The sequence below is a fragment of the Hyperoodon ampullatus genome (assembly GCF_949752795.1).
Source record: "Hyperoodon ampullatus genome assembly, chromosome: 20".
Taxonomy (NCBI): Eukaryota; Metazoa; Chordata; class Mammalia; order Artiodactyla; family Ziphiidae; genus Hyperoodon; species Hyperoodon ampullatus.
This window is the reverse complement of record NC_136933.1, coordinates 22989963-23134141: the sequence shown is the minus strand read 5'-3', so window position 1 is coordinate 23134141 and position 144179 is coordinate 22989963. Positions and strand designations below refer to the sequence as shown.

The 144179-nt window shown below is 38.3% G+C and overlaps 1 protein-coding gene across 21 annotated transcripts; it reads right to left on the bottom strand.

Moving 5' to 3' along the window:
• Nucleotides 1–37539: 37539 nt before the first annotated feature.
• SORBS2 (sorbin and SH3 domain containing 2) lies at nucleotides 37540–126602 on the bottom strand (the record flags this gene model as incomplete). 21 transcript variants are annotated; one of them, XM_079726481.1, is made up of 23 exons in its annotated part: nucleotides 37540–37601; nucleotides 39308–39414; nucleotides 43110–43159; nucleotides 59216–59419; nucleotides 60783–60911; nucleotides 60997–61111; nucleotides 65478–65524; nucleotides 66894–66982; nucleotides 73498–73685; nucleotides 76591–76640; nucleotides 80862–80918; nucleotides 82701–82784; nucleotides 83476–83634; nucleotides 91185–91299; nucleotides 93984–94173; nucleotides 96706–96750; nucleotides 97456–97522; nucleotides 103124–103296; nucleotides 106718–106850; nucleotides 120045–120683; nucleotides 121475–121530; nucleotides 121841–121867; nucleotides 126515–126602. In XM_079726481.1, 23 exons carry the CDS (start codon nucleotides 126573–126575, stop codon nucleotides 37540–37542), a joined length of 2847 nt encoding a protein of 948 aa, XP_079582607.1. The 21 variants fall into 21 exon arrangements, with proteins under 21 accessions (XP_079582607.1, XP_079582604.1, XP_079582611.1 ...); XM_079726478.1 differs by lacking the exon at nucleotides 120045–120683 and adding an exon at nucleotides 69354–70934 and having other exon boundaries at nucleotides 106718–106856; nucleotides 121475–121599; nucleotides 126515–126575; XM_079726485.1 differs by lacking the exon at nucleotides 120045–120683 and having other exon boundaries at nucleotides 66891–66982; nucleotides 106718–106856; nucleotides 121475–121599.
• Nucleotides 126603–144179: the final 17577 nt, after the last annotated feature.

Here is a 144179-nt window from a genome sequence, read left to right as displayed (position 1 = left end):
AAATTAAGGAGGTGGACTTAGCAAGATTTCAGACTTTTCGCCCTTTTCCTCTTTTTACAACGAATTATCCCAAATCTAGGAGGCAGACTTGGAGAGCAAGATTTTTGATTTTTCCCCCTGCTCTCTTTTTGTGAATGTGTATGTGTAATCTTCTGTGTAAGATTCTCTCTGTATAGCTTTGCTTCCACCATATGTCCCAGGGTTCTTTCGGTCCGTGTTTTTTTTCAATAATTACTTTTTAATTTTAATAACGCTACTATATTTCATACTTTATTCTATTGTACTTTACCTGCTCTTTCTTTTTTTCCTCCCTTCCCTTCCTCCCTCCCTCCCTCCGCTCCTCCTTTCCTTCTTTCTTTTTCTTTCCTCCCTCCCTCCCTCCCTCCCACCCTTCTTCTTTCCACTTTCTTTTTCTTTCCTTCCTCCCTCCCTCCCTCCCTCCTGTCTTTCTTTCTTTCTTTCCTTCCTCCCTCCCTCCCTCTCTTCTTCCATTCACTCTTCCTTTTGCTTTCATTCCTCCCTCCCTCCCTCCTTTCTTTCCTTTCTTTCCATCCTTCCTCCCTCCCTCCTTTCTTTCTTTCTTCCTTCCTTCCTTCCTTACTTCCCTTCTTCCTTTCTTTCAATCTCTCTTTCTTTCTTCTACTAATTATTTCTTTCTACTTTTTCTCACTGTTATTCTGAGCCGGGTGGATGAAAGGCTCTTGGTGCTGCAGCCAGGAGTTAGTGCTGTGCCTCTGAAGTGGGAGAGCCAACTTCAGGACACGGGTCCACAAGAGACCTCCCAGCTCCACATAATATCAAGCAGCGAAAATCTCCCAGGGATCTCCATCTCAACACCAGCACCCAGCTTCAGTCAACGACCAGCAAGCTACAGTGCTGGTCACCCTATGCCAAGCAACTAGCAAGGCAGGAACACAACCCCACCCATTAGCAGAGAGGATACCTAAAAACATAATAAGGCCACAGGCACCCCAAAACACACCACCAGACGTGGACCTGTCCACCAGAAAGACAAGATCGAGCTTCAACCACCAGAACACAGGCATTAGTCCCCCCCACCAGGAAGCCTACACAACCTACTGAAACAACCTTAGCCACGGGGGACAGACACCAAAAACAACGGGAACTACGAATCTGCAGCCTGCAAAAAGGAGACCCCAAACACAGTAACATAAGCAAAATGAGAAAGCAGAAAAACACACAGCAGGTGAAGGAGCAAGATAAAAACCTACCAGACCTAACAAATGAAGAGGTAATAGGCAGTCTACCTGAAAAAGAATTCAGAATAATGATAGTAAAGCTGATCCAAGATTCTATTTCCCAGATCCAAAATCTTGGAAATAGAATAGACAATATGCAAGAAACAGTTAACAAGGACCTAGAAGAACTAAAGATGAATCAAGCATCGATTAAAAACACAATAAATGAAATGAAAAATACTCTAGATGGGATCAATAGCAGAATAACTGAGGCAGAAGAACGGATAAGTGAGGTGGAAGATAAAATAGTGGAAATAACTGCTGCAGAGCAAAATAAAGAAAAAAGAATGAAAAGAACAGAGGACAGTCTCAGAGACCTCTGGGACAACATTAAACGCACCAACATTCGAATTATAGGGGTTCCAGAAGAAGAAGAGAAAAAGAAAGGGACTGAGAAAATATTTGAAGAGATTATAGTTGAAAACTTCCCTAATATGGGAAAGGAAATAGTTAATCAAGTCCAGGAGGCACAGAGAGTCCCATACAGAATAAATCCAAGAAGAAATACGCCAAGACACATATTAATCAAACTGTCAAAAATTAAACACAAAGAAATCATATTAAAAGCAGCAAGGGAAAAACAACAAATAACACACAAGGGAATCCCCATCAGGTTAACAGCTGATCTCTCAGCAGAAACTCTACAAGCCAGAAGGGAGTGGCAGGACATAATTAAAGTGATGAAGGAGAGAAACCTGCAACCAAGATTACTCTACCCAGCAAGGATCTCATTCAGATTTGATGGAGAAATTAAAACGTTTACAGACAAGCAAAAGCTGAGAGAGTTCAGCACCACCAAACCAGCTTTACAACAAATGCTAAAGGAACTTCTCTAGGCAAGAAACACAACAGAAGGACTATACCTACAATAACGAACCCAAAGCCATTAAGGAAATGGGAATAGGAACATACATATCAATAATTACCTTAAATGTAAATGGACTAAATGCTCCCACCAAAAGACACAGAGTGGCTGAATGGATACAAAAACAAGACCCATATATATGCTGTCTACAAGAGACCCACTTCAGACCTAGAGACACATACAGATTGAAAGTAAGGGGAGGGAAAAAGATATTCCATGCAAATGGAAATCAGAAGAAAGCTGGGGGCTTCCCTGATGGTGCAGTGGTTGAACGTCCGCCTGCCGATGCAGGGGACACGGGTTCGTGCCCCGGTCCGGGAGGATCCCACATGCCGCGGAGCGGCTTGGCCCGTGAGTCATGGCCGCTGAGCTTGCGCGTCCGGAGCCTGTGTTCCGCAACGGGAGAGGCCCCAACAGTGAGAGGCCCGCATACCGCAAAAAAAAAAAAAAAAAAGAAAGCTGGAGTAGCAATTCTTATATCAGACAAAATAGACTTTAAAATAAAGACTATTAGAAGAGACAAAGAAGGACACTACATAACGATAAAGGGATCGATCCAAGAAGAAGATATAACAATTGTAAATATTTATGCACCCAACATAGGAGCACCTCAATACATAAGGCAAATACTAACAGCCATAAAAGGGGAAATCGACAGTAACACAATCATAGTAGGGGACTTTAACACCCCACTTTCACCAATGGACAGATCATCCAAAATGAAAATAAATAAGGAAACACAAGCTTTAAATGATACATTAAACAAGATGGACTTAATTGATATTTATAGGACATTCCACCCAAAAACAACAGAATACACATTTTTCTCAAGTGCTCATGGAACATTCTCCAGGATAGATCATATCTTGGGTCACAAATCAAGCCTTGGTAAATTTAAGAAAATTGAAATTGTATCAAGTATCTTTTCCGACCACAATGCTATGAGACTAGACATCAATTACAGGAAAAGATCTGTAAAAAATACAAACACATGGAGGCTAAACAATACACTACTCAATAATGAAGTGATCACTGAAGAAATCAAAGAGGAAATTAAGAAATACTTAGAAACAAATGACAATGGAGACACGACGACCCAAAACCTATGGGACGCAGCAAAAGCAGTTCTAAGGGGGAAGTTTATAGCAATACAATCCCACCTTAAGAAACAGGAAACATTTCGAGTAAACAACCTGACCCTGCACCTAAAGCAATTAGAGAAAGAAGAACAAAAAACCCCCAAAGTTAGCAGAAGGAAAGAAATCATAAAGATCAGATCAGAAATAAATGAAAAAGAAATGAAGGAAACGATAGCAAAGATCAACCAAACTAAAAGCTGGTTCTTTGAGAAGATAAACAAAATTGACAAACCATTAGCCAGACTCATCAAGAAAAGAAGGGAGAAGACTCAAATCAGTAGAATTAGAAATGAAAAAGGAGAAGTAACAACTGACACTGCAGAAATACAAAAGATCATGAGAGATTACTATAAGCAACTCTATGCCAATAAAATGGACAACCTGGAAGAAATGGACAAATTCTTAGAAATGCACAACCTACCAAGACTGACTCAGGAAGAAATAGAAAATATGAATAGACCAATCACAAGCACTGAAATTGAAACTGTGATTAAAAATCTTCCATCAAACAAAAGCCCAGGACCAGATGGCTTCACAGGCGAATTCTATCAAACATTTAGAGAAGAGCTAACACCCATCCTTCTCAAACTCTTCCAAACAATATCAGAGGAAGGAACACTCCCAAACTCATTCTACGAGGCCACCATCACCTTGATACCAAAACCAGGCAAGGATGTCACAAAGAAAGAAAACTACAGGCCAATATCACTGATGAACATAGATGCAAAAATCCTCAACAAAATACTAGCAAACAGAATCCAACAGCACATTAAAAGGATCATACACCATGATCAAGTGGGGTTTATTCCAGGAATGCAAGGATTCTTCAATATACGCAAATCAATCAATGTGATACACCATATTAACAAGTTGAAGGAGAAAAACCATATGATCATCTCAATAGATGCAGAGAAAGCTTTCGACAAAATTCAACACCCATTTATGATAAAAACCCTGCAGAAAGTAGGCATAGAGGGAACTTTCCTCAACATAATAAAGGCCATATATGACAAACCCACAGCCAACATTGTCCTCAATGGTGAAAAACTGAAACCATTTCCACTAAGATCAGGAACAAGACAAGGCTGCCCACTCTCACCACTCTTATTCAACCTAGTTTTGGAAGTTTTAGCCACAGCAATCAGAGAAGAAAAGGAAATAAAAGGAATCCAAATTGGAAAAGAAGAAGTAAAGCTGTCACTGTTTGCAGATGACATGATATTATACATAGAGAATCCTAAAGATGCTACCGAAAAACTACTAGAGCTAATCAATGAATTTGGTAAAGTAGCAGGATACAAAATTAATGCACAGAAATCTCTGGCATTCCTGTACACTAATGATGAAAAATCTGAAAATGAAATCAAGAAAACACTCCCATTTACCATTGCAACAAAAAGAATAAAATATCTAGGAATAAACCTACCTAAGGAGACAAAAGACCTGTATGCAGAAAATTATAAGACACTGATGAAAGAAATTAAAGATGATTTAAATAGATGGAGAGATATACCATGCTCCTGGATTGGAAGAATCAATATTGTGAAAATGACTCTACTACCCAAAGCAATCTACAGATTCAATGCAATCCCTATCAAACTACCACTGGCATTTTTCACAGAAGTAGAACAAAATATTTCAAAATTTGTTTGGAAAAACAAAAGACCCCGAATAGCCAAAGCAATCTTGAGAACGAAAAACGGAGCTGGAGGAATCAGGCTGCCTGACTTCAGACTATACTACAAAGCTACAGTAATTAAGACAGTGTGGTACTGGCATAAAAACAGAAAGATAGATCAGTGGATCAGGATAGAAAGCCCAGAGATAAACCCACGCACATATGGCCAACTTATCTTTGATAAAGGAGGCAGGAATGTACAGTGGAGAAAGGACAGCCTCTTCAATAAGTGGTGCTGGGAAAACTGGACAGGGACATGTAAAAGTATGAGATTAGATCACTCCCTAACACCATACACAAAAATAAGCTCAAAATGGATTAAAGACCTAAATGTAAGGCCAGAAACTATCAAACTCTTAGAGGAAAACATAGGTAGAACACTCTATGACATAAATCACAGCAAGATCCTTTTGGACCCACCTCCTAGAGAAATGGAAATAAAAACAAAGATAAACAAATGGGACCTAATGAAACTTCAAAGCTTTTGCACAGCAAAGGAAACCATAAACAAGACCAAAAGACAACCCTCAGAATGGGAGAAAATATTTGCAAATGAAGCAACTGACAAAGGATTAATCTCCAAAATTTATAAACAGCTCATGCAGCTCAATAGCAAAAAAATAAACAACCCAATCCAAAAATGGGCAGAAGACTTAAATAGGCATTTCTCCAAAGAAGATATACAGACTGCCAACAAACACATGAAAGAATGCTCAACATCATTAATCATTAGAGAAATGCAAATCAAAACTACAATGAGATATCATCTCACACCAGTCAGAATGGCCATCATCAAGAAATCTAGAAACAATAAATGCTGGAGAGGGTGTGGAGAAAAGGGAACACTCTTACACTGCTGGTGGGAATGTGAATTGGTACAGCCACTATGGAGAACAGTATGGAGGTTCCTTAAAAAACTAAAAATAGAACTACCATATGACCCAGCAATCCCACTACTAGGCATATACCCTGAGAAAACCATAATTCAAAAAGAGACATGTACCAAAATGTTCATTGCAGCTCTATTCACAATAGCCCGGAGCTGGAAACAACCTAAGTGTCCATCATCGGATGAATGGATAAAGAAGATGTGGCACATATATACAATGGAATATTACTCAGCCATAAAAAGAAACGAAACTGAGCTATTTGTAATGAGGTGGATAGACCTAGAGTCTGTCATACAGAGTGAAGTAAGTCAGAAAGAGAAAGACAAATACCGTATGCTAACACATATATATGGAATTTAAAAAAAAAAAAAATGTCATGAAGAACCTAGGGGTAAAACGGGAATAAAGACACAGACCTACTTGAGAATGGACTTGAGGATATGGGGAAGGGGAAGGGTAAGCTGTGACAAAGGGAAAGAGAGGCATGGACATATATACACTACCAAACGTAAGGTAGATAGATAGTGGGAAGCAGCCGCATAGCACAGGGAGATCAGCTTGGTGCTTTGTGACCGCCTGGAGGGGTGGGATGGGGAGGGTGGGAGGGAGGGAGATGCATGAGGTAGGGGATGTGGGAACAGATGTATATGTATGACTGATTCACTTTGTTATAAAGCAGAAACTAATAAAAAAAAAATTAAAAAAAATATATATATATGATGGCAGTTACTCTGGAAATTAAGCATCATTATTTTCCATTCTGTCATTTTCTTCTCAGTGGCTCGGCTCCATATTGATCCTTAGAATCAAGCGTCATCTCTGAGTTTGGCAAACAGCTGCCCTTACTTGGTTTAGGGCTAAAGCCTATTTTGGCAAAGAAGATGGGGCTGCTCATTCCAGATGAGATTTGGATGGAAACGGTGTGGCTGTCTGCCAGAGCTTTGGGGATCAGAGTGAGGGTTGAAGTACACGTATGTTGTGAGCTGGACCCAGGAGTGCGGATCAAATCTACAGGCTCTGGAGCCTGTTTGCTAAAGGAGCAGATGTCGAGTCCTCCAACCAGCAAGATCCAACCATGGAACAATTGCGTAGTCTTGAATCTAGGTATGTTGCATCATATCCCCTGAAAATACTTACACGTGGCAAAGGTCAGTTATATTTCAGTTCTCGTAGCGGAGGAGAATTAGCCTGGTTCCTCATAAAATTCCTTGTCCGTATATCATACTTAATGATAATAGAAATAGTGATTTATTATTCCTACTAGAAATATTTTTGGATAGTATTGTGTTAGATTAGCCATTAAGTAGCCATTCTGAATCTACCGGCTTCTCACTTATTCATTTATTTAAAAAACTTCTATATGTCTAGCATTGGGTGATGACAGAAAAAAAATGTGACAAGAAATGACACTCCCTGGCTTTGAGAAGACAAATACACTTGTATAAAATAACTTCAGGGTAATAAACAGGTCGAATGAGTGTTAGAGGTTTCAAAAGTTAAAGAAAATTCTGAAAAACAATCTCAGGGATGGGAAATAGGGAAGGATACCTGAATGTTTTGCACATCGTGAGGAAAATGTTTGATCTTAGTTGGCAGAGAAGAGAGGATTTGGCTTTGCAGCCTGGTAAAGATTAGCAAAACTATGTAGGTGGAAAAAAGCATCTTGTATGATTGAAGGTAAAGGAAGAGACAGTGGGAAGCTTGGATAATGGTTAGAGTGGTAGGGGAAAGAATGAGTAACAAGAAGACCAGCCTAAAATTTGTCTTGTTAAGGTTATTGGAAGGGAATGTTGGATAGGATGAGTGGATCCATCAGATGGAGGTTCTTAAGTGTCTGGCAAGGGCCTTTGTGTTATCATTCATTTATGCATTTGCTCATTTATTTATCAAATGTTTATGGGTTAGGCACTGGACTAGACATTGGAGATGAACAGACCTGTTGCTTGCTCTAAGGAATTCACATGAGGGAAAAGAGGCACATAGACAGTCATTACAACATAATAATGGTTCTAAGAGAGGTCTGTAGGAAATAGCCTAGTAATAATGCAGAAGATTCATTTTGCCTGGAATGGAGTCAGGGCTGAAAAATCTTGGGAAAATATATGTTCTCACGCAGATGGAACTGATGAAGCAGCTCTAGAGGCTGTTGCAGAACGATCGAGACACAATGAGAGGAGTAAATGCTGTAACATAAATTGGGGTGGGGGCCAGCAGCCAAGGAGGACAGCAGAAATACCTTCAAGATGCACGCAGCTTAGGTGTGAGTAGGCCTATGTTTGGGCTGCTGGGAAGAGGCAGTGACGCAAAGCAGTTTAGCACTTACAGTTAGAAACTGCTGATGTTGTAAGCAGAGATGAATTCCTGGCATCACTGCAAGTAGCAACACGCCGTGTGGGATGACTGTTGGACTGTCACCCAAGTTCCCATTCACAGAGACAGCATTCTTGGTCATTTTCTTTGCTGGTCCTCCAGCACTTCAGACATTTTTTTGTGCCTCTCAATCTGTGGATATTTTACTCCTTTCCCCTTCCACCCCCCAAATGCCCTTCTTCTTCTGGAGAAATCTTATTCATCTTTCAAATGTCATTTCTCTGACACCCCAAGGAATTCCTCATTCCTCTTGGTAAATATCTCTACTTTGTATATATATATTCTTCAAGGATAGGGATTATGTCTTATCTATAGCAAAAGCAGGATTGAACCTAGTCTTGGCTTCGAATCCCTGTTTTACCACTTACAAACTCTGTGACCTTAAGAAACATGGTTAATCTCTCCTTACCTGTGTTCCTCACTTAAAAAACAGGGCAAATAATATCTACCTAATAAGGTTACTAATTAAAAACTAATTAGGATAATGTATGTGAAACACCTATCAGAGTGATTTATTCATGAAAACTCAATAAACATTAATTTTTTTCTTCTTCCTTTCTTGTCATTTGTATTCACGGTGCTCGGCACAGTGCCTGGTACATAGTAGAAACTCAATAAATTTTGGTTGAATTTACAAACATTAAAGTTTACTGATAGTTTACCACATCCAGGCACTGTTCTAAACCTTACAGATATATACTAACTCATTTAATACTCTCCGTAACACCATGAAGAAAACATTTAATATCCTCCTTTTATTTATGAGGAATCCAGGACACAGAGAAGTTAACTACTTACTGAAGCAAGCCCAGAGAATAAGTGGCAGAGGCAAGATTTGAATCCAGATAGATGCCACCCTGAAGCCCATGCTTTTATCTTAACCTTAATTCTACAGGTTGATTCTACATAGTTTACATATGATGTGGAACCGTCTGAAATTTTCTGATGGTGATGATCTGGCCCACTCAGAGAGTTCCAAAAGTAGGATTGCCCTATGCCTTGAACAAATCTATTCCTAGTATACTTCTACAGGGACTTCTGACTGCTCTTAAATTCTTGAGAAATTCTTTCCCAAATAAAAAAGAGCCAATTCTTTCTTTCATGGGAACTCCAGCTAGTATGGACATCCACAGAACTTACTCACGTGAGCCATACTTAGAGGCTGCTTAATTGTTGTTAAGCCATAGAGGAGTTAGACGTGGCAGTTGCCCTTGATGAATAACTACCACCAACAGCAAACAACTACCATTTCCTGAGCTTCTACATGGAAACACTACAGAGTAAGTCTTGCTATAGCTTCATTTTGCAGCTGAGAAAGCTGAAGCTCACAGAGGTAATTAATTCGCCCATGGTCGTAGAGCCAACAAATGTTTATACCTAGGTCTTCCTGACTCAGGCACTATTGGGGAAGCAAGAGCAGCAAAATTAGAGAAGCTGAATGATGGCTCCATAGTGGCTTGTCCTTGGTTTGTCTCAAGAGGAAAGAATGCAATATATGTTATCAGTACTCTCCTGGGTAGAGTTTTCACTATCTGTGTGGCCTTCATGAGACTCTCCTGTTATTTTAAGTTAGTAGCAGCGCAGAAGAGGAGCAAAAGACATAATGCAGGACGTCTTGGGTTTGAGGCTGGTTTCCCACTTAAGTCACCTAACGCCTCAATTTCTTACAAAACTGAGAATAATAATGGTACTTGGACTTCCCTAGCCGTCCAGTGGTTAAGACTCTTTGCTTTCACTGCTGAGGGACCGGGTTCAATCCCTGGTTGGGGAACTAAGATTCTGAAAGACACTCAGCCCGGCCAAAAATTAAAAGAAAAATTGGTACTCACCTCAAAGGGTTGTTGTGAGAATTAGTTGACATTACAAAGGTGCTTCAGTAAGGTAAGGCATTTTGAGGACATCTATTGTTTTGTCTGCCCAGCTTCTACAAGACAGAGAGAGACATTCACTTATGAGTGGGAGCATAAATAGAGAAGACACACAGGCAGAGAAGCAAGGATGTGGGCTGTTTATCACACACAGATTGGTAGCATTGTCACATGTATATCCCTGAGGGGCAAGAAGGTAACCCAGTGCATTAATTTTCTATTGCTGAATAACAGGTGACCACAAACTCAGAAGCTTAAGACATATAAATTTATTTTACCACAATTTCTGTGTATCAGGAGTTCAGGCACAACTTAGCTGGATCCTGTGCTCAGGCTCTCACAGGCTGAAATCAAGGTGTCAGTCAGGGCTGTGGTCAGATGAGGCTCAGGGTCTTCTTCCAAGCTCATTGCTTGTTGGCAGAATTCAGTTCCTGTGGTTGTAGTACTGAGGCTCTCAGCTCCCAGAGGCTGCCTGTCATTCCCTGCTGCATGGCCCTCTCCACACATGGTAGTTTGCTTCTTCAAGGCCAACATGGGGATCTCACTCCAGTCTTTTACTTAGGTGTCTTATGTAGCAATGTAATCAAGGAGTGACTATCTTACCATAGTCACAGTTCTCTCCACATTCAAGAGGAGGAGGTTTTACAGGGTGTGTACACCAGGGAGTGGGAATCTTTGTGTCCATCATAGAATCCTGCCTACCACACCTAGTCTTGTCCCAGGGTGTCCCTAGAATCTTTCAGTTCTTGATCTGTATTTCAGCGTCCTGGCTTCCCACACAATTCCTGTGTCTCTCATTGCTAAATATTATAATTCCTTGAGTGACTCAAAAGACCCTATTTAACACATGTAAGAAGGAAGCATAAGAAAAACTTTCTCTCTTGCGATCTGAGAAATGAGCATTTCTAGTGAAAAAGGAAAAAGTACACATCAGACATTTTAATTACTCCTGATTAAAATATTAGTTTAATATGAATTTTGATTTCAGAAAAATAGTGATTACATGACCTAAAACTATAGTTCCTCTAAAGTCACACTTTTTCGTCAAGAAAAATAGAATGCTTCAAAATCAATTCATTTTCTGACTATTTAGATGGAAGGATATTTTTCTATGATAAATTTCACGTTAAAATTACCCAATGGGACTACAATAGTTTTCTCTTTTTTCCTAACTCACTATGTAATTTTTCAATTTATGGGGAAGCCAGAAGATGAATTTCTTTGTAGGAAGTGAAACATAACATAAATATTTTCTCAGAAGAGGCCTGCACAGACAGTATTAATTATAAGTGATGAAATGGTATAACCTTATGACATCTAATTTTGGCTGTGTTTTAGTGTATTGATTGATGGAATTCAATTTCCTTTTTACTTTATTTAAACCCATTTTATGGTTCCTGAGCAAAAGCCTGAAAGCGAGCAAACATGATAAGGCTAACGTGCACAAAGTACACATTCCTTTCCAAACTGGAAAGTACATACATTCCTTTTTTTTTTCCCCCTTTGGTTACTTGGCCAGATAAGCACAGACTGTACTTGTGAATAAGTCAAGGATAAAGTCATAAACTTCAGGAGTGCAATGTTGAAAATTAATTGATGTATGTGAATTTCCACGTAGATGAGATTCCATGGGAAGTCAGTACTGATGCCCAGCACAGAGATGACTGTGCCTCTCATCCCTGGTTTGGGTCTCCTTGGGGCCCTTCCTTTCCTCCTGGCATTAGTGGGCTGCAGTAATCAGTGGATGGTGAGGCCACCTCTGTCGCTGGGAGAACGTGGGGCAGACATGCTCCAAGTTTTCTAACGTTATTGTTTTTGCAGTGGATCTGGGTCTCTTTTCCTCAGATACTAACCCTCAACACAATAGGATCAATCTGCCCAATTTGCTCTTTCTTGTTCTCTTTCTTTCAATATGAAGGCAGCCCAGATACAGGTGGTGAGCAAACACTTGCTTCTGTTTTGCTACGAGTCGTACTGGAACTTAAGTGATGGTATCTATATCACGGGTAGACCCATGGGGTTCCTGGGAAGATGGAGCCTCTGAGCTGGATGCTAGCACTTCTGGCCCTGTAAGGCTGGCCCCCGCACCCTCAGGTCTCCCTGGTCACCAGCATCTCTGTTTCCCAGGGGACTGAGTGGACTTTTTACTTCTGGTGGTACCTCAAGCTTATGTTCAACCAAGAATATCCCACAACAAAACTCCTTGAGTCCCAAGCCTTACAGCTCTTGGTGATGCATCTCTTTCCGTTACCATGGGTAGCCATTTGCCTTTTAGCACATACACTGTGACAGCATGGCTGGAACATCAGCTGCACACTTGGCCCAGGATCCACAATTTTTCTACCTAGGCCCTGCTGTTGTGTCTGGATCTGTCCTCCGGGCACCCTTCTCCCGTCGTTATGATAAATGTCTCTATGGTCCTTTGCTGTTCTTGGGATTCACATAAGGTTATGCCAGTTCATCAGGCATATTTTGAAATCTTCGGCTTTTCAACAGAAAAGATCAGGATACTCATCAGTTTTCTTCTAGGTCCTCTGCCCCTTAGTAAGCTCATGGTTGTAAAATGATACACAGGGAAAGGCAGCACCCAGTCACTTTTACAGCTGAAATGCAGATAGATATGTTGATGGGAGCTGACATCTATCTCCTCAGCCAGTGATGTCCAGGACTCAAGATCTTGCCATGCTCTACATGATGTGAGGATAAGGAAGGGATTTGAGTTGGATCCATACGGTGATGACTGAGTGCTCACAACATTCTGGGCTTAGTGCCACTTACTTGCAGGTAACAGTGTTTCTGCTCTCAATGGTCCTCTCTGACTAGATTCCATTTATTTCTCCTTATGTGTTGAAAAGTTCTGCAGTTGCCTAGAGGGCTTGTGTGACTTGTTTATCAAGTGGTGTGATGACAGAGGGATTTTTCTCCAAAGCACTGCCATTATAGGCAGGGTTCTGTCACTCTCTTGATTCCAGAGCAATACCTTCATGTTGAAGTGACATTTCTTCCTGGAACATTTACTAATTGTCTCCTTAGGAGTGGACCTGTTCCTCTGAGTGATAAAATTCAGGTTTGGGGGCCTTAACAACATTTTCTTCAATGTTTCTTTCCTGTATTCCTGAAGCAAACCCCTTCTGGTTCTGAGGGAACCACACATCTCTCTGCATGCCAGAGGGTGTTTGCCAGTGCCGCTCCTTGGAACCAGAGATGAGCTTCTGGAAAAATAGAACCATCCTGGGGCCAGAGAGGAGCTAAGTCAGAAGTTGCCAGATAGCTTGAGGAAGGAAAAGTACATTTATCAGGTAAAATAGTGTTAGCCTGTCAGTATACCTCTCTCCCTCTTTTTTTTTTTTCTGTCTCTATAGATTTACTTTTTCTGGACATTTTACACAAATGCAATCATACAATATGTGGTCTCTTTCCAAGTTTTAGAGGAAAAAGCATTCAGTCTCTCACCAATAAATATGATGCTAGCTGCAGGTTTTTCATAGAATCCCTTTATGAAGTTTAGGAAATTCTTTCCATCTCTGGTTTTTGAAACATTTTATCATGAATGAGTGTTTGATATTGTCAAATGCTTTTTTTTTTGGCATGTATTGACATGATCATGTGTTTTTCATCCTTTATTCATATTATTATATTAAAATGATTTTACATTGATTTTTAGATATTAGTCAACTTGTATTCCTAGGGGAAATTCTACTTGGTCATGGTGTATCATCCTTCTTATATGTTGTTGGATTCGTTTTGCTAACGTTTTGTTGAGAATTTTTGCATCTAGACTCCTGAAGAATATTGGTCTGTAGTTTTCTTTTCTTGTGATGTCTTTGTCTGGTTTTAGTATTAGAGGAATACCAGCCTCATGAGATTAGTTGGGAAGTATTCTCTCTTACTTTTGTGGGCTTTCATGCTATGTAAGATGTTTAGCAGCATCCTTCCCTGGCCTTGGGCAACCACTCATCTGCTGTTTTGTCACTATGGACTTAGTTCACATTTTCTAGAATTTTATATAAATGGTATCATGCAGTATGGACTCTTTAGTGTCTGGCTTCTTTCATTCAGCGTAATGATTTTAAGATTCACCTATGTTGTTGTATTAGTTGTCCAACCCGCCTCCTCTCCTGGCTTTTTTTTTTTCCTAAGTAGTATTCTGTAGGATGGATATTCCACAGTTTATCTTTACCTGTTGATGAAGAATTGAGCTGTTTCCAATTTTGGGTTATTATGAATAATGCTGCTTTGAACATTTATATATAACTCTTTGTGTGGACTTATGGTCTCATTCCTTTTGGGTGAATTCCTAGGAGTGGACTGACTGGATCCTATGGAAGGTGTATATTTAACTTTTTAAGAGACTGACAAATAGTTTTTTCTATGTGGTTGTACCATTTTGCCTACCAGCAGTGTATGGGAATTCCAGTTACTCCACATCCTTGACAACATTTGGTATTGTCAGTATATATCAAATTTTCTTAAAGTGTAAATTCATGTAAATAAATGGTTGCAAATATAAACAGTTATGTATATTACAGGTAATCCTGAAGAATTATTGTGTTTTAGTAACTGTAGTAGTTTTTAGATCTCCCCCTCCTTTTCTTCTCTTATGTTCTATTAAATTGGACACTTAGGAAAGGAAATTCATATGCTAGTCACTAGTGGACAATTTAACCCATTATAGCTGAAGTTAACAAAAGGCACAACTGTTAGTATCCTGGCAGGAAAAAATGTATTTCTCAAATCTCTAAATTACAATTGGGGAAGAATGGAGAAGAAAAAAAAAGTGATTAAAAAATTGTATGTGGAGGAGAGGGACTAGGTTGGAATATGGTGATTTCCACAATAGTTCTAATCATATATGGTCACATTGTTGTCCTCAGACCAGAGCTCCACCTTTAGATTTCAAAGGCTGGGCAGCCAAGTTGTGCCAGACCGTATCTATTAACCTCGAGTATGCTTTCCCCTCAGTTTTCCATTTTCCACCATCACTCTCTGGCCATGTTAAGAGGGCCTCCTAGGAGATGAGAGGTCATGAGAAGTTAGCAGTAGCTGTAACTGATACTCCAGTTTTCTCTGTAGGCCTTGATGCTGCCCATTGCTGCCTTTACTATTAAGTTATCAGCAAACAAAGCAGCTGGAGTCGGGCTGGGTGAGTCAGAGGATGTGGGTAGGGTGATCACTACCGGCCATAGCGAGTAACCTGGGAAGTCGTGAGTTCACGCAAGCTCCCCTGTATATGGTGAGGGTGTCGAAGAGCGCGTGGGGTGCCAATGTAAGATGAGTGTGTAAAAGTGTGTAAAAGATGAGAGAAAAAGGAGAAAAGAGGAAGAGGCAGAGGAAGAGAAAATAAAAGGAAACATTTTGTGACCAAAGAAAAGAGCTTTTAAAAAATACAAACAGGGCTTCCCTGGTGGCTCAGTGGTTGAGAGTCCGCCTGCCGATGCAGAGAACGCGGGTTCGTGCCCCGGTCCGGGAAGATCCCACATGCCGCGGAGCGGCTGGGTCCGTGAGCCATGGCCGCTGAGCCTGCGCGTCCCGAGCCTGTGCTCCGCAACGGGAGAGGCCACAACAGTGAGAGGCCCACGTACCACAAAAAAAATAAATAAATAAATAAATAAAAATACAAACAATATACAACAAAGTTTCCCATTTTTACAGTGAAAATACTCACTGTGATGTCTTCCTGCTCGTGCAACGGCATCTTTTTGGTGGTGGTGGGGGACCAGCACCGTAGGAGGCACCTGTTATACCCACATGTGTCAATGCAGCCTTACCTAACTCACAGAACGTGCAGGATGGAGGCTGGATGAAGAGGAGAAGCGGTCCTGACTTAGATCGGAAGCCTGGCTCTGCTGCTTACCGACCTCAATTCCTCTGGGCCTCAGTTTCCTCATCTGTAATGCAGTGGAGATAATATCCTTATCAAAGGGCTATTGTGGGGCTTCCCTGGTGGCGCGGTGGTTGGGAGTCCGCCTGCCGATGCAGGGGACGTGCGTTCGTGCCCCGGTCTGGGGGGATCCCACGTGCCGCGGAGCGGCTGGGCCCGTGGGCCGTGGCCGCTGGGCCTGCGCGTCCGGAGCCTGTGCTCCGCAACGGGAGACGCCACGGCAGTGAGAGGCCCACGTACAGCAACAAAAAAAAAAAAAAAAAAAGGGCTATTGTGAAGATCAAAATGAGACAGCGTGAAAGTTGGCACTCGATATAAAGGCTTTCTGTTTACCATATTTTTGCATTTTCCAGTTTTGAAACATTATTCATGAGGGTTCAGTTTTGAATAATCTCTTAATTGTCATATGTCTTCGAGGACCTAGTGAGAAGATAGGATTAAAATAATTTCTTCTGGGTGTCTTTTACTTTAATTGCTTTGATTATTAGTAACCCTGATACTTGCAGACAGGCAGCACTTAAAAGATCATGGCTCACAAAGGTTTAATTCTTTCCACTCAATTACTGAAGCTTAGCATATTTTAGTTACCCTCATTTTAGATTTCATACTATCCAGACATGCAGAATTGTGCCAAACTGTCCTTCCCTCTTGAGGATTCTCTACAGTTTTTCTCCAATAAGCCCTGTAATGAGTTTTGTTACCAAGATGCCTGCTGTTTCCATGCCTATAAGTCCTGTTTTCCAAACTGGCTGTTCTCAGGCTGGCAAGAGTGAACCAATTTAACTCCAGAAACATTGTAAACTTCCTGAAAACTTCAGTAGCCAGGGGTGCTCCCACAGATCCTCTACAGTATTCTTTTTTTTTTTTTTTTTAACATCTTTATTGGAGTACAATTGCTTTACAGTGTGTGTTAGTTTCTGCTTTATAACAAAGTGAATCAGCTATACATATACATATATCTCCATATCTCCTCCCTCTTGCGTCTCCCTCCCACCCTCCCTATCCCATCCCTCTAGGTGGTCACAAAGCACTGAGCTGATCTCCCTGTGCTATGCGGCTGCTTCCCACTAGCTATCTATTTTACATTTGGTAGTGTATATATGTCTATGCCACTCTCTCACTTTGTCTCAGCTTACCCTTCCCCCTCCCCATGTCCTCAAGTCCATTCTCTATGCCCTTGTCTTTATTCCTGTCCTGCCCCTAGGTTCTTCAGAAACTTTTTTTTTTATAGATTCCATATTATGTGTTAGCATATGGTATTTGTTTTTCTCTTTTTGACTTAGTTCACTCTGTATGACAGACTCTAGGTCCATCTACCTCACTACAAATAACTCAATTTCGTTTCTTTTTATGGCTGAGTAATATTCCATTGTATATATGTGTCACATCTTCTTTATCCATTCATCTGTCGATGGATACTTCAGTTGCTTCCATGTCGTGGGGATTGTAAATAGTGCTGCAGTGGACATTGTGGTACCTGTCTCTTTTTGAATTATGGTTTTCTCAGGGTGTGTGCCCAGTAGTGGGATTGCTGGGTCGTATGGTAGTTCTATTTTTATTTTTTTAAGGAAGCTCCATACTGTTCTCCATAGTGGCTGTATCAGTTTACATTCCCACCAACAGTGCAAGAGGGTTGCCTTTTCTCCACACCCTCTCCAGCATTTATTGTTTGTAGATTTTTTGATGATGGCCATTCTGACTGGTGTGAGGTGATACCTCATTGTAGTTTTGATTTGCATTTCTCTAATGATTAGTGATGTTGAGCATCCTTTCATGTGTTTGTTGCAATCTGTATATCTTCTTTGGAGAAATGTCTATTTAGGTCTTCTGCCCATTTTTGGATTGGGTTGTTTGTTTTTTTGATATTGAGCTGCATGAGCTGCTTGTAAATTTTGGAGATGAATCCTTTGTCAATTGCTTCATTTGCAAATATGTTCTCCCATTCTGAGGGTTGTCTTTTCATCTTGTTTATGTTTTCCTTTGCTGTGCAAAAGCTTTTAAGTTTCACTAGGTCCGAATTCTTTTCTTTTTCAAAGTCAAAGTTTCTGCTGTCTTTACAGATATGACGTTTTTCTGTCTATAATGTAGCATCCATCCAGACTGTTCCGCAGTTGTCAACAAAAAACCCTGTCTTCCCACTCCTCCTCCTTTCCAGAATCTCTTGAATGCTTTGATCTCCAGCTGCTTTTTCAGTGATTTTGGTTTCCAGAACTTTTACCTGTTCTGGATGAACATGTAATCCTTGAACTGCCTTGGCGATGACTTCCCATGGCGTCTGACACTGAAGACTAAAAATAGCAAGATGAAGCCCAAAGCATTCTCCAAGGAAATAAGGTCGAATAACGTAACTGGACTATTCTTGGTTATCTTGCAGATACCCGTGTGACCAGACGTCTGCAAATGGCGGTGAGATCATTTCTAGTCGCCTTTTAATCTGTTGGCAGCTGGCTTCTGAAAGCTTCTTGAGAGTTTTTTCCTTTACTTCCCCAAGCCAAAGGCAGCCAGCAGTTTTGAAATTTTCCATACTGGATTGTCATTTTGACTTTCACATGTAACTTTGTAAGGTTCCTTTTCCTTTCTTTCCTCATTTCAGGCTTGTTTTGTGGGGGGAGGGGAAGGTAGCATTCTACTTTTTCACAGTGGTTGCTAAGAAAGCATCTTCTCTTTTTATAGGTCCCTAACAAATAGTGACAGCTGAGAGACAAATATGGTGTGGTGTTTGCAGGAGGAGGATGGAAGGCGGCCAGCAATTAGCAGCCTCTGAGCACCAAAGCTCACAATGAGGCTTTTGAGAGCAGGGGCTGGCATCATGCTTCCACAGATTGCTTGCAGTAATTTAAAAAGGTGCTTACCTCATGGCTTCAATGACAAATGTATTTCCAGAAATCAGCCAGGGTTGTATAACTTGATAGGATTGTAAAATGACATCGTCTTTTTCTTTTTCAAAGAAGCCTTTGCTTATGAACAGGAGCCGAATCTCCATAAGGTCTATATCTATTTTTAGAACAGGGTTCTCGGACCTTCAGGTCAGAGGCTGGAGTGTCACCAACCAATAAAGGGAAGCCAGGAGTAGTTTCATTCATGTTCACCCTTTGTTTGGGGGTCTTTAGTCCATTCTGGTGGTGTTGCCCTAGAGCAGGATGGTGCCAATTGGGCTGGAGTTTGGAAAAGCATTATGCAAAGAAAAGAGAAAGTGAAGTTGTCTTTCTGTCTAATACTAATATCTCTGTCGGTATTTGGATTCTTCATTTCCTAATTGCAGTATAAAAGAAATGGTTACCTGGGATAAAACAGAAGGCCCTGAAACGAGGCTTATTGTAAAGGAGGCCTCGTGGAAGGGGGGTGAGCATCTAGTCTTCTTTCAAGGAGAACAGAGAGCGATGGGTGATGGCGGTGATGACGACAGTGAGGGCCTCGTCTAGTGACCTTCACACGTGTATCCGCTCATCCAGTGCCCGCCACAGCCCTAACGGGTAGGCCCTGTAATGACTGCAGTTTACAGGGAAACAGAGGGCATATGTAACTTGTCCAAGATATGCCGTAAATGGTGGAGCTGTGGTCTGAATCCAGGCAGCTTGGTTCAGAACCAGTGCTCAGACCCATGGCACTCTGTTGCTTCTACTGGGAGGCCTCGGTTCTCAAAACCTCAACTCGTGTTCTCCATCTTTTAGTTTGACCGACAGCACTTCTGGTTCGGGGGAGACTGCCCCGAAAAAACCTTTCCACTGATTTAGTGGGGAGAATGCCTTGCTTGCCTCTCTTTTTTTCCCTAAACCTCCTCTAAGGGGACACTGTGTGTGTAAAATCCTGAAATGACTGTGGGGGGAAAGCATGAAACTTGGATATGCTAAGAATGGTAAAAGATTTAATGTTAATTTTTTCCCCACCTCTGTACACAGTACACGATGTGAGCTTCTCAGTTCAGTACCACTATCTCCGGATTTTCTTGAACCCAGGAGTGCCTGGATTTATTTTTTCTGGGGTCTAAATTATGTCAGAAACCATCCATAGGCACGTGGTATCAGGTCATCAGTGGAGAAAAATTCGAGTTCCTATTGGAGGGACTTCAATCCCACTGGAGAGCTGAGATACATATATGTCAATAGAAAACTGATTAAGCAGGGTTTGTCCTTGGCTTCAGGAGGAAATTCAAATTTCTAGTCATCAAGGTCCCTCCTTGCCTTTTCATCCTCTTGTCGATGATTCTGCAAATGTGATTCTCTCCGCCTTTAATCCCTTCTTGTCCTTCTTCGCTTCGGAACCTCTAGTGTGAATTTTCTCCTTTACTAGCTCAGATGATTATACAATAATTTAATACTTATTTAAAAATAAACCTGAAGAGCAAAATACTGGGAACAACATAAATTCCCATAGACAGGAGCCTACTTGAAACTGTTTGGGGCTGAACGGAGACTTCTTTTTTATTTTATACTCATGTGATTATTTTGTAAAATTTGCATGTTATTTTTTAAAAGAAATCTAGCTAATTAAAAATGACAAGGCTTCAATTACTTTTAATGTTTATTGAGCATACCTTTTATGGGGCAAGGATATGAGGGAGGCCTTGGGAAGCTTCTCCCCTGGGCAGTGAGGGACAGGTGGGATTTATAACATATGAGAGGTGATACACATACAGTGGCTTATAATACAGCCTGAAGATGCTCCATTGGCAGCAAGATTCACTTGTCATGGGAGCACAGAAGAAGCAGTGGAGGGTGAGAAGGGGTGGGAGCATTAAAGAAAGGTTTACAGAGGAGGTAATATTTTAGCTGAATTTTGAAGGATTTATTCACCCATTCAAAAAATATTGTTGAGTGCCTACTATATGCTAGACTCTATGACAGGCTCAGGGTGGACAGTGGAAAAAAAAGGCCCAGGCCCACTGTCACTGTGGACACAGAGGATCGTGAACTGGCAGAGGCCAGGAGCTGGCAAGAGGAGGCTGCCATGGGCAGTGGTCTGGGTGGCTGAAGGCAGTGTCGGGCTCAGATGTCAGCGGCAAGGGAAGCCATCATCTGCCAAGAGTCCAGTTGGGACCAGCTGTGCCGAGGGGCACAGATCCAGAGCCCAGCGTTGTCAGGCCACTACTGTGCAGAGGCCAGCAGAGGAGGACAGCTCTCCCCCACCAGGGCTAGGAGGACTCCTCAGGTTTCTGCTGTACCCAGATCGACGTGGGAAGGAAGAAGGAAGGGGAGAAGCAATCCGTTAGTGAGTGTGCTTTAAGCTTAAAGAGTCTTTACCAAAGTTAAGTTCTCTTAAACTGGAAACGTCTGAGATATTAATTGCTAAATTTGAGCGAAAGTAAATTTTTACTGCCACCCAATGGGGTAAGAGTTCATAGGGGCAGTTTGGTTGGTTACACAGTGTATGATCCAACTGGTACGAAATAGCTAAAATGGGCAAATGCATAGAGACAGAAAGTAGATTAGAGGTTACCAGGGGCTCGGGGGAGGGGAGAGTGGGGAATGACTGCTAATGGGTGAAGGTTTCTTTTTTTTATTTTATTTTTATTTTTTAACATCTTTATTGGAGTATAATTGCTTTACAATGGTGTGTTAGTTTCTGCTTTATAACAAAGTGAATCAGCTATACATAAACATATATCCCCATATCCTCTCCCTCTTGCGTCTCCCTCCCACCCCCTTAGGTGGTCACAAAGCACTGAGCTGATCTCCCTGTGCTATGTGGCTGCTTCCCACCAGCTATCTATTTTACGTTTGGTAGTGTATATATGTCCATGCCACTCTCTCACTTGGTCACAGCCTACCCTTTCCTCTCCCCATATCCTCAAGTCCATTCTCTAGAGAAAACCATAATTCAAAAAGAGTCATGTACCAAAATGTTCATTGTAGCTCTATTTACAATAGCCAGGACATGGAAGCAACCTAAGTGTCCATCAACAGATGAATGGATAAAGAAGATGTGGCACATATATACAATGGAATATTACTCAGCCATAAAAAGAAATGAAATTGAGTTATTTGTAGTGAGGTGGATGGACCTAGAGTCTGTCATACAAAGTGAAGTAAGTCAGAAAGAGAAAAACAAATACCGTATGCTAACACATATATATGGAATCTAAGAAAAAAAAATGTCATGAAGAACCTAGGGGCAAGACGGGAATAAAGGTTTCGTTTTGGAGTGACAAAAATGTTCTGGAATCAGACAGTGGTGATGGCTGCCCAACTTTGTGAATATATAAAAAACCACTCAATTGGACACTTAAAAGGGACACGGTATGTGAATTACATCTCAATAAAAAAATACATGCAAAAGATTAGATCAGTTAAAGAACATAAAGAAGCTACGACTTTCTTTATACATCTGAGTAGTTATATGAGTAAAGTCCCCTCCAGATGATAATTGTTAATCAAACACTGATTTTCCAAACATCCTAGTCTGGTACCATGTTGGATAACAGTCTACATATAGCTTTACATTATTTCTACCAAAAGAATAAACTTCAAGAAAACCCGAAAAACTCAACTAGTAATCAGAATTCAACTCAACTACCACTTGGAGCAAAAAGTACTGAGATAACTATGCAAAAATAAAGCAATCCACAAGGTGTATAAACTCAATGTGAAATGACACTTGTAAATTCAAAAAATTTTGGTTAAGTCAGTGTTTTATCTTTCTGATTTCTTTTATCCCTTGAAGATAAGAAATGACAAACATGTTCTAAATTAGAGTGCTTCTTACTGCTATTAAATGTACTGATTCAGAACAAATTTTTGAATTTAAAAAATTTTCCTTCTTTACTTTTACGTCTATTGATATTGTTATCACAGAAAACTTTTATGTGGAAAATAAATTACCATCATTCTGTTTTAAGAGCAAGACTGGAAGTGGGCCATTTCTCATCTTTTTTTTTTATCATTCCTGCAGTTAGCTTGGCTTGGAGCCTAATGGTTGTCACAGACCCCACCATTTCCTTCCATCCTTAATCCAATCATTGGCCAAGTCTTGCTTATTTTATTTTTGTAACCCCTCTCACGTGTATTCCACTGCTGCTGCCTTAATTCAGACTATCCTGGGGACTTCCCTCGTGGCACAGTGGTTAAGAATCCTCCTGCCGATGCAGGGGACACGGGATCAATCCCTGGTCTGGGAAGATCCCACATGCCGCGGAGCAACTAAGCCCGTGCACCACAACTACTGAGCCTGTGCTCTACAGCCTGCGAGCCACAACTACTGAAGCCCGCACGCACAGAGCCTGTGCTCCGCAATGAAGAGTAGCCCCCACTCGCTACAAGTAGAGAAAGCCTGCATGCAGCAACGAAGACCCAACACAGCAAAAAAAAAAAAAAAAAATTTAGACTATCTTTTCCCCCACCTGGACCAGCATGGCTGCTGGCTTCTTGGCTTCCATCTTGCTCCCTCTAAAGCCTCCAGGGTCGTCTTCTTAAAGCTTTGTGCCACCCAGCTCACTTCCTACACACTCTTTTTTTTTGAATTGTTTTTTTTTATTTTATTTTTTATTGAGGTAGGGTTGATTTACAATGTGTGCCAACCTCTGCTGTACAGGAAAGTGACTCAGTTTTACACACACATATATTCTTTTTTTAATATTCTTTTCCATTATGGTTTATCCCAGGTGATTGGATATAGTTCCCTGTGCTGTACAGTAGGACCTTGTTGTTTATCCATTCTAAATGTAATAGTTTGCATGTACCATCCCCAAATTTCCAGTCTATCCCTCTCCCTCCCCCATCCCTTGGCAACCACAAGTCTGATCTCTATGTCTGTCCCATACACTCTTAGACCACGCTTTCCTTGATTAAATCATCACTTTCTTCCATACCTCGGTTTATCTTCTTTACAAAGCTATATCATTTTCAACATTTCTTTCTTAATTCTTTTTCTGTGTGAACTAGAGAGTTTACACCTTTAAATGCTTCTAAAATGAAGAAACAGTCTTTTCTTTTTTGACGTTCCTTAATCATACACCATTCATTTCTCGTGTAGGGTGAGAGTTATCCCTGTCAGCTGCTTGGAACCCTTTCTGGAACAAGTCAGTAGAGAAATAAACTACAGACATTGGTGTCTTGATTATTTATCTTGGTCTCCAGAAAGTTTTATGCCTGTAGCAGGAAGATTGTGTGTGTGTGTGTGTGTGTGTAGCATAATTATTTCTCTCTGGAGAAACTTGAGTATGTAGAGAAATATCATATTACAAGTACATAGGACATTTTAGTTCTTATCTCTCAAATTTTCTCTATATTTTGTACTGGTTTCTAATTACCTTCATTAACTTTTAGTGTCCTCCAAGTCTCAGTTCACCTTTTCTTGGTGTCTGTTTTATCTAGGTACATACTTAGGCTGACTCTTTTTCTTAAATAACTTTATAATGGAGATACAGTTTTAAAATATTTAATTTTTTCGTTTCTTGAGTCAAAAACCTTTGCCACTTCTGCCCTCAGTATTCATTTACATATTTTTTATAGGAGAAATGCCAAGAGAAAGACCAAGGTAATATTCATTATTAATATTATATGATTGAAAAACAGAAGGATATAAACTATTGTTTTTGCAGGCTATCTCTTGAGAAAGGCTTCCTACTTCCCATTATCAGATTAACAACTGAGCATAGATGCCTCTGTTCAGAGAGTTTTTTAATAGTGCAGAGAGAGAGCCCGGCATATTTAGCTGGAGTAGGTGGGGGGAGGGGCTGGGTATAATGGAAGTAAAAGCAAAGCTGGGCCATATTCTGTCCTGGGAAATGGAGGAAAGATGGAGAAGGAGAGGAAGAATGGAGAGAGTCGGGTGTCTCTTGATTTCCCCCCCAGAGGCCTATGATTTCAGGTGAATTAACGTCAAGAGAGTCTGGACCTCAGGCACATCAAAGTAGGCTGGGCAAAGCAGTGTGATCAGTCAGACGGGGCCCTGGGGTTTAGTTTTGCCAAGCTACCGTCATTCTTTGTCCGATGGGGATGCAGAATTGAGAAGTGAGGAGACTACAGTGGTGCACATGATGGTAAGGTGAGGTGACCCCACAGCAGAGGCTGGAGGAAGGGCACGACAGATGTTCAGGAGTCTGCAGCCTGCAGAAGGTAACATGAGGCTGACTCAGCCAGGAAGTGACCATCCTGAGCAAACCAAGGGTGATCAGGTCGCCAGTTACACCATCCTCAGATTTCAGCCCTGAAGGCCAGGAGACCCCCAGGGGACAAGGGACACAGCCCTGGAGACCAGAAGAGGTAAAGGACATCCTGCCCAAGACCCCAGGTCTTTCCCACTAACATGAGGACATTAAACCCTCCTTCTTCGCATTCATCTGGGAACTATCTTGGGAAGGAAGCATAGGAGGGGAGGCTGTTCAGAAGGGCTAAGCATTTTCATCCTGATGAGTGATTCTTTCCTAATATGAGTGCCTAAATCTTTGGAACAGATTGCATTCAAACAGGATTAGACATTTGATTAATTTTACATATGTATTTACATAATACATAAATATATATTATGTTATAAATATATATACACAGATTATGTGTATGTATATATATATATTTCTATTAACCAGAAGGTGGCGATTTGAAAGCCACAGTAGTTAAGAAATTACATATTTTAGGCTTTTTTAACTTGTGTGTAAATTAAATCTTTGACTTCATTACAACTTTTTCCTTACATCAAAAGAAATACATCTTAATTATAAAAAGTTTTAAAAATAAAAGTATCTGTAATCACTGAAGATATGGCCATAGTCAACATTTTTGTGAATATTTTTATAGTCTTATATCAGTGTCTATACAGTCATGTGTTAGGTTGAACCCTATGAAATGACTGGTGTTTGACTGTTTTTGTCTTATAAAATTGTTATTTCATAGGGCAAACCTAATACATTTGTTTTAGGTACACACACACCCCTCTATTTTCTAGGCATATGTAAAAATATACATTCTTACAAAAATGGGATCACATTGTTTTGTAGCATTTTTTCACTTAACAATGAATTGTGAACATGTTTATACATCATTAAATATTGTTCCATGAGGCTTTTTAAAATGATTACATGGTATTCTATAGTAAAAAGTGCCACAATTGAACAATTCCCCTATTGTTAGATATTTAAGTTTTTTATAATTATTTGATGTCAGAAATAACATGACAATCATATTTGTAGCTAAAAATTTGAACTCATTCATAATTATTTGTGGTGACTAAATATATATAGAATAAATCTATAGAAATAATAAAGATATATTAGAAATATATGTATTTATATTTATTATTATTTATTATTAAGTATATATGTAGAATAAATACAGTGAAATGGCGTTATTAGCAATGATTATATAGTACTTACAAGTGTTTGTTATGAATTGTCAAATTGTCATTGAAAAATTTTATCTAAATTGATAAAATGTAAATTTATTCCCACAAACATGATAAGGAAATGAACTTTTGCATGGTTGCCAATTTGCTAGATAAAAAATAATAACATTTTATTTTTGATTCCTGGGGTTGAATAATTATTTATACACTTAATAGTTTCATGTTTATTTTTGTCTTTATCTTTTAAAGAAAACTGTCTCCTCCTGCCCTTTGTTTTGTGCTGTATGAATCTGCCCACAAAGGAGACTGAGCTCATTGTCTGGCCTCAAGTCACTAATTCCTGTTCCCTCCCCAAGGGCAGAATTTCTTGCCTCAGAACCAATTTTTTTTTTTTTTTTTTTTTTTTTGCAGTTCGCGGGCCTCTCACTGTTGTGGCCTCTCCCGTTGCAGAGCACAGGCTCCAGACATGGCTGGCTCACAGGCCTAGCCTCTCCGCAGCATGTGGGATCTTCCCGGACCAGGGCACAAACCCGTGTCCCCTGCATTGGCAGGTGGACTCTCAACCACTGCGCCACCAGGGAAGCCCAGAACCAATGTTTTTGAATTTCCATTTCTTTGAGATCCATATCCAGTTACCACTCAGTCTGCTGGTATTTCAGGAAAACATTTCCCCTAAAGATTTCATGGATGGTTTAGAAATGGAAGGAACTTGATGATTCAATAGATTTTCTTCATTTTACCAGTGAGGATATTGACCTTTTGGCCATTTCAGTAGCTTTCAATGTCACAGATCACATGAGGAGAATTCAGTGCCCTATAATGGCGCTCTAGGCTTCTAGTCTGGTTGTATAATAATATATCCATCACCCCCAGTTGCACTGTGGTTTCGGCAGATAGACTAGATCTCTGTGTTGGAACCGTCAAAATAGCTCATGGCTGGTAGCACTTTATCCACATTTCCTGCTCTGTTCTTTTTCTATTTCTAGCTTCTAACTGTTTTTATGTCACTTCCTTCTTAAGAACAATTAGCTTATATGAAAAATTACAATACCACCTGTTTTATATGATACAATATATGCTTTAAAGATCTTATTAATTAAAAACATTTTTTTACGCTCTATTCTGACTGCCCCCTTCAAACATCTAGACTCTAAAACTTGGTAGTGCAGCCAAGAGGAGCATTTACAAGTAAATCCAAATGTTTGATGCTAATTAAATCAGTGAAAATGGTAACTTCAAAAGGAAAAGAAGGGCAGGGAACTAGCCTTTATTTAGTGCCAACTATGTGTTCAATTCTGCTTTTATATTTTTATCGCCTTTACTCCTCAAACATTATGTGGTTTTTAAAATTGTATCCATTTGCAAGCTAACTGAAGTTGTCACAGTTCAGGGCCACTTCCTTAGAAACCTGAGTCTGAATTTGAACAATATGCTTTTCATACTGTTTTACTGATTTGTGTTGGCAAAGCAAGGCATTCGTTCTATTATACTTTTTCTTTTGGTAAATCCTGAATTCCAGAGCGATCCTCAAATAATATGTCATTATCAGCACCCACACACAGTCAAAAAGGAGGCTTAGCTATATTTGGATTTGAAGTTTACACTGTGGTCTTTGTTGTTTCTTTAAATCTTTTCTTGCCAGGAAAAATAGCTCCTGAAGTAGGGATATTATTCACGACCCCATTTAGAAAATAGGTCATTTCATCTATGCATCATCAGTGTTGAGAAGTATGCTGTGGTTTTCAATACAGCTGTCTAGCAATTTATCTTTAATAGTGAAAGAAATACTAAGCCCATTAATCCCAGGGCAGATGTCTGCTAAGCATGTTGTCATATCATCTGACAGCTGACCAAAGGCATAGCTGTGTGTGTTGAGGGATGTTGGGTGGGTGGGAAGACTAGATAGCACTAGCTCAGAGTTCATAAGCATTTTGAGATTCTTTCATTAGAAGAGAGAAGGAGAGAAAGAGAATGAGGGAGAGGGAGAGAAGATTATATGTTAGAGGCCTCATTATAAATACTTTGAACAAGTAGTACAGTGTTTTTCCTCGGGAGTAGGTCAAAGATCAGCTTGCTAATTCTAACTCATTTCTGTCTGCCAATAACTATCTTTCTTAGCTGAAGAGTTGGGGAGAAAATGCCAGTAATTCTAGGCAGAAGCCTACACTATCAGCAACTCTGATAAGCTGTCTAACAACTGCTTTGTTTGTACAGGAGCAGCCTTTGAAGGGGGTATTCTTACTAAAAAAGTAAGCCTACAGATGGCCAACAGACACATGCAAAGATGCTCACCATCTTTGAATTAAACATCTTCTATCGATATTGAGTCACCAAAATGAGCTCAGTGGAATGATCAAAAAGAGTTGTGTCTTGCTGTGTCAGAGCTCTGTGTCTCAGGCCCCAGGGGTGCTTAGTTGAGAAGTTGGCAGCATTCAGTCAGGAATCTTCAAGCCAAGATGCCTTGAATGTGTGGTCTTGATATCCTATTCCTTGTATCAAAACTCATCTGCAGAAAAGCCTAGGGGTACTGGCTCAAATACAGGCTAGCGTTTTTTGAGCAACAAAAGTAAAAAAGTGCTACGGGTTGGCATTGCATTAGAGACCCAATAAAATCAATGTTTATGCCAATCTAATTCTGAGACCAATTTTAGTTGATATAGTTAAAGAATAGTGAGTGAGTTTTTAGAAAAGGTATGCTGATTCCTTGCCATTTTTTGTCCAAGGGAATTTTTCCAGGATAAGTATTATCTATAAATTCTTGAGCCTATACCTCATCATGACCTTATCAATACTCACACCCTTAGGAAAAACATTGATATTTCATGAGTATCCAGTCAACAACTTCTGATATCATTAGCTTTCATTTTCTACCTTTTTGTATTTTAACTGTCCATATGTATCATAGTGCATCTCTCTCTCTCTCTCTCTCTCTCTATATATATATCTATATATCTATATATCTATAGATAGATAGATAGATATTTATAGATAGATAAATAGATATTTACTCACTGGCAAACAGAGTTGACTGAGTGTTTCAATACTGTCTTCTGTCCCTTGTGGCAAGAAAACTAGCAGGCTGCTGACACTTCCTTTGAAGGGTCTTTTGAGTGTGTATTTGAGATTACTTCTTGAAGAAGATCATTGAGAACATACGGTGAAACAAAGTAGATCAAATAGTCTGGTCTTGTGGAATTAGGGGCCAACTAGAGATCTCAAAGGAGCCTGAGAGCCCGAGGCATCATCTGAAGAGACATCGGTATCTGTGTCCTTTCTCTTTTTTGTCTCCTCACCTCACCCTTTCCACGCTGTACAATTATAATTTAGAAATGTTCTGTGCTTCTCATTGAGGCTGTAGCCATCATGGAAGCAGCATTTGCAAAACTTGGGAACCCAGGGTTTTGAAAGGTTAACAAGAGAATAATCCAGAAATCCCTGGAGCCTATGGAGACCTAAAAGCCTTTGACTGTCTTCTCAATAGACCCCATACAGAGAGCTTCAGCCACTAAGATGAGGTCAGCCAATTTGTCAGAAGGAGATGGTGCGTCAATACCTAGTCTTATCTTCTAAAGATTCAGCAAAATGTTGTTTAATGACTCCATAAAGTATTTTATTACTGAACTCACTGGAGGTACTGACTGGGCTCTGATTAATGTGCAGTCATGTAAAAGACAATGGAGAAAGTTAAGATCAGAGATAGGGACTCATCTCCCTATGAAGGATATCCTGTAGACTCAGAGCCTCTGCTGTAGGATGGCCTGATGGTGAGTTTCCTAGTCTGTGCAAGTTTGTATGTAATTAACAACGAGTAAGAAGATCTTGGTAAAATTTTACCCGTCGGGGAACTAGAATTTTTTCTGCATTACTGAATATACCACTGGTTATTTTTTATTGGGGTGTCTCTTTATGTGCATGAGTGTGTGCGTGTGTGTGTGTGTGTGTGTGTGTGTGTGTGGTATGTGTAGGGGAGAGGATTCTCTTCTCTGTGAAGGCATAAGCTGAACTATTTAACAGTTATCCTCTGTTATATCTTGTTTTTATATGCAAATTTCAAATTGAGGATGAGGGTGGGAGGATGGGGGATTTCCATGTTGTCACCCTCTGGGGCAAGATATTTTTTCTGTATTTATCACCCATCAACAACTGGGGAGCAGAGAAGGAGTGGGGATGAGTGGCCCCAAGAGAAGGACTGTACTGTTTTCCTAGGGCTGCCATAACAACATACCACAGAATGAGTGACTTAAAGAAATTTGTTTTCTCACAGTGTCTGGAGGCCAGAAGTCCTAGATCAAGGTGTTAGCAGGGTTGGTTTCTTCTGAAGGCCTCTCTCCTTGGCTTGTAGATGGCCATCTTCTCCCTGAGTCTTTACATGGTCTTCTCTCTGTGCTTATCTGTGTCCTAATCTCCTCTTCATGTGAGGACACCAGTCATATTGGATTAGAGCCCATCCAATGATCTTATTTTAACTTAATTACCTCTTTAAAGCCCCACCTCCAAACACAGTCACATTCTAAGGTACTGGGGGTTAGAACTTCCACACGAATTTGGGGAGATACAATTCAGCGCATAACAAGGACTAAGCTCCTCGTTTTGTATTTAAACACAGTCACTGTTACTAAAAATGTTGACTAGAGATGAGAATATTCCCACCCTTTTATTCACCAGGAACACAGGTGTGACTCTCATATTGTAGATGGTGTGAATAATTAGAGGGGCACAGTTGGATGCCTCAAGGGAAGCCTAAGGAGGTGGCACTGTCAACTTCTCACTCAGAGCTCAGGCTAGTCTTGTCATAAGTTCCCTACCGTCTGTGTGTCTTTGGGAAGGAGGTGAAGTCTCTCCTTACCATCCATGGGACCTCTGATCAGGTGACCGATTTCCAAACTTAATCTACCTTCCCATGCCCAGCCCTTGACTCCACCGTAGGAGAGATCAACCTCTCTGCCCTGGATGGGCTTCAGTATCAGGCTCAGATGCTTTCACAGAGGCCCCATTTTGCTCAAGGAGATTTTCCACAGTTTAGTGTTTATCTGTAAGCACTTGTTGGTACCTTGCGCAACCTCACTGACAATCTCACTCCTGGCATCCCTGGCCTTTATGTACCAGATGCCAAGAGCACCTACATTTGTGACAACCAAAAATGTCTCCCTGCATTGCCTTATGTCCCCTAAGAGAGGGACAAAGTCACCCTGGGTGAGAAGCACTGTGTTATACATTATGAAAATATTTTGGATCTAACTTTTCTGGAATGTATCTACTTTCAAAATAAATTATTATCTGTTCTCTCAGTTTTGATTCAACACTTGTACACTTAGCTAACTCCCAGGATGGTTTGGATGCTGTATCCAACTGCTCTGCAGTTTATATATTTCTCATTTTAATATCTTTCTTCCTTTAGCTACCCCTTAGCTATAAAAATGCCTAATGCATGTGGTGGCTTATGGCAAGGAGATGATAAATACTATTTTCTTCTCTCTCTTTATCTTTTCTTTCCTTCCTCTACCAATTCCTCAGATTGCAACAGATTTTCTAGCCTAGTGGTAATTCTATAGTTCTTGCCTCTTGGCTTTGTATTAATTGCATTTTCATGAATCCTGGGGATTAACTTTGGCTTTTTCTCACTATTTTTATAAACCTTGGTAATGTTGAAATGACTTGAAACATGATTTATTCACTTTATTTCAGAGTCCTGTTCAATGTTAAATGTAGGTTGTAAAATAATATGTTCAGTATGATTCTACTTTTGTTCACATTACTAAACACACACACACACACACACACCATGCTGATACACATGTGTAGAACACACTCTGGAGGTATATATTCCAAATGGTAATCTTTACCCTAAATGAGACTCTTAGTGATTACATGTTTTTTCTTTTTGCTCATTTATATTTTCTAATTTTTCCTACAATATACGTCTGTTGCTGGTGTAATTTAAAAAGACAAAAATGCTTTACAAAGTCATTCTCAAGCTTTCTGTATGATCAGGGCAAGATTTGACACTCATCCACGTGTGCTGTTAATGGTAACAAGAGTTTTGTTTGAAATGGCACTTATTTTTGGAAGACACCAGGACAACTGAGTCACCCGTTGTATTTTAGGGAAAAGGATGAAACAAGAAACCCCGAAGGAACAGGTGAAGATTCACTAGGCAGATTTCTGTCTTGTACTGAAAGTTTTTTGGGTCAAGATATATGTATGTGCATGAGCTCAGATGGAACTTTCCTGAGCTACGGAGGGGCTGAATTTAGCAGTGAGCTAAAGCTCTCAGTCACTCAGCGCATCATCCAGCAGAGAATGGCTAGTGTGTCCTGGGGCTTTGTTTACTGGAAAGAGGCCCAGTAAGCACACCATGTTCTTAGAGCATGCTGGCCTTGCCTGTCGCCAAATGGCTCCACAATAGCAAGCATTTCCCAAAGCACCACCAGCTGCCAATGTGACTCATAGGCAACAACCTCTAGGATCTCCATGAATCACAGCTCATGGGCAGGCTCCTGCTCAGCTGAGACATGTCAATAATTGAAATTATATCCTCACTGATTACTGTGTACTTTTAGAAACCCAAATTAGCTTTCCTCAGGGAAACACTGTTGTGCTGGGCAAGGCATACACCTGTTTCTCATCATCTTGTGCACAGCTCGATGCTGTTGCGAGTGCCTGGCCATTCATGATGGCAGGATTTGTGAGAGGGAAGTGGTGGAGAGGGAGGGAGGTGGATGGATGTAGTTGTCTGACTCGGAGTGCACAACTGACCAAAAGTGTTTAGCACCGGCCTTGGCTGGCTTAGAAGAAAGAGTACAAGCTTGTAAATAGATACCAGGTTTTGAATCCAATTTCCATCACATATTTTGTATTAACATCTTAGAGCCTCAGCTTCCTCATCTATAAAATGGACACAGAGCAGATTTCCTCTTAGATTTGTGGTGAGGATAAAGACATGGAATACTTGTAAATAACACATATAGCAGACAGATATAGCAGACATTCAGTGTTTCTTTCCCTCTAGTCACTTTCTAGGTTTGTTGCTGACAGTTGGAATAGACCAGGGGTTCACAGGTTGTTTTTTCTATAAAGGGACATATAGCAAGTGTTTTAGGTTCTGTGGGCCAGGAGGCAAGATTGAGGATATTATGTGCATACTTACATTACAGAGAGAAAACTAATTTCCATCAATTTTTAATTGATGAAATTCAAAATATAATAATAATAGGTTAAAGTTTTTCTAATATAGACCGACCAGTGAAAAGAAAGGGATTCTTTTTCTGGGGACACAGCATTTCACTTAATTGGGGCTCAAAGTTATCATCAAATTTATTGCCCATGTTCATCTGTACAAACCATTCTTAACTTGCAGACCAAATAAAAGCGGGTAGCAGGCTGAATTTGGTCCACAGGCTATAGTTTGCCAATTCCTGGTGTAGTCCGTTTACCGCTAATGCCAGTCTCTGCTTGTGCTCTAAACCAATCATCCATGATGAGTAAATAATTTGAAATCATAACTGCTACATAAACAACTATTGGAGGGCTACAATCTGGAAAGGAAGATGAAATGATTCAACCTTTAAATAAACAGGCTTTTAGAAGCTGACCGAGTGCTTATTCTATTTGATCAGTTTGTGGCTGCAATCTGGAAAACAGTGGGAAGAAATTATCAGGCCACACAAAGTGACCTACACACAGAGATCAAGCAGTGGACCATCATGGAAATAGTTACTCAAATGGGTTCTTTCTGCTTCCTGTCAAATAAGAATTGGACATGCCTGTTTGTAGTAATCCCTCTAAAGGGGGGATAAAAATTTGGCACATAAAATAATGAGGGTCCCTTCCTGCTGCCCTTCCGCTGACCTGGCTGGCCAGTTAGTGGACAGATGTGAGTCCACAGCAGATTGAGGCTGGTGAGTAGAGACGGTGCTTTACGGGGCTCGTTGTATTGGATTCCCAACGATGGATCTGACTCCACCTACCAAGGTGGCCATGAGTGGCATAAATGAGACACACTAAGGAATTTTTGGTGTGTATTGATGATCGTGCACTGACATAAAATCAAGTAAAACAGGTCACTAAGCATCCATTTTTGCAGCAAAAATAAATCCGTTCTACCCAGAATCCTGGCATTCACAGTGAGGAAGCACGGCAGGAGGGTCGAACTGTGGCTGTAGCTGTTCTGGACCCTACAGCAGTGCCTGGCTGGCTGTGACAGAAGTCTAGGCAAAATGAAAAGCTGTCTAGGGGTTCTTCAGCTCGGGGCTTTGACAAAGTTTCTGCTGCATCTCAGCAGACTACAGAGAAGCAGATGATAAATTCTCAGGTGGGACGAGGGAATCCAGATTTTGATGCATGTGGTTTTAAAATAGCAGATTTATATTTTTAGCGTGCCGAACACTTGGCAACAGATTCTCTTGAAGAGGGTAATGACAAGCAACCTCTGAGTACACCAACAGCATCCTTCGTCTGATCAGATTCAGATTCACCTAGTTAAATTACCCATAAATGTTCTCATGAAAACAGGGACGAAAGAATAATATGGGTCATATTCTTCCTACAAAGGGAACATGTTTTTGTGGAAAGCTAATACATAGTGGAAACTATCCAGTGGAACAGAGGGGATCAGGATGGGTATTAGGATGAAGCAACATGATAAGACATTGTTGATAACTGAATTGCCAACAGAGGAACGTACGTGTTTCTAAATACATGAGTGATAGATATGGAAGAGGGCTGAAGCACATAGAGCAGAAAGGACTACGCTTTATTAGAAAGGATCCAACTAGAAGAGCTAGTTACTTACTATCTATGTGACATAAAGGATGACCCCCAACGGCAGTACATAGTTTGAGAGTCATGGAGAGCTTGTGAGTATTAACAGAGTCTGCCATGCCAATGGTGATAAAGCTTTTTAGGGCAACCGAAGAAAGGTGAATTTGGAAAGTGCTTACAACTTCTTGTAATTAACTTCTTCTTAGAAAAATAGCTGTTTTTGAGGCAGAAATATTTTTAAATGTGTTGTTTTAGCTGAAGAGCAATGTTTAGCCAAGGAGTATTTAGCAAATGAGCTTTGGTGATGGGTTTAGAAAATATTTCTTCTCTGAGCTTATGCAAAGGCATCTTTTCTCCATTTGTGTGTCCAGAGAACACAGAGCAAATGCATTTCCTCTGAGGTTTATCTAACAGATTGGGATAAAATACACAATTCATGTAAGATTAAATGTCAAGAAGAAAAACTGAAGTATATTTCCAAGCCAAATTTATTAGATGTCTATTCAAGAAAAACACAATGACCTTTGCTTGTAAGAATTCAAAGTCAATTACCTAAAAGCTAGGTATGAATATTTTTCCTTTTAAAATCAGATACAGAGAATAGAAACATTAATTTTTCTTCAATATGACAGGCAACAGATATTGAATTTTTTCTTATAAATGGCATCAAAGGTAATTATTCATTTATCAGCAAAGCTGCATGCAGTTGACCTAATTTCAAACCCAAAGCCTTTAAAATATAAAGCTGGCTGTGAACTTGACAGTAATCAAGGTAGTAATCAAGGCTACTCAAAGATGTTTCTTTACCTTCTTTCTAATGAAATTCCTCTCTAATGGGTATTTATATACATTTCAGTTTGGCTGCTAAGATGTTTTATGTTCATAAACTTTTGCAGAAGTGCTGTCTTACAGAATTGCACTGTCAAGGCATAATGATGATTTGTGGGAGATGTAAAGGGTAATCTGTTGAAAGTGTTTTAGCTTAGTTTAAAGGAAGGATAAAGACCAAATTAGGAAATTCCCCTGTTTTCTCAACAACTAAATAGTCCATACAAAAAATGAGCAAACGTATGTACAAAATTCTAGAGTCTACATGCATTGTGAAAAGATCAAGCACTGTTCACAGAAGAAATGCCATAAAAAGTTTTGTCTATAAGGTGCTCAAGATCCAAATATGAATAGTTCTTATGCAAAGTCATAAGAAATACAAAGCTAGTTCTCGGGGTATGTGTAATTCAGGCACTGTTAACCACATTAAATCTTTCAGGTCCCAATATCATCTTCAAGGTTTCTACTTCAGGGCAGAAAATTTAACCTGAATGATTTAACATTGCCTCTAAAAAGTGCCTAATGTATTCTGAGGAAATATTTTACACACACGAGGAAAATCAGGCTCAACATATTCCTGTCCTCAAATGTAGCCAGGATTCTGAGTTCCAGAGAAGAAAAATAATTATCATAGTAAAAATAATTGTACTGATCATAATCCTTACTAAAACCAGCCTTAATACTTGTGATGCTTCTGAAGTACTCTATTTCTATAAAATAATATGTGAGATTCTTTTACATTTCCATAAAATGTACAACATATCTTATGGATTGTCCTCATACAATCTCAAATGTGTATGTGTACACACAGTGAAATCTTACCTATGAATATTGCTTACAGATGCTTTCAAGTGTCTATGTTAGAATGATTCTTTGCACCTCTCACTAACACTGCTTTTATTTAACTTTTGTCAGATAAATAAAACACTAAGAGCTCATTGTTCATGATGCTGATTATTACATTTTAATATAAAATAGCAATGCAACTTTACAACACAATAGTTTTCTGTAATCTAGCTAAACCTCTTATATTCTCCTGATTATTACCAAAGGCTCTTATTCACTTATTGTTTGCACTTCTAAAAAGTACAAAAAAAAAAAAATCCTGCAGAAGACCCCTATTTGAAACTCACATTCAATTCAACAAAATCACACTCATTCGAATTAACTTTCCTACTCTCGCTTTAGATTTTGTAATCACTGTGCATATTACAACATATAAGTGCAGGCAAACAATAGCTGAAGTACAGTTGTCATATCGTGTAAACCAGGACACTAGGCAAACTCGTGAAAGGAAAATATACTGCCAAGCAAAGAAGGTGAGAATGCAAACCCCAGGAAGTAGTAATAAACAATCTTCTGGTTGCCTGAGGGGAGAACATCTTCCAAAGGGGACAAGAGAGCCTCCTTGAGACACTTACTTTTTTGCCTCAACTACTCAACCGTTATGAAGTATAATGATTTTCTTTCTGCTGCCGCATATTGACTTTCCAAAGTTTAGAGCAGACGGCAGGAATATGCACTTTCACACGGAAGCAAATCCTCCAATCTCCCCACTGCAGCGGCAGTTCCATTGCTGGTGGTTTGGTGGCAGATGGAGATGGTGATGGTGGGTGACTTCTATTGGAAACCAGAAGGCATAACAGCAGGAGGCCTGTGGAGATCTTTCAGGCAAGGTTATGCAGATGTGGTGCTGAAATGCAGCATAAATAATGGGGAGAGTGATTCACAGCCTCTTGACATAGTTCCCGGGAAAAGTACCAAAGAATTTGGTTCTTCTTGAGGTTCCTGAAAATAGAAGTGATAAATGAAAGAGGGGTAACAGCCATGAAATGTCAGTTCATATATGTGGGCTTGAAAACTCACTAAGAGAGCAAGCCCTCAGGGTTTGGAAAAGAGAGAAAACTCAACTTGAAGAGATAGGAAGACAAAGTAAACAGTTTTATCTGTATTGCCTGATGCCTCTGTTGCCTCTTGAGCTTAAATGCTGTGCTTCCATCACACCGGGCTGAACAGAAAAGCTGAGCCTCTCAGTCTGAGGGGAGAGACAGTCTTGCTGAGGAGGTGGGCTTTTAAGTACAATGATACTCAAGTCTGATGAGGCTCCATCACCGAGGCTGCTAGACAGGAGTGAGGAGTGGAATAGGAAACACATCTGGGAAGTGACATTTTCAAATACAATCTTCTCAAGTAGGATAAGGCTGGCCATGTGATAAGGTAGGCTGGAAAAGCACCACAGCAAGGCTTGATTCTGGGAGCAGGATGTCTATCACAGCTCCTCGGCACAGTGTAATGTGAAGGCTTTACTGGGGATGCCATCACTATCCAGTTTTATTATCTCATACAAGATCATGCTGAACTCCACAGCCTTCATTTACAAATAGCGCTGCCAGGGTCCTTAATAAAATATAGAAAATTTGAACTATTTACCAAGTCGCTAAAGAAAAAAAAGATAGACCACTACTAGCGGGTGGGGGTTCTATCACTGGGCATGTTTCTAATATGAGGAGTAAAACCAAATGCATAAATGGCCATCATTATGGTCGCCTTTGGATTTGAATAACATGATTTCTTTGAAACTGTTTGGAAGAGCTAGTGCACTAAATTCTTCCTTATGATTTCCAGCTCACATAGAGCGAACAGGGTCTCTACACTTCCCTTTTGCATTTACCCTCTGGAACTTACTGTCCTGGTTTGATGACTGATTTTCTTTATCCCTGTGTAGGTAAGCCATTTTACCTTCTTCTAAATGGGAGATTAATATAAACAGAGGCAGAGGCTGTGGCTGCTAATGTGGCCTTTGCTCTTATATTTCCCCACTGTTGGCCTGTCTACAGAAAGCCCTTATTCCCTCATCTTTTGTCTCCTCCATCCTCCTATGCCTGTTTCCTCTTTACCTCTTTCCTCTGTGACTTAATATATGATACTCTCATCTACAAAATTTTTCTCAGAAAACCTCTAGTTTTCTTTTAAGACAGTAAGAATGGGATTGTTTTTTAAGTGGTAGGAATGGAACTTCTACTTGGACCACACATTAAAGCTAAGTGAATCACTGGTGTTTTAGGGCACCTACAGCAGACCTAGTCATGGGTGAGTTGTTCATTTCATCTTGTTTTCTCAAATTAGATCCTCACTGCTGACCACTAACATTTACCACTCAACAGAGTATTGGTATTTTGCATCTAGGGAGCAGTTTCGTTGTTTTTGTTCTTAGATCTCAGTCTTTCCTGGTTGGTGCTATTTAAAGAAATTTTCTTCTCTCAGTTGAACTGGAAATAAAACCAGCATAAAGTCACGTATACCTGAAGCAGTAAATACTAAACTATATTAAAAATGCAGTTGCCTTGGGATTACATAGTGCATATGGATGTGTGAAAGATCAAAGGCATTATGAAATCAAAGAAAGCTTGACTATCACATCCAACTGTGCAAGGGAGCAAACATAAGCAAATTACAAAATGGCCAAATGTGTCTGAAAGGAAATGTACACATACCCACAAACCATCCATCATCACATTTTTCCATCACATCAATGACATCACTTTCTCTGAGCTCCAGCTCATCTTCATTCCTAGGAGTATAGTTATACAGAGCCTGAAACCTTAAACAGGACAAATGGATGTGTTAAACAAAATCTTTATGCCTCTGTGAAACTACAGAAGAGAGTATAATATTTATTTTACTTTTAACATTTCTATTCTTATTAACATATTAATTAGGTAGTATAAGTCTTTGGTAAGCATGTAAAGTAAGTAGAAGTAGTTAGGCTTTCATGGGAATTAGACCACTCTAATAGCATTTCAAAACTCATAATGAGGAAAATTTATGGAAGATTCTAATATCCATAGTCGGATTAAAACATTTATAAATTGGGCCTGCATTTCAATTGTCCAGTCATGGATAGCTATCATTCGGACATTAAATGATAGTACAGAATATAAAAGAAGTGATATGTGCATTATTCAGCTATATAAAAACAAGAAGGAATTACAGTTTTAATTAGCCATAATCAGAAGCAAGTAATTGCAGCTTGCAAGTGGAATTTTCAAAAGATTCTAAATTGAGATGGACAAAATGTCTCAGATACAACTTCTAAATCACTGTATGGGAATTACTATAACAGAGAAGTGGGGTTTTTTGGGTTTTTTTTTTTTGTTTTTACCAGGAGGAATTCTTTAAAGCAGTTTAGTTTCATAGTTTGAATCAGTGTAAGTGGTGATCTCAAACAGTAGGTTAGGGACATACGTTCCTTTTTAAATGGGTCTCAGAGAAATTGTGTTCAATGTAAAAACTCTGAAAATAATCATATAAAAAAGAATTACTGATAGAATGCTGCCACTTTCTCTGTCTGAATTCTTTGAGAACACATATTTTGTTGACATTGATCAGTAGCAAACTCAGACATTGAATTTTTGGTAATAAAATAGCATGCATATTCATATGGACTGGCATTTTGGAAAGACACAAGTTCTAGCAGCTCGGGGTCAGGAAGCATTTGATATGCAGTGGACATGGAAACTTCATATTACCATTAAAATATTACCAGTATGTGAGGGGGATTTTTTTTAACAGTTAGTGAATTTGTTTCTGCCGTTCTTCATAACAGTTAATGTAATTCTGCCAGTGTAAGAAAATAAGAACCACATTTCAGGGCACTGTGAATTTTTTCAAGCCAACTTTAAAAGGTTGATAATATTGGTTACTGCTCAGGAACAAGAATGATTTATTTTGATTACTTCATTCAGTCAGAAAATCATACTTTGGTAGAACAAAACTATTCTGTCATGTCACCTGAACTCAAACATCATGTGATAAACTGGGGCCTTGGCTGCATTGGCTTCTCGCCCTGTCCTTGAACTTTTTCACATTGGATAAAGTTGGATTGGGGGAGGGTGTATTGGGGAAAGAGCTGATAAGATGTGGTGCCTAACAGCCTCTCCTAGAAAACATTATCTTCCCTGGCCTGAGAGCAAAGCCTGAAATTCCAACGTTAGAGATATCTTCCCCTGTTAATATTTTGTCCTCCTATTAAACCGTTGTAACCACTTGAGCTTTTGAGGTCTTCTATGGAGAAAGGATTCTGCTTATGGGGAAGGACAAAGAAAGGTAGCCTGAATCCCAGAGCCGTGGCGAAACAGACAGGAAGGTCTTGAATACTGACATTCCTTAATTTGGATGTTTGCATGGGCCAACCCTGGTTGGAGCAAATTATTCTGCTGTTTGATTTGAGGATGCTCAGGTGAAGGAATGGTATCTCTTGTCTATCCCTGGAGAAAGTTAATTTCACCATAGTTCCTTTTACGATCTCACATTTGAGGGAGATAGGCATTCCTGGGCTGTTAATTCCATGGATATACATTGCATCTCTCACTTTGGGAAACACTGATTCTCTGAGCTTTTCAGGCTTCAGCCTTCACCCAGGCACATCTCCAGCCACTTACAGAGACAGGCCTATTTAAGGCCACAAACCCCAGCTGCTTGAAGAATCTCAAGGTCCCAAGAGATTAAAAAAAAAAAAAAAATTGGCACGAACTCCTTCACTTTGATATGATGAAAGCCACGGTGCTTATCAGAGTTTACTTACCATTCTGGTTTAATTAGACCACCAAAAAAAAAAAAAAAATTGGAAGTTTCATGGAAACATAAACAAACCTTCCGGAAATCCTCCTGCCTCTGCTGGCTTTCAAAATCAGTATTGCACGACAGGAAATGCAGTCGAATTACAATAAAAAAAATGCTGTTTTGAAAGATGTGTTGGTGAGATGAATGATGGTGGTGGGGTCAGGATGCCTCAAAAAGAAATCTGTCTTTTAAATAGGAAATGCTCAGCCAAACTTGAAGCTCTCTCTGTAACTTGCAACTTCTTCTATAACATATTTTATCGTACTTCTGAATTGCAGTGACATTATAACATTATGTTCCTATTTTCACTCAAAACCTGTTTCTTAAATGAAAGAGATGAAGTGATACCCATATAATTGGCATTGTGATCAAATAGAAATTTAATAAAGAATGTTTTATAATGTCCAAAGCAGGACACTGAAAATGTGCCTTTTTCCACCTGTGAGCTCATAAACACGAGGAAGCATTAACTTCATGACGTGAAACAGTGTGACATCACCTACATCTTGATTCATAAATTCATTAAAAGCTGCTGATATAATGTGTTGATAATGTAGTAAACCTAAGCAGCCTCGGGATTTATTTTTTGTGATGTGATCCCTTCATCGTTTGTGTCAATAAGGAAACAAAACTAACCTTGAGAGTTATAAGTTATATTTAACATTTTTCCAATTAAATGAAATTTTAACTTATTTGTACCTCCAAGCTATTTTTTTCATAGTCTTTTCCTTAACAAATAAAACCTTTCTGGCTGTACTTCGTGAGGGCCAGTTTCAGGTTAGAGGTGGTTTCCGAGGAGCATGCCTTTAGCTGAGCACCAGGTCTGTGAGGAGTGAGGTCACCAGGCCACACCCCAGGCCCCCCTGGTTTGCTCTGCTTCCGGGGAGCGGAGCTCGGACAGTGGGCAGGAGGCACAGTGTGTATGGGCTCAAGTCAGCCGGACACGGTTTAGTCCTGCACATGTTCCTTCCCAGGGTCTGGCTCTGCACTCAGAATAGGCAACAGCCAACAGGAAGTGGATAACCTCTGAATATCTCTCATGGACAAAATGGAGCAGAAAGAGAACCTAAAAGACAATGTGTGACACCTTCAGATTGATTTGACGTAGAAAGGAGAGGGGGTTTGAAAGAAAGTGTGAGAAGGCGTTTTCCTGGTCCTCCGGGTAGTGAACATCGTGTAACTGAATGACAGTGCACGGTTTAATACTGCCATTTCCAAAAGAATGGAACTTTGGAATTATGCTAGTAACTTATCACTGTAGGTCTACTTTGACATTCTCCTGCTCTTCAAATAGGTGTAAACACAATGCGAGAACATTTTCAGTGTATCTTTAAGGCTGTAGTTACTAGAATCTACGTGGTGAGTAGAACAGAGCGGGAGACAGATTCGTGAGTCTCAGGAATCACTGCAGCATTGGAAGGTTTTTTCTTAGTGCATAAATCAAAGTCTTCTCCACAAAATCACGGTTTTTTTTTTTCTTAAATTAGCTTCTGTTCTCTGTTGTGAAAGATGGAGACTATGGCAATTTCTCTTAATCTGGGAGATGTCATCTCATGTTAGTTACTCTGATCTCTTTCACTTGCAAAGTTGTACCATCCTCGCTTATGGTACATCAGTGGTCCATTTTGTGGGTCAAGGTTAGTCTCGAATTTAGAAGATAAGAAGAATACTTACGGTTCCCCCCCACCTTGAATGTTTTCATGAGTAAACACAGGACGCTGTGGCTGAAATGAAATGATTTTCAATGTAATCAATGTTTAAACTGGTACTAATTAAAAGATAATTTGGATAATGGCATGGCACTTTTCTTGACATTTAATATTTCCTGTTGTAAAAAACCAAGAGGAAGGAAAAAAAACCAAATAAAGGGTTTCTGCTGGATTAATAATTAAAATATTTTGAAAGGTGCTTTAAATTAAATCGAAATAACCAAGGTTCAATTGTTTTGAACATATCTGCAATCTTGTCTGCTCAAGCTTTAAGGAAGAGTCAGGGTTTAGTCCCATTGATTTTTCAAAGGCCAGGAACATGGCAAGAACATAGACACCAAATCACTAGACTGGGAAGTCTGGACACCTTCATACAACCTTATTCTTCAGCGTTTTCTCAAACAAGCAAAGAATAAACCACATGTAGTCTAACAGCAAAGTATCCACATTCATTCTAATATACTTTTCCTTCACAGACAACATTTTCACATACAGTACAGATAAACATGTCAAGAGGCAGACATGTCATGCTACATTTGAAGTTACACTCTCTGTTCTCAATGTGGAGGAAACACATGCATTTTTAAAAAGAGAAAACAGAGAGTATGAAATAGCATGTAACAAACAATATCCAGGTAACATGTAACATTTTACCTTAGAAGAGAAATATTGGTAGAAATTCCCAGTGCACTGAACTCTCAAAAGAGTTTCCTTTCTTTTTAAACTAAGCATCAAGACCAGTATCTGTAATAGATACTTATAATATTGGAAATGACAAGCCTTTGCATCCCATATATCCACATAAATATTGCAATGAATGAAAGTTAACACGTTTCTTGTATATGTAAACTCAATGTAGTTTATACCGACTACCTAAACGTTACCTTTTAAGGGGGAAAAAAGAATTTCAGTTCATTCATAACACACTTCAAAAGCATTCTCTTCTAAATGATGGCTGCGTGGTAAAATGAGATAAACCAGAGTTTGCATGGTAATTATAAGTGATTCTTTACTGATGACTGCTTTAGTTTTTAGATCCATGTCTTTAGACCTCAGGGCTAATTCCTGGATCCCGGAGTTAGGAATGGATTACTGAGAGCCTGGGAATTCCCCCTGCAGACTGTCCATAGACACCCCATTGGTCCAAGAACGGAGGGGGACTCTGGGGCTCCTCTGAGTCTTCGAGCCTATAATCTGCTCCCTTCCTGCGTTCTTTATCCACTCCCTTCCCATTCAAGCTGTCTGTCTAGCATAGTAGACTAGGTGCTTACTACTAAAACTTTAAGCTTTCAGTTATAGTAATTGGAAATGTTTACAAACAGTATTCTTAGAAATTTCACTCAACAGTCTGTGCATGGAATATATAAGCATAAGATTAAAGAGTGGATAAAAATTATCAGACACATGTATGACTTAAGAGTATAATACTTACCCTATAAATCAACATAAAATAACTAACAATGTATCTATTATTAGAATTATAACATATACTATTTTAAGAATGATTAAGACTAAACCATTTTCCAGCCATTTTTAAGGTCATTTAATTCAACATATTATTGAAATCAGTTTAAATGTATGAAGAGGTAAAATAAGTCATTCATAAGCCTATATCCTATTACCTTTCTACAAATTCTCATCCAGTCATATATATATGATATATGTCATATATATCTTATATATATATATATATGTTTTATGCAGAAATAAGATGTGTATATATCAATTACTATTAATATTTTGTAATTATTTCCAGTCTCCTTTTCTCAGTCTTCCTTTTCATTTTAAATCACTGCAGAATATTATTCCCTCACATATATGTCTATATCTTTTTTGGTTGTCTTAACCATTTCTCTCTCTCTTTTGTTTTTGAAGTTCAGATTGATCTCGCCTTTTTCACTATCATAAATAACAATACTATACACATTTTTATACAAAGAGCTATTTTCTTGTTTTGAACTATCTCTTAGGACACATTTCCAGGAGTAAAATTTCGGGCCAAAGATTATGCATTGAAGCCGCACGATATTGAAAATGCTGGTGTTAGTTACTCAAACACACTATATTTAAAAATGCAATTAAAAAAAATCTAAAATGCCATGTTTTGAATCACATACCAAGATAGCAACGGTTCTCTCACAAAAACAATCATAGCGCAGTTTACAGTGCACAACAAAGTTATAAATAAGGAAATATTATTTGTTCTTGTCTTAAGAGAGAATGTTTTGTAAAATATATTTTATTGTGCTCTAAAAATGGCATGCCTATTTCCACATATTTAAGCCATTCTAATATTTTTGAGTTGAGTAGAAGTTTCACTTTGATATCACGGCATCCAGTGCTTGGTAAAACTGGCTGGTCTAATTTCATTGCTCCCTTACGTTAAAATGTGACTGCAGGGCCTCCCTGGTGGCGCAGTGGTTGAGAGTCCGCCTGCCGATGCAGGGGATGCGGGTTCGTGCCCCGGTCTGGGAGGATCCCATGTGCCGCGGAGCGGCTGGGCCCGTGGGCCATGGCTGCTGGGCCTGCGCGTCCGGAGCCTGTGCTCCGCAGCGGGAGGGGCCACGGCAGTGGGGGGCCCGCGTACCGCAAAAAAAAAAAAAAAAAAAAAAAAAAAAATGTGACTGCAACTTTAAGGATTAGACTGTTCATTAACATAAAACAGCCTACTTATAAAACCCGTATAGCACCTTTCCGTTATTGTGATTACAATTCCACTGGTTTAATTCCTTTAATTCAACTCATCTCATAAATCATTTAAATGAACCATCTCTGTGGCAATTATGAAAACTGGGCTATTGCCAAAAGTATGTGGCTTCCTTAATTCTACAGGCCTCTATGTCTTAAGAACTTGTGTTCCGGGGTGTGTCAGCCAGTAGCATCCTTGTTTTTACTCATCTTTCTCAATACTTCCTTCATACCCTTTAAAAGGATCCACCCCCACTGTTTTTCTTTTTCTGAATCACTGGTTTTCTATACTGTTCACATACTGAGGCCAGGATTTATCACAGCTTTTATTAGCAGAGAAGTTGTGTATCTATTATAATGGTGACTTTTAGAACTTTTCTGAGGTTACTTTTGATAGGAATCATCTCCATGTGAATATGGATAACTAGGAGCCAGTTTTGAGGAAAGATGACCAGTTATAGCAACTGAAATAATTTATTTTAAAAGTCTTTTGGGACTTCCCTGGTGGCGCAGTGGTTAAGAGTCCGCCTGCCAATGCAGGGGACACGGGTTCGAGCCCTGGTCCGGGAAGATCCCACATGCTGTGGAGCAACTAAGCCCGTGCACCACAACTACTGAGCCCACATGCCACAACTACTGAAGCCCGCGCGCCTAGAGCCCGTGCTCCGTAACAAGAGAAGCCACTGCAATGAGAAGCCCGCACACCGCAACGAAGAGTAGCCCCCGCTCGCTGCAACTAGAGAAAGCCCGCGCGCAGCAACGAAGACCCAATGCAGCCAAAAATAAATAAATAAAATAAATAAATTTATATTAAAAAATAGTCTTTGGTCAATAGAGGAATAAGCAGCACAGATACTTATGAGGGCATGTTTGTGTCTTTCCAGTGTTGGCGATGACTAACTCTATGACCTTGGATATGCACCTCAGCTTCCTTATCTTTAAAATCAAGGAGGTGGACAAGTTGATGGTTTAGATCTTGTCCCCCTCAGGGAATCCATAAAGGAGTCCACGTTTCCACAGATATATTTCCTCTGATACTCATTCAGTTGTCAGAGAGCTATGACAACTGGCATTGGTTAATTCCCAAGTGTCTCAGTCATGTAAAAACAATTAATTTTAAAACAATAATTAAACTTCATTTTTCAGATCAGTAAACCAAAACCCAAAGATAATTTCTTAATATCGCAAATAGGCAAGAAGAAGGAACAGAATTACAATTCTGACTCTCACTCTTTATTGCATAAAAGCTTACTATGATGGAATAGGTAGTGCAGGCTTTTTAAAATCAACACCTTAATTTTTTTCCTTTAGGCAAGTGTTTATGTTCTGTATGGATACCCAAACAAATTGTCGTAGAAGGTTGTCTTTTGCCTTTCCCCCTCCTTATAACTGGGCACCAACCCTGGGGCAAAGACCTGTGAGGTATCTGCACTCTTTTGCCACCTAATGGTGAGTAATGGCAGCAACATGTTAAAAGTTGTTTTGCCTTTGGACAGCTCTCACCAAGTTGCTTCAGCCTGGATTCATTTTGAAAGGATATTTTAAAGACCACAGAGCGATGTGGAATACATATTCATCTGTTTTTCTGACCGTGTTCTTCCTATCCCATGTTTTAAGTTCTTGAGAAAGGATCAGTCTTTAGCCACCAGTATTTTTGGTCTGTGTTCATTTGTATTTTCACTATCTGCTCAGGCATTTCTATTACTCATAACTTCTTAGCGGTTTTGTGATAAATATAGAAGATACATTAGTGACATTCAAGAAGCTCATATGAGCTGTGAGTTTAAAAAGATGATTTTGAAGTTAGCAGATTACAGTCACTGTGCTGGAAATTTTAAGCAAGAATTATGTCATATTTATATTTCCTTAATGAGTCTTAAGAGCACAATAAAAATTAGAAAACCCAATGAAACATGCTGTTTTTATAGAATCCTAAATATTTAGCTTTTTCCCTGGCAATGCAACAATCTTTTTTTTCTCTTTTAGTGTAGCTATTTTTTAGTGTTGTCAAAAACAGATACAAATGAAACAGGTTTTAAACACATGCTAATTTTCAAAGCCAGAACCAATCACAAGCCACTGCTCATAAGAAAGTTGATTTGAAATATCCTAGAAGCTTAGGTATCAGTAAAATATATACTCTTCTAGCTGAGATAGTAAGGCACAGTCTATCCTAAACCTATCTTCTTATCTATGCTTCTGCAGAGGCATCCGGAGGATTAACTATATCTAGTATTAGGTAATTCTTAGCTAAGGATTGACCATTTCTTTAAATACTAATGTGGGAAAATCTTTGGAAGAGCTATTAGCAGTTCTAGAGTTCTTTTTTTTTTTCCCCAGAAAATATTAGGTGTGGTACTTGCCAACCAGAATTAGATGAAATTCTCTTAATAACAAACAGTACCATGTTCATGTTTCTAGGTGTATTTTTCTTTCTTACATTATACAATTATTTTAAATATTTAAATTATTTTTTAAATTGTGAAAACACAACTTTGCCTAAATCTAAAGAATATAGAATATTTGTGTTCCACACAAACACATATAATAGAACATGTAAGTACATAATGTAAAAATCTGACAAAGAAAAAAACTTATGGTGACCCAAAGCATACCATCTCATTGACCCATGGGAATTTATGGATGGGCCATATTAATTTTGGAAAAAGTTTTCTTTGTTTTTTGTTTTTTTTTTTGGCTCTGGAAAGCCCTTCTGTGAGAATCTCTCCCAATCAACATTCCTCATTCTCTATGGCAACACAAATCTCTGCCTCAGAAACAAAATCAGGTCTTATTAGGCAAGGCAAAAAGCACAAAAATGGCCTAAATACAGAGAAGTATCTACGTTTCTTACAAACGGAAAAGGAAGTCTGTCATCAAGCCCTTACAAGCTTGCAGAGCCATAATCATGTAATGAAGCATGTAAGATTAAACCAGTGTCCATCAAAATAGAAATGGGAAAGGACCGATTCAGGCAGAGATGAAAATTCTCAAACTCCTCGGCTGCCGTCCTCAGAATTGATGGTACCGATTAGAATCCATTCATTTTCAAGGGCTGTCGATGCCATAGAACTAAGTAGTCAAAGGGAAAGTAATCTGACCTTTAAGTTCAATCAGAGCTGTCAAGAGACTGGGAGCCCCTGGAGTCCAGAGAAGCAGAATTGGCTTGAAAGGGTCATGGAGTGAATGCGGCACATGTCAGCAGAGCAACAAGATATTTTACAACAAGGGCCATGGGTTAAAAGAAATCCAGATAAACTGAACGACACAGAAGCAAGCATCCCTGGAAGGGTGTGAGTTCAGTATATGATTGGCAGCAGCTTTATTCTTTGCACTAGAAATAGTGATGGGAAAGCAGTGATTTACACGAGATGGATGTGGAAGACAACATATACCACACCCTGATTTGTACAGAGGAGAATTGGGGCATGTCTTTGTCGCTTTTGGAAAGCTTACGCACACACATAAAGGGGAAGCTCATCATCATCAGAAAGGTCATTTCCTTTCAACGGTACCTCCAGCCCTACTTCATTGGCAAAGCACAACAATGACAACTAAGGAAGAGCCAGCCCACTGATGGTGGAGGGGTGGCCAGGGTGCCTGGCTCAAGGTGGGGCGTCTGATCCTACCCTGTGGGAACCGCTGAGCCCTCTGACTGGTGAACTGCAGGATCTCCAGGACATCACTGGGCTACGCGGAGGCTTACCCAAGACAAGTAGATCGCTTTTTAAATCAGCCTGGAAAAGCCGTAAGAAGTTAATTAGTTCTCATCTTCATTACTCAGCCTTCGGAGAAGCTTTCCTGTTTCGTTTTATTTCCATGCACACACAGCATGCCAAACTCCCGAATAAGAGCAGAGCAGGAAGGGTTAACAGTCTGCAGACAGCTCTTCTGGCGGCACCGAGTTTTCACAGCACAGGCGTCAGTCGCTGCTTTACTAGGGAACTCACAGGCAGAGCAGAGAGAGACTTATAGAGGGAAGTTGGCATAGGGAAGACGTTTGAATGCAGTGTGGATGGCTAAGAACACTTACAAGAAATTTTATGTCTTTAATAGAATGCTTAACAATTGGTTTCAAGATACTCTCAGATCTGACCTGTTTTCTTTGTGTTTATTTGAATAGATGCAAGGTAAGAGCCAGGGAAATTTTGCTTCATATCCATCAAATTTCATAGACAGTGTCAATCATTTGTCACAGGTAAATTTTCTAATAAAACACATACAAAGAAAATATGGGGAATTCCCTGGCGGTCCAGTGGTTAGAACTCTGCGCTTTCACTGCCGAGGGCCCAGATTCAGACCCTGGTTGGGGAACTAAGATCCCACAAGCCTCGCAGCATGGCCAAAAAAAAAGGCTTTTCTTGGGGGAAATCGTGAAATACTGTATAATTAAATACAGAATATTGTTCTAACTCCAAACACCTTGTGACTATTTTGGTGTTCTTTCAAAGTAAGATTTTTAATACGACAGTGAGTAAACTAACCTTTCTTGTGTGTATGTTTTATTTTCTGTCCATTCATGGACAAGACCTAGCAATGTACTGTGTGGTATATGATTTGGCTTATGGGAACTTTAGCAGGACTAAAGGACTTTTAACTAAAAGCATGTGCTTTTCTCAACTCTCATTTAGGAAAAAGTTCATAATAATTAGTAATGATTGACCTCATATCTTCAGTCTCTGGGGATGAAATGCATCAGGCATTTTTTTTTTAAGGCTTGTGGCAGAGAATGCTTCATGTTCTCCAATATCCATTCTCTTCTTTGTCATCCCAGTAACAGAATCCCAAATGTTAGGTAGGCATACGGCCATTCTGAATAGGGTCTATTTTCCAAACTTCCTTGTATCTAGATGTACTTATGTGGTAAGTTCTGACAGATGGTATATGTGTGGTTTCTGGAAAATGCCCTTCAAGGAAGAAGACATAAGCTTCCCTCCCCTTTTTTCCTTCCTGCTGGCTGGAATGAGAAAGGGACTGCTGGAGCTGCTGCAGCCACTTTGGACCATGCAGTGGAAGCTTTTCATTGAGCATGGTGATGTGCCAAAATAAAATGGAATCTCCTGGGATCCCTGATGACTGTATAGCCACATACCAACCCTGGATGCCCTACATTTATGCATAAGAAATATATATTTCTACCTTGTTTAAGCTCTAATTATTTTGAGTCTTCTGGCACTGCAGCTTCCCCAATCTTGACTAATACAAGGGTTCTATAAACATCAAGACTCATAGAGAAAAAAAAGTAGCTGTTGGAATGATGTGGATAAACAACTGGAAAGATCATTTGAACATATTAGGAAGAATCAGGGCTTAATTTCATGTTGGAAACTGTGCTCAAGGGCATTACCTTCCAGTGGGATGGCTTTAGGGTGAGGAGACTTCCTTTTGGGACCATAATAACTGAGTTTCTTGGAAGAAACCCAAGAAAGAGTCTTTCTCTCTGTTCACAAAGCGCTTCCACTGCAGCTTGAGTCCACATTGCTGCAAGACTCTTTTACAGAATATTCTTAGATGGAATTGGAAGCTCAGCTTACAGCAAAGCTGAGGATTATAATAATTTGTATTATGAAAAACCAATATTTAAAAGATGCTCAAAGACTAGAGAAAATATTGGATTCTGATTTATATATCAAACTCATAATTTATATGTACATTTCAGTCTTCCGTCATCTATAAAGTCGTGGTAACTTTTACTTCCATGGAAGATTTTGGATTGCATATGACAGACTTACATTATCTCAGAAAATACTTCAAAAGAACAAAATTGCATTAAATTAACATGAGTTAAGTAAAACAATGGCTGATAGGGGTTGATAACGTTGTAATGATTTCATGCATACTATACTATGCCTATTAAAACATTATTAAAATTTTATTTTCTCTTTGCTTTTAGTGCTAGGTTACTTTCCTTCTTTGTAATGAGCAAAATTTCTAACATTCTTGAAATGAGAGAAATAGGAAGCCTTCTTAAAAGATTCACATCAGTTTGTTACTGTGTCAGATGTGGATTAAACTATAATAATGCCTAAAATTTGTAGTTGATTCAATTTGTATCTATACTTACAAGCATAACTTCAGTCAACTTATATTCTTTCTATGAGTAAAAAATAGGTTTATAAGGTTTTCAGAAAAAGTGGGGGATTAAAATTAACATTTGCTCTCAAATATGAGATAAAAAAGAGAAAAAAACCCTCATTTTTCTGGAGTTAGTTTTTTGATGTAGTTATTAAAGTATTCTTTTAAAACATGGTTACTGTGAATATCTCCATTCTCTCATACCATTCTGTGAACAACTGAAACATACAGAATGTATGAGATGAGCTTGGTTCTTGCAGGAAAATAAACCTGTTTAAATTCTGGTTTTGTCCTTGACACTACAGTGGTGTGTTCCATCTCTCTACATTAGAGAAGGCCAATTCTCAAGTTACTTGCCCACTTATTGACTGAGCATAAAGGCTGAAGAACAAGTTAGGGAAAGGCAAGGAATAAATATTTTGGCCTTAAAAAGAGAACCACAGAGAGAGAAAAAAAAGGCAAATTCTTAGTCTCAGACATTATCTAAAGAATTATTATTATTTAAAAATTTTCCTAATTAGTTCCTGCCAGCTAAGATAAAAACCTCAAAGGGCAAAATGTCTTTAAAATATACTACATTTTTTTCAAAGATTCCTTTTCTACGTAAGATAAAATTCACGTAGATGGACTATTTTGGTGGATAGATTTGGTGATGGAGGTTTGGAAGATTGCATAAATGGCATTTCTCAGGTGTTGGTGCTCCCTAGTTCAAAAACATGACTCTACCAGAGCCTTCGTTTTGTTTTGTTTTTTACTTATCTGCAGAGGCTCTCATTTCAAGTTGAGAAGATTGAGTGTGAGGTTGAGTCGTTATTTGAAGTCCTTTTGTCTAAAGGAAAAGGTTTCAGGATCATTCTGGACATAGAAGTAAAACTTTTCTGAGATGGATTGATTTCATGCTGTGGTTGTCATTGAATCTCTTTCCAAGGCCAGTCATTTACTTTGTTAAAAATCTTTTATTGGGCTTGCCTGGTGGCGCAGTGGTTGAGAGTCCGCCTGCCGATGCAGGGGACATGGGTTCGTGCCCCGGTCCGAGAGGGTCCCACATGCCGCGGAGCGGCTGGGCCCGTGAGCCATGGCCACTGAGCCTGTGCGTCCGGAGCCTGTGCTCCGCAACGGGAGAGGCCACAGCAGTGAGAGGCCCGCGTACCGCAAAAAAAAAAAAAAAGAAAAAAAAATCTTTTATCATGGTATCCTAAGAGGGAGTTAAATACCAGCAGAGCTACCAGCCAGCCAACGAGTCTCAGAGATGGATGCTTTGTTAACTGCTACAAAAGAAGCCTCCTTTCCACATCCTCATTAATTTACTTCAATTTTGTGGAAGAACAAGGCTCAAGACAGTGCCAGAGATCATCCAGCCCTTAGGCTCTGCTGAACCTGCTGATTAGTTGGGGAACTTGGGAGGCAATGAGCCCACTGAGAAGTGACAGAGGGTGACAGGCACAAAGCTGACACCTTTGAATGGGATGGTTCTCCTGCTGACCCTCAACTTAAAAAAAAAATCCAATAATCACTTTTTATTCTTGTATGAAGTTGAGTTTGTTTTTCTCCTCAATCTAAGTGTAGCTGCTATGCAAATATATCTTTCAAATTTTTGGACAGAGGCCATGCTAATGATGTTAAAAGTTAGCAACCAATATCAAATGACTTTTTAGATCTTGTAAGATGGCACGAATCTAAAGACGTACATCTAATTAATTAAGTTCATTGAAAGACATGCAATAAACCACACTCAAGATGCAGTTACCTTTAATTTTGGTGAGCTTATCTCCTGTTGATAAGAGTATTTAGGGAGGAGTGGAGATGAGTAGGGCTGGGTAGGCTGAGGAAGTGTGTGGACCAGGTCAGAGACAGTGGCCAAGGAGGAATGAAAGGGAAGGGAGGAAAGCAGACAGCTGGGAAAGGATGCAGATGTTCGATCTCCCGAAGAAAATGAAGATGGCTTAAATGTTGAGGAAAGACGAGATGCAATTATGCTTGTGTCCAGCATGAGGTTACATGCTTTTTAGAGAGTACCCGCCGCACCTAAATAATTTTAAAGTTACTAAATACCCTGGAGCGTGTGACATTTATGACAAATTCTTGCTTTGAAAGCACTGGCTTTTTCGTCTGCATTTGATTCAAAATTCCCTGGGGTGTGTGACATTTATGACAAATTCTTGCTTTGAAAGCACTAACTTTTTCTTCTGCATTTGATTCAAAATTCCCAATGGGTATGATCAGTTTCACTTTTTTCTGATATGAGCGGCTGGAGATAAGAACCCCCATAATCTACAATTGAATAATGTAATTTGTGGGATGGGTCCTTCTAAACATTGAGGAAGAAAGTGTAAAACCCTGCAATGACTCTTTGTAACTTGCTTGTGAAGTAGATCACAATTTATAGTCAGTTTGCTGCAAAGCTAGGGAAGTTACGACCCCTGTCTGTGCGTGTGCATGCATGGTGGGAACTGGCTGTGAAACTCACTCCCTGAGCACCACGCTGTGGGTGCTGCCTGCAGCCGGCAGTAGCAGTTCCTGGGAACCAAGCCACATGTCTAATCACATCTTAAACTTGATTAAATTGAAGGGGAAATTAGTTATTTAAGTAATTGACTTAGAAATCTGTTTGACTTACTGCAATGAATGAATGATCTCTATTACTAAGCAGTGTGTTTATTTTATACAAATGCAGACATGGCTATGTTCTTTGTCCAGATGACATTTTCTCACCTGGTTAGGGGACAGCCAAGACTCAGGGTTTGGTGGGTGTCCGGTGGCCTAATGGGCACTCACCATTATTTAATCCCAAGAATATCCCATATAGACCAAATGCCTCTACGTTTGTTATTGGTAAGATCTTAATTGGAAATTATGGGGTTTTTAAACTGATTTTCATTTTAAAAAATTTCTAAATAGAGGAGCCATGGGGGAAAGTGACTTGCTTAGTGGCATAATATGAATCATTAATTTTGTTCCATAATTTCAATATTTGCCAGTAATCATATTTGCTTTTTAATTCACAGATTAAATATTTGAGACGTCAAGTTTTGTTTTTGTCTTTTTTGAAAGAGAAAAGCTTACAAGCTAAAGATTTAGAGCATTTCCCTCTTAACTGATTAAAATTATTGCCCAAGGTTCTTTGTTTGTAAGGTGAATATGTAGGACTCAACTCTTAGGTCGTCACCAACTTAAAGCAATTACCTCTTCAGAAAGAGTTGAAAGGGAACTGCAGTATATTTTTCTTTTTTGTTTTGTTTTCTTTCTATTTCTTTCTTCCCTTCTTTTTCAAACTGCTACTGCTACAAAGATATGGTGTATAGTTTTCTCACCCTGGAGGTGAACTAATCTCTCTGTGTAGGAATTTCCTCATCCTGAAAGTGGGAATAATAATATAACCCACCCTACTGAGCTTTGAAAAGTAAAGATGTAGCATTCTTAGAAAGCTGTCTGACACTCAGTAAGAGCTCAACTATTAGCTATTATTATGAATATTAAAATTAGAAAGACTTTAAATTACAAAAATGTTTAAATATGGATTTATAGTAATAAATAAATAATGGAATAATATCACATATTTACATCATCTTGTTAAAATTCGGTGTATTTCTATCCATCCCTCCACCCCTACCTCATATAGTGCTGTGTTTCTTGCATGGAAACCTTCTAAGACAGTGTCAAAATTGATGTTTAGCTAACCATAGTAAGACTGGTTAGTTCTTCAGGAATTAGGCAAAATTAGAGTACCTCTTCACTGGTTTTTGCTGCATCGCTGTCTTCCTTGGGGCTCCTAGGGTCTGTGGGGATTGCTATTGGAAATTTTAAGCGGTCAGCTTCCCTCTCCTCTTCCTCCTCCTCTATGTGCAGGAGTGGTGTCACCTCTGTGCCATCATGGCCACACCACAAGGCATCTGGTTCTTGAGATTCTGGCCCTCTTCGGATACCTGCCATGACCCCCTCATAGATTTCCTCATCTTCTTCTCCAATGACGGGGAGGGTTTGGGGCAAGGGACCCACACTAGCGTGTGCAGAGGTCACGAATTTATCACCTAGGACCTCAGGTACTTTTTCAGGGCCTGCAGAGCCTTTTCTCATTGTTGTCAGATCTGCAAACTGGTTTTGAGGTGTCTTTCTGGAATCCTGAAGCGGCGCTGCCTCAGGGGGCTGGGCTGCAGCTGAGGTCACACCCAAGCCGGGGAGAGGTAGCAGCGAGGAGGGTGGCTTGGCAGGTGCAGATGCTGTCGGCAATGGGAGGACAACAGAGGGGTCCTCCTTAATTTCAAGGGTGGTCTCCTCTGGGGTATTTGGTTTGGCTTGGTCAGCAGGTAAAACTAAAGCACCAAGCTTCTCTAATTCATCCAAGAAGTTGTCCAGAAAAGGAGGTAGTGTTGGGGCCAAAGGCTTTACCAGTGGACACTTGGCTGTCAGGGACAGCCACCCCGGGGTGATTCCCTGGAGAGCTCCTTTATCTGGGCCACATGAAGCTTTGTGCAAGGGAGGGGGGACTGGTTCGCTGGAAGCCAACTTAGAAACGAGCAGGATATATGAAGTTAAAAAAAAACATGAAAATAATAATAATGCATTAAAACACAGAGACAGAGAAATGCAGAAAGGTATGATGGTGAATATAAAAAATATTTTATGCTATGGTCTAGATTTGCTTATAGTTTTTGAATTTAAATACATAAAATAATTAGTATGTTAATTAAAGATTTATCTGAATACTTTATACTAGTATTTGGAAAAGGTCTATTAAATGTCAAATGACAAGATAAAGCTGTCATAGAGATTATAAGAACAGACGGCAAAATCTTTAGAGATTTAATTTAATAGACTACTTCTTTCAAAGCGGTTTCCAGATATTGATTTAATATAAATGACTCTGAAATAATGTTAATGTAGAATGAAAACCAATAATGAAAGCTTTTTTATTCCCAGAATCTGTTTAGTGTTCTTTTTTCCTGTGCCAAATCTTTTGAACCTTCATCATTTTCTCACTTGGGTTTGTGAGGTGATTATAACACATGGCATAAAATATTTTTACATCATTATATGTTAACACATTTCTAAATGAAAAAGTTCTGAGAGATATTTTTTAAGAACAGAAACCCATGATCAAAACGAGACTGAACTTACATAACTACTATTTCAAAGTTTTAAAAAATCCAAAGTAAATGTTGACATAGAAAGGGAGCATATGATGTGAACAGGAATAAACTTCTTCTAGGGCTTCCATTCTCATTTTCAAAAGCTGGATATTTTATATAATCTAGTGGAGGTCTAATTTATGAAGCTTAATCTCCTGAAGTAAAAAAATACTTCTGTATATCTTAATATTATCGCTATATTTTGGATACATTGAACAAAAGAGAATTTTTAATGTAAATTCATTAAAAGTTATTCTAGAAGTGTTGCCTAGAAACATTCTAATACATTTATATATTGTTTTTGGACTAGGAAGAATGCTATATGCTACACATATGAAGGCCTTGAGAGAGGCTGGTGGAAGACATTTTACTTTGGTTCTTTCCAGGTCGATGATTTGGGTTTGGAAAGAAAAAATCTTCAAGAAAGATTGCACTTGCTGGTTGACTGTTTAGGCTGACACATCACTGGTGCGCTCAGCACTCTTGGTCCTTGGGCCTTAGTATGGATCAGTGCACAGTGCACTCTCCACTTAACTTTTGACTTCTGTCCTATGATAGGAATGGGGCTTTAATAGAATTTATTTAGAGTTTTTAAAAACAGAAATGTGATGCCGTGTCACCATGGGGTGGGATAAATGAGATTAAATGTCACAAAACACTTGTGAGCATCCTTACAGAAGATTCAAGACTAAAGGCTACATAGCACCTTTAGTGCTAGGAACATTATGTGGCTGAGGAGGAAAGGTCTTTAAATTCCATTATCGTCATGGCTACTGCTATCCCATTACTACCTGCTGCTACTGCTACTCCAGCTCCATGACCGCCACAGTCACGAATATACATGTTAATGGGTTCAAAGTGCTTAGCCTTACCGTGGACTTGCTTCTACTGAAAGTTAAATTAAGTATCCCGAGATACCTATGTCACAAAAATATACCTATAATACAAACATCATATAATTATCTTGTCTTCCAAAAACATTAGAATTGGATTCTACTATATTAAAGGCAGAAATATCAGAAATAATATCAACTTACATTTGAGTCCCTCCTAAAATAAAGATAGTATGTCAAGAAATGTGATTTGAGTATGTCCAAGAGTGATTCATAAATCACAATGAATTCCCTCCTCTATTTATAAATATCAGTCAGAAAATAGGATATTAACGTTTAGTATATTTTGGGTATCATGGTTTCAAAGTACATTACAGTTCTTTTTCTGAAAATGATTCAGTTCAAAAATTACTGAGAAGTTCCCTTCATTTAGCCAATGACATCATAGTATACATTACCAGTTGATAAAACCATTAAATATTTTTCAAAATTTATGAACGTAAGCTTTTCAACGTATTTTTCCCCAGCAGTGAGAATAAAACACGAATTAGTTATTAGTGAAATTTGTACATTTCTCGATTTATAAAATGTAAAATCTGGTATTCTAAGAGAAAACTTAGGAAACTGAAAATACGTTTAAATCGTATTCTCAGCAAAGATTAAAACATTGTGATCTAAAATATTACATTGCCAATATTATGACATCATGTAAGAATTTCTTAAATTTTAAATAAGCCTTTGTAGATACATACTTATTCTTTCTTATAAACTTTTATTTGAAAGTACAGTCGCTTTGAAATTTATCTGGTAGTTCTTTTAAGATGACTGAATGGTGGATAAGACAAAGATATGGATGAAGATTCTTTTCTTTCTAGCAGTAGGAACTACTGAAGGAAGGATGTTGCTCTCTAAATGCTGAGCTCTGCTAGTGAAGTAAATGTACCTAAGAAGATTCTGGAAAATTTTATAACCAATCAAACAAAATTGGAAAGTACCAAACTGTTCCATTATCCAGTGATAAAGGATTGAGAGTAATTGCTCAGCAACCCAGTCTTCAAAGAAAAGTAGAATAAATAAAATGTCTAGCCTTAGCCCTTTAAAAGAAAATGCTTCTCTTAAAATAGTAGATTCTTTATGTAGTTTCCCTTTATGTAGCTTAAACCTTTATGCCAGCACCCATAGGAAAAATTAAATTATATTGGTTTGACCTGGCACTTAGAAACATAACATGTAAATCTTTTGCTTTGCCATAGACATGATGTTGCAATCTAATGTCCTAAAATCATGTACCGATTATGTTACTCTGAGCTCCCCAAAATTATACTTAATATGCTAGAATGTCTTCTTACCTTATTTGAACTTAAGCTGTGGATTCTATCACTAGAATAGCTGTGGGGTATTGGAGGGTCAGGGTAATCCTCAGCACCTTTGGTTGTATTCTTCTTGATGACTTCTACGTAGGAAACAGGGAAGATGCCTTGTCTGTTGGTTCCTGGAATTTTACCTTCATACCAGTTTTGATCAACTCTTTTAAGAAGAATAATTCTATCTCCCTGTAATGAATATTAGGAAAATGCATTAGAAATAGAGATGTGATAACATAAAAATTATAATTGTCAATGTTTTCTAATAAACAATAGTTTTCCATCCGGGAAAGCCTTATACTTCCAGTGTTTTGTTTTCATTATGAGAATGCAACTAAAGCCTCAGAGCTTACTCCCAAATTATGGCTTATCAACATATATGCGGTTTAATCATCCATTCACAGCATTAGAATCTTTCCTAAGGATATTTGGCCTTATACATGTTCATGTTGGTACTGTGGGAAATGACATGTGTAAGTTATTTCAAAAAGCACAGTAGTTTAACCTGCAATGTGTCGATGACAGTACCATCATCTGATCACTGACAGATTCAAGGGAATGACCTTATGTAGGAGGAGCTTCAGAAAGTGCACTATAGGGGCTTCCCTGGTGGCGCAGTGGTTGAGAGTCCGCCTGCCAATGCAGGGGACGCAGGTTCGTGCCCTGGTCCGGGAGGATCCCACATGCCACGGAGCGGCTGGGCCCGTGAGCCATGGCCGCTGAGCCTGCGCGTCCGGAGCCTGTGCTCCGCAGCGGGAGAGGCCACAACAGTGAGAGGCCCACGTATCGCCAAAAAAAAAAAAAGAAAGTGCGCTATAGCTTGCTGTGATGATGTATCTGAAATGGGTTATAGAAGTCAACCCCTGCAAGGGATGAAGTTGGATAGCACAATATTTTTCTTCTTTATCTACATGTTCTGAGTTGTAACAAAGAGTGAGGCTAACAGGACTGGGCAAAGCTAGCATCCTAGATTATGCATAGCTGTGGCCAGGGCTGACATCTACCCGGTCTGCATCAAGATTGGCCAGCACCAGCATCCATTCTGATTGTTGGGTGGCCATGCCATAGCGGTCAATAATATTTTTTATAAAACCCCTGGCTTTTGCAATGATAGAACTTTCTACAGTCACTATTCCTGCTGGCTGCAGGATCAAGCCAATGCCACAAAACCCAGTTTAAATTTTGAATTTGGTATAATTTTTGAATAATAAGGCAGCAGAAGAACACTATTTTGAACTGTATTAAAGTGCTATTTTCTTTTGATGTTTCCACATGTACAGCTCCTGATATTTAGCCCGAGGCACCCCTTGGAGACAATTTGGAGCCTCCCAGGCTAAACCACAGAGCGAAAGTCTCTCTGAGAAGCTTTGCATCCCACAGGGACCTCATCTGGAAGGACACAGGAGTGGCAGGTAACAGTGACTCAGGGCAGCCTGATGGAGTCCTTTGCGGAAAATGAGGGAGACACAAAAATGTCTAAGGAAAAAGATGACCTATCTTAGTTGTGAAAATATACAGCCTTTCAAATGCACCAGTGAAGAAAGCAGGTTACCTTTCTCAGCGATAGCTCTACATTTGTGTCAGCGCTGAAATTGTATTTGGCTACAGCTTCTCCGATTTCTCCAGGCTGGGCAGGGGGAGGTGGTCTGGCAGGCTGTGCTTTTTCAGGAGGTGTGAGTTTCTATGAAGGAGAACAGTTACTTATGCTTGACCTGTGGTAACCCTGGAAACAGCCACCACGTAAGGAGGAAGGGAAAGGGACTTACCTCTACATATGAGATTGGGAAAATGCCCACTCTCCCGTGGTGCTCTCCCTCATACCAGTTTTGATCAATTCTCCTGAGGATGTAGACAGTATCTCCTTTCTTAAAAGACAGCTCCCTAGAAGAGATACATTTGAATGTTTTTTTTTTTCCGGATGTATGGCGATTATTCTTAAGATCAAGATTCTCGCCAGATCTGTATGTGGCTGGGAAATATACTTCCACTATTGAAAAAAATCTGCTGAGTCCAGTTAGATGAGGATTTTCCTTGAAAATTTTTAGAATTCCTTTGAAACATTGTAACTTTAGAAATGATTTCAAAAAGAACAAATGTAAACATCACATCTGATTTAAATCACAGGCAGATTAATATGAAATTTAAAGGCGGGGACAGACTTGCTGTCTAGTCATTGGTTTATAGTAGAGGGGTCCGCAAGCTTGCCATAAGGCTGGATTCATTCTGCACCGAGTTTTACTTGTCCTGAAGCTAGTTGGTTACTTACTTACTTCTCTCTCTCTCTCTTTCTGTCTCCTTTTGATATGTTAAAGCTTACAATAAGGAAACCAGTATCATTTAGCCTTAGCACAGAAGTGCCAACATGAGAAAAAATTTTATTTGTGGATCCTTGAAGCTGGTTGATAGGCATTTAAGTAGAATATCTTGATAATGAATTTATTTTGTGAAACAGAAAAGATTTTATACTTTGATTTTTCAGTGAGGCACAAAGATAAACATTTTTAAAAAGTGGAGTATAATTGACCTGTAACATTATATTAGTTTCAGGTGTACAACATAATGATTCAGTATTTGTATATATTGCAAAATGACCACCACCATAAGTTGAGTTAACGCTGGTCACCACATATGTTACAATGTTTCTTTTCTTGTGATGACAACCTTTCAGATTTACTCTCGTAGACACAGTACAGTATTATTAACTATAGTCACAAAGATAAACGTGTTTCAAGTGCAAAGACATGCACAGATTGCTTGTAACCGCCTTTATATCTTTCGTTTTTTAAATAGAAAAATATTTTCAAGAAACTAACTATGCTTTTCCATTTGGGCTGTTTCTAAGGAGACAGTAGATAAATTGGAGTATTTAATTTTAAGTTATAAAGACATTAGTCATCATAAATAACTCACGCCTAAATTCTCACCCTCACTGCTTCAGGTTTTCATGGCTTCATCCCCCAGGTAATTGTGTCTCTGTGTTATTTTGCCTCCACAATTATGTCTCATTGGAGGGTACTTATTTCACATCTTTTGCCAAGAGCCCCATTTTCACACACATCTGCCTTCCCACTCCCAAATCTTCTGCGTTGCTTTGTTCAGAATCTTGAGTTGGATCATTTACGTGTGCAGAATACATAATGGAGAGAGGTTTATATCAGATGTAGAATACTTCGTGTTGATCAAAAGAATTAATTGAAAAAAAGTTGCATAGTAAAAAGAATTATTACACATTTAGAAGTGCTAAAACTTTCACATTGAATCTGTGTTAAATTTTCAGTAACTCTAAAAGCAAACAAGATTCACAGGGCCTTACATCCAAATACAGTACTTCCCTCTTTTATGCAAGTGCCTAATGTAGAAGATAAAACCCAAAATGTTTAATGTTTACAATCTAACTGTTTTATTTATACCAGGTATGTTTTATTTCTGGAAATGAGAGTAGGAAGCTTAGCTTAAAAGAAAAATAGTTAGTTGTCTCTTATTTACTTTTTTTTTAAGTGTGAAAAGATATCTTTTCTACGTGTAAAGACTTGTATTTAAATTTTTGAAGTCGTCTAGAAAAAAGGACAGTGGTCTCACCCTCCAGTTTTCAAAATTATGTTCGTCTCATCTCAGAACTAGAATTTCTAAGAGTCCCATTTTGACCAGTTTGCTCCAACCAGCGCCTACCACCTTTGAACAGTGGCCACTGACAACCTTTGGGAATAGCATTTTATCTCGTTTTCCTCCTTAACAGTTGAGACATTATGTTTGGTGAGTTACTTAGGTGTCTTTTTGAAAATTAAACTTTCTTGTGTTAGGTAAAGAAAAACAGCTTTTAAAACAGATAATTATTTGAAACAGAGATATCTGTCTCTTGTTTGTAAGATGTTAGGCACAAAAAGCACTCACATCTCTTGCAGGACATTTGGTCCACATGAAAAGGTCCTTGATATTTGGTCCTGTCCAAAACAGCTCGGCATGAGCCAAATATGCTCATGGACGTTTTGGATAGGACCAAATGTCTGCTAACCCTCACATCTAGCTAATGATTGAAATGACTTAAAAATGTGACTAGTCCTCCCTCTCTGGGTGTGTGAATCTTTTTTTTTTTTTTTTTTGTTGCGGTACGCGGGCCTCTCACTGTTGTGGCCTCTCCCGTTGCGGAGCACAGGCTCCGGATACGCAGGCTCAGCGACCACGGCTCACGGGCCCAGCCGCTCCGCAGCATGTGGGATCTTCCCGAACCGGGGCACGAACCTGTGTCCCCTGCATCGGCAGGCGGACTCTCAACCACTGCGCACCAGGGAAGCCCTGTGAACCTTTTTTAAAAGCTGCATGAGTCATCCATAACCTTGATTTTTGTGTCAGGTACATAACTGCATTGGGGGTGACAGACAACCACTCATTACATCTCCTGAGAACAGAACAAGAGGAATGTGATTAAGCTGAAATCAGATAAATTTATTGATGGTATGGGGGAAACAATTTTTTTTCTTACTAAAATTATGGGATGGTTTCCATGGGTGATTGTTCAGTCCACTTCTCTGGAGGCTTATAATACAATTAGATTTCGTTGGTTGAGGAAGACCTTTGTGAAAGTGGGATGGTGCAAACGGCCCTTCAGAACAGCTGTGTCATTTACACTCCCACGGGCAGCGTGTGGGAGAGTGGGTTTCCCTGAACCTTTGCCAACATCAGACGTTCACAATGAGGATGTGGTCTTGGAGGAGGGTGAGGGGCTGGGCACTTGGAGCAAATGCAATCCAGTGACAGAGTCAACAGCACAAACACCCTTCCTCTGCACTGTACCTCATCTTTCTTTCAATGCCTGTTTCTAATTAAGGTTTCTCAAAAAGCTTGTGAGCCTTGGGCATATTTTATATGCCCTGTTATTCCTCAGGGCTTCATACATCTAAGGACACTTTTGATTGATTGTCACAAAGAAGAAATGAAATTTACATGTTTTATGTCATTATTTTATAAAAGTGACATGCCTTGTACAAATTATCACACCATATCCAAAGAACAGTAGCTAGGACCATAGTGTAGTAGAAACAGAGCAGATGTTACTTATCTCATCAAAAAAAGTTGTAAACTTTCCTTCAGGATTTTTTTTAACCCCAGATTTAAACCATGTTTGACATCTTCACTTCTAAAGAGAATTTTCTTATTTAGTTAATCTAATTCTCAAATTCTGAGTGATTTTATTTTTATGTCTTCTGCCATAGATAGATTCTTTAACTACTAATTCATATAATATGCATTTTTATGAATAAATGCTTTGGTTATTGTATATATATTCAGCTAAACAGCATGGTATAATTTAATGCCAATATCTTGAATTCTAATGGAGACCAAAGTTTCTTAAGTAACGTCTGTGACATGAGCCATAACAGAGCTGGAAAACTCACTCCTATTTAAGCCTCCTCATGTGCTTAGTACTAGCCTTCCCCAACCCCATGCTCACCTGATGAACAAATTCCTAAAAAAAGGTAAAAAATTTACGACACAGGGGTATGAAAACACCAACATCAAAAGACCACAGGATAGAACTGTGCTCAGAGTCTCGAAGCTCTGAGTATTGAGAAATGGAGATTTTACTGCAGGAGTCTTCACACACAATTCTAGTCTTTAACCACAAACTATCGTTAATATAGTTGGATAAATAAATGATATAAAATTCTCCAGTTAAGTGTTACTCCCCCAACAATTTATTTTTACTTCATTCTCCACATGAAAATTGTAGAAACAAAGATCCTTAATTTCGTTTTGTTTTTCCTATTTGAACGCATTGTGCTCTAACATGTTTGGTGTAATTTAAAACTCAGTGTTTCTCGGGCCTCCCTGGTGGCGCAGTGGTTGGGAGTCCGCCTGCTGATGCAGGGGATGCGGGTTCGTGCCCCGGTCTGGGAGGATCCCATATGCCGCGGAGCGGCTGGGCCCGTGAGCCATGGCCGCTGGGCCTGCGCATCCAGAGCCTGTGCTCCGCAGCGGGAGAGGCCGCAGCAGTGAGAGGCCTGCGTACCGCAAAAAAAAAAAAAAAAAAAAAAAAAAAAACCTCAGTGTTTCTCAACTAAACTCAAAATGAAAATAAAATTACCCACATCCCAATCAATTCAGAAGGAACCATTTAATTAAAGTAGATTGCTGAATTGGGAATTAGGTCTTATTTGTAACACATCCCAGTGCAATATTTGTCTTTTAAAGTATCATTAATGTATTTAAAGTCAACTTAAATCATATGATGAACACTTATCTTACTTACTTGGATGTCTGAGCCTTAAAATCGTAAACAGCTTTTGCAGGCAATTTCTGAAAATGAAGGAAATGGTTAGCGCTAACTTAAAATTATGGATTTCCTATAAAAAAGCAGTTTCACGTGAATTAAAGAGAAATGAAACCTCAAGGAATGATTAAACATATACAATTTAAATCATTTATGCAATTTATAAATAAATCAATTAGTTCTTTATTTAGATATTTAAACTATCACAGGAATGTAACAGATGACTTATTCACCCTAACTATTGAATATGATATTTTATCTTAGGAACTAAGGTAAATGAATGCCATAAAAGGGGACTAAAATACCTGCAGAGGATTCAGTCCTAGGTATAATTTTGGCTTTTTCTGGGATAATTGTGGGAGGTCAATTGCTCTATGTCCTAAGTATTGACACAACTTCTGAATCATAATAAAAGGACTGGAAAAAGTCATGAGGGAAGTCATTACCCCTTTTACTAAACACTAATTGACATAGTAGCGGAGAAATATTAGCCCACTTATCACTGAGAGGCTCGTTAGTGGCCAAAAGTATAGGCTGGTCATTTTATATTCCCTGGAGAGTTCAGGAATGCCTCAGCACACAGTGAACCAGCTGCTCATCTCTGAGTCGTGATACGATGTGACTCTTGCCCACACTCAAGCTTCGGGGCCCACAGATCTGCCTGGGCCACCTGTAGCTGCTTCCTCTCTGATTCCAATAATCCCCTCACCTCACTCTCTTTCCCTGTGACGCTGGTGAACTTTGGGCAACCTGGATCACTTCTGACTTCTTTGGGGGTCCACAGGCCCTGGACTATGTCGGACACCTGTACAGAACTTTCTGGAGTGCCTGCCAGTCCAAGACCAGCCTTCAGTTTCTATCAAAACTTCATGGCTCCAAGATAGTACAAGCCATACCTCCAGCCCTGGCTCAGGACCATGGACAAGAGCCAGTAGGTAGGTGGTTCTCAGGGGCAGTGTTTTTTTATTTTTCAGGGATCCTCTCTAACAAAAGCAGGCCAGCAAAAATTGTTTCTATGGAATTTGTATTGATTGGCAGCACGGCTGACCTAGGGCTGTCCCCTACAACACTGGGCCAGAAATTTGTACAGGGGAGACCTTCTTCCTCCAAGGGGCGGCCCAGCTCAAGACTCTTTAATTTATGGGTGTCGGGTCAAGACTCAGAGAGTCACTGTCAAAACTGGATTACAACTGGGGGAGGCCTGCCGCTAGGGTCAGAATGCAGCTGGCTTCAAGTCCTTTGCTCGGGCTCCAGGGAAAACTGTTTCTAGTTTCTCTGCCATCACTTTTGTGTTTTTAATCTGGGTTCTTTACTGGTTTTGGAGGTAACTTCGGCTGGCAAGTGCTTTATCAAGTATATTGGTGAAAATGACTCAAATGATACTAAACAGACTACCTCTTTTTCTGGAGTTCCTCTTCTTTCCCTTGGTACACTTCTCCCCAAATCAGTCAGTGTGGATGAGTAACTTCTAGGGGACTCACGGTCTATTGGAAAGGACAGGGCCAGAGTGAGTATCCACTTAATCAAAAGCAGACTTGTTTAGCCATTCTCCCTGGTGGCAACTATTTACCCTTCACATTTGGAGAGACACCACCATGGAAAACATGGGTCTAAAACTTATGGGTAATTATAAAGTTGTGATATAAGACAAAAACAGAGCATTTTAAGAGGAAAAATGGATATTTTTCCATTTTTTCCTTTTTCCTTTTTCTGTAATACAAGATTGCAGAAGTATTATAATCATAAATATAAATATAACTGTAACATTGCTGATATAATTATACCGTAGCACCTGGTATAGACAATTTGCAGTTACAGGGATTGTTCACTTCAAAGATTTAACACTTTCTATTTCTATTCTTTTTGCCACCAGTTAATAATTACTATGATAGGGCCTGGAGAAGATGGAGAAGGTAGCAACGACTTATAAAAACTGAAACATGCTGTGGAACAATTTAAGAACATAGTAATGAAAAAGAGAAAAATAAAGTATGATGATGACAGAACTATGTCATGGCCATTCTCTTCCCTCTTTCTCTCTGTTTTTAATTACTTTTTGAGTCTGAAGATGGCATCTTAAAGCTTAAGGCTTAAAAGGCTATTACCTATTGCCTTCCTTTGTGCTCAACTATCTTATTAGAAAGTGAATATCTATTCCAATAAACAAAGGGATAAAAATTTTCTAAACAGAATGTGTTGCATTGGTTGCCATATTACTTATGAACTATTGCATTGTTTTTGTTCACCTTAAAACAAAATATACATGACTAATTACATTATAAAATAATGATTGCAAGTATCTATTAATGGTATCTTATATCGCATGCATTATACGTAGAAATGTAACTGATATTGAATAACTGGAAAAGTAACTAATTTACTAAAACATTAGGTTATGACATGTCTCAATCAGTGAAAATTTCAAATTGTTGGCATTGATCTAGAAAATTTGAATTTACTGTTTTTGAAGCATGTCGTATAGTATAAATGAAAGCAAAGATAAATACTAATAAGATAAACAAATTTGTGCAATGGTAACTAACAATTGGGCTATATATAGTACATTAATATGAAATCTGAATTATGTCTCTTTTTTTGCCTATAGAGATTATATTCTATGCTACAAATCTGAATTACATGAGTTTGAATCTTGTTTCTGCTACCTACTGTCTGTGTGACTTTGGTCAGATTTCTTGTCCTCTTTGGGTATTGATTTCCTCCACTGTAAAACAATATTTACAATAATATCTATCACCTAGGTTTATGCCATGTTAAGTAGATAATGTATGTAAAGCACTTTGCAGTGTCTGGTGCATAGAAATCTCTCTTGAGAATCCAAGTTTCAGCCTGGAATATTCATTCCAGCTTCCTAAAATTTACACAGTAAACAGATGTACTTTAAGCATTAATGAAAAGAATTGGATAAAAATATCAAAACATCCTGTGTTTTTCAGTAACGTAAACCTGAAAAAATATCCTCTGTATTTGAATTGCTATTTGTCCTTGTGTTCCACTTTAAGGAATAATCCATCTATGAAAATGAAGTTGAGAGTCACTTTTATCCTAAATAGTCTAATTCAAATGTCAGTATAGGGTTGTTTTAGCAGAAACAGAAAATAAATTAATTAAATAATGGAAGGGAAGAGAAAATGAATACAATGAATGATGGAAATGAGACACATAGAGAGAGCTTAAAGATATATTCACAAAAATTTTATCCCAATTGTATCTTTTAAATGGAGAAAGTTATTAAACAAGTCCTATTCTCTTTTAATCGCCAATCAATTACTATATTACATATTTTGGTTTGCTTCCTGAGTGTTATGATTTAGTATCTTCTATATGGAATGTCAGCAAATTATTTATTGAATGAATGACTATAAAGTTAATAGAAGAATCAAGGAAAAGACTGTTAAACTATTGGTTTTGATTCATTTTACAACAAAAAAAGAGCTAACGCAAAGTTGTCAGTTTCTTAAGGATACTGATATCCAATTATGATTTTTGCCTTGAAATTCTTTTAAATTGGTAAAATAAGTTTAATTGGTTGTTTCTATGTAACAGTTGTTTCAAACCTAATATCAAGCTACAAAATGGTTTTTTCCCTTTCGATTCTGAATGAGTAAATTTTTGTGAATTGATGATCACTTTAAGCCACACATCAAGTCCAAATATCCCATGAGTAAATGAGAACTATTCAGTAAGGCATGTTTGCACAACAAGCATTTGCTTCACAATACATAATGAATCCAAGTGGCCTCACAGCTCAAGAATGATGAATGTAGGAATGGAAAATGAAAGAGCTGGAGGGTGGGCGTCTGAACCACAAGGGAAAAGATAGAAAAGTGGATCCACCTTGGAGGCTCAGTGCACTGTCGTGGTCTTGGAGGTGGTAGTTGTTGTTGGTGTCGTCTTGGAAGGAGGCACTGTGAGGCATTCTCCCGCAATCGTTCTGGTACAATGGACAATGAATAGCACCTTCTTGAGATGGTGGGTGGAAAGGCTGGTGCACGGGGCTCCTTTTTAGAGCTTTGAGTGATGAATTCCTTTCAGGAATATCTGGCAGCAGTTCACTGATAAGACGGTGCAGTATACTGTTGTCTGGCAAACTTCCCCTTCTCTTTTCAGCCTTAATTTGGTCACAGATGTCTTTAAGGGCAGAGTCCAGAGCCTCAAATACAGACGTTTTACATTTTGCCTTTTCCATCTGTTTTTTGGGAGTTGAATTTTTTTTCCTCCGGAAAGGCACAGGACTGACTAGAAATGCCAGTTTAGAAAGGCCAGGGTCCGTTTCTTGTCTTCTGGGCTCTTCGGTATTTTCGTGTTTAGCTCTTTCATGTTTTAACATTGTTGTAAAGCGAGTATAGGAGGCAGGGCATCTGCCTTTGCAGGAGCTGATGAGGTGCCGGTGATGGTGGTGGTGATGGTGGTGGTGATGGTGGCTGGATCCATAAAAACTTTCAGAGGATGTGAAAGAAAAGTGATCAAAATCACTCTCACTGCAAAAGGACGATCCTTCCACATGAATGTAATCACTGTGGTCAGACACAACTCCATCCTGGTCACTGTCAGAAAACTCCATATGAGTTCTCGGCTGCTCATCACTGGTGACTTCAATGTGGATCGGCACCAGGGTTTTAGACTTGTAGCTTCGTTGTACCTGAGAAGGGTGTCTACTTTGATTTTCTTCCTCCAGCAAAGACTCAATGGAAAATCGCCTTTGGGGACATAAACCATTTTGTTGTGGTTCTAGGGTGACAGGAGATAACATTTCATCTCCTAAATTTGGCATGGATTTTGACTTCTGAATCAACTTTTCAAATTCAGAAATGCGGGTGGGTACCATGTCCCTGGGCACCTCCTCAGTGGAGGACTGGCTGCATCCATGGAGCAGACCCTTGTGTTGCTGCTCCTTTTCATACTGCATTATTCTTGACTTTACAGAGCAAATCACCTCTGAATTCATTAAATCCTTGCGGTTGATGCGGTGCATTTTCTTGTACAATTTTAGGAACCCTGGGGCGTCGTGGGCTGACCGGTGTCGGAGCCTTGATCTGCTATTACTGCGGCCCTCCTGGATGTAGGGGGAAGCCCATGTTACGGGGCAGCTCTCCTTGGAGTCCTCTTCACATAACAGAGAACCCATACTTTCTGACTTGGCTTTCGGATCAGGAAAACTATCGCAGTCATCGTTTAAAAGGTCATCGCAACTACGGGATTTGATTTTGGGGGAAACCGTTTCTTCAGTGCTGCTCCAGATCTCTGCGTTTTGCCGGGCCATTTGCCAGCCATTTTTGAAAGTAATGGCCCTCTGTGAGTCATGAGGGATGTCCAAATGCTGTCTGTAAGTGTTACAGTAATCTAACTCATGGGAGGGGTTGCCGTTGAGCCCTGAGTAACTGCAAAGGGATGGACATATTTTGCTATCGTCCCCACCTTTTATTCCAGGGCAGCGTGGTGGAAGAGAGACGTTGGAGAAGTTAAAAGGCTCATAAAGAGGAGAGCATGTCAGTTAGCATCAGATAGCACAGCAAAGAGAAAGCAGTTAGTGGAGTTTAATCTAGACACTGATTGTTATACGTGTAGCTTCAACTTTAGAGAAAAAAGCCTAATTCTAAAGCAAGGCAATACTTAGGCAATAAATGTAGCTTTGCAGATGATAGTTAACAAAACGGTGTATAAAAAGTAACTGGTGGGGGCTTCCCTGGTGGTGCAGTGATTGAGGGTCCGCCTGCTGATGCAGGGGACACGGGTTCGTGCCCCGGTCTGGGAGGATCCCACATGCCGCGGGGCGGCTGGGCCCGTGGGCCATGGCCGCTGGGCCTGCGTGTCCGGAGCCTGTGCTCCGCGACGGGAGAGGCCACAACAGTGAGAGGCCCGCATAACGCAAAAAAAAAAAAAAAAAAAAGTAACTGGTGTCACTAATACGACTATTTCTCTGGCATATTTCATCCATCTTTCTGCAAATATGGTATTCAAAAATCCAGTAGTCCCTTGTAAGCTAATAGCATGACCTGGTAGTGACTTAAAGGTTTTGTAATTAATACCAAAAATGCTATAGATTTAAACATCTGAATAGGGTCAGGATTTGAATCTTATTTGATTTATAATAATAAAGAGGTAAAGAGTAACTTATAAATTTACATTTAATTAATACTCCCATAACCGTATCAAATAATTTTTCATAGGCATTAGATAGAAAAAGCTATAAGACAAAATACTTTCCCAAATTGCAAAATCAAGTTCAGTTGCTGTGAACTATTGCTGCTAATATTTTTCTAAGAAAAAACCCAGCTAGCACCTCTTTAAACAAATGAATTTACCTCTTTAATTTCTCTAACTTCAACCTCTTATTAGGCAGTTTCCCATAAGGATAACTGGATATAATGTAAAACTGTCATCAGAGGTAAATGCACTTGCTTTTTTCCAGGAAGGGTCTTTTTAAAAAATCATTTGCAATATAATAATGTAGAGCTAACCCTGACATCAATTTCGAATATCTGTGGAAATTGTTTTTTCTTTTGTGTTGCTGAGTTAATTAATACATGAGAGGCCAAATTACATCTGATGGGACATTTTCTTCTTAGAAAATAAGTCTAGTGGAGGAAAATAGCTCTATTGACAGCTCCTGCCTTCTCCAAATTCTTCAAAAGTAGATAAGCACATTAAGTAGCTATGTAGTATTTGAGAAAGGAAGTTGACTTAACACCCCCTAGGATAAAAACAAATATCTAAATTAATCAGAACCCTTTTAACTTTCGGGTGGTATCTAAGCATAATGAGTCAATGGCATTTCATGACCTGTTGGTTTCCTTGGGATATTTGTTTATGTAAATGAGTAGAATCTGATACGGGTACTTCTGTTAATTTGAGGAATGGTATAGTGAAAGGGGATCCCTCCCTGTGAATCTCCCAGTAAGCAGTCACAGCTTTACTAGCCCACGGACAAGAGCTAGCACCTCCTGCCTGTCCAGAGCCCAATCATCAAAACCAAAAATCTTTTGCACACAGACCAGCTAACTCTTAGCTTTAATTTCACGTGGCAACACTTTCAGTGCCTACATTCAATATGTGTAGCTGAATCTCTGCTACTTTATAGAAACTTCAGTTACAGCTCACTTTCTTCACACACTTCAAATTTCTTCTCTCTTATATTTCAACCCCAGAGCATTGGAGGAGCCCCTGAGTCCCCAAATCCTAGGTACCTATGGATACTGGTTCATTCCTAGGTCTCTATCTTGGGAATATTCCTGTTACAGCTGCAGTAATGTGTAACTAAACAGAGACTTGAAGGAGTGACATCTTCCTTTCAACACAATTCACTAAATTTCCAGAGAGGAGACAGGCCATACAGAAAATTGGCTTGGTGATATCTAAACTTTACAATTATGGCCTGAAACCAGTTAGCTCTTACTAGTGGACTGTTTTGAATTGAACACTATGTTACATGCAGAACATGGATATTCTACTGTATGTATGAATATTGACCAAAATATAAAGCAGGTGATTAAAGAAGCAACTTTCATAGGTTAGACAAACTTTTGTCTAGAATTAAATAATTTAAAAAATCCAAAACCAATTTATGTTTTAGGCAAGAACATTCTCTGTTGCTACTTCTAGTTTCTATTCTATATATCTGATTAATTTTTCTAGTTGTAGTAACATTAGAAAATGTTGAGAATATGCAAATGTTTGGAACTGTAGTCTTTTAATAGCCTGACAATACAATATTTGACACTTTAAATTTGTTCCAGAAAACACACACAATATATTTGGAGAAAAGAAAGCATTAACAGATGATAAGAGTCCTTTAAGCCACTCAAATGGTTCACCATCCTGATTTAATCTGTGTATAAAGAAAGCTATTGTTCTGAAACTATATTTTATTTAAGACACTATTTACCTGCTAGCTATTTCTGGGTAGTTATCATTGGACCAGCTTTCCCCAAGTTAAAACTTAAACTAGTAAATTGTTTATATGTCATTTATTGCTGCTCACCTTTTGCTCTTGATGGGGAAGAAGGAGAAGAACTAATGAAGGACTTTGTCAGGGTGGGGCTTGATCCTGGGAGGTCTGCTCGACCTGGGCTAGTTCTGCTCGCAGTCGGATCCCCCAAGCCCCTAGGCTGCCCCACCGCAGGCTCGCTCTTCCTCCTTTTCCTGAAGTCACTGGCCATGCTTGCAGAACTGAAAGAAGGAATCAGCTTCAGTTTGGTTGGTGTTGCAGGGGTTTCAACTCTGAATCAGAAAGACTAGTGGAAGGTGCTGGTGGCCATGGTATGCCTCTTATCCCCCATCCCCCAAACTGCATTCTTAGGAATTCATTCCTTGATATTAAAAACTATTTCTTTATAATCACCTCTTTGAAAATTAATAGACTCATCTGCAAACAGTGACAGTTTCACATCTTCCTTTTCAATGTGTATTTCTTTTATTTCTTTTTCTTGTTTGATTGCTGTGGCTAGGACTTCCTAGACTTAATTTTTTTAGAGCAGTTTGTTTTTTTTTTTTTTTTTTGCTGTACGTGGGCCTCTCACTGTTGTGGCCTCTCCCATTGCGGAGCACAGGCTCCGGACGCGCAGGCTCAACGGCCATGGCTCACGGGCCCAACCGCTCCGCGGCATGTGGGATCTTCCCAGACCGGGGCACGAACCCGTGTCCCCTGCATCGGCAGGCGGACTCTCAACCACTGCGCCACCAGGGAAGCCCTGAGCAGTTTGTTTTTTATCTTAAATTCTTTTAGAGCAGTTTTATGCTTACAGAAAAATTGATTGGAAAGTACAGAGAGTTCCCATATGCTCCCTTTCCCTTGCACACATTTTCTCCTGTTATTGACATCTTCTATTAGTGTGGTACATTTCTTACAGTTGATGAATCATATTGATATATTATCATTAAATGTAATTAAAGTCCATTGTTCATATTAGGGTTCATGTTTTCTGTTGAACATCCTATGGGTTTGAAAAATGTATGATGACATGTGTCCCTCATTACTGTATCCTATAGAGTAGTGTCATTGCCATAAAAGTCCCCTGCGCTCTACCTCCTCATCCCTCCCTCCCTGTGAACACCTGGTGACCACTGATCTTTTTACTGTCTCTAGTTTTACCTTTCCCAGAATGTCATATATTTGGAACCAACAGTATGTACCCTTTTTAGATTGGCTTCTTTCATTAGCAACGTGCTCTTAAGGTTCCTCCATGTCCTTTTGTCACTGGATAGCACATTTCTTTTTATTGTTGAATAATATTCCATTATATGGATGTACCACAGTTTGTTTATCCATTCACCTATTGAAGGACACCTTGGTTTGCTTCCAAGTTTTGGCAATTATGAATAAAGCTACTATAAACATTCATGTACAGGTTTTGTGTATGAACATAATCACCTTTTAAAGTAAAAATTCTCCTATTAGTGTAATATTTTGTTACTGACAATTCAGTGTTAAGATTTGTACCATACATCTTTTCTCTTTACAGAACAGTTGCAACAACATGAATATATCCAGAGGAGGGATGCCAAAATGGAGGAAAGGATTGGAAAAAAGAAGGAAATCTGGTAAGACCAATTTTTCTTACCTCGAACTTTCCCTATGGCTTTTCCTAATAATCTTAGCTTTAAAAAACTTACACTGCAATTCCAACATTTTTCTGTTTAAATAATGAATGACCAATAATCTGGTCATCAAATAAACTGTTAGAGTCCTTTTACCCAGTTGTATTAAAAGGTGTCGACAGTCTGTAAGGGCAGGGACTTTATATCATGGTTCTGGATCTGAGTGTAATATCATTTAAGACAAACATTAGTGAACGAATATCTACCTCACATAACATGCTGTCTGTCAAATCATTAGATAAAATTCCACCAACACCAGCAGCAACAGCACACCAGCTCCAATGAACCAGCAGTATGCTATTTGCTTTACTGTCATTATTGTCTTACACAGCATGCACAGCAACCGCTGAGCTATGTGCTGTTGTCACTGTTTTACAAATGAATAAATGTAACCTGCAAGCTTTGCAAGTATAGAGGTGGAGCCAGACCTCAGAATTTGTCTGCATTCTTCTAAAGAGGACGCCCATGTTCGCCTAGACCTGTTTTTGCTGTCATTATCCTGTCACATGAGTGTCTGTGTGTCTCTACGTAAATCCTTAGATCAGGTTAGAACTAACTAAAATTCAAACATTTTAGGTGCATACCTAATTGTAAAAGATATAAAAGAAGGGGCTCAGGGTGCTCCTTTCTCAGCGACATTAATGCTGTTGAATGGCACACATGAAACCAATGTACAAAGGACCCAGTTTACTTTTCCATTTATGTTGATAGAAATCTGTAGAAGGGCAAATTATTGTTATATAAATATTTGTTGTTGATGATATGATATGGCTGGGAGTTTGCATTATTCGTTATTGTCAGTCTACTGTGTCTGAACTTCTGTAATATTTTAAAAGTAAGAGTGATATTTAAAGCCTACGAACAGAACTTGCCTTGGTAGACTCTTAACACAGTTAGGACCTACAAGTTATTTTGGTTCGATTCTACTTTGTCCTTTGCCAACTGTGTAAACTTCGTATGTTATGGAGCCCAAGTTTCAGTTTACTAGAGATAAAATCTTAGGGATTGAGTATGTTTCTGTACTTAGAATGCCTGGTATATAGTAAGTTCTCATTTATCAGTTGTAACAGCATTCCTGATTTGTGTGGTCAGAGTATAATGAACAAACATATGTAGAACATAATTTATAAAATTTTTTCTAACTTATTACAGTTTTTTCAAATATATCATCACATCATCTAACAATATTGAAAATTAGATGTTTCTTATACTTATCTAAGGAGAAGAAAACTGGGTATGGAGGAGACAGGGAAGGCAAGAATTTCTCAGCCTGTAATGGAATCTAGAATTATTTTACTTAATTTTTATACATTCTTGAATATGGTCATATAAAATGATGCAGAAACAAGTTAAAACAACTTCATGAATTATGGTGCTTAAAATAAAGATGAGGGATACATACTTTTTCATTTCTATTTCACTGAAAAAGAAACCACTGGTATAGGATATCCTGGTTACATAATAATGAGACTCTTACCTAGTGGGTCTTTCCAGGCTCCTGTCTATAGAGGATTGATACAAGGAGGCCTGTTAAGATAGAAAGATAGTTCCATGAAAATTTTTACCATAGCAAAATTTTGTTTGTCCCTGGACATTATATTAGGTATCCTAAAAAGAATACTGTCAAAATTGAGGTTAAAAATACCATTTATTTTGGGCATAAAAATGTTTTCCCAAAGAGAAATCATGCAACCTAATCTCTACTTTCTTCTTATCTACTTCCTCTTCTGATATACAGTCATCTCTTGTGGTATCTTATGGGAATTGGTTCCAGGACCTCCCCAAGGATACCAAAATCTGAGGATGCTCAAGTCCCTCATATACAATGGCATACTATTTGCATATAACCTACCTACATCCTTGCATAAATTATCTCTAGATTACTTATAATACCTAATACAATGTAAATGCTATGGAAATAGTTGCTAGCATGGAAAATTCAAGTTTTGCTTTTTGGAAATTTCTGGAATTTTTTGGGGGGGAATATTTTTGTCCCTAAGTTGGTTGAATCTGTGAATGTGGAAACCACAGATATGGAGGGTCGACTGTACAGCACCGCTCTTCTCCGTGTAACTCAAAATATTCATAAATCAAACATTGCCTGAGGGGGAAAAAGAAAAATTAATAAACACTCCTTCATGTAGAAATAGACCATAAATAGAAATTTCTTACATAAAGGAATGGTTTGATGTTTAAAGAAATATTTGTAGTCTTTAATCCTTATAAAACATAACCTTCTTTATAAATTTTTGTCATGTTGCCAGGTGTTATTTTTATGTAGACATAAAATGTAAGCAGAACTTCTTTCATCTGTCAACATAGACATGACTTTTTAATAAAAACCACAGAATTTGGTTTGAAATTAAACTAGACTACCTGGTCCTTAAATCAGGTACAGATTTATATCTTTGAAATTAGTTATGTTCAGGGTTAGTTTAAAATAAATGATTTAATGAATCAAAATATAACCTTTTTTTAGAAAAGTGTACTTTTAACATTTTAGTCAGAAAATCAGCTCTCAGTTATCCATGATTTTAGGGACAAAGAAAAATAGATGATACAAATTGATAAATAATTCCAAATGCTTATTGTACACACCATTTTCATACTTCTTCATTCTAAACAATACAATGAAACAGATATTAAACAAAAATGTTAGATATGAATTTGAGATAAAAGTAGTTGTGGTATGATGTATGATGTCTAGGATGTATAGGGAAATGCCTACCAAGTATACACACACACACACACACACACACACACACACACACACACACAATCCCCCTTATGCATAACTCTAAAATTGCTTCTATTAACTAATATTTTCATTTTTACTGAATGAGAATGGAATTGCCCAAAAACAAACAAAAGCTTCTCTCTGCAAGAGAATATTACCCTCTCTTTTCTCTAGACAGAGAAAAGCATATTATAATACTTTTAGTTCCTGTAAAACATTTAGATTCTGAATTTCTCAATAAATATAAAGATAGAAAAAAATTGGTCTGCTAATCGGATAAGTTTACATGACTTTTTTTACTTGCTACTCTGAATTGGACACTGGAAAGGTGGAAAGATAAATACTAAATAAGAAGGATGGCAAACAAGTAAATAAATAAAACCAGACAATTATATTCTGACTTTGAAATATTAATTCTACATGTTTGCAGAAGAGCAACACCAAAGAGCCTCAGAGCACTGCCACCTGTGTGGCTCACAGCTTTCATGGGACATCCAACCACAAACCACAGTTGGCCATCAAAAAGTATCAATTGTGGAACACTCTTAGAATACCCCTAGAGTGATCAGAAATTTTGAATCACCAGCTAAATGATTTTGAATCATGAGCCTAAACAATACTGTAATATGAAATAAAACATAGTGTAAGAAGTGAAGGCTCTATACTGATAAATTAATTGTGTTTTAGACTTAGGCTAAGAAACTACAATTACTCCTCCTTGGGCTGGTTTCCACAACCTAAAATAAACTGAAACCAGTATTGTGATGGGTGTTCAAAGGAAAGGTTCAGTATTAAATTATAAGGAAACAATAAAAAATTTAGATAGATGACTAAGAGAAAACCTTGTATGAAAAGTATATGAATAGTACTCATTCTGAAATGGAAATTGTCTCCAGAAAGGAGGTAGCTATTTTGCCTATTATGATCTACTGAGTATTTACATATTACCATTATTTTAATACGCCTAAATGAAGGTCATTTTAATAAAATACAGACACTGAATTGCTCTTTCTGCTATGTGATCATGTGATTAAACTTTGCTTAAAAGTCCTTAATTGTTCCTTATTAATGCCAGCTTCTCACTTATATTTATGGATTAAAAAGTATGTTATTCATAGCATATAGTAGGCAATTGATAAATGGCAGCTAAGATAATGTCTAATCAGTTACAAATTTTACCAGAAATGTTTTACATAAGGTTATTAGAGACAGAATCCAGTACCTTATCAGAGGATTTTTTAACACTGAAAAACCATGATGTGAAGTTAATAATATAGTTAATATGCTATCAGAATATACAGCACCCCCTTCTCAATCCCTAAGAGATAATGCAATATCAGTTTACCATCAGCAAAGTGCTTCTTTATGTGATTTTTTTTGCCACTACCGTTAACATTACAGAATGCATAGAATTAAGTTTCTACTATTTTTATCCCGAGGATTATTGTGTAATGTTAATTATAGAAAAGTATTTCACAGAAATTAATGGGTAATAAGAAATAGTATTAAGTAAATAATTTGTTTCTAAAAGATTTGAGCTCTAAATATATCTTTTGGAATTGCTAAGAAGTATGGTATAAAGGAAATAGCACTGAAGTGAAGGTTAAGAGATCTGTTTTTTATTTTGAATTTGCCACCATATTATCATCGGATTTTGGACATATTTCTTAAAATAGTTGGACTCTACTTTTCTTGACTGAAAAATGAGTGAGTTAGATATGGTGATCTCTAACTCCATTTCAGTACTCAATGAACTAACTGTCTTAAAAATATCTTGGAAATATCTGACCAAGATATCTGAGAGAAATATCTGGCCAAATTGAATTCCAAAGTAAATTCTTTGGCTGTTCATATGTTGAAATGATACCCTTTCTTCAGATCTAGAGGTAACATGACACACAGAATAGAACTGCTTGTTGTATTTGATTTTCTTCAGATTATACACCTATCTACAGCAAATAAGCCTTTAGAAATGATTGAATTCAATAACCCAGAATGTTTCTGGTTACTCTATTTTACTTTTTATTTAATATATGAATATTTCAACACTTCTCTGTTTTAACATACACTGTGATGCATACCTCAGGGGAAATAATTTGGAATTGCAACTTGGTCTAGAAAGTTGGGTATTTCCTCCTGAGACTGTGCCTGCAATTCCAGTTGTCACCATCGTGTGTCAGTAGTATATCCTGCAGCATAGGTATTCTACTAGTTTTGTTTTCTAGTTGCACATATTTAACTGAGTTAAGACTTTTCAATGAAAATATTTATTTTTCATACTCTCTTTGACTAATTCAAATAACACTTTACATTGCCAGGCATAAATTTTTTTTTTTTAACCTATCAGATTGTCATGAGCATTCCTATACAGAGATGGAAAATGCATTTCATCTCATGTGCCAGTGATAATCTATTGGAGTGGCTGCCTGGATTATAGCATTGAGAAGGATTAGTAATGTCTGCCAAGGGTGTCTGACTGGGAGGTTGTGACATGTGTGCCAGTTATTTGTCAGCCCTATTCTTGATTTTATCTGATGCTAAAGTCCACAAATTGTATTTAGGAAAATGAAAGAATTAAAATAAGTTTTAGGAATATGTGAGGCATAAAAATCTGATTATCTAAGAATATAAACTGTTATTCTACACCTCCAAGCATGATGATAAAATGGCTCTGAAGAGATTTCCAGCAGTATTTTACTCAGTCTAATCAAATATATGCACTAACACTACTACTTTTGCTTTTTGATTATCACACTCCTGGATACCAGGATGCATTGAATAGTTCACCTGAAAGTAATGATCGGAATGATTCTTCACCTATGTTTCAGAAAGAGCCAACAATTTTGGTATAATTGATGTCTAAGCAATGATACTGGATACAATCTAGTGATGCAAAGACAGATTTTCAAAAACAGCTCAGACACTTTAGCGAACTGTAAAACACGGAAGTTTAGAATCACAGTAACAGGTCCTAAGAGAGAAATCTGAAAAAGAGAATAATTTGTTTTTACCTCATTGGAAACACCAGAAGAATGATCTTGAACATAGTCCAGAGCCTTTTTAGGAGGCTGGGTGTAGATGCACCACATAAGCAGAAGTGTAGAGATGGAATGGAGGAGAATCAATGGCAGCAAGGAATGAACATGTGGAAAAGGTGACAACAGTTAGAAATTGAGCGCTGACAGTATCAGATACACATATAGAGTGACATGAATGGAGCAAAATGGGTGTAGCCCAGGAGGAAGAGTGCGATGTTCGTAAATATTCTCAAGCACTGGGCAAAATTACTAGTGATTTGATTAGTATATTTATAAACTCATTTCATCAAATCAAAATTAGCATTCCTAGTCTCTAGCCACGGAGGAATGCAAGTTACATTTAAAAAAACACCAAAGGAGCAGGTGGATAGCATGCTGGTGAGTTTCCATGTGTGGCCTGAAAATGATTGTAGAAAAATGCTGATAATTTAGGTTCAAAACAGAAATTGGTCCTATCCCTATAAACTGTCTAATCAACAATAACAACACATATAAATTAAAGCTAGGGAATTTTTTTTCTCTAAAGTAAAATGCATTTATGTGAATACTTGGATTCAAATTAGGAAAAATATTCTTCCTATTAGTTATAGAAATTCTAAAAATATTATTTGGTTTATACTCATTTACAGTCACTTTTGATCCAGTTCAATAAGATACAATGAATCTAACCAAGTCTCCTTTGCATTTTAGGGGACAAAAGGGACTAACTACTATAACCATCTAGTATATAATATATGGTCAGTATATGACTGTATAAATCAGTCTATGACATGATAAAAGAAAGATTGTACTCTCTGATCTTTAATAAAACTTCTGTGCGGTGTATTCAGTATGTTCTTTAAGGGTTTAAAATTCAGAAACACCAGTGAGAGTATAAAAACTATGTAACTGACAGACATCAAATGCACTGCTGTCAGCAGCTACAATTCCCCAGTAAAACTCGAGTTAATAAAGGAAATTGCTATTTGAAGCTTGTTTTGATGCTTTATCCCAAACAGATTAAGCAGTTCTCGTAAGGTCCACCTTTGGTGGAGGTCTGGGGACTAGAGGAGTTGTGGTAGTTTTCAGTAGCAGGAGGAGAAATCAAGGTCCACAGGGTTTCCTCATTTTTCCTTTTCCTTATATCCCTAAGAGCAAATGAGACATTTTATAGTGGGGATATTCTGGCAGTATATTATAGTGGGGATTTGCCAGAAGTTTTTGTTTTTTTGATAGGTCTGAGTTTAACTTCTGACTCTGCCACTTAACTCTCTTGGGCAAATTACTTAACCCCTCTGGCCTCCGGCTTCTTACTGGACAGACATTGTGAGGGCTCAGATCATTAGTATGGAACCCAGCCCTCTCCAGGTGCTTGGTGATTCCTCAGCAAATAGGAGCTGTCATAACAGTAAGTTTTATTATTGTAAATTTCACAGTGCTTTTCTGATTGAGCTAGATCCAAATGGACTGTAAACAAATACAAATCTTCTATAAATCTGTAATAATTGTCTGACTATTCTAGGACAGATACTATCTCAACATTTTGAATCTGTAATCAATCAGATATAAAATAATCTAATGCATGATTTGGTGGGAAAGAAAAACTATATAGGAAGTGTCTGACATGTTTAAATGTTTGGTAGAGAAGTGAATGCGGGATAAGCTGTACCAAACTTGTGTGTGTAGAATATACTTTTTTCAGAGTATTTTTGGTGTACATAGTATTCAGCTTTTGTTCTCTAAATGACACCTATCTCTTCTGATAACGATATGTTTTATAAATCAAACAACATTCTCCTAATCGTTTTATATTAACAGTCTAGCCTCACTTACCGGGCGTCCAAACTCCAGTTCTGAAAAGAATTTATACCAGGGCTCATTTTCTAAATCTATGTCATCTGGATTTATGCGATCAGTCTGGAGCAGATGTGAAGGAAAAGGGAAGGAAAAGTCACACTGAGCTAAGTGAGGGCAACGCTGTGAGGCATGAAAAACACACACATTCGCACACAAACATGCATCAACTCTCACCCAACAAATCTCAGCCAGAGAGAACAAAGGAAGTAAAGTAAAATGGGCAAAATTAGGATATGAAGATAAGCTTTGATGGCATCACTTAGGCCCCTAGTTATTTTCTCCGCCATCATTTCTAGTTTTCTCCTTAGCTTGATGCATAAACTATGACAAACTCTCTGTGACAGTGAGATTGAGCATTGATAGCACAGCAGGATATTAAAACAGGCTCAACTCAGTCACCAAGTAGCTCTTCTGGGCGAGTCACTCCATCGCCCCTGCCCTCATTGGTCCCAGCGTGTAAGCCTGGAGTCAGCAGACAGTTCGCTCAGGTGCAGGCACTTGGAGAGCCTGGGGAAGGCAAGGGGTAACGTGGGAAGAGATACAAGGTGGGGGAGGAGTGAGAAGTGCTGGGAGACTGTTAGCGGGTTGTTTGGCATGAAGAACCCGGGGTCTCGGTGAGAAAGAAAAGGGCAGCAAGGTGGGGGTGATGGTGAGTAGCCAGCCTCTGATGATCTTCTTAGCCTCTGGGGACCAAGGGCTGCACCTGAACTTCCCGACGGCATGAGATAAGTTAAAGAAGGAAGGAGCTCACCCAGATGGGAGAGAGAGCCGGGGTGCACGCGCTTGGTGTGGGAATGCTGGTCCTGGGCGGAGGGGAGGGGCTACCAGTTACTTCTCCATATGGTGACAGAGAAATAGGCTTCCGGCCAGGGTCCCTTGGAACAGGTGTCGGAGTGGTTGAGAGAGGGGGCTGTAAGAAAAAGGGGTGAAGGAAAAACTGCTTCATTAGATGGAGGTTCTTGATGGAACCAAGAGGACACCAGCTAGCAGCACTTTGTGTCCTGCCTCACGTAAGGCAGGAGGAAACGTTCGGGAAAAGTAAAATGTCCCCAGGGTGTCAGATAATTTAAGAATGGTCCGGATCACTGAAAAGGCGTAAAGACAAGGAACCTTCACAAAGTGAAGAAAGGCCACGTTTTATGAGATACCCCGAGTATCACCTTCTACCGGTCCACCTCGAGCTAGAGAAATGGACCTGGGTGGAGTTAGGTTTTTCATATTACTGTGGTCGGTCAAGGTTGGGGAAGAGAGAGGGAGAAAATCCCACCCTGGTTTGGTTAACACTTTAGAGAAAAATTTTAAAAAAAAATCTTGTTTTTTGGTAATTGACTTACACCCCTCCACTGGTTTCTGAATGTCATATTTAAGATACAAAACCTAGGACTGTTAATACAAGCAGGTTGAGAAAATATATACATATTATATATATGCTTTAATAATAGAAAAAAAGACAGAGCATTTATTTTACCCAGTGATATTCTTAATGCTTTTAAATAATACATGCCTGACCAGATTCATTCAGGCCATTGATTTTACATTAAAAAGGGATGCTTAAAGTACTACATATGGGTTATGACTTCTTTGAGAATTTATTACATGACACTAATTAAGCGTGGAATGACTGGACAGTAATATTTTAAGTCAGGGGAAAAATAAAAAAACTCCAGTTCTCTAAAAGCCATTCATCTGGGCCAGGAGAGGACATATTCCAGGAGATATATGATGTGATCATGGCCTCAAAGCAGATCCGTATCATTCCCTTCCAGTTCCTAAAGAACTCAGGGACCTCCATGGAGTAACTAACTACATCTCAGCTCCAGAAGAAATGCTCTACAACCTTGTGATACTGGGTGCTTTGAGGTATGCCATATTCAAACAAAAGCCATTATTGGACATTAGCTTGTCCGAGTGTTTTGTTGGCCTGTTGCATTCCCAAAAGTTTTGTTAATAACACACAGTCTGTATTTAATAATCAATTATATCCAAAACCTTTTTAGAGATGTGCTTTTTATTTCAATATTTTATGAGATTATAATAGTAGTTACAGGTGGTGATAGAAAAGTTTGAGACATCATAACACAAGAGCGAAAGGGCCTATGGTATCCAGAATATGTGGTGACCGTAATGATAAAGGCCATGTAATAACCCTGTGACATGTTTACCGTGGAGCACTAGGGGATTAAAAACAGACTATGATAATAGTTGTGATGGTGTCAAAAAGCCTGTGTCTGGACAAGCACAGTATTGAGATTGTTCTGTTCTTTCTTTTAAAATATTATTCTCCTTTACTGTTATAATGTTATGGAGAACATCGTATAATTACTATGAGAAATGTTGCAGAAATTTTGAGATATATTCTCTTACTTAGTCAACATTATATTTGGTTTACATTTCAGAAGTAACAGTGAAATTGATAGAAAATATTCTGGTAATTACTTTACCATTTTCTGTTTAATTAAAAAATTTGTTTCAATTTATCTCTGGTTCAATAGTGCAAAAGTAGTAATTGAGATTCTGATAGTACTGAAATACTGTTTTTCTCCAATCATCATTTAGGTTGTAGCTGCAGTATGTAGGTATTTTGTGGAATAGTTTGGCTGGAGCTGATATTTAAGGTAGTTGACACTAGAGAGAATTTTCCAGTAATTTTGTTCTGTCTGTAGAGACCCAGGACTGCTTCCACAGGAAAACTAATCTTTGGCTTTTTCAAATCTCACTGTTTCTAATGTTATATCCTTAATAATATTATTAATTCTTGATTTTATAATCTCTGTTTTCATGTACAGTATTTTATTTTGCTAAGGGGAGATAGAAACTTCTCTTAGAGGAAACATTTGTTTAAAAAACATTTTGAACAGTAGAGGGCAGCAAATTTACTAGACAAATAAGTATATTTGGTTACAACTTCACTTTGATTTCCACCTTAAAAAATAGATACAACAAACAAATATACTAAATCCTGATTTATAGAAATCTATTTCTATGATAGACTATGGAAAAGGGAGCAGAATACCTACCACCCTGCACCCTACCTTGGAATGGCAACTTCCCATGAATTACGATTTTGTAGATTAAAACTTCAATTTATCGTCTCAATGGGCAACTGTCTAGAATTCATGCCAATAGAAATTAGAAGAGAAAACCCCCGCAAGGATAATTGGTAATTATCCATAACTTTGGAACTTAATGAAAGGCACATGCTTGAGCAGAGCCTCGATGGTAAAGAAATGGTAAGTGGCAGAACTAGAATTTTCTCTATGCCTTAGTTGACCTTTCGAATCCCTTTAGTCAGGCAACAATTAAATGTATTATGTAGCAATCTTGAGTCACTCTAAGGTACGCAGAGGCCTCACCAAAGTCAGTGATACACATTCAGATGGTCAGCCAACAGACAGACAGACATACTAATGATCTCACTAAATCAGCACTTTCCATGAGGGACTTGAAAGATTTTTAGTCATTCAACATGACTGTTAACATTCAGAAACTCATTTAGGAAGCATGATCATGCTCATAACAGACAACAAAAGAGCAGAGATACTGCTGCACCTCTTTCTGCCCTCTTTTGATCTCTTTTCATTTTGAAAAACTCAGCACACCTGGGCGGGCTTACAACAAACACCGGGTCCTGAGCTCAAGAGGAAGTTAAGAAAACATAAAATTATAAATCACACACAATTCTTATTTAAAGGTAACCTATTTTTGAAGTTTTGTTTTCTACAGTTTAAAAGCATTTTGTTGCTTTTCAGGTTATAAAAATTCTACTGTTCTCAGAATCCTTATTGCGGGCATGGGATTTCTATGTGCTGTTCTGAACAGAAAAATTGCCAACATCATTTGGTCCTTTATAACTTATGCTCATTAGATTTTTAACCTTTAATGACATTGGCTACTGTGTTTTATATTTATTGAGATACCACAGTAAATGCTCTACACATTGTTAGTTGGAATAATTTTTTACGGTTCAAACCAACAGATGAAAGTCTCAGACTTTTTATAGCTTAAGCTTTAAGTGACAGTCTTCACTGCTAAAGAAGCTTAAGTTTACTGAGGGTTTAAATTGCATTTCAACTCTGCCCTGTGTTTTCAATGCTTTTTCTTTCACTTTTACCATTATGTGCAGGTTTAGTTATTGTAGAGGAAGATAACATCTCCCCATTATTTTCTGTTTTCAAGCATAAAGGTGTCCTAAATAAGTGCTTAATTGAATTTATATTATTTTATTTTAATGTGGTTCACCTATAAACATATCCAACCCAGATGGGATGTAGAATTTTTATTAATATAATCCAAGCAGAGAGTTTGCATGATTGTCTCATGGAATACATTGTGGTTCAAATCAGTTTAAGATAAATTCCTGGTGATGGCAAAGTATTTTTCTAGATCAAACATTTGGCCCATTTAGTCATCATTTCTAAATTTATAGTCAAATGAGCATCTAGGCACTTCAAAAATTGTATTCATTTTTACTTTCCTGTCAAAGAATATAAATGCCTATTCCATTGATTTCTAAGGAAGAGGAGGATCCTTTTGGCCAGGGTCGGGGGAGAACTTCTCTTCCTCTACCTCCTTTGTATGCTAGGGAATCGTGGAATTCGGGAACCACAGTTACTAATAGCAGTGTGTGGAGTTCCCCGTGTGTGCTTTGATGGAGACCCATGGTGCCTTTTGTCACTAGAAATGTACAGACTTCACGGATAAGCAAGAGAAAAGGATTAGGTCCCACCAACTTTACCCACTAACTGCAAGGGTAAAACCTATACTCATTCCCTTACTATTAATTCAGTGTGTATTCACTGAACACCTACCATGTGCCAGGCATTGCGCTAGATGCTGGGGATTCGAGTGGTGCACCAGACGGGGTCCCTGCCTTCAAGGAGCTTAAAGTCTAGTGAGGGACACAGACAAGTAAACAGGCCATTACAATTCAGGGTGGTGAGGGGTAATGCAGTGTGCTGTAGGGGGGCTCACAGCAGGGGAAGCTTGGCCCCAGTAGTGTCCAGTAGTCGGGATGGTGCCCTGGGGGAAGTGAGACAGGCCAAGGAGGAGATGGGATTTTCCACAGGAAGAAAGAGATGGTGGAGAGAGCATTCCTGGCAGAGACACAGCCTGTGCAACGGTCCGGGGGGGAAGATTGAGAGCTCTCTGTGGAGCTGGAACATGGTGAGTGAAGCAGGAAAGGCAGGAAGATACTTGAGGCTGGAGAGGTCAAAATGTGGGCCAAACCACAAGGTTTTTTGTATATTCCATGAAGGAACTTGGATTTTGCTCTAAGGACACTTGAGAGCTGGGAGAAAGTTTTGAGCAGGAGGTTTTCTAAGATTGCCTTAGCGGTGGTGTGGAGACTAGATTGGAGAATTAGGGGAAAGAGTTAGTGGCTGTCATTCTAATACAGGCAATGAACAATTGTGGACCAGAAGAGAGGAGTGGCTGTGGCATTTCTCCTGGAAGGCAGGACTTCGAGATGGCTGGGGAGAGGGGAATCCGAGATGACACTGGGAAAACTGGGCAGACGATGGCATCATCTTGGAATTCACAAGAGCAACAGAGAATAACCCAGTGGCGGTGTATAATTTACAGACCTTAAAGATGAAAAGAGCAAAGGAATGCTCACAGACCGTCTTGGAGGAAAAAGACATGAGAGTGCCTAAGTCTTGCGGTCCTTACGTGTTGTCCACATGCTGTTCCATCACCCTTATTTAGCAAACCTGCTTTCTATCCTCTCTCTCGTGTGTGTCCAAGACACTCTCGAATCTTACGTAAACTCTATCAAGATACAGCCACTCTCTGCGACAGCACCATGCCCTGAGCCCTTTGTTTCTGTTTTTCTGATTTAGAGAGGCAGCTGGAAAAGAAAAAGATAATAGTCGAGTCCTGTAATAAAAGCCTGGCCAAAATGATAAAGATGATTAGCTCAAATCATTTTGCATAAGGCTGGCCCTCAGCAAAATGGTTTAGGAGGGATAAACATTTTGGTTCTTTCCATTTCTTCATAAGATCTCCATTTTCATTTCCTTCCAAGCTTCTAGGTTCCTTCCACTGCTCCTTTCCTGCGGCAGCAGAGACCCATCCATACCCAAATCTTCAGCCATACCCACATTCCAGATCTTTCCATTCTTCTTGGAGCTAGTTAAGTATACTGGTCTTGTGTCCTAACTACTCAGGGCCCAGGTTTCTGGTAAAATAAATCCAGTACACTAATTTATTATAAATGAACAAATAAACTAATTTATACTGCAAAATAATTAAATAATCAAATACTCTAATTAAGGTGATAATGGCTACCAGCTAAATGTGTTTTCGGTTTAGCTAATCCTGGATGTGCAGCAGTAGGGTTGTAATTAAGTGCACCAGGCATGAGTCTGCCTGGGCTCAACTTCCAGGTCCAGCACTCACCAGCCACGGGAACCTGAGCAACGTTACTTAAAATGTGCTCAGTCTCTCTATCTGTAAAATGGGAATTACATACATGTACTTCACTGGGTTGTTGGGATCATTATATGATATAAGGCATAAATTACTAATTATAAGGCTTGACACATAAGTAAGTGCTCAGTAAGGAGCTACAACTACTGCTATTGCTGCTGTTATTATTATTGCTTTTTTTTTTTTCCCGGTACGCGTGCCTCTCACTGCTGTGGCCCCTCCCGCCGCGGAGCACAGGCTCCGGACGCGCAGGCTCAGCGGCCATGGCTCACGGGCCCAGCCTTCAAAGCTTTAACCCAAAGACATGAGTAAAGTGGAAATTTCAGCCACAATGACAGGGCCTGTGAATAAGCTCTTGATGGAGCGAATTCATTTGGTGTGTCTCCATTTTAACCATACAGGACATGGTCTACTTCTCACAAATGTGGCGCTACTCTGCATGTTAATTAAATGATAGACTCCAAGTTCCTTGAGGTAGAGACTATGTTTTGCTCACTGCCGTGTCCCTCACACGTAGTACGATGCCTGGCACATAGGTGGGGCTTCACGGGTTTTGCTGCATGAGTAAATACCAGAAATATCCTGACGGGATTGCTTCCAAAATCAATCCTGTTTCCTGACATCACAGCTACAAAAGCATTCCAGGACAGTGACAACCCCCAGCATCCTAAGAGTCTCAGACATTGTTAGAATGATCATTAATGTTTCGTTATTTACGTTTAAATTTGAGACTCATTATTTTGCATGATTATTTTGTGATTTTAAATTTTATGCAATGGTGATATCATGGTTCACCCAGTTCTCATCTTAGAAATTTCAGAGATCATGATATCCAGTCATATAACTTAGTGAATGGGTTATATGTTTGCAATGGAACCTGCAGTTCGGTGGTGTTCCTTTTTTTTTCTTTCAGTTTTTCTGGTAAAGTCCTGTTACTCTAAAAGATATGAGTTATTTGAAGAAAGGCAAAGAAGGCTTAGAAAAATATCCTGTATGAATTATGTGATTATAAGGTTTTTGAACATGTTTCTCAAGAACATAATCATAAGTACAGGGTTTCAAAAACTAAATCAAGGACACTTATTTTGGGTGTGGTGAGCAACGGTTTCTAATCAAATTTCAGGGCTGGCCTTATGTTATATATAATAATGTGGTTTCTTGGATACTCTTAAAGACACTAACAAAGAAAACTCTCTTTTTCCTGTTCACTGACACCTAAAATTCTTTTAAGACAAAGACAAGAGCAAATCGCAGCCAGGTTTTGATAGAGGGGATGCAGAGGAATTATAGAATTTCAAAGAGATCCTGAAGGCATTGGTCCAGGGGAGAAAGTGAGGACTGGGGGAATCAAAACAAAAGAGGGCCAAGGAAGAGCCTATTTGTTCAATTGTACTTTGAGGAGGCAAGTGGTTATTTACAACTTTCTATGTCTTTTCCTTTGCATGTAATTAAAATATATAATTGGGAAAAACACTGCAAAGTTATATGTAATCTTGATCCATTAGATTGACAATCAGTCAGGAAACTTGAGGCTTGGTAACCTGAGGGAGATTTAATAAGAATCAATTAAAACAACTTGTTATAACAAAGGACATTTGGAAAATTTCCCTTTAAGCCAAAGAAATATTAAGAAACCAAAATGGAAACCAAGGGATGGAACTGCCTGGTCCATTTGTATCAGAGAGAATGAATGATTGTTCTCATTAGCAATGTAGACTGGCAATTCAGTGCTGCATTTGAGAGTTGTTCTTTTTCTTTTTTTAAAAATTAAACTCAGGATCACGATTAGGCACATTTATAGTTACATGAGAATGAGTCCTATATTTGATGAGTAGGGACAATATAGAGACTGTATCTTTAATTCTGAGATAAGATACACAAATCATGATACAAAATAAACATGATTTCTAAATAATGCCAAATAAATAAATTACCTTTGTGATTAAAAAATTGCTAAACGGTATGAAATTCAGGTTTATTTGGGAACCCAGGAAACCTAGAGAACTGGCGTTCTGTTTAATGACAAGTGCTTACTGGTCTTTCGTGCTGCAGAATGGATGACTTCCCAGGTTCATATTCAAAAATACTCCTTGGCTCAGAACGAAATTTCCTTGTGTCCACTTTTCTGTCTGGAGGGTCCCAGTCATGCCTAGAAATCAACAACAAATTACATATTAAAATAATTCTCTGTGCTTAAAACTGTTGTATAAAACCACTGATTATCTGTTTTCAAAGCTAATTTTACTATAGACTTTTTTTTTAAACCGTCTCAGGATAAAATGTTAATATGCAAAAAAAATACCGCATTTGTGTTCTGTTTTTCGTAAATGATTTAAAGAAAGCCATTTCTTTGATTTCCTATTATATTTTCCTCTACTTCTTTTCATACAAGGACTATTCTCCTGTTGGCTCAATAACTCACATGAGGGGTTTGTATTGATAGAAATGCAGCCAGTTAGCTGCTGGTGAACTCTGGGGTCACAAATGGCAGCTGTGTATTTTTGTGTTTAGAGGAAGTGGCGGTTATGCTCCATTAAGTTATGTGAGTTTATCCCATCACTCTGTGACCTGGCGTCCTTCATCCGAAGTGACAAGGAGTAATGTACACATCATGTTTGATCTTGTTTATCTTGCAAGTGGCATCATAGTTTGTCTGTGAAAAGTGCAAAAGTATCACTTGGGCTGCCATCCATAAGAGCAAGTTGTATGGCAGCGGAGACCCTCCATGGTTTTACCCTTGAAAAACCAGAGGCTGGCATCTATTCCATCGCATAGGAGACCCTGGAATCAGCTCTTTTTCCTGAACTAATATCCTTCAAGAGGCAGGCAAAGAGGGACTTCAAAAGTAAAGCTTTTCTAGGTAGCTGAGGCTGAAGAAGGCTTCCTTTGGGAGGATCACATTTGAGGAAGAAGGATTTTCTGACTGTAGATGGAGGCAATTCTTTTGGTTTTTTCCTTTTTAAAAAAAAATTTTTTTTTAATTTATTTGGCTGCGTCGGGTCTTAGTTGTGGCATGCGGGATCTTTGTTACCTGTGAGGGATCTTTGTTGCAGCATGCGGGATCTTTAGTTGTGGCATGTGAACTTCATAGCTGTGCATGTCGGATCTAGTTCCCCGACCAGGGATTGAACCCGGGCCCCCTGCATTGGGAGCTCGGAGTCTTAGCCACTGGACCACCAGGAAAGTCCCATGGTGGGGGCAGCTCTGACCCATAGAGTGGGATGAAATTCTGACTCCGTGCATGTTGGAAATAGAAGTTTCTACAAGACAGGAGAATTAGGGGCAGGCAGGTCCTGGCTTTTTAGTAAATTGATGAGCAATATTCAGCAGACGTACTTTGAGCATCACATGAGACAATGTATATGAAAACATTGTAGAAAATTTTAAGGGATTATCATGTTTCTCAATGAAAGATTTATTTTTACTAGACATATAGGACAAAATGCATTTAAATCTGAGTTCATTTTGGTTCTTTTTTTATGGCAGAGATAGCATTTTGTGTCTAGACAATTATTTCTCAAATTTAAGACATAACACCTATAAACACATAATCATCATGAGGAGACAGGCATTAAAATAAGAACTCTTCACACATAATGTATGTCTATCTTTGTGGTATCTTATACCCTATATGATCATCAGTTACTTTTAACGGTACAACAAGGTGTGGAATATAATATTTCTGGGATGGGTATGATAGATGGATGCTTAATAACCATATTAATACTGAATAATCCTTATATTCTTATTTATTATTGCTGGTATAGCATGAACTATGGCTTTAGTTAGAGCTGAGTGTGAATCCCGGCTTGGACATACTAGCTGCGTGAGCTGAGCAACTTACTTTAATTTTCAAAACCACAGCTTTTTTTTTTTTTTCCTCTCTCTAAAATGGGTTTAAAATAGAACATATCTCATTGGGTTGTTCTCAGAATTAAGTAATATAATACAGGAAAAGTGCTTAGATTAGTGGCTCATAGTGAGGTCTCAATGAAGGTTACCTATAAGTGGTACTATTAGTCATTATCCTAATAAAAATGGCCCAATAGGGCTTCCCTGGTGGCGCAGTGGTTGAGAGTCCGCCTGCCAATGCAGGGGACACGGGTTCGTGCCCCGGTCCGGGAAGATCCCACATGCCGCGGAGCAGCTGGGCCCGTGAGCCATGGCCGCTGAGCCTGTGCGTCCGGAGCCTGTGCTCCGCAACGGGAGAGGCCACAACAGTGAGAGGCCCGCGTACTGCAAAAAAAAAAAAAAAAAAAAAAAAAAAAATGGCCCAATAGAAGTGTGTTTATAAATTTTTATTTTTGTTTGAATAGTTTCTATAAAAATATTTCAGTGGGGAAATTAAAATTAGTGTGTGGAAATGAGTCACAGGTAGACACATTAACTAATGCCTTACTTATGATTTATGAATAACCTTTTCTGTTTTCAAAAAGATACTTTTGTGATCAGAGGGGAAATTTTAAATCATTAATAGTCCTAGTCCTCAGATTTCAAATCTGAGGAAACTGGAAATTAACTGCATAGTCTCTGACCTGCTATGCCAAAGGGAGTGTCAATTATTTCTATTTATTTGTCTCATATGCATTTATTGATCAAAGAGTGGAGATGACGCTCAGTTACTTCAAGTCTAACTCAGGTGACCCTGATATTATGAACCAATATTGTGAAAGTGTTTGCTACACTCTTGATAGGGGAGGTGAACATGGCACCTTTATAAGACTGTACATATACTATCTCAGAAAGGTAAGCACTGATTCTTCTGCTGCATGCCCTGTGGGCTTATTTTTATCCTAAGCTAAATACAGGACACTTCAGGGGAAAATGCCTTACTTTTCTGTTGAAGACCGATCTCTTGGTCGAAGTGGTGGGACTGGAGGAGGAACGTGCGGGGGAGGGACAGGAGAGGAAGCATCCTTAAAGGCATCAGTGCCATTGTCGGAGTGGCTTTTGGAGAGGGGTCTGTAGGTCTGGGTCTTGGCAGCAGGATGTGACTGAGCTCTGTAGGGTGAGTTGTACAGGCCTATCAGGAAACACAACACAGCAAAACAAAAACAGAACAGAAACAAATAACATTTTTAAAGTGCATTACATTATTTATACCCCACAAAAATATCCCATGATTTTACCAAGATTATTATCAGTAAACATATTCACAATGCATGCATTGGATGGTATGCTCTTGATTTATTAATATTATTAATTTATTAATCATTATTAATTAATTAATGGATTGAATACACGAGCAGTTGGTTACAGTGAATCCTCATCAATTATTATGGAATTAGTAATAATTCCAACTGGTACTAGAAACAAACTTACAGATACTTAGCAAATTTTCTCGTGGATAATGTAAACTAATAACATAGTTAAGATTTTAGAAGAAGATTAAAAATACTTAATAGAACTGTTTCCAAATATCTTCTATTACTTTAAAAGCTCTGATTTGCATATGCTAATTGACATGTTAATTGCAATCAAACAAAATATTGAGCAAGTTAAATACATGCGGTGCAAGGCATAAGGAAACATCAACTCTCAGTGAGCTTATAGCACATCTGGGGAAAAGAGACATGATTAGAATTATGATTGAAAATAATTGGTAGCATATGATAAAAGCCACATGAGGAAAACATATTTTAGGCATTAAAGATTTTAGAAGGTGGTGATTGGTCGGAGAAGATATCACAGAACTGATGACACTAGAGTGAGCCCTGAAGGATTGGTTTGGGTGGGTCGGGGAAGAGGAGATGGCAGAGGAAAAAAAGCATCAGAAAGTGCAAGGCATAGAACAGCGCGATGTAAGGTTAGTAGGAGGGGAAGAGACTAATCAGAGTTTCTTTGTCTACCGATTAAATGGTAAAACTCTAAAGGGCCCTGCAAGTTTATATGTAACTACCGTTCAATTGACTAATTCTAATGGATGCAAACTTCAATATGAAAAATAATTATAGAAATTCTGAACTTCCTGCCACCTCAATCTTTTGAGCTAAGTCTATTTTCATTCATCTGCTTCTCCTGAAGTTCCATGCAAATTGGCTATGACAGATGAGACAGTGTCTGCACTTTTGTTTTGCCTCAGTGCTACAGTCAGACTTCAACTTGAGTGCTTGTTCAGAACGAAACAGCAGACCCAAAATGGAGTTGCTCATGCTAAGCCCCACAGCACCAAACCGAGACTTAACTTAGTTACAGTTTTGACTCTGCCAGAAATGGAATCTTCAAGCAGTCCATCAGGAATGGCCTGGCCAGCACGAGTTAGATACTCTGCCTGACAGCCCCCTGCCCTCCCCTCGGGGGAAAGGGACCTTGCAGTAACCCACCCGCTGTTTTTCTTAGTCTAACTTCCCTGTTCCTGCTCCCTTCTGCCTATTGAAAGCCTTTTGTTTTGTTCAGCTCCTCGGAGCTCCTTTCTATCTGCTAGATTGGATGCTGCCTGATTCATGAATCGTTTAATAAAGCCAAGAAGATCTTTAAAATTTTCTCAGTTGAATTTTGCATTTTAACAAGCTAAACACAGCAGAGGAGTTAGGAGAACCTGAGACCAGGAATAAAAGTTGAGGGAATCCTAGCAGGCCACCTGCTATCATCTGGAAGAGCAGGACTGAAAACCAGATTCTTGCAGCTTGCTGAGCTTGTTCTGCTTGTTTTTTTCCCTTACTTGTCGTCGGACACTAGTAGCAGAATCCTCAACAGTGAAAAGGCCTGAGTGCTGGCCTTCAGGCCTCATGGAGGGGACAACCTCATCCAGTTTGGGGGTGTGGCTGGCAAGGGGACCTTGATGGGAGGCTGCAGCTGCTGAATGGGACGTGGGCCTTGGAGACTGCTCTACAGAAGGGAATAACAGGCACTGTGCAATCGTCCTGAGCCTGGGGCCGGGAAGTGACAGGCGGCCCCGTGTGGGGTCCCCTGATGTGACATTTAGGAGAAAGCGATGATGGAAACATTTTTCAGGGGTCCCTCACTCCAGCCTGCAACCATTTCACAAGATACCAACTCACTCAAGTTCAAGTGGAAATGCCCGGAATTGAAGTCGATCCATTATGACCGCTGGCAACTCTGAGTCAGAAAAGTGGTCCAGCCAACTGGGATGTTTAAAAATCCTTCAATGAATGATTGCATTTGGAGCAAAAGCATGGACAGGGTCACAAAATACTTTGCTTGACTTGTTTTTGGGGAAGTGTATCTGAAAGATCTTACGCAATTGTAATCATTCTCTCTACTGATAAAAGGAGATCTTTATCTTATTTTGTACCCCCTGTTACAGTATGTTCTTTCCTGCTGTCCTTCACACTTTGGTTAAACATTCCTGAAGCCGAGAATAAACTAACAGTGGGGATGAAGGAGGTAAAATAGTATTAGTTCTCATTTCCATGAGAAAAGATCAAATCTTTCTTTATACATGCTGAGAAAAGAAAAAAAAAGCATCTTCCTAATTGTAGAGACTGAAATCGTGCACTCAGAGTGGTAAAAAAAAAAAAAAAAGTGACTGGGAAGTTCTTCCAAGCATGGGAGGGCACAGTGTAGTCATGGCAAGCAAGGAAACCCATCCTACCTGCATTATATGTATAAGGAGTATTATACATGTCTGTGTCATCATCTAGAAAATGAAACATAAATATTATGGTAATACAGATTGGTCACCACATCCTAACAAGATAGCAGAACTTCAGAGAAACAACAGATTTGTTAGAAAACCAACACATTTTGCCTAGTTCATAAAACCATTTTTAAATTTTCAAATATTATGGGTTTTTTTTTTTTTTTTTTTTTTTTTTTGCTGGGCCTTTGCAAATTGACTTCTCTGGGCTGTTAACAGGTTTGCTCTGCTGCCCACTTCACAGCATACAGATATCAGTCCCTCTTCCTCCTTTCCACCCGTCCTGGATCATGAATTTCCTTTAGTAAGTGCTTTAAAGATCCCTTGTCAACTCTGTGAGACCCAGCTACAGTCACTGTCTTGATATGGGGCAGATACACGTGGACAGAAGAATAATGCGTCTGTTTAAGCAGATAATACACCAGGCCAGTTTATACTGTGGATAGGGAAGGATGGAGGCATAAGGCCAGAGCCCCTGGCACTACTCCAAGGGCTACCTTCTAAGAGGCTTCCTGGCAGCTCAAGGGTGAAGCAGGAGTGCAGGTGTCTGGGAGTTGAGGGGTGATCTAAGAATAAGAAGTGTTGAAAAGAAGGGAGGGCCATGAAGTTTGCTGGGGTCTTGACAGTTTGTGTGAACCAGAACTACACAAAAGAGTATACATCCTTCAGCCCACAAGGACCTGATCAGAGAACAGAACTACATACCCGGCTTGTGCACCATGTGGATTTGCTTAAACATGGTCTTGTACCAGTCCTTTGGCCTGTCAACTGTCTGTAAAAGAAAATGTCCAACAGTTACAAAACTGGTTCCAAATAAACATTGTTCCTCTTTGTATATTATATTTTTTTAAATAGCAGATGTCTGTTCTGACTCTTTACTATGTCATGATGACATATCAGTCGTTTATCCAGGGATACATGCAATTTGTAAATATATTACCCTTTGTTTGAGTGGAGGCTGAGTTGGAATGTTATACGCTATGGTTTTATTTCTTCCAGGTCACAGCTGTGCCCAGCCCTAGATAGTTGATATTTGTGCAAGCTTATGTATATAAAATTAACTGAATAGAAGTTATACTGTTGTAATTGTTTGCTTTGCTCCTTTTGGTGATAATTATCATTATCCATAATAACTTGTTAGTGAGTATAGTGTTCAAGACATTATTTTAAAAATTAACTAGGGAATATATATATATATATATATTTTTTTTTTGCGGTATGTGGGCCTCTCACTGTTGTGGCCTCTCCCGTTGCGGAGCACAGGCTCCGGACGCGCAGGCTCAGCGGCCACGGCCCACAGGCCCAGCCGCTCCGCCGCATGTGGGATCCTCCCGGACCGGGGCACGAACCCGTGTCCCCTGCATCGGCAGGCGGACTCTCAACCACTGCGCCACCAGGGAAGCCCACTAGGGAATATTTTGGACTCGAATTGTATTCTGATCATCGGCTTAGAATTAAAGAAATAAAAATTTGGTATTTACTAGTCTAAGTTACTAAAATATTGACTATAGTAAACAATCTAGTGTCCTAGAGCAAGTCACAAAATATAGATATTGTTTCAAAATTTCTTTAACGTGATAATAAAATGTTGGCAACATTTGCTGTGCTAAACTGTAAGTTCCTTAAAAGCAGAAGCTCCTTATCCACCCCGCTTTTGACATAATATAAATAGTAGGCTGCAGTGGAAAGCTGAGATTAATGTCAGATCAACCTAGATTCAAATCTTAGTTCCTTTCATGACTGTTTAATACTTCCAAGCAATAAGAATTTGGGCAAGTGAGGTAACCTTTTAGGGCCTCAGTTTTCTCTTCTCTAAGATGAAATAATTATATCCACATCGTAGAATTGTTACGGAAATGAAAGAGACAGTGTATACAAAAAGACCTAGAACAATGCCTAGAATATAAGAAATGCTCAATAAATCATAACAGTAGGAAACCTCAGATATTTACAGGATAAAACAATGAATGAATCCAGGTTATTGGATGGAAGTCTACCTAATTGTATACCTGTGAAAGTGGACATAGGCCTTTTTAATCATAATTCAAGATTTTGCTTGGAGTGTCTTCATTTTAACTCTTCCAGGGTTATTCTGGTAAGAAACTTGACCATTCTATATATAGTGACTAAATATACAGATTTTTCGAGGCAGTTCTCTTCATAGAAAATATTCTGTTAGGAAGGCCACAAAAGTATTCTTGTATTTGTTAGACTGAGCTTTGGTGTAGATTTTACATCCTGATTTTTCTTTCCAATGTGGTCATCGTGTTTTCCATCTGGAAACTGAGGGTTTTGTGCTGTATCTAGACTTATTTTGATGTCTAAGAATATATGATTCTGGTAATCACCACAAATACAGAGTAACATCAAGGGCTAATTGACTTTGTTGGGAATCACTTCTTCACTCATTCTAGGCTCTTTCTACAATGGAAACATTGAGTGGATCACTGGTGGACTTTATACTCAAATGGTGGGAGCTGGTGGGAGAGGCAGTGATAAAACAAGAGTCTAGCTGTTATTTGCTGGGTTAAACAAAGTACATGAACATGTATCTTTAAGGGACATTTACTTTCATAAAAGATGGATTTCTTTTTCATTAAGCTTTAATTCCTTTGCAGTCTTTAGCAATAAAAAATAAGACATAATTTTGTGTAAAAATGTTCCCCAGCCATACCTGGACACAACCAATGGCAATGAGGAAGCTGAATAAGTGAGTTATATCGCTGTATATGGCAATGCATCCTGACAGACAGGAGTTTTTCCTTCACTTGCTGGAGGGCACATATCCGGCAGGACCTCTGTTGTGCCATCTGCTAGCTTTATATGGTGAGCACAGAGATGCCAGGAAATGCCCAGGTTGCTTGGCAAAGAGGAACGTGAAACTGATAAATGGGAATACTAAAACTCTATGTCCCTTTCTAAAAGAAGTCCTCTAAGCATTTAAAGTCCCTTTTATAAATGCCACCATGTAGGTTGTTATGGCAAACATTGAGATTAGGTAAACGGAAGTCTACTCAAATTTCAGGAAGTTTACTTGTGTATTTGTTCTTCAAAATGATTTTGCATGGACAGTAACTACTAGTAAATCACTATTTGGTTGTTTTCTATAACTTGGCTGAATAAACCTGAAGTTTTACACTCCTGTAGTTTACAAAACATCAGAACTCTACATTGATTTATCGTGCAGAGATTTCCAAAAAGGGAAAAGACACATATTTTCTACAGTTTTGGTGATAATTATCATTATCCATAATAACTTGTTAGTGAGTATATTGTTCAAGACATTATTTTAAAAATTAACTAGGGAATATTTTGGACTCGAATTGTATTCTGATCATCAGCTTAGAATTAGAGAAATAAAAATTTGATATTGGGCTTCCCTGGTGGCGCAGTGGTTGAGAGTCCGCCTGCTGATGCAGGGGACACGGATTCGTGCCCTGGTCCGGGAAGATCCCACATGCCGCGGAGCGGCTGGGCCCGTGGGCCATGGATGCTGAGCCTGCGCGTCCGGAGCCTGTGATCCGCAACGGGAGAGGCCACAGCAGTGAGAGGCCCGCGTACCACAAAAAAAAAAAAAAAAAAAAAAATTTGGTATTTACTAGTCTAAGTTACTAATATACTGACTATAGTAAACAATCTAGTGTACTAGAGCAAGTCACAAAATATAGATATTGTTTCAAAATTTCTTTAATGTGATAATAAAATGTTGGCAACATTTGCTGTGCTAAACTGTAAGTTCCTTAAAAGCAGAAGCTCCTTATCCACCCCTCTTTTGACATAATATAAACAGTAGGCTGCAGTGGAAAGCTGAGATTAATGTCAGATCAACCTAGATTCAAATCTTAGTTCCTTTCATTACTGCTTAATACTTCCAAGCAATAAGAATGTACACCAGTATACATTATTCTATTCTATTTTTGCCCCTTTCCAGCTTGGAAAAGACTCAAACGGTGTTATATTTGAACTAGAAGGAAAGAATCTTACATTTCACTTAACTACTCGCCTTAATTACACAGTCTCGTGGTATCTGAACCCTAGCGGTTTTTGTTGTTGTTATTTTTAAGGATGGCAGTAAAAGGCTAACATAGACGTCCCAGGTCGCATGAGAGAGGGCAGTCTGGGGAGCTGCTTCCCTTTCTGCAGATAGCTCAAAGGTACATTTGGTTAATTCTTGGCTTTCTAGAGTTTCCATGTTACTTTTTGAAATTGTTTCCTTGGTCTCTGCTGGTTGTCTAATATGAGACTCTGAGATGACACACTGGGACAGTACTGCCTTTGGTGTGTACACTGAGCAGAAAGCCCCTGTGAAGCAATGTAAGTCTGATAATCATTACTTTCTATGTGGATGAGAAAGAAAAACAGCCTTGGAGATTCTTGGCCTGCCGTGGCTCAGACATGGCGAGACTCCACATTTATAAACACAGCTATACTTGGGGATGTGCTCTGTGGGGCTGACAGATAAGAAATGTGAATGAGTCTTCAGACCTGTGTCTTCTCTGTAAACTTTGAACAGTCTACATAAGAGCACAGCTGTACATAAAAATGCTGGTTCCTTATAAGGAACTTCTGAGTTGCTTATATTTTTATTTTCTATTTTATAGAGGGGGAACTTGCATTGAATGTCTAGTATCTGTGTTTGTTTATGCATATCTCAACATGCTTTTGATTTGGCAGTAGATTAAAAATATATAAATTTTTAATATTTCTTGATTTTTCACTAACCATCTATAACATCTCAGTTTTTTCCTTTAAAACGTAAAAAGCAAGGTCTTGCTATTTAAGAAAATCATATCTTACAGATAAAGACAGTTCCAGCTTTGCATGTCCATTTATGTCTATCATATATTGACTTAAAAACATAACTAGAGGTCTCAGATAAAATCAGACAATCTATAACTACACAGAATCAGGGATCTCCTAATTTGTCAAGGGTCAATTAAACAAAACCAGTGACACTGTACCTGTCTGACACTGTATCCCTATGTTATTAGGAAAAAAAATTCAAATTAAAGCATTTTGAGTCAGAAATCTTAAAAGAGAAACAAACAACAAAGTGCCACCACCAGAAACATGCAGCCACCCTAAGATTAAGAATGTTAGTCACAATCCCTGAACTTTTCCTGTCACTTAAATATGACAATCATTGGTTCCAACAGAGATTTTTAGGACTTTATAATTAGTCACATTCAACATCCCCAGAATCTAATGAGTCTAAAGCCCCAGCAACTGCTCTACAGATTTACTTTCTGGCTTCCAATTCTAATACAGATGCTTGGAATAATCAATTTTCAACTCTCCTCTCCGAGCACAGGATCCCCATATGATGAATGCAAATCCAAGGAGACAAGAGACCCCCAGTCTTTGTCTTTCGTTCTTTCTGAGCGATTCCAATCGTCCCTGATCTCTTTTTCTGATCTCTTGCCGGTTCTTTTCCTCTCTCCACCCTTGTCTTTGGCCCCCCAGGTTTGCCTTCCAGGCCAGTAGCTCTCGGCACCAGCCCAGCCGCATACGTGGGTGTTGCAGACCGAGTGTATGCAGTCGGCGCTCCCTTCTCTCACCACCCCCCAGTTTCACCTGCAGAGGTGCTGCCGCTCTCATCCTGGCGCCCCCAGTATTCCTTCGCGCAGGCCAGCACAGACCTCCTCTGCAAGTGGACTGGATCAGCAAGCAGCTGCCTGCCCAAGCTCAGCCTCTGCTGCTGCTGAACTTTGCCAGAAGGGGCTGCCCTGAAACACCGAGCAATGTTCTGGCAGAGCTTAAAGACTTCAAAAAAAAAAACCCCAAACACTTTCACTTATCGCCCCGGAGAGCTCTCAGCAGGCACAGCTGACGAGGGACACTGAAACGTGATGTGTATTTTCCTCAGACAGTTTTTCCTTTCCACGACATGAACTCCCTTCCCTCCAATCATCTCGCTGCCCAGCACCCAATTCACAGCTCCCAGTCTCCTGGTGGTAACACACACCATCCATCTCAAGAAACAAATCACCGGTTTATTCGCAATGCACATGGGAATTCAGTGCAGCCAAAGAATTCACATTTTCTACTTCATTCTCTTTTCTCTCCCTATTGCCCCAACACTCCGTGGAAGAGGTAAAACCAGACAAAGCCTACTTTTATCGTTTAACAGAATCACAATTTTCGTGATTTTTTTTCGTGATTTTTAATTGAAATGGAAAAACAGATTGGGTCATTATCTTCAATCGACAGTTCCCTTTCTCTGCCACACACAGCATAATATTCATGAGAACTCAGATGGCACGGAGGGCAATCCTCATTATATAAGAGCATAGGAATGCACAAAGCCATTGACAATCCATCCTTTGTGGAGCCTGTGCACAGCCCGGGAGCAAGGCGCGCTGGCATTTCCTACCGTTCTAATTGCCGTGGGGATTCCGGATTCATCCACCGGCCCGATTCCCGGGTAGTGCGGCGCTTTGATGACTGTCACTCTCTTCTCCTCCTCTGAGGATCTGTACAGTGGTATCGAGCTGCCCATGCTGCCGTCCAGAGACTGTGCATGCTGGGGGTATGTCTCTGAGGAATCTGCGGAGAAAATTTGGTGACATATACTTGATGCACGAGGAATCAAATTAATGGAGCCTCATGCCTACCGTAATATAATATATTTAATTACATATAATTACGTATAATTACATAGTTATATGTAAATATATAATACTATATTATAATATATTTATAAATAAATATAAAGTGTATTTCCATCACTCTATCTTTTAACTCATTGACCTTAAATTTGAGCCACTCATTGGTAACATGTAGGTATATACTGAATAGACCTCTAACAACAAGATCCTCATCTTTCAGTGATGAGGGGAAGGGGAAGAATAATATTTGTTGAAAGACCATGTGGCCACGTGGCAGCCACTGTGTTAAGAAAGCATTGTACATGCATTACTTCATTTTATCCTTCTAGTTATCTTGGGTGAGGGGTCCATTTTATACATGAGGGGGCAGAAGCTGAGACAAGTTTAGTCATTTCCTTCAGGTCATCATTTACGTTACTATTATTTTGGTGAAACTGCTGACTACCATTTTCTTAAAGTACTAAAGTGTACTTTTAGGATGAAAAATATGACTATTGAGTCTATGACAGCGATTTTATAAAAATAAAGTGAAAACAAAAACCACATAAGGAAATCTTCACATCCAAACATACTTGGATGTGAAGGCTTATGGGTAGAGAAATGATCGTAAGCTATTAATATTAACCTTTATTTAAGACTCCATGATGGCCACTAAACTAAAGTAGCTTCGCTTTTACTTAAAGTAGCAAAAACCATGACTTCTCACCCCTTGGATGTGAAAATTGCCCTAAGCATACATTGTGACTGAGATATATCATGCTCTTCATGCCATCTTCGTTAATTTTTGGTATACTTTCATAAGAAACAGAGAGGACATAGGTGTACTCTATATTCCACTTAGAGTTTACAGGTGTTTATGAAAATCTACATTATCATGTGTTTAGTACAGTTGATAATATGACCTCCTGTTTTTCTACAATAAATTTCAAAATTCTGCTGACCAAGAATGACTCTTGGCCATGGTTTGTCAGATCTGTTAGTCAGGTCTCTTTTTATGTGCATATGGAAAAGTCCTTATGTCAGGGCAGCAGTCATTGATTACGTATAGGTATAGATATAAATATAGATATAGACATCTAAAAAGATATGACTGTTTTGTAGCAAATTTATACACAATTTCATAAGATTTTTAAAAAATTTAACTCATCATTATAAGGATAAGTAGAGATAAGACCTTTGTAAACTCATATCCATTATAATATTTGTAACTGCTGTTACTATGACTGTGTTTTAGTTTGCAACAGAAAAGCATTTTCAATCCATTTCTGATGAAGAATGAATAAGGCTAGGAATAAAACTGCTTTATGTGCCACTGTATGTAAAAGTAGTATCTTTTCCAAGCAACTCTGAATTAAGACGCAAAGTGATATTTGACTCTGATTTTCCATTTAATTACAGAAAGGATTTGAGTGGGCAACCATGATGCTAGTATTTCTATCAAACACTTTTTGAGCACTGAGTATTTGCAAAGGCCTAGCCTAAACAAACAGTGTTAACTCTCTTCATATGTGGGTCATAAGATTCTATGAACTTATAGCTTACAAGTTAACCCTTTATTTTATTATGCTCTTATATGGTCCACTAACTCTCATTTTTGCAGCTTTGTCCTCAACTTTATGAAGTTCCTCTAAGGCAGAATAGATTTGTGTATATTCCTCAGGACCTATCTCAGCACTGGCCAATTGGAATTTGTTCAGTATTTATCTACAGAATTTCTTTCTCTGTAGTATAGTTTATATGTAAAATCCACCCATTGATATGTTCTAATATAAAAGCCTGTCCATACTTAAGTATTTATATATTTTGTTTGTTGGGGTGGGAGGGACAAGACTGTGTTCATTAAGACAGGCAAAGGGGACAGAGTCCAACTTTGATAATAATTATTTGGAAAAATATTATGGCTGGGATAATTTGTAGAGTTTTACTATAGATGTGTAATCATGCATAGCTCCATAAAGAATCTAGATATAATGGACTCCTATTATAATACTACACCAGGGACTGATTATATAAGGGCAGTATTTTGGCACAAAGCCGTTCTACTCTCTTATACTGTAAAAGGACATCATTATAAGATTCACAGATGATCCCAGGAGCAGCCTTAGAGAAGGTGCAAGTATATTTAGACTTTTCTTTGAGTCTCATGGCTACATGTAAGTCTTATAGTTAGAGAGGCTTTGTTGGCTATAGAAGTTGAGTTCCACAATCCATAGGCTGGGTGTTCCTGGGTAAACTAATAGCCTCATCTTCTTTCCATACACAGTGTTGGGGAAGAGAAGGCACTGTCTGCTGTCAACGAGGACATGGGAGTTAAAGCCCTGTGTTCTAGTTTCTTTCTCTCTGCTGGTTGGTGGTGGCCAGAGGATCAGTCTGCTTTTCTGAGAGGTATGTTGTGGTCACGTGGTCCTGCGCCGTCTTCCCTGTTTCTTGCTGCCCTGCAATCCTTCTAGTTGCTCAGCATGGAACCTTTCTCAGCTTGAATTCAGATGATGGTTCGATTTGGTTTGTTTTTCAATGTTTGTTTGTTTGGTTTTTTTAACATTTTTAAAAACTAAGAAATATTTATTACATTATTTTCTAAATTGTCCTAATATATTTTGCTGCATAAAAATATTTCTAACATTATATAGCACAGCTTCTTTTCCAGAAAGCTTTAAAGAGTTCATAAGCCCCATGAAATCATATGTTTAAAAATTTATATGAATGCTCTAATGTTCATTTTTCTTGGGGGGGGAGAAGAGCTCTATCTTTCATTTAGTTCTTAATTCCCAAAGGATTAAGAACTATCTTTCTATAAAATTCTGCATCATTATTTAAAGGAACTCACATCCCTGACTGGTGGTCTTCTGGTCTCAGTTTGAATAGTAGTTTACTACTTTGGGAGGCAGCCTATCCCCTTGTTAAACTGTTTTAACTGTTAAATAGTTCTTCTTTATATATATCAAAATAATTTTCTACAATGAAAGCTTTTCCACAAAAGAAAGGGCTGTCTCGAACATGGATGGTATTTGCCGCCCATGGAAATTCACTACATGAATGTTCTCCTGGTATATATGCACACTCCTCTCCCCAACTGGCCATCTTCTTCTTTCTGCCCCATCACCCCAAATATCTAATAGCCTTCTCCAGACTCAGATACAGATGCAGTCATCATCTTGGAATAGCCGGGTCCCTATTTTCTCCAGTGTTAAATCCTCTGCCTTTGATTCCTCCCCTAGGAGAGGCTCATTAAATAGTGGACTATTGAATGTTTCTGCTTCCTTTTCCAAAAATTATTCGGATGCTTTATATTTTTCTCATTCGGTTTGTACCTGTTATGTTGAAATTGTCATGAAAATCGTGACTGTCAGATGACTTACCAAGTGACCGGCCATGCTGCATGATAATGCTTGAATTGAGTGAGCCTGGTAGCGAGTAGGCGGAAGGGGAAAACGGCCTTTGATAGTAACTCAGTGGACTCACGGTGCCTCCAGAGTTTCCATTCACTGTTATCTGGCTCTGAGAAAAGTGCAGAGACATCCTGTTAAAGTGCACGGTCCCCTGTAAACATCACTCCTTTAGATGACAATAATGGCTTCCATTCACATGACAGTAATCAGCTGTCAACTATTTATTTACTAACTGATGTCGAGAAGGGCATGGGACGTCTTTTTTCAGTGTCTTCTCTATCTTCCTTTACTCTGAAAATCACTCTCTTTGTATGTCAGAGGGCACAGGAGGCGATTAGGAGAATGGAAGCAGCTGACCAGTGGGCATATTGCTCTGCCAACAGTGATGTCCAAAGATATCAGAGGAGCCAGTATAAAATAAACGTGGAGGGTGAATCTGCTCTAATGTCGTGACTTAAATCACACTGCTCTGGGTGTAGGATTTTAAAAGAACATTCTTTGACAAGAGGAAAGTGATCAGTTCTCAGGCTTAATCAGGGATATATATCCTGTAGCAAATCAAGGTTTCCAGGGCAAGGTGACTGACATAAGGTGGACAATTGTTTGGATTTATATATGTCATGAAGCAATCTATCCTGGAAGAATCAAATACCTGGCAAAGCATCAGAAAGTGGTGTTAACCCCCCGGCTTCTTCCTACTCATGTTTCATTTAGCACGTTATGGGCCTCTTTTTGGTTCCTTAATAATTTATTGTTTTGATTGCTTTATATTTGAGTATTTTCATAGCCCCAGTGGTATTTCAAGATTCTTGTTGACGATGGTCGTATATATGCTTTTTAAACATATTTTTCTGTATACCATGCAACCTGGTGCTAATAGGATAGTAGATATTCAATAGATACATATTCTAATTGAATTGAATCAGCTCAGTTAGAGGTTGAGCTCACTATTAAGCGTGCCTGTCTGTCCACAACATAGCACTGAGCATTGTGGAGATTGTATAATGCATGCAAATAAGATAAAACATTAGTAAGAGCATTTAGTTGAAATACCTTACAGCTGAATCCACACAAAACACACATATGCACATAGATAAAGAACCATAATTTGTGACCTTTATCTGCTTATTTGAAAACAAATTAAACTTCTGTCGTATAGGCCTGAAACATAGGTAGTCAATTAATTGAACATTTCCATGATTTTTCACTTTAAAGCAGATGTTTTCAAATAATGTAGAATTAATCTAGTTTCATTACTTTATAGCCATACCACATCTGTCCTAAAGTCAGTAAGCGTATCATTACAATGATTGTGCTTAATGATGAACTACTGCTCTTGAGGGTCATCTACCTTAGAGCACTGGCCATTCAGATAAGTGTGATGCACCGATCTACCCAAATGCTTCAGAGTGCTTATATATCTTTGATGAATTATTCGAGACTATTTTTGCCTCCTTGCCCAAATCCAGTTTTGTTGATCTTTGTAAATATAATTTAAATATTATTGTTATAATTAATGTTAAAGGCAGGAGAATTCTTCTTATTAAAAACTATCATGTGACTATGTAACTAAACTTAGGAAAGTTGCCCTGCCTCCTATTTTGATGGTTCCAATAACATTGGTTATGGGTTAAACAAAATAAAAGCTGCAAATAGATTTAGTCTTTCATCATGCTAAATCAATTAGGATTTTACTAATGAAATAATACTACTAGAATTTTAGAAAATACTTTATTGTTATAGTGAAATAATTATTAGGAAAACCATCTCATGGAGAAGGTACATGCAATTTAAACTATTACTTGAAACTAAGTTCAGTTACAATTGGCTCCACAAAGCTATATGTATGCTTCTCAGGCTCCTGAAGAGTCTTAGAAACAGTAAATTAAATAGGCTAGTACATAAATAAATACACTATCACTGCTTTGTATTTTTGGGTAAAGGCATTCCTTAGAGTTTTAAAAGTAAAGAACTATTGAAAGCATAGTAGAACATGGAGAGGCTCATGCCTGTTGTGCTCCAGGTACTAGTGGCAGGGGAGGTATTAGCCGTGGAAAAGGAGGTTCCTTCCGTAGCTAGTCTCTGAATGTAACATTTCAGGGGGAAGTTTTATACCCAGCTGTTGAATGAATACTGAAACCCATCTAAAGTATTATTAAGTATTTAGTAAAGATACTAAAAAGTATCTTTTGTCTTCTGTAATTGCAATGTCTTGAAAAACATATAGTTTATAATATTTCTTCAGGCAAGAAATTCACAGATTTATGACCTTGATGCAACATAAAAATTATGTAGCACAGCTAAAATTTTCTCTATGACAATGCATATTTAGAACTTCATTATGAAATCAGTTTTAGAAAAAAATACCCTTTATTTTGCCTAAAGTTATGTGCCTTTCAAATTGAAGCTATTATCTATACTTTATATGCAATAGAAAATCTGCGCCATAAAATTTTGAAACACTTTAGGCATTTATAAATCATTTATTAGGGACTGCTTGTCAAGTAGATATATTTAGATGAAATAAATATGTATGGGAAATATTTATTTATTGCTCTAAATGGAAGACAAATTATTGATATATAAAACAATAAATATTCATAAATTTCTATACTGGGGTGTCTTGGGAAAATAATTCCAACAAAATCCTAGGGCTAAGTTTCTGCAATGTAGATTAAGGTTATTTACATCTTTCACTCCTGTTGGATAGGTGGGTTCAAAAGATGTAGCTGTTAATGAAAGGGGAGCAAGAAGAATTAACATCATACAGTGAGTAATCATGTATGTGACAAATAAGGAGATGTGAACAGTTCACACAGGGCACATTCATATAAATCTCTGAAGTAAACTGTTATCTACCAGGATTTAATACTGTATTAAAATTTTAGACTTTCTCTATTAATCATCATATTATATGTATACCTATCTAAATTTCTGAGAAAACTTCTTATTAAGGCAAATCACTGTACAACTCATTAGCTAGAGCAACACAGTGTAAACATAAGTGACTCTAAAATGAATGAAGAGAATATAATTGACCTTTTTAGCCCAAAATAGGTTTATGAGGATGAATGTAATGTATTTCCATAACAGACTGTACAGAATCGGTTTAGATGGAATCAACATGTATGCAAATAAAAATGCTCGGCTGCAAAATCAGATGGCAGACAAGAAATTGGTCCTTTCGGTCTTTGGAGATCTGTTTAAAAATGATGGAGCATAGGAAAGAAGAATAATTACATGCATGATAGGAGGGGTGGTTAAAGTGATGCCATCTGTCATGGCAGACTGCTGACCCAAGGTTGGGGAAGGTGTTTCAGAACAGTCAGTTTGTCAGAGTCAGCTCTCTGCAGCTCATCTGGGGTGGCTGAGGAGTACTCCCTGGAGGAGCACTCCCTGGAGGAGCAGGAGGGGTGCTCGCCCTGGCAGGTCTGTAGTGAGAGAGCCTGTGGCGTTGCTGTGGGTAAGGCAGGCAGGAGCAAGAAGAAGGGGTTTATAAAAACAATGCAAAAACATCGGGGGTCTTTGCAGGTTGTAGCAGGGTAAGTGATGCTGGGCTGGAGCCACTATCTGGTGAAAAAGTGGTTGGGTTAAAAGGTACCACAGAAGGAGGGCATGAAGAAGAGGCTTCTGGTACGGTTTGTCTGTGTGTTTGTGAAGCATTTACCTCCAGCACATTGGCAGGTAAGTTCTGGTTTCCAAGCTGGGTTTGAGGAAAAAATAATGAGAAGAGATAGAAATGATCCAATTAATAAAAACATCTCTTTTTGCAACGTGGCAGAGAAGGCAAAGCATCGGTTTTATTTGCAAGCACTCTAAGAAAATATATTCAGAAGAATTAGGTGCCAACCACACAGTAGAGGAAAGGCATGAAAACATGCAGAAAAGGAATCCAGTAAATGTTTTTTGGAAATAAGACCAGTTTTCACACAGCTTTAGTTTTGGGTGAGGGCTTAAGAGTGTTGGTAAATGGAATTTTTTTTTTCTCTAAAGTTTTGGTTTTTCTACTTGTGACACCAAATTAATATCAAGTCATTCATTGGTTGGCAGAATTAGTTTTCCCTTCACCAGAAAAATCTGATAGCAGATTTCTCCCTACTGCCTCCTTGTTGGAAAATGTCCCCCAAATATAAATCAGTTTGCCTCATGTTTTTCTGATTTTCAGATCTAGAGACTGATCAAATTAAAAACAACTAAATGGAAAGGGAATTTTGTTTCCTTCCCACTCATTGAATCTCTATGTTAATTTCACTATAAAATACTAAAGGAATTGAACTTTAAAATATCCTAGCAGTGCAAATAGTGGTACCTTTGTGTGAAAATGAAATGAAAAAAAAACAAAAACAAAAACAGCCACTGATGATGTTAGAGTATGCCCTAGCTGGTTAGAACTACTGTTGGCTTAAAATCTTAGGTAAAGGAGAAAGAAACTGAAGGAGAAAGAAAAGGTTTAATACCTCCAAGGCTAAACATGGCGGAGGGGTGGTCTGTAAAAGGAAGAGAGTGGATGGCCCATTAAAGATGTCATAGCTATCCATTTTCACCTTCATGATAGCTGACCACACAGGGCAAATATGATGATAAGTGAATTCACTCAACATGAGTGAATGAAACTCTGAAGCAAATTTTTTTTCTTACTCCTCACCCCCACCTCCAAAATAAAGGTTTTTTTGAGTGTTCAGTATGGGGCCAGTTGTAGCATAGATAGCCAAAGTATTATAGGATATTAATACAAGGATGGGGAATGTATTAAAGAAAACTGTATAAACTTAAAAATCTTGCCTAGTAAAGATTTAAGTGATTCTTGGCCAGCCATCATCCTCCTAACAGTTGATGTCATGCAGGCTGTTGATCTCATAAAAAGTTATAATTTATTTTTGTCCTCAGAATTTTAATTAGAGAGTTTTAAAAAATCCAATATATAAAAAGGTCTCTTGGCCACAGATACCTTAAAAATCTGAGAGCTATTGATCCTTCTCTTAGGAAAAATGCACAAATTCATGTATGCATAAAATTTGCATCAACTTTAGGGGTTCATGGATACTTGAAAGCACATTTTTAATCTAACAGGTTAAGAAACTCCAACCCTGGATAAAAAGACAGATTTTTCTATTCTATTCTTATCTAGTGAGCTTTTGTTGTTGTTGTTTAAAGACACGCATTTTAAATGTGATACTTTTATACTCATATGTGGGCATTGCAAACTCAGGTGCTGACCCTGGGCCAGGAATGTATCCAGAATGTGCAAATCAGGCTAGGGGTTAGATAAGAGGGAATGATGGTCCAATCTCTACGTCTGCATCTTTATTGCTGTCCCGATACAGGGAGGGGGAAGGGTAAGCTGTGACCAAGTGAGAGAGTGGCATGGACATATATACACTACCAAATGTAAAATAGATAGCTAGTGGGAAGCAGCCGCATAGCACAGGGAGATCAGCTCGGTGCTTTGTGACCACCTAGAGGGGTGGAATAGGGAGGGTGGGAGGGAGACCCAAGAGGGAGGGGATATGGGGATATATGTATATGTATAGCTGAGTCACTTTGTTATAAAGCAGAAACTAACCCACCATTGTAAAGCAATTATACTCCAATAAAGATGTTAAAAAAAAAAAAAAAGAGGGAATGATGGAAACTGGTAGAAGGCAAAGGCCATGTTGCCCCAAGGCAGCCAAATTAAAAATTAACTCAGTGGCAACCAAACAAAGAATATCTATAGTTATAAACCCTTAGGCCGTATGTTTTTTGGCTCAGTAAATGTAGAATCTGGAGGTGGAAGGGGAATAGTTGGATATGGGCTTGGAGTGGAGCTTGGGGTACAGAGAAAGGGCGCAGGGTCTGGCAGGGCCAGGCTGAGGGTGAGGTGAGCAAGGCACTTATCTTGGGTGCAACATTTAACGGAGTGACAAAGACTAAGTCATGGGGATAAACACTATTTTAATGCAATCTTATGAAAAAAGAATCAAAGTCAATACAAAAAAAATCCAAACTGAGCAAAATATCAAAAATTTAAGCAATGAACAGTGCCATGCCAGGTCATATTGAAGACTGAGGAAAAAGGAAAAATATGTACCCTGGATTTTAATGGAAGCAATAATATTATAATAAAATAATAATATTTTCAAAATCTGTTTTTTCCTGATCTCATTTTCAGTTGAGATAATAGCCATGCCTGACAAATTTCCCTTGGCCAACGATGATCTTAAACAATTTTTAACTAATTTAAGATGAAGTTAAAATTGTAATAAATTCTGTTTTGGTCCAAATAAAATATTTAAACTTAAAATAATGTTCATTTTTGATACGCTTACGTTTCAACTTTTCAGTATTTTTTAAACTGCTGAAATGTCCTAGAAAAAAATGACATACATACATAAAAACATACGTATATGGGGGAAATATTTTTCTTTCTGTCTCAGACTCTAATTGGCTTGACATGGCACTGTAGTCTGGGATCTTAACACTTCCCTCTTGAATGTCTTTAGTGGTTGAACTTCTAGGCCTCATTTCTCAAGAAACGTATGAAATATGTCTTAAATATCAAGTGAAAGGATGTGACAGGTTTTGTTCTCTACTTTTCAATAGAGCTGATAGTAATTTACTTGAAAAAAATATCTAGGGGAGAGTTATACAAAAATCAATCTTTATATTAAGAAATTATTTGTATCTTATTAGGTGTCATAATGGTATTTTCATTATTTTTTTCTCTTCACCCATTAGATAAAGGTCCTAAAATTTCTACAGACCTAAGGATATCATACCTTATATTGGCTTTAAACTACTACCAGGATAATTGAAGTTGACAGTTGAAAACAAATGACAAAATAATGAAAATTGCTGAAGGCTTGTGATGGGCTAATTAAAATGGGTTTTATTCTATAATTATCCATATCACTGTTAAGATTTACAATTTCCATGGTAACTTTAAAAGAACCAATTTAAGACTTTCTCTGAAAAAAAAAGTTCGCTTTTACATACCACCCATCTCCTTCTGTGATAATCACCCCCCTCTCTGACAGCCCTCCTGAGGGGATGAGGAGGAAGTCCCTGGGTGCTGTGTTTGTACCAGGCAAGCCCATTTTATTGTTTAGGAGGGAGAATAACTGAACTAAACTGGGTCAACGAGGCACTGCCTCTTTCCAGGGAGTTTGAATTAAATGATACTGAATGCCCCAGTCAGGTAATCGTGTACCCCACAGTCCCAGATGCAAGTTGACACATAATCAGAGCCAGGGAATGTCATGGAAATCCACAGGCAACTTGGAGAGATGAGAGGGCAGAAGCTAAGAGAATGTGGCCAACTTGCAGGGAGGTGAGACAGAAACTGGGTGGCCTCTAAGATGGACAAAGAGAGTAGCTAACTGGTCATTCCCCAGGCCCCCTAAGACCTGGCTTTACTGCCTGCATTTGATGATACAAAACTGCCCTGTAGCCTCAGAATAAAAACCCTTTTTACCAGAGGTCTTAGCGTTATAGTCCCTACCCACAACCTGGGTGACAAGTGATCTAAGATGGTCACACAGATTTGGGCACATTGATGGAGTGTGTTGTCTGGATCAGGGGAATGAATATTTCCACTGTGCTACTCAGATCAGGAATATGATTTTGACTCCGAGAAGGTGTCACATCTTAAGAACATTGCCAGAACATGGGGTTCAAGTGTCAGATTATATCAGAAACTAAAGGCACTTGAACCTCCTGGTTGAGCTGTGGGTCTGGAGTCAGACAGATGTGGCAAGCTGTCTACCTTCCCTTGGCCTCAGTTTCCTCATGTGTAAAAATGCAGACATTAATAAAACCCAACTCCTAAAGCCTGTGAAAATTAAGTGAAAAAATGTATGTAAAGTGCTAGTCCAGCATTTTGTGTGCTGTAATAGCTCTTAATAAATGAGAGCCATTTTTTAAAAAGTAAAATGCTTGGAAGGCATAGGAATGCTTTGCCCAAAGCAAAGAGCAGGGTAGAGAGAAGAGTAATATGAAAAGGGAGAAACTTCATCTCTTTTGCTTCCTGTTGATGAAGTACAGAAGTTAAGGAAGGCGGAGTGCCTCAATATGAGAAATACTTTCTAATACTTAGATCTGAGAATTGCCCAAGCCCTGACTAGCTGTTCCTACACTAACTGAGCTCTCCATACCTACATGTATTCAAGAAGAGGCAGGCTGCGCTTCTATTTGGAGGTGTTATAGAGGGGCTCCTAGGTGATTTCTAAATTCATGCTGGAATCCCAGATATTCTCTACTGTTCAGTCATTCAAACACACACACACACACACACACACACACACACACATCAGGTGGAGGATTTGCCATAGACCTGATCAATTGATCTCATAACAAACCCATAAAAAAGAAGTCATGAGATATTGGCTGGCCATCCTAATAGAACACATGAGTGATTAGAGCTGGTGTTGATGGGATTGGTCCAGAAAGCATACTCTGTATTCTACACCTTTTCTATCATCCCACACTGCTGACATTTATTCATGATTCAGCCTTCCTTAAAACTTCTACATTTTGATCCCATGGAGCAAAAGAGATGAGTTTTCTCCTTTGTCTGCATGACACTGAGACAAAGTCCCCTCTGAGTCCCCAGCATATGTGCTGGAGGAGTGTGAAAGTGAGGCTTTGGCAAATGCTTGATGACATTATTTCATAATAGAAGGGCCAAGTTTATCCTCCTGAAGCAAAGGGCACAACACTAACAAATGCCAGAGAAAATGTCTGGGGTGTAGATTTTGCTGTCTTTCAAAGCTTCTGGTTTAGACATTCACTTATCTGACACTGAGAACAATGTGACATTTTTAGCAACAGGATGTCTGTTCACACAGTGACAGAGGGCAACATACCTCATTTTGTGTTCTCTCTCTCTATAAATTTGTAGGAGGTAAATTAAAACATATGCAGCTTATAAAACAATATGTTGTATTATCAGATACAGAGAGAATTAAAATTCCTAATGGTAAGCTGCAGTTTTCTTCTTACACTAATGGTCAGACTTTAATGAAAACAGCAAAAGTATGTAAATGAAACTTCCAGAACACTAAAGTTTCCTTTTCACCTCTCAGTGTAGAGCATTTTTGTTTCTTGGGACTGCTAATTTCTTGGGAGGATAATTCTTTATAATAGGGCATATATTTGGCTAATTCATGATGTGTAGCTGACAGCTCTTGGCATTTACTGAGACTTCTTGCAAGAATGTGGAATGTAAGTATTTAAAACGAAAAGGCCACCACCGTGAAAGGCCATTAGGTGGAAAATGAGACAAAAGTAAAGTGTATCACAATAGGCAAGATGTGCAAACATGTCTAGACACCGATCAGTGGCTGAATGGATAAAGAATATGTGGTATATACAGACAATGGAAGATTATTCAGCCTTAGAAAAAGAAGGAAGTCCTGTTATATGAGACAACACGGATGAACTTTGAAGGCATTATCCTAAGTGAAATAAGCCAGTCACAGAAGAAGAAATACTGCATGATTCCACATATATGAGGGCTCTAAAATAGTCAAGCTCATAGAAGCAGAGAGTGGAAAGGTGGTTGCCATGGGTGCGGGAGATGGGAGTTGCTGTTCACAGGTGGAGTTTCAGTTACGCAAGAAGATGACGTGATTACATTCTAGAGATCTGTTGTACAACATCACGCCCATAGTTAACGGGACTCTATTGTACACTTTAAAATGTGCTAAGTGGGTAGATCTCATGTTAAATATTCTGACACAATTAAAAAAACTCAGAACTACAACAGTTTTATGCCACCTTTTGAGAAAGTGTTATAAAAGACTATACACTGTAATCTCGGAACCTACTGTTGGTTGGATGAAACATCCATTCAAAAAATGTACTATTGGGCCTCCCTGGTGGCGCAGTGGTTGAGAGTCCGCCTGCCGATGCAGGGGATACGGGTTCGTGCCCCGGTCTGGGAGGATCCCATATGCCGCGGAGCGGCTGGGCCCGTGAGCCATGGCTGCTGAGCCTGTGCATCCGGAGCCTGTGCTCCGCAACGGGAGAGGCCACAACAGTGAGAGGCCCGCGTACCACAAAAAAAAAAAAAAAAAAAAAAAAAAATGTACTATTGAAAACAATATATTTCCTTTTCCCAATCAGATGCATAGTTTGGAAAAAGGATATTATTTTAAAATAACAACAGTTACTCCATAGTGATGGATAATTATGTAGCAGGCAGTGTCTTATTCAAACCCCACAGCAATAGTGTGAGATGAATGCTATTATTATCCCCATTTTATAGATGAAGGAAGTGAGGCTCAGGGAAGGGGAATAACTAGATGAAAGATCTTACATTAATAACCCCTTAAGGAGCTGATTGTCCAATTGTTCTCCTCCCAGTCTCTCTTAAACTCACAAGAAAGTTCCCCTCCACACTTCTAGGTCAGTGGTAGGTTAGCAGACCTCATCTTACACATGTACTGTCAGCAGCATTTATGCAGTTAACCACCTCTCCTCGATATACTTTCCTCCCTTTCCTGGATTTCCTCCTCCCTTGAATCTCCTTAGCTGATTCCTCCTCTTACTGTTGGGATGCCCTTGGGCTCAGTCCTTGGGCCTCCTCTTTTCTCTGTAGTCATGCTCTGGTCATCTCATTCAGTCTCATGGCTGCAAAACCATCTATAAGCCGATGGCTTAGATCTCTAACCTGGACCTTTCACCTGAACTCCAGACTCATGTATCCAACTACACAGTGGACCTCTCCATGTGGATGTCTCATAGACACCTCAAACTCACCATGTCCCAAATGGGACCTCTGATCTTTCCACAGACCTGCTCTACTCAGGGTTATCCAGCCTCAGTGGACAAAGGGTGGCTTCCATTTTTCCCCGTTGCAAAGATGCAAAACTTTGAAGTCAGTCTTGACTCCTCTCTCTCCCTTACCTCCAACATGCAATCTATCAGAAAGCCCTATTTACTCTACTTTCAAAATACATTCAGAATTCGATTTCTCACCACCTCCACTGTTTCCACCCTGCTCGGAGCCACCGCCATTTTTCACTTAAGTTGTTGCCATAGCTGCCTACCTACCTGGCCTGCCGACTCTTTCTTGCCCTACTATAGTTTGTTCTCCACTGAGCTGCCAGAATGATTCTGTTAGAATATAAGTCAAATGACGACAGCCATAGCCTTAAAATCCCCCAATGACTCCCATTTATATTGGGAGTAAAAGTTGAAATCCTTGCAATGGCTTCTAGGAGCATCTGGCCTCTGGCCTCTGTTACCTCTGACTTGACTTCCTCTTACCTACGCCTCACACCTATGACTCCCTTGCTGGTCCTTGAGCAGCCCCAGAGTGCTTCAGCCTTAAAGCCTTTACACTAGGTATTCCCTCTGCCTGGAATGTTCTTCCCCCTACTGCATGAAGACCCTTTGACTATCCTATTTAACATGGACTCTGCTCCCCACATCCCTGCTCAGTGCTGCTTAGTTTATTTACATAATCTCCTTCTAATGTATGTAGTAAGCTGCTTATCTAAGTTTTTATTAATATTTGTCCCCTCTACCCCCGACAAGACTTTAATCGTCAGTGGTTTCAAATGCAGCTCTGTGACTAGAACAGACGATGCATGCCCAATAAATATTTGTTGAATGAATAAAAGTGACAGCATCTCAAATCTTAACTTGTGGCTCATGCTGATTCCCTGAGGATTGTATAATGAAACCATCTGTCTCCGGTCAGCCTGGACGGTGACAAAGCCATAGGGAAGAAAGTTATCAACTTAAGTTTCCAAACATAATAAAATGATTTAGAAGAACCAAACTATGTCAGATGAGTGAACTGAGCTGTGAACGTGGTAGCATTTGCTCTGATTGCTCCTACACCTTCTTCCAGGGATACGTCCTGGGGCACAAGTTAGTCTGCTGTCTGACACTAGCCCAGCCCTGTCTGTGGTGTCTCAGCTTGACTTTGCTCCCTACCTCATGGGATTGTGGAAGTTATTAATAAATGTGAATAAGTTGGAACAGCATCTGCATATAGTGAACTCTTAGTATTTGTTAGCTGCTATTGTTATTATTTCATAAGGGCTTTTAGAAAATACTACCTTTATTCAAAGAATTTACTCTAATGAATGAATTTTGCATATCATGATTAGCTGATGAAGGAAATGTTTTAGCAGAGGTATAGAAATACCCACTTGTCTTTTTAATCATCTAAGCTTAAGGTTTCTGCTCTATGGGTGTGGCGGGGGGGAGAGGATTTTGGTGTCAATCAGATGCCTGTTGAAGATTTTCTATAAAGCTTAAAAATATATCCCTTCAAGGATATGTCTTGAATGATCTTTAATAGCACAGCTACAGGAGATAGTATTATACAAATTATTTACTCAGGTATGAGTGTTTTCCAGACTCCCACTACTGCTGCAGTTGCTAGTGTATCTTTATAAATGGCTACCATTTACGCAGGGCTTGCTCTGTCCTAAGTGGTTTACCTCTACTATCTCCCTACTCTTATCACAACCTAAGAATTAAGGATTAATTAATATTCTCATTTCTTTGTTCAGACTCACAGAGTAGTTAGGATGGTTGCCTCATCACATAGCCAGTGATAGAGCTTGGATTGAAATCTACAGTTTATCATTAAAGCTTATGCTCTTAGCATTACATCATTTTGTGGAAAAGCCAAGAAGACAAACACATTTCTCTTCTAACTAGATTAATAAATATCAGCAGAATGACACTATGGGAGAATTTTACGTATAAGCAAATAAAGATTTACTTCTTAATAGTCTGAGTACTAAAGATTGATTAATATACTTTCTGAAACTGTAAACTTAAAAAGGTAGAAATTGATCAAGTTTCAATGAAAATGTATATTGAACTACAAGAAAATAAACTCTGGTGGAATTAAGATGAATGTTTCTTGCCAAAGTGAATTATAATGGACAATTATTTTAAGAGATTTTACACATGTAAATAAAGTACGATCTAGGTACTCAAAGGTCTGGCATGAAAAATATTTCTTTAAAACTTAAAAGTACTTTGCAGTCTTAAGTGATAACCAATCATCAATGATTTCTAATAAATACCTAGAAGGAAGAAACTGTTAAAACATTATTTCTGGATAAAAGATCTGTAGATATATATTTTTTTATGTAGATATTTTTTTTAATTAAAAAATACCTAGAAACTTGTCAATGAATTTAGTAGGGTTTTAAATAGGAAGATGGTTTCTTTCTCCTTTCCTGATTGCAAACTAACAAAGCATTGGATTATATAAGAAGCCCAAACCAAAGGAGTTAGGGTCTCTACAGAATGCTCTAAGAAGAGATTGGAAAGTGTAAGGTACCACTTGGCAGTCTGAGGACTGAGAGGCCGCAGCAACTGCAGGTTTTTGTCTCTCTGGCTGAAGAGGTATCTTTGCAGTCTCTGGAGAAAGCTCAGGTGGCTGTTTGTGGCTTTCAGGATCGTGTCCTGAAAGGGGAGCTATCTGAATGGAAAGAGATGCTGTGTGTATCTCAGGCACTGGGTTAGGGGGTGGTGAGCAAGGCCTTTTGTGAAATGATGGTACTTCAACAGATCTGGAAAACTGTGGAGGATTAAAGGGGATGCTACTTCCTGGATCCTGGTTATGGATTAGTTTCAATGTAGAGATTCTCCGAGTCTGAGAATCTTGCGTGTAGTCCTCTTGTAGAAATGGGGTACTCATGTCAGCTTTTGGTGGGGGACCTGTGCTGGAAGGTGGTGGTAGTGGATTAGTGATTTTTTGTGTATACGACACAGTTGTGTTAGATTCTTCAGAATATACAATTGTCTGGCTGGACTCATCATTAGAATACATAGTTCCTTGAAGAGGTGTTTTGTTAGTAAAGAACTCTGTACAGGAGGGAATTTGTGTGTTAGTTACTAATTGGTCTAAAATGTCACCCTTTGTGTGACTGGTTATCAAGGAGCTACAAAAGCTCTCTTTTCTGGGTGGTGGAAGGGGTGCCTGGATTACCAAAACATCCGGAGAAAGAAATAATGTTGAAGGGAAAACAGAGAGAAAGTCAAAGTTAATCATTAAACCAGTGGTAACTCTACCCTTAAAGAAAGTAAAGCAACGTGATACCTTCTTATTATGCTATACATTTTGATGGCCAGATTGAATGATCATTTTTCTTTTGTTTAGAATGTGTTTTAATTTATTATCAATAGTTGCCCTCTGGAGGAATATAGTTTTATAGAGAATACATTATAAAGTTTGTCTCCATCTACATTCTGGGAAATTAGGTTAAAAGTGAACATATGTTCTCTTGGCATATTTTTAGACCTTGAGGTGTGTATATATATATATATAGTATTTACTCACATTGTTTTGGTAACACTTTTCATGCCTGTAACACAATTTTACTAATATCTCCAACACAGAGTTTCTTTAGTTAATATAATGAGCAGTTGTATAACTCATATTTATTGAGTAAATAATATATTGCTGACCTCATAACTTTGAAATCCAAATCATCAGCTGACATTTTTTTAAGAATTAGAAAATATCCTAAAAATTATGTCAGAAACTGACCTGCTTTTATCAGCTGAATGAGAAAAAATATTCAGAAACCTGTTTTGAACTTAAGACTTGTCTTCCATGTTGTAAATACAAGTCAATATGAATACAAAAGCAAAACCATATCAAAAATGAAACATATCAAGATATGCATGTTACTAGAAAAGAGGCTCTAGAGCAGTGGCCTAATAGCTGTGCTTTAAAATAACACAGTAGACAACAGTGTGCAAGATTACCTGAGCTGGTGATTTTTTTTCTTGTAGATTTGGTCGAACGCTTCTAAAACCTTTTGCTGCAAGAGAGGAATATGTAGCATCTCCATTCAGTGTCTCTTGATTTCGATCATTGTAACATCTCCAAGCTTTTATTAAGGGAAAGCAAATCGGATACAAAAATATCTACATTCACTTTTAACATTTTTTAAATAGAATTTATTTTTTATTTCCAAAATGGAAGTTTTCTTCTTTCTTTCTTAAAAGTTTAACATGCATAAATGTATATGCAGTTTAAGTTTACGGTAGGATTAATAATGTGGCTATAAATATGTTTTTAAAAAAACTCACAACAAATGTAGTGGTTATTCAGAACAGTTTTTTTTGTACCTGAGTCTGGTGACTGAGAATCACGCCCTAAAAGAAAAAGAAATGTTGAAATTAATACTCCGGTAAAAGAAACGAACAGTCACGTAAAGATCATTTGGCCAAGAGCTACATGTATTTTTTGGCAAACATTATCTCAGTTCTAAAACTCTGGGTACATCAAATAAACTAATGGAAGTTTGTGCATTTATTTTTACTCCAATTAGAATGTAATTCATTAAATATCTATAATATATAATTAACACATATATCAAACACTGATTTTTCCCTCAGTAATATTGCAGCCATTCAATTTTATCTTATTATTGCTTAAGCTGGATGAATTTCTAAATATCAAATTAAAGGATCAAATGGTTTGTAAACAATGAATGCTTCTCCCAGCAGTGAATCAAACCACCAGATCCTTAGCTTTCAATGCCATCGATTTTTTGTAGTTTGCGGGGTTTTTTATCTTAAGAAAGTGTAAATACCCTACCATATTATGTGATATTTTCAAATTATTCTCTAGACTTTGAATTTTCTTCTTATTGCCATTTGAGTCATTTTATATTCAATTCTAAAAGAGCTGTTACAAGATATTCCATTGTCTTGCAGTAAGCATTTCAGTACTAATAAATTGCTTTTGATAATGCAGTTGGGAAGTGGCTCAATGACATATTTACTCTCAGTTTTATTGGAATTATGCATTCAATAATCTCCTATAACTTATGAACAATTTTAGGTAATTAATTTATGTTGCTTGGCTCTATTATAACACATGGCCAACTTCACCTAGAATCATAAAGCCTTAACTTTGGAAAGGATCTTAGGGGTCATTCAGCCTAACCTTCTGTCCAGGTCCTAGATTCCTTCTGCATGTTCCCTGAAACCATTATTAATTGCTGTTATTTCAATGCCTAATAGAACATGAAAGTTGCATGTAAAAAGGACTCTCTGTTTTCTTTCTAATGCTTAAGGAATAGTTATTTTGAAATCTAAATACATAAATTTGGAATGATAAACATTAGTTGAGAAATAAAAGACTTTGATTTTTAGATAAAATATTTATAATAGATTCTTTCCAAATCAAAAGAGGAAAAATAAGTGTGAATTGGTACAGAGTACATTAGAATGACTCCAGCTTAGGTGAGTTAGAGGAGACTAATAAATCTTCATTCTTTATGATAGTTGCTAATTTAGTATGGACTTATCTCCAATGAACTCAAAATCAGAGTAATAAAATGGGTACCATGAAGTAAAAATAACTTTGAAAAGTTATACATGAAATATTTATTAGACTTTACTTCTAGGATTTGATGGAAGCAGAAATGATTGAAATTCTCAAGCACTTAATTGATGATGAGGATGCTCTATAAAGAAAGCAAACACAGTGTAGCAATACAGAGTGATCAGAGGTCTGCTTTGGGGCACCCAAGGAGAGCGATTTAATAACCACCTGGGTGCCACATACTGTTTGTGGACAAGGAACAAGTTTTGGGATTCGGGGAAGTGGCAATGAAAAGAGAAGCAGCATTAATAATAATTATTATTACTTATAGTGTAATTATTTGCTTGAGAATAGGGAGTTAATTTTACTCTTGGTTTGATAAAACTGAGCTTATAAACAAGGGTACGTGCTGGGGATAGATGTGATAGAAGCCAGATGCTTGGAGGTGTGAGAGGTGTAGACTTGGTGAGGAAGAGGAGGGTATATTGAGCAGACTGAAGGACACTTGAAATAAACTTCCTGTAATTGACAGTTTGTAGAGGGCCAGTTTTGTTTCTTCTTACTGGTCACCATATTGGAGGTTATGGAACCTTCATTGGGATAAACATTAGGTGCAAGAATCAGAGGATAGTCACTCTAGGCTCAACTAGGGTCTATCCCTTTCCCCTCTTACCAGGCCCAAGTATCTCCAAATGAAACTGTACCTATGCTACAGGAAATATGAGATATTAATAATGGTGAGCTCTACAGAAAAGCCCTGCTTTACACTGTAGACACAAGTGTGTAGAATTTTGAGAAAGGAGAAAGGATAAAAATGGCCATGGATCAAAACTTCAGGACAAAACCATATTTTAATGAAGCTTACATTAATGATTAAAATCCTAGATCCATGTCAAGTAAAGAGAATAAAGTTTTTTTTTAAGGGTTGGGCCAATAAATGACTTGGCAAATGCATGGAGAAAATGGTTTTGATCGATATCATGAATATTATTCATGACCATTCACTTGTGAAAAAAACAGAACTAGAATTCTAGGGATCAGAGCCCTTAATTTCTAGTATTCTTTAGTGGGTAGTCATTACTTCTTTGAAAATTTAAGAATGAGGAAATGGGACAGATTTATTGTTCCCTGTCTGTTCTGCATGTGAAAATCAATAGGGTCTTTGAGAACTAAGAACTATAACTGCTTTTCACTCTTACAATGAGCACTCCCTGTGTCCTGGCAGAAGGTAGGGAACACCTGTCAGAGAAGTTGTCAAGGCATTCCTGGCTTGGTGTCGGGCATTGGACTTGACGTCCTTAGAGGTCCTTTCCAACTTTATGATTCCAATACATGAATTGTCCATTGGGACTCTACTTCTTGTAACAGCAAAAGAGAAAGATAGACTGATTTAGTGGACAAATAGTTGATGACTAGCAGCTCATATTGACTCTCTGATCTGGGAGGAGAGATTGGGAAGGTTAGAATCTTTTGTGGAGGTAGTCTAACAGCCTCTACCTAAAGGCTGTTCTATGTTAACAATATTTAAAGCAATAAATATTTATTAATCTTCCTTTGATTCACAAAAAGACTGTCAAATAAGTTCTTATTATGAAGGCTACCATATAATGTGAGTGGGCATACAAAGAGGCTGATTTCTTTCTTCAAAATGTAATTAAAACTTCTTTGAGAAGGGGCTCATACCTTACATGTCTAATTAATACAAAAGAGATCTATTTTTAATGTAACAATTAAATCCAAAATTGAGGGGACCTCATTCTCTAGAATTCTTACTCCTATTTGATATAATAGGAGTGATACGAAATTTAAAATGGTCCAGAGCGACTACTAACTTTTATTACTGAAGATTATTTTATATTCCCAAAGTATTTAACATTTTCTAATATTTTGATTCTGAAGCATTAAATATATTATGTTAAGTTGAATGATATGAAATTACTAATCTTCTAGCTTTGACTCTCCAAAATGGCAGTCTCTAGTTCAACCTAATAGTATTCTTTCTGTGGTTACTTTTATAAATAACAACAGTATGGCATTTTTGAAGCATTGCCATGTTCCCTAGCATGTGCCTTAATGGTCCACATCTGAGTAGCTTGGGCTAGAATTTTACTTGGTTGAAATGTCAGTGATATTCATGGTATACACATTCCAATTACCTGATGTCCCTGGACTTTATTTTATTTACTTTCTTATTTCTCTTCATTCTCATTTCCCTCAGGTGTCCAATGTAAACATATTTGTAGTTTTCCTAACATTTTTCATGCTCACATACACATGAACAAACATGTACAAATACATATATAAAGAGAATTTTTTTCAAACCAAAATGAGATCATACTGCATACATTGCAATGCAATTTACATTGTTTTAAAAAATGTAATATATTATGGAGCCACCTGGCTTCGGATTTAAACTTAGACATTGAAATCTATTTATGGATTGGAGGTGGTGGGCAGGAGTGGGATTCTCCACATGGAAGCTTGTTTTTTCCTCAACGAAGCTGGGTAGTTTAGGATCAAGTGGCTTTAAAGCTAAGGACATCCTGACTATTTAATTAACGACTAAATGTGTGTGTGTAAAAGACACTAATATGCACTGTGAGAATTAGAACTATTTAAACACTCTTCATCCCTTTCCCACTTCTGCTCCAAATGCCATGAATATTATAAAAAAAAAACAACCAAGGAACCCTCAACTAACCAACCAACAATCAAACCAACCAACCAACTAACCAGTCACCAAAACATATGGGTGTATTTCAGGGTCTAGAGAGGCCAGGGTAAAAGTCATGAGAGATTAGTTATTATAAAGAGACTCACTTTAGTGGATGCTGAAATATCACACCCCCAGTTACTTTCTAGAGTATATTTATACTTGTGGGTGCATGTTAGTCTTAATTGGACCAAGGTGTTTAAAAATATATATTAGAAGGTTCTCTGCTTATTGGATTAAAGGAAGGTTTAAAGTCTCTTTCAAAACTAATATTCTATCATTATATTTGCAACCTTTGGTATAGAAGCAAATTAATAAAGATTCGGTTTCCGGCAAATCCCACTTTCTGACCCTCTGTGTCCCCACCCCCCAACAATTTTTAGGTAAAAAACAACAAAAGCACCTGTGAGTTATCTTAATTAAATATTATGTTCCTTTAGTTCATGCGGTACAAAAACTTCAAGGGTTATTAACACTTGCATTTACTTAACACATTTTTGGCAAGTGACTGTTGTTTTTAATTAGATTTTTAAAATGTTTTCTACAAGATATCAGTTTCCTTTGGCTTTTTTATTTTTAGAGCAAAACAGTCATAAGGGATAGGAGCTATTCTTGAGACAAGAAAAATAAGAACTTGTGGGGCATTAGAAAGGTATTTACAGCCACTTTCATCATCCAAACAGGGTAATTCTGGAAAGAAAGAAAGGTCAGAGAAAGGCATTCAAGTATGACATTCTGTGAGTTAGTGATATTATACCTGCAGCCAATAGGTTTGGAGAACTTTGAACTCTCTTCACAGATGTTAATGTAACAGACATGGCAGCACGTTTGCGAGCACACCCACCGCTATCTGGAAGCAAAAAAATGATATAGCAGAGGCCACAGCAAAGGATAAAGCACATGCAATATCATGCATTTTCAGTGAAATGTGGCAGACATCCATGAGAAAGATGGTCAGAACTAGTAACCATGGAATACATCTGCAGAATTTACACCCACCCCAAACTAAAACAAAACAAAACAGAAGAAAAAGCCAGGGGTCTGTCTTAGAAATAGATACCAATGATTTAATAAAAAATCAGATTTTATACTTAACATTTTATGGGTTTTCTTTAAATAACACACAGCTATAGAATTCAACTTTGTTTATACCAACTTTGTTTTAAATTCAACTATTAAATTTACAAGCAGTGTAACTAGCTTTTAGAGTTATGAATAACCTGTATTTCAGGATTAAGAACTATGGTATAACATACTTTTGTATCCATCATATAGGTTTTACTGTATTCTAGCTATTATGATTCCTGCAAACAGCTTGAAGAACCTCTTGAAGTAAAAGTTGTTAGCTGTTATAGGTATAATATATTTGATACATAAGATTCATAAAGAAAAACAAATGGTGTTATAGCAATACTGTGTCTTCCCATGATAATTATTAGTTATGGGAATAATTTGCCTAATTGAAATAAAAAACAATGTTGATATATACAGTACTGAAATGACCATGTTTTTAAAAATTAGTTTTTGTACTTTTGAAAAATATGTATATGATCTATATATTTTCACTTATGCAAATCACAACATGAAGCAAAATAAGTGAAAATTCATCAGGTATTTTAATATGATTTGAGAAGTTTAACATAACAAGACTTCTAAAATTGGAAGGTTAGTGTTCTATTTACGGACAGATTCCAATTCCATTCCCACATTCCTTTTTATTTGGAATGTGCAATAAATAGTTTTGCTCATTCCCCTGCAACCAAAAGAACTTAAACTTAATTCTTTTTGAAAGTTGTAACAAGAAGATAAATTCTTTAACCACCAATATTAAACATAATTATTATATATTGCTGCATGCTAGTCTTATATATTATTTTTCTTTATTTCTTAAGGAGTGTATCCACTTTGTTTATTGGATGTGAGAGAATTTAAGAGTGCTTGAAAGTATGATTTGGACTAATTGTTGGTAAAATCACAAGTAGTAAGGTCAGCAGACCTTAAAATTGATAGAATGATTCTCATGTCAAAATATAATTTCTTAAATATTGATATATGCTTAAAATAACAATTTCATAATGCAGATAATAATTAAAACAGAAAAATGACTTGAAACAACATACGAAAGTAAATCAAACAAATCAAAGACCAAATACAGAAAGACATAAATGGTAGAAACATACAACAAAATGTATCTTCAGGAGAGGCACCGATAGGATTTTAGCAATCTCTGCAAACTGAAAATAGCTACGAGGGATGAGTGTTTCTGATAAAATGGAGGTAATATAATTGAATATGCAGTATATAGCAGCTATCAATGTCTAAAAGGGTTAAGTAGTCCAGGGTGTTGAAAGTGTAAATGGAAAGCTCTCTAAGAGATTTAATTTTCTAGTTCTTTTAATTTTGAACATCTGAAAACAAGCAGAGATGCAAAGGGAAAATTTCAGAATGAGGAGACCCAAGGTCACTGGTTCAACCTTTGGTTTCCAAAACTCTGTGTTGAGCACCCACCTCAGTGGATTCACAAGGGTTTGGGGACACAGTGCACATTTTTGAGGAAAACACAGCGATATCTATCAGACAGACTGCATACACCACTGTCCTGAAGTAGTTCCCAGTTTCAACATGAGAGGTCGTGTTATCTTCCTGTAAATGATGTCACATCTTTGTAAAGCTGGGTTTTTGGTGATTGCTGTGATGGAAAGCAAGTGCCCTGTGAAAGTAACCTGGACCAGTAAATGGGAGTGGTGACGTACAATCTAATTCCAAGTCTGAGAAGTTTTGTAGCATCCAATACGCACAGACATCCCAATAACAAGTAACTGTGGTTATAAAGAATGAGATAAAGTGATTACTTTTCAGTTGAAGTATATTATTTTTTCAGATTGCTTCCAAGTTGATAGAACATGAGTACTTACTAAGTTGTTTGCATCTAACTACTTAATAAATACAACTGTTAGGTACTTCTTTTGGCTTGAGAGTGTGGTGGAAAATTACTGAACTATCTTGGCACCGTAAATCAAGAAAGTGTGGGAGCCTCTGGGTTAAATAATTTTTGTATTCTAGGTAACTCTAAGAACTAGATAAAATGACTGGAGAATGAGTCTTTATTAACAGGTTAATAAAGAGCTTAATTTGAAAAGTTGAGGCATTTGTGAAATCGCTGGAACAGAGAAATCTATTCTATTCTGTTTCTACTTATTGTGTCGATACTTTCTGCTATTTATTGAAGATATCTTTAAGATCACAAAATGAGGGTGCTGTCTTACATACTTAGGTCATCCCAAAGAATCCTAATGCCACCATTACCTTCGCACTCATTAATGACCTGCACATTCTTCCAGGCAGCGGCAAGACTCTCAGTAGCTGTTTCTACTGCTGGAAAACACTCACAGGAGTAAACCACATACAGTGAATCATTTGATGTCTTACTCTCTTTCCTCCATAGCTAAGATTTTCCTTAGAAAATAGTGGATCGAAAATTCCAAGAGTACAATATACAAAACATGCTGTTTTGTATATTTTTATACATTATTTAGATACTTTAGTATGAAAAATGCATCACAATTCCCTTGGCTTGTTTATTATGTATTTGACTAAAAACAAAGAGCTGCTTTAAAAGAATCTTTTTTTTAAAACATTAGTGATGGAACATTGAACACTTAAATAGTAATATATCCCTTTAATGATTGACAGGTATTTAAATAATGAAGACCCATTTTATTTATTGGATATTTAGGAACTAATTTCTACTTCATTTTGAGATACAGTGACAATGCTTTTTTCAACTTCCTACAGTATTATTTATATATATTTTCAAAAGTGGTATGTTTTTAGAGCAACATTATAGTATTTTAACATTTTAAACAAAGGGTTCCAGTCACTTCTAATTAATTATGTATGCATATGTTTGAATATCATATTTTACATGCATATATAGATGTATAAACTCACTCATATAATCAAAATATCTATGCAAATTAGCATTCCATATAAAGCCCAGCTTATTCCTTTTAATGAGAGGATGTTTAGAGGGTTGTATTCATGCTGCTGTAACAGTAACTTGGCTCAAGTACCCTAGAGAACTAAACAAATTTACAAATTTCTATTTGCCTACTTTGTTATTATGGACTGAGTTCTATGAATGGAAAGGTTAATTACTAAATGCATTGTAATGAATATGGCATATTTAGTATAATCACATATTATACCTCTGTCATAATAGGGTTATAATACATAGGAAAATCAGACTCCACAAAATGAAGGATATTGGGAAGTTATGTTCAACTTAGGTCTGCAGGAAAATGCTGTAGAACAATAAGTAAATATAATTTCCTCCTGTGCACGTCCTGCTGGAGTGATTTTGCAGTTTCACAGCATGACTTACCATAGCTCAGCTGTGGGCTCCCTATTCTATTTGCTTTCTTCAATCACTTTTGCCTAATAATATTTTCCTTTCATTTCCCACGTATACTTCTGTCATCTCCAGTTGTTCAAATGGCTTTTCTTGGTTCATTTCCAGGGTTATAACTTCTCTTGATTTCTAAGCCTTCCTTGTATATTTCAACTGTTTCCAATATCCTCCTCTTGCCTGGGCTCTACACACCTACGGGCTGACTGCATCTTCAGGGGCCAGCCCACCTCGAATTCTCTGAGGTCGCTTTCGGCAGGTTCCTGCTAAGGGGCAGCTGCAGCATCATGTTCAATAGCGCATGGCTCTACACTTGATCTAGGGATTAGATATTGGTTTTCACCAGTGGTTGTTAATCCTCCCCTGAGGCATTTTGATAACAAGAGACAGCAGAAAGGCGACCAGCTTGACGTGAGAAAAATATCTTCCACTATCCTTTCTCCTTTGCTGTGGAGTGACAGCACTAAAACAACTTCCCAGTGATCACTTGTGGATAGGCAGTGCTATTTTTAAAATACAGGTTACAAAATTTCAGTGAGACAGTTGTTTTCCAGAATTATTCAACACTGAATATAAAAATTTCAGGGGGAGAGGAAGGTGAAAATATAAGCTAAAATGCTTATATTATGGAAAAAAATCATATGTATCAAGCAAGTATCACAAACATTTTTACAGTTAATCTGTATACAGCACAAGAGTTCAGAGCATCCCTGTTATTAAGCTATTTGGAGATACTGTTCCCACATCAAAAATTATAATGCTTAAGACTTTAGGTGTATTGTGTCTGTGGATTAATTAAGCTGATTTCCTGTGAAGCTTTGGTACTCTATCTATGGTCGCTGTCAACATAAAATGTTTACAGAACGGGGGGTTTTAAATATTTTCTATTAGAGCAACTTGCCTATGAATTTAACCTATTTTAAGTGAGAGATTTCAAATGTATGCATTGAATGGCATGCTACCTCTTCCTAGGATTTACAGGAGTTAATGTCATGATGTGATTACAGAGAAAGGGAGTAAGAATAGACAGCAAAACGGAAAAGTCTACTTTTGATAGCTATAAGATTAAAACACAAAAACAAGGAAATCAGGTAATGAATTTAGACTATCTAAGAAACTCAGTATCACATTTAGGATCAGCAGAGTGCTAAACTAATGATTTAGGGCCAAGATGATATTTAGAGAGCAAGGCTGAAGAGTTAAAACTAACAGAGACAGCATACCTGTGTTCATTTTGACCTTGGAGGGTTTGTTATTAAAGTCTTCAGTTTTCCTGTAGAAAAAAAATGATGTATTAATTTGTTCACTAGCATGGGGAACAAAATATCATGAAAGAGTGTTTTTGTTTTTGTTCTGTTTTGATGTACCTGTGAGTTAATATCACATGATCATTAGTCTTATTTAAATTACAGCTTAATAAGGTGGCCAGAATTTATAATTCTATTCAAGTTAAACTTCAATTATTATTGGTCTTATTATCCTAAACATAAACTTATGTTTTTGTTTAATGGTGACCATTGATGGATGAAAATGGAGTGGGGTTTTCATTGTTAAAAATTAAATTGCTAGGGGCTTCCCTGGTGGCGCAGTGGTTGAGAGTCTGCCTGCCGATGCAGGGGACACGGGTTCGTGCCCCGGTCCGGGAAGATCCCACATGCCGCGGAGCGGCTGGGCCTGTGAGCCATGGCCGCTGAGCCTGCGCGTCTGGAGCCTGTGCTCCACAACGGGAAAGGCCACAACAGTGAGAGGCCCACGTAGTGCAAAAAAAAAAAATTAAATTGCTTTCATAAACATTTATAATAACAGTTTTTGTTCTCTAAGCCAGAAAGGATCACTGGTTGTTAAGTGTCCTCTTCCAGAATTTTAATAAGCACTCTGGTACTTTGAAATCATTATCTTACATTATTCAATTTATTATACTCAATTTGTTATAGAGTTAATTTACTACCAGGGAGTGTTTAATGTATTTAATATGTATGTTGAGCAAATAGTCAAAGAAGATAAGATTCATATATTTTTACAAAGATGCAAGAAATAAATGATTACTACAAAACCCACTTCTGTTTCAGTATCAGATATGGTGGGTTTTCCCATTGAAGTGTTTGCTGTATAACAATTGAGATTAATTCATTAGAAATGATTGGGAAAATGGTGCTTGTTGTAGAAAAAATTTTTTTAATATTTGTATTATTTCTTGACGTGTGAGATGACTTAGTTCTTTCCCTGCGTATTCTCTTAGCCCATTTTTAGAGTTTCTTATTTATCCATACCCTACAGCCAAAGAGAAAGGATAGGCTCTTCAGGAAGCAGTTCTTTTAAGAGGAAGAGCTCTCTGAAAGATGTTTAACCCTGGCCACTTTGCCTTGGCTCCTGAGTAGGGCCTGTTGTTAATGAACGTGAACTTCCCCTGTACCACACATTCAGTTTCCATGTGCATTAGCACTCTAACATCTGATAGTTAAAAATTTTTTTTATCTATACCTCATGGATGAGTAGGGATAGGGTTGAAATGAAATCATCTGTCATGACCTGTCAAGAAAGACCTTCAGTAAATAAGTTTTTCTTCATTCTCTAAAAAGAGCACCAAATGAGCTTCCTGGCTTTCTGGTGTTTGCCCGTCAGGGTTCTGGCCCTGTCCTCTTTTCTGATCATGTCTCCGGTCCTCATATGTTCTGCTCTAGTCATCATTCATCATTTTCTTTCAACATGGCCATCGAAGTTCACCTCTTATAGAAAGCCTGGTTCTATTTATTACTAATGTGAAATTCTAATCATAAAATTAAAGTATCCAATTGGGAAGACTGGACAGCTACATCAAAAGAATCAAACTGGACTACTTGCTCACACCATGCACAACAATAAATTCAAAATGGATTAAAGACTTAAATGTAAGACCTGAAACTATAAAACTTCTAGAAGGAAATAGAGGCAGTATGCTCTTTGACACTGGCCTTCATTATATTTTTTTTGGATATGTCTCCTCAGGCAAGGGAAACAAAAGCAAAAATAAACAAATGGGACTACATCAAACTAAAAAGCTTTTGCACAGCAAAGGAAACTATCAACAAAACATAAAGACCGCCTACCAAATGGGAGAAGATATTTGCAAACAATTTATCTGATAAGGGGTTAATATCCAAAATATACAAAGAATTCATACAACTTAACATCAAAAAAATCAAACAACCCAATTAAGAAGGGGCAGAGGATTTGAATAGGCATTTTTCCAAAGAAGACATACAGATGGCCAACAGGCAGGTGAAAAGATGCACAACATCACTAATCATCAGGCAAATGCAAATCAAAACCACAATGAGATATCACCTCACACCTGTCAGAATAATTATTATCAAAAAGACAATAAATAACAAGTGTTGGCAAGGATGTGGAGAAAAGAGTATACCCTCCTGCACTATTGGTGCGAATGTAAATTGTTGCAGCCACTATGGAAAAGAGTAAGGAGATTCCTCATAAAATTAAAAATAGAACTACCGTAAGATCCAGCAATTCCACTCCTGGGTATTTATCCAAAGAAAACAAAAGCACTAATTAGTAAAGATATACACACTCCTATGTTCATTGCAGCATTATTTACAATAGCTAAGATATGGAAGCCAACCAAGCACCCATCCATACATTAATGGATAAAGAAGATGTGGTACATATGTACAATGGAATATTACTCAGCCATAAAAAAGAATGAAATCTTGCCACTTGTGACAACGTGGGTGGAACTAGAGGGTATAAGTGAAGTAAGTCAGGCAGAGAGACACAAATACTGTATGACTTCACTTATATGTGGAATCTAAAAAACAAAACGGAATTCCCTGGCGGTCCGTGGTTAGGACTCCGCACTTTCACTGCCAAGGGCGTGGGTTCAGTCTCTGGTCGGGGAACTAAGATGCCACAAGCTGCGCAACATGGCCAAAAAAAAATTTTTTTTAATAATTAAAAAAACCAAAACAAATGAACAAATATAACAAAACAGAAACAATCACAGATACAGAGAACAAACAGGTGGTTGCCAAAGGGGAGGCGGGGTGGGGAGAAGAGAGAAATAGGTGAGGAAGATTCAGAGGTACAGACTTCCAAGCTGCAAAGGAAAGTTGTCACAGGTATGAAATGTACAGTGTGGGGAATACAGTTAATAATTATGTAATATCTTTGTATGGTGACAGATAGTAAATAGACTTAATGTCATGATCATTTTGAAATGTATAGAAATATCGAATCACTATGTTGTGTAACAGAAACTGACATAGTGTTGTAGGTCAACTATACCTCAAAAACAAACAAATGAACAAACAGACGCGTAGAAAAAGAGATCAGATTTGTGGTTGCCAGAGGCAGGGGGTAGGGGTAGGGGGAACTGGATGAAGGAAGTCAAAAAGTACAAACTTCCAGTTATAAGATAAATAAGTACTAGCGATGTAATGTACAACATGATAAATATAATTAACACTGCTTTATGTTATATATGAAAGCTGTTGAGAGAAAATCCTAAGATTTCTCATCACATTGAAAAATATATTATTTTCTGTTTCTTTAATTTTGTATCTATATGAGATGATGGACATTCACTAACTTATTGCGGTCATCCTCTCACGATGTATGTAAGTCAAATCATCATGCTGTTTACCTTAAACTTATACAAGTGCTGTATGTCAATTATATCTCAATAAACTGGAAAAAAGTTATTTAAACCTACAAAAATTTTTAAATGTGAGCACCAGCTAATTATAATGATACCTTCTACCCCAGGGTAGGGGGAGAAATGGGGTAATAAAACAGCATGAAAAAAATACACATGAATGATATGAGATGTACATACGAACCAAGAAGAGAAGGATTTTATCTTTTTTACACCTAGATTGAATTACTAATACCCGGTACTCAATAAATACTAAAACGATGAGCATATAGAATGGATAAAATCACAGTACTGATGTTCATCCCAGTTTATATTTTAGAGCTATAAACTGAAAACAACACAGATGACATCCTCATTATGTAGTGTTTTGGTATCACCTGATTGTGTATAGTGTCACATTCTGGCCCATCCACCCTGGAAGGACACTGCAGCAGTGTTGGAGAAGCAGGGCAGGAGTAATGTGTACGGTTGCCACATCTAGGACTGAGAGAATTACCACAATGTTACACTGAATTTTACAGTAAAATTTCACAGGCCAATTGACGTTAAATAGTGAAGGAAGGAATCTTTATTATGATGAGTTTTATCTCTTATTTTTCAGCTGGTATAAAGAAAGAGGCACATTTCTATTTTCTTTTTCAGAATACAAAAATAAATGTGGTACATAGCTAAGTATGTAGCCTTAATACCTAATGTAGCCTACTTGGTAGCCTTAATACCGCCTGGATTGAAGGGAATGCCAATGAAGTCAGGGAAGAAGGCAGTGGTCAGTGCAGGAGCCTTGAGAAAACTCCATCAGATGTATTTATTTTAATGTCTCAGTAGCAAAACTCCTAATACGTTAACCTTAAATGGACAAAATAAATGGACAAGTAAAGCCTCAGGGGATGTCTGTGACCACAGCTGACCACGGCTAAAACAAGAAGGAATAAACAAGTCTCCAGAAAAATGAGGACTGTAAAGACATTTCCCAAATTCTATTTATCACTCCTTTTCAAAACACTTGATGTTTAAAGCTGTTTTAAGTTTTAAAACTGAATGACAAAGACAGTGTTTGAGCTGGAACAATACTGATTGATAAAGAAAACATCAAACAGAAGGAAAGTTAACTCTCAGAACACAAAACCTGCTACTCTAATAATGTTTTTTACCAAGTTAGGGAGCTAATAATCAGCATTTGTTGTTTGAATTCAAATGCCGATATTTACAAAATATCTGACACTGAAAAAAGTAAAATAGGATTAACGGGAACAAAGAAAGGCGCCACAAATCCTTGAGCTTTTCATCTTTAAAGTGATGTATCCTGTTACTTATAAATGTAACACGTGAGGTTTTTTAACTTCGCATTGTTTTAGATGTCAAAATGTGAAATGACTAACTTCCTAATCAGGCAAGACATTTTCCAAGTTTTAAAAGAAGAGCCACAGTGATTGAGCTCTGCAGAAGAACCCGAAACCGAAGGCTTCTTGGGTGACTAATAAAAATGCATGATTCTATTTCCATTATTTGTACTAAAGCCATTAACAAGTCCACAACTGAGAACTCTCTTTAGACAGTTTGAACTAAAGTGAATCTAATCTCTTTTGTTCTGTTCTGAAAAAGTGTCTTTGATTGTACTTACATAACAAGCACAGATTATTCTGGAAAGCATCAAATTCCTGGAGTGTTTGCATGCTACTAGGAGAGACAGTATTTCAAGTATTCTCTTAAATTGGAATTGAATCAGGTCCAAGACTATGAAAACTGACCATAAAATGCAGACTACCTTGAACCTCAGCAGATAATCCACAGAGCAAAAACTATCTGTACATTAGAGTATCTAAATGATATTCAACAGGTGGACCAGAGATACATTTACTTAAGTTCAGTTCTTGCTGAAGTTTTTATATAAAAGGCAACATTATATGTATCCAATTTGTGTATAGCAATGGATTTGTTTTTCTCATAGGTCAGAATAGCGTTCTTTCCCAATATGCATTGGCAGTAGATTGTGCTGGTTGTTTGTGCATGGATAAGACATGATTTGGTGGCTATGGTCTTTTAATTCTGCTTGAATTTCAGTGATCAGATATCTCTCTCTCTTTTTTTTTTATGGATCAGAGTCGGCTTTATTTCCAACATGCGTATGACAACAGGTTGGGTAATTTAAGTTTTGAATGAGGATCCTAAGATGTTTGATTGTTCGTTCATGGGCACCAACATGACTTTGTGCCCATAATCTTGTAATTCTGCTTGAAATCTTTTGCTTATGAGGCATCCCATTCTGAAGAGAAGCAGAGGCAAATTCCCTCCTCAATTTTGGCCAAGAATTCTGTGTTAGTCATTTTGTTTTTATAGACTTGATTTTAAGCACCAAGGCCAGCTATACAGCTATAGGACTACATTTTAGCTCGGCTAATGTGAGGAGTTTAAGATTGGAGCCCAAAAGATTTTCCGTGGAATAATTTTAATCCAGTAAATTGCTAGGTTATTTTAAATTTATTCTATTCACAGTTCATATATAATTCAGAAAAAAAGGACTCACAGATAGTCAAAGTGGTGGGAAAACATTGAGGGATGTTAGATCTCTTAGAGATATTTTAAACACAAGAATAAAAATACGGTGCATATTAATTCTATGCACCAGATTTTAGCCTGAATTTACTTTGAAATGGTATATGTACCACTCTTTCTGCATAAACTACCCTGAGTGGTCAAATCCTTTCTCTCTCTGTGGTAGGATTAGCCCTATTCATAAATGCCAAATGATTTCACTTTTCAATTATAGCCAAATGACTTAATTTAGGTTGTTGACAATTATCTTTAGTTATCTCTTCTAATATATTAATGTGCTGCTTTGAAATGTTCACAGGAAATACCCTAAGTAGTTTATTATGTCCTTTACAGTCCCTGAGCTTAGAAAAATGAGAATCCACGTCTCCCCCTTTTCTGAATGGTTTCTCTGCGTTAACAGCCGGTATATGACGTCAAGTCAGGGACTCCTTTGCCTCTGAGTGGGTGGTACAAATTATCTCAGTCAATAATGAGAGCAGGGCTTCCCTGGTGGCACAGTGGTTGAGAGTCTGCCTGCCGATGCAGGGGACACGGGTTCGTGCCCCGGTCCGGGAAGATCCCACATGCCGCAGAGCAGCTAGGCCCGTGAGCCATGGCCACTGAGCCTGCACATCCGAAGCCTGTGCTCTGCGACGGGAGAGGCCACAGCGGTGAGAGGCCCGCGTACCGCAAATAATAATAATAATAATAATAATGAGGGCAGCCTCCACATAAGAACTTAAATCCCTCCCAACATTCCTGAGCTAATGGTGCCTAAAGATGGGTCCTTAGTATTCAGGAGCCAAATCATCCACAGCATTTATATGTGAATGCTGGGATCAGAACACATATAACATCATTTCTAGGAAGTGAATAGTGATGAATGAAAGGACACGAGGCCATTGACTATTTTCATAAAAAATACACAGTGTTCTTTTTCATTATACCAAATTTCATGATACCTGGAAAAACTTCCTGAAGAGCACCATATGTTTTTCAAGGAAACTAGCAATTTTCTTTCTGAGACTTTACAATGCAAGCTAGTCAAAATGCGTGTAGATTTTCTGTAAACTGTATACTAGTTAGAAGTCAATCCTGGTAGATAATTTTCTTTCTGATGCTATTTCAAAGCCTCAAAGTCTGTGATTTACTCTCTTTTTTTAATTATAAAAGAATACTGGTTTCTTTTTGCGCTAAATTGTCATGTGATTTAATATTGCTCTAGTATCCTGCTTTCATGGTATCTTTTACTTTTATACTACAATACTTAAGGATGATTATAGGATGCATCTAAGTACTTACAAATGCATTTTTTCTAAGACAAAATTATTGATCAACTTGATAGTACAGTATTAGAAAATTTCCATTGGTTTCTATTCTATAAATCAAAAGCCAAGTGTATTCCTAATGAAAATAAACCAGAACCTTAATGTGGATCTGGTGAGTCAGGCACATCGTCAAAGAAACATAGAAAGAATTAGACTATAGAAATACATGTTACAGGTGAACTGAATAGTGTTGGAAGGATAGGTCTTGAAGTCAAGTGGACCTGGATTCAAATCCAGTTTTGCCCATTTCCAGCCATCTAAATGATTTATAGCAGCATCATTATCATCTTCGGCAGTAGCAAGTTGCAAGTAGCAAGTAGGCAGTAGCAAGATCAAACCCCCTCCCCCCAATGCAGCAAACCATCCCCGAATTGGATAACTGGCATCATGCCCAGTCACCAATATTTTGAATATTTTGAGACAGACTTTTACCTTTGATTGAGTCATGAGAGTATAATCTAGACTTTCCTGAAAACACACAGACTATATTTTATTGCTTTAAATTAAACTAAGCCACCACAGTTCGTAAGGTTTATTTGTATGTATTTTCCCATTACTCAATTATTCCATGCCCAACTTAGCAACATATTGGAATTGAAAAGGAATTCTGCTTTCCAGGCAGCTTTTCTTTCCTCCTTAAACAGAGCCTTCTTTTAGCAAAGTTCTCCCCCTGCTCCCCCACCACTGCAGTGAATAAGAGGAGACAGACCTAAAGAAATGGTTCAGTCAAACACTTGCCTCCTATGCCAGCTAAGTCATTGCTATTGAACCTAAGGGAAAGTGACACTTAAAGGTTGTGATAATTAGCCTTTAAAAAAAGACTTTCCATTACCTTTGACAGCTTATAACCCAAGGTGATGGTTGGAGGAAAGAGATGTCTGTAAAATGTCACATAAAGAATTGTGTGGCAGATTGCAGAGTGATAGCATCCTGATGACAGCCATTCCTGTTTAGTTCACTAAGTGAAAGTATCTCCCCTGCTTTCCACCATTGCAGAGAGTACCATAAATTTCTACTTTGAGGAGCAAATCTTTGATCTTTGAAAAAAAAAGTTTACTTCTTTCTTTCTGATTTGGAAGAAGTAAAACTATCTCTATTTGTAGATGACATGATATTACGTATAGAAAACCCTAAACATTCTACCAAAAAACTGTTAGAACTAATAAACGGATTTGGTAAAGTTTCAGGATACAAAATCAATATGCAAAAATCACGGGCTTCCCTGGTGGCGCAGTGGTTGGGAGTCTGCCTGCCGATGCAGGGGACACGGGTTCGTGCCCCGGTCCGGGAAGATCCCACATGCCGCAGAGCGGCTGGGCCCGTGAGCCATGGCTGCTGAGCCTGCGCATCCGGAGCCTGTGCTCCGCAACGGGGGAGGCCACAACAGTGAGAGGCCCGCGTACCGCAAAAAAAAAAAAAAAAAATCAGTTGCATTTCTATACACTAATAGCAAAATATCAGAAAGAGAAATTAAGAAAGTAATCCCATTTAAAAATACATCAAAAAGAACAAAATACATAGGAATAAATGAAACCAAGGAGGTGAAAAATCTGTACACTAAAAACTGTAAGACATTGATGGAATAAAAGGAAGAAGAAATGGAAGAAGAGATAAATAAATGGAAAGCTATTTCAGGCTCATGGATTTGAAGAATAGTGTTAAAATGTCCATACTACCCAAAACAATCTACAGATTCAGTGCAACCCCTACCAAAATTCCAATGGCATTTTTCACAGAAATAGAAAAAACGGTTCTAAAATTTGTATGAAATCACAAAAAACCAAACGAATAGCCAAAGCAATCTTGAGAAAGAATAATAAAACTAGGGGCATCACACTTCCTGATTTCAAACTATATTACAAAGCTATAGAAATAAAAAAAAATATGGCATTGGCATAAAAACAGATACATAGACAAATGGAACAGAATAGAGAGCCCAGAAATAAACCCATGCAAATATGGTCAATTAATTTATGGCAAAGGAGCCAAGAATATACGATGGGGAAAGGATAGTCTCTTCAGTGGTGCTGGGAAAACTGGCCAGCCACATGCAAAAGAATGAAACTGGACCGCTATCTTATACCATATACAAAAATCAACCCAAAGTGGACTAAAGACATGAATGTAAGACCTAAAACCATAAAACTCCCATAAGAAAACATAAGGCATAAGCTTGACTTTGGTCTTGGCAATGATTTTTTGTATTTGACAACAAAAGCAAGGCAACAAAAGCAAAAATAAGCCAGTAAGAGTACATCAAACTAAAAACTTCTGCACAGCAAAGGATATCATCACAAAAGGAAAAGACAACCTTCAGAATGGGAGACAATATCTGTAAGTCATATATCCGATAAAAGGTTATTATCCAAAATATTTAAAGAACTCATACAACTCAACTGCAAAAAGCCAAAAACCAAATTAAAATAAAATAAAACTCAAAAAACCGAATTGATTTAAAAACGTGCAGAGGCACTGAACAGACTTTTTTCCAAAGAAGGACATACAGTGGCCAACAGGTACATGAAAAAGTGCGAAACATTACTAATCATCAGGGGAATGCAAATCAAAACCACAGTGAGATTTCACTTCACACCTGTTAGAATGGCTATTATCAAAAAGACAAGAGATAACAATTGCTGGTGAAAATGTGGGGAAAAGGAAACCCTTGTGCACTGTTGGTGGGAATAAATTGGTACAGGTACTATGGGAAAAAATATGGAGGTTCCTCAGAAAATTAAAAATAGAACTATCATGTAATCTAGCAATCCCACTTTAGGGTATAAATCCAAAGGAAATGAAAACAGAATATTGAAGAGATACATGCACTCCCATGTTCACTGCAGCATTATTCACAGTAGTCAAGATATGGAAACAACTTATGTGTCCACCAACTGATGAATGGATGAAGATGCGGTATATTTACACAATGGAATATTTATTCAACCGTGAGAAAGAAGGAAATCATGTCGTTTGTGACAGCATGGATGAACCTTGAGGGTATTATGCTAAGCAAAATAAGTAAGACAGAGAAAGACAAATACTGTGTGGTATCACTTATGTGTGGAATCTAAAAAAGAAAAAAAGTCAAATTCATAGATACAGAGAGTAGGAAAGTGGTTGCCAGGGGCTGGGGGATGGGGGAAATGGGGAGAGTTTGGTAAAAATGCACAAACTTTCAGCTATAAGATAAATAAGGTCTGAGCATCTAATGTAAAACATGATGACTATGATTGATAACACTGTATTGTATAATTGAAATTTGCTAAGAGAGTACAACTTAAATGTTCTCACCAAAAAAAAAAAAAAAGATTAATATGTGAAGTGATGGATGTGTTAACTAGATGGGGAGAATCCTTCCACAGTGTATACATGTATCATCGCTATGTACACTTTAAATATGTTACAATTGTATACATCAATTATAACTTCCATAAAGTTGAAATTTAAAAATGTTAATAACAGTTATGTTCAATGTAAAAACATTGAAAATAAAAAAACCATTTTTTAAAATTTTGAGCTTTGCTAAATTTCCTTTTTTTAAAAATTAAAAAACTTTTTGTATTGAAGTATAGTTGATTTACAATGCTGTGTTAATTTTTGCTGTACAGCAAAGTGACTGAGTTATATACATTTATAGATTCTTTTTTTTTTTTTTTTGTGGTACGCGGGCCTCTCACTGTTGTGGCCTCTCCCGTTGCGGAGCACAGGCTCCGGACACACAGGCTCAGCGGCCATGGCTCACGGGCCCAGCCACTCCGCGGCACGTGGGATCCTCCTGGACCGGGGTACGAACGCGTGTCCCCTGCATAGGCAGGCAGACTCTCAACCACTGCGCCACCAGGGAAGCCCTATAAATTCTTTTTTATATTCTTTTCCATATGCTTTATCCCAGGATATTGAATATAGTTCCCTGAGCTATACAGTAGGATCTTGTTGTTTATTTATAAATTTCCTCCTATTTTTAATTTTAAAACCTTTCATTTGGGGCTTCCCTGGTGGCGCAGTGGTTAAGAATCCACCTGCCAATTCAGGGGACACGGGTTCGAGCCCTGGTCCGGGAAGATCCCACATGCCGCGGAGCAACTAAGCCCGTGTGCCACAACTACTGAGCCTGCGCTCTAGAGCCCGCGAGCCACAGCTACTGAGCCCGTGTGCCACAACTACTGAAACCCACGCGCCTAGAGCCTGTGCTCCGCAACAAGAGAAGCCCCCGCAATGAGAAGCCCGCGCACCACAACGAAGAGTAGCCCCCGCTCGCTGCAACTAGAGAAAGCCTGCGCCCGGTAACAAAGACCCAACGCAGCCAAAAATAAATAAATTAATTAAATTTAAAAAAAACCCTTTCATTTTAATTTTTATATGTTGATATCACAAATCATCGGATATAAAAAGAAATTATGTCATCTAGTTTAGTTTTATATATATCATATTTAGACTTTAAGTGGAAACAAACATTAAATGCTGTGGCAGTAATAAAGATGTATCATTTTATGTGTGTTTTATTTCTTAAACCACAACTTCTGAAAAGGACCTTGGATCGATCATCTTGATTTTTAGATTAGGCTTTTGAGGATAAGAGAAATGACTGCTCCAAGATCAAACAGTAAAAAGCTGACCCTCAAAAATGACTTAGCTTCCCTGACTGTTAGTGAAAAAAAGGCGTCTCCTTTTAAGGCATCTTGAAATGTCAACTGAAATCAAGATAATTCCCCTCAACACATTACAGTTAATTATAATACATTACATTAGGCATAGTTGCCTAATTGAGTGCTGATATGTTGGGGGTTCCAGGAGAGAAGGAGGTGTGGTACGAGGCAGGCCTGGCTGATGAATAAGTAAGGGCTGTTAGCAGAGGACCATAGGATTTATTCTTCTAGAACTAATATGGAAATAATGGTTGCTTATGACAAGGATTTCTTTTGCCCGACGACTGCACAAGCCCAAATAGAAGGCTCTATTTAGACTTAAGCCTAGACCAATAGCTATTGCTATTTTTTTTTTTCAGAAAACGTCAGGATTTTAAGTTGAGAATGTTTATTTTAATGTATTTCCATGGCAATGTTATTTTATGAACTAACAGTTAAATAATCCTGCTTATTGTTAATTGACTATTAAAGAAACAGTCATATTTTTTCTTTCGATTGAACGAACACACCTGCTTCCTGAACACCTGAAATAACGTTTACATAACTTAGCAAGGGCAAAAGCCTGCTGTATACCGCCAGTAGTGGTACAAACCTGTGTTTATGTGTGCCTCAGATATGAAATGGTGGAACTCTGCTTGCTACGTGGAATTTGAATTTTGGGGGGGGGGCGGTGGTGATACGAAATTTGCTCTAATTTGGTCATTTAACATTTAAAGAGTATTTCTCTTGCAAAGTTTATTTAGAATGAAAATGTATCTCAAGTCACTTCACATATACCTTAAGGTCATTGGACTAATTTGTGAAAATCCAAGGAAGAAAATAAGGGACCATTGGGGGAAAATACTGCCTCTGAAGAA